The 144,179-nt window shown below is 35.4% G+C and overlaps 2 protein-coding genes across 6 annotated transcripts; one reads left to right on the top strand and one right to left on the bottom strand.

Annotated features, from left to right (window-relative positions):
* Positions 1 to 54,264: 54,264 nt before the first annotated feature.
* Positions 54,265 to 116,305, bottom strand: Kif20b (kinesin family member 20B). Of its 3 annotated transcripts, none has more exons than XM_015500110.2 (32): positions 116,169 to 116,305; positions 114,488 to 114,635; positions 111,743 to 111,829; positions 111,542 to 111,658; positions 110,618 to 110,756; positions 109,788 to 109,972; positions 106,162 to 106,198; positions 105,227 to 105,454; positions 104,081 to 104,192; positions 102,290 to 102,361; positions 102,056 to 102,202; positions 101,227 to 101,389; positions 100,401 to 100,688; positions 97,311 to 97,450; positions 95,388 to 95,526; positions 94,191 to 94,419; positions 92,989 to 93,020; positions 91,749 to 91,899; positions 86,232 to 87,465; positions 85,775 to 85,913; positions 84,744 to 84,863; positions 83,084 to 83,144; positions 75,730 to 75,855; positions 74,244 to 74,371; positions 72,806 to 72,961; positions 68,377 to 68,553; positions 66,113 to 66,223; positions 64,095 to 64,292; positions 61,924 to 62,028; positions 61,404 to 61,542; positions 55,970 to 56,112; positions 54,265 to 54,665 (listed from the first exon to the last, which is right to left on the bottom strand). In XM_015500110.2, exons 2-32 carry the CDS (start codon positions 114,632 to 114,634, stop codon positions 54,588 to 54,590), a joined length of 5,328 nt encoding a protein of 1,775 aa, XP_015355596.1. In that variant the 5' UTR covers position 114,635; positions 116,169 to 116,305; the 3' UTR covers positions 54,265 to 54,587. The 3 variants fall into 3 exon arrangements, with proteins under 3 accessions (XP_015355596.1, XP_048657684.1, XP_048657685.1); XM_048801727.1 differs by lacking the exon at positions 116,169 to 116,305 and adding an exon at positions 115,908 to 116,036; XM_048801728.1 differs by having other exon boundaries at positions 54,266 to 54,665; positions 94,191 to 94,299.
* An 81-nt stretch (positions 116,306 to 116,386) lies between these two features.
* On the top strand, positions 116,387 to 133,783 carry LOC107154401 (jerky protein-like). Of its 3 annotated transcripts, none has more exons than XM_048801731.1 (3): positions 116,387 to 116,535; positions 121,894 to 122,038; positions 129,296 to 133,783. In XM_048801731.1, exon 3 carries the CDS (start codon positions 129,514 to 129,516, stop codon positions 131,173 to 131,175), a length of 1,662 nt encoding a protein of 553 aa, XP_048657688.1. In that variant the 5' UTR covers positions 116,387 to 116,535; positions 121,894 to 122,038; positions 129,296 to 129,513; the 3' UTR covers positions 131,176 to 133,783. The 3 variants fall into 3 exon arrangements, with proteins under 3 accessions (XP_048657688.1, XP_048657687.1, XP_048657686.1); XM_048801730.1 differs by having other exon boundaries at positions 116,391 to 116,850; XM_048801729.1 differs by having other exon boundaries at positions 116,391 to 117,079.
* The last annotated feature ends 10,396 nt before the right edge of the window (positions 133,784 to 144,179 follow it).

Raw genomic sequence — 144,179 nt, 5'->3', positions numbered from 1 at the left:
TCTCGATTTTTTTAAAATTGATTTATTGATATTTGCTTTTGCTTATTTTTATTGTTGTCTAGCATTATGTTTTGACTCCATTATAAAGATCAGTTCATCAAAGAAACTTTTGTATTGATTTTCTTTTTTTTTTAAAGAGAGAGAGAGAATTTTTTAATATTTATATTTTAGTTTTTGGTGGACACAACATCTTTATTTTATTTTTATGTGGTGCTGAGGATCATGCTGCGCATGGTGCTGCGCATGCCAGGCAAGTGCGCTACTGCTTGAGCCACATCCCCAGCCCAATTTTCTTTTGAGCTGATTTGAACCAAATTCTCAATTGGACCAAATTCCTAAATTTAAGCTGACTTTGAGACATCTTGACTCCAAGCCTAGCAGTGAGTCCAACATGCGGCAGGGTCTCTCAGTGAACTCTGAGAAGAGACATATTGGCAACTAGATTCCTGTAAGACTATAGGCCATATTAACCCAGCTAAGTTAAAGTTGATTTAGCACATCTCACTGGGAAAGCAGTAGGTATGAAGTTCCTTGATGATACTCAACAGAACTCCTCCAGCCTCCATAGACCATCCATAAAGTCAATCATGAAGGCTCAGGTCTATTTGATGTAATCAAGACTTTTAAAAAAAAAATTCTTCTTTGTTATGAAGTACACTAACGGAGGAAAAGTAATGAGTACTTCATGGCAGTAGGTAAAGAAAGAAAACAGAGACTTGAAGCAAATTCACACCAATAGTGTCTGCTGCCTAAATGGTCATCAGAAATGTATTGTCCACAGAGACCCAATGGCAGAAAAACTGCTTTCTTTCTTAATAATATATTTATTTGTTTATTTATCCGCATTTTAATTGTACATTGTACTTGTACATAATGGTGGGATGTGTTGTTACCTATCTGTACATGCTCACAATATTACAATATAATTTGGCCAATATCATTCCCCAGTATTTCCCCTCCTCATTCCCCAGGTCCCTTTTTTCTAATCGACTGATCTACCTTTGATTTTCATAAGATTCACCCCTCCTTCTTTTTCTTTTTCCTCTATAGCTTCCTTCCACAAATGAGTGAAAAAAGACAACCCTAGCCCTTCTGAGTTTGGCTTATTTCACTTAACATAATATTCTCAAGTTCCTTCCATTTTCCTTCAAATGACATAATTTCATTCTTCTTTATGATTGAATAAAACTCCATTTATACACATGCATACATACCATATTTTCTCTATCCTTTTATCTGTTAATGGGCACCTAGGCTGATTCTATAGTTAGGCTATTGTGAATTGTGCTGCTATGAACATGAGGACCCATGTATCACCATAGTATGATGACTTTAATTCCTTAGGATAAATATCAAGGAGTGGTATTGTTGGGTCATATCATGGTTTTACTCCTAATCTTTTGAGAAACCTCCATACTGATTTTTATAATGACTGCATTAATTCACAATCCTAACAACAGTGTAAAAATTTTCCTTTTTTTCTACATCCTCTTCAGCATTTATTATGCTTTGTATTCTTGAAGACTGTCATTCTTACTGGTATGAGATGAAATCTTAGTGAAGTTTTGACTTGCATTTCCCTAACTGCCAATGATATTGAACTTTTTTTATGTATTTGTTGGCCAGTTGTATTTCTTCTTTTGAGAAATGTCTGTTTAATTCATTTGCCTATTTCTTAATCGTGCTTTTTAGAGGGGTGTTAAATTTTTTGAGTACTATACAAAATTTTTTGAGTTCTATGTATATTAATCCTCTGTCAGAAGAGTAGCTAGCAAAAATTTTCTCCCATTCTGTAGGTTCTCTCTTCACATTCTTAATTGCTTCTTTTGCTATTCAGAAGCTTTTTAATTTTATGTCAAACCATATATTAATTTTTTGAGTCATTTTCTAAGCTTTAGTAGTCCTATTGAGAAAATTGTTGCCTGTATCCATATGCTAGATTGTTGACCCTATTTTTTCTTCTAGGAGTTGCCTACTTTCTGGTCTAATTCCTAGGTCTTTGATTCACTTTAAGCTGCTTTTTATGCAGGATGAGAGACTAGGGTCTAGTCTCATTTTTTCTTCATATGGATAATCAGTTTTCCCAGCACCAGAAAAACTGCTTTTGGATGTTGACATGAACATCAAGATTGTAAACTCTCACTGTAAAAACAAATTCACCTTTTACAACAAGCTGGATATCTTCTGTGGCAGTGCCCTCTGCTCAGCAGATCCTTGCCTTTGATGGACATAACTTCAATGAGCTGCCAGAGGGATACTCAGCAGAATATATTCCTCCTACATGCTCATGGAAGGTAAAAATTTGCTCAAGAAATGTCTCAATCTCAATCCCAGCATGTTAGATAGAGCATATCGTGAGGGATCCAGTAATGAAGATGGATGGTGAAATGAAGAATTTAAGAACTATGTGGATTGAAAGGCCCTAAGACTAAATTCATGGTACCCATGGGTTACAGACAAGAAGAGAACCTGGACTTCTTGAAGGGCAAAAGTAAGACAAAATGGCCTTCTCTGTCTACTCATGAGTTCCAAGAGATCAGAACTGGAGGGTTACCCCATCACCTGAAGCCTTGGCCTTCAGCGGATCAGACCAACAAGCAACAAGCCTCTCCATCCCACAAGGTACAGATTAGGGTCTCTGCCAATCCCAAATGCTGGAGTTTCCCAGACCCCCAGAGGCCAATCCTCCTCTCATTGCCATTCTAAGAATACTCGGAGGTACAACAAAGATCTTAAGGACCAGGAGACAGGGCAGAGGACAAGCAGCCCAGCCCACGTGTCTCTTAGTCCCTACTAAGCCTAAAGAGAAGATCAAGGCATCCTGAACAGTAGTGAATTCCCCAGCACATATCAGAGCAGTAATTCCCCACTTTGGGAGAAGTCAGCCTTGGCCAGACCTTCATTCAGAAAAGCAAAGTTAGCTTAACATATAATAATAAGAGAGCTCATGTATAATGGCAAAAAAAAAAGTCAGCTTAACATGCCAGGATGTAGGCTATGTCCCACAAAGAGTAGCTGTGAGGTGCCACTGCGAGGCACAGCCCCCAAACCTTTCCCTATGGCCTCTCCCTCCACCCATGATGTCAATAGAAGGGATAGAGCCTCAGGGGAAAAAAAAACCTTTTTCTGTAGGGGTGTGTCCAAAGGGAAACTATCCCGAATGGGCAGCTTTAACCAATGTTAGCCCCAGATATCCTGCCCAGTGCTGTGACCCCAGCTTCTCCCTCTAAAAAATGGTCAAGGCTAGTGGACAAGCATTGAGAGCTTCTTTAGCAATTTCAGGGTCAGATATTAGGAAGAAATCTTTTGCTTCAGGTTTTCCAGAAGTAATCTGAATGAATCTAAAATCAAAGACCAAGCGGAAATGCTCAAACCTCAAGAAGTCAATTGTTCGGTACAATCTGGGTGGGAGCTGAGGATCCGGGGCTGAGCTCTAGGAGTCTACAGAGCAGGTTAGCAGATGGCTGAGTGCTGACATTAGAACTAGGAACTTAGCCCGGATGAGTCTGGCCTCAGGGCCTGGAGGAGCTCCTCAAAAGCTCCAGGTGACCTCCCCATGGGTCCCTAGAAATGCATAGGCAGCATCTCTGAGACCTTCCAGAGCATCGCTTCCAAGATGGCCGGCCAGCAGAAAGAAGGGGTCTGAGCAGGGCACTGCCCCTGCAGACCAGGGGCTCATGGGGCCTTTTCCCCTCCTCTGCAGTCCCAGCCTTCACTCTGTCTCTGTGCTATATAAAATAAAGACACATCAGAAGGGTGCAGCTGGGCTGTTAATCAGAGCTTGTTTCCTGGTGGAGCCAGCCACCAGCTCGGTGCAGAGTCCCTAAGGTGGGCAGGGGATCCGGAAAGCTCCAGCCTAAGGGAAGGCTCCAGGTGTGCCCCGAGCTCCCAGGCCACACCTCCGTCCTGTCCCGTGGGGAACAGAGACTGTACCTGTCTCCCTGCTGCCAGGGACACCAAGCATTCTCCATTCCAGGACAGCCTTTTGTCTGAAAGTTGTCACGATCTGCTTCCTCTTCTTGCTTTTTCCTTGGCCAGCACTAACCTGGGCCCACCGCTGTCTCATCTCTCAGTCCATGGGCTGGACGACTGTCTTAGTCAGCTTTTTTTCTGCTGTGACTAAAGGATCTGACCAGAACAACGGTAATGGAGGAAGAGTTTATTTTGAGGGCTCACAGTTTCAGAGGTCTTAGTCCACAGAGGCCAGCTCCATTCCTCAGGTCTGGAGGTGAGGCTGAACATCCATGGCTGAGTGTGTAGCAGAGGGAAACAGCTCACATCATGGTGATCAAGAAGTAGAGAGAGAAACTCTACTCTCCAGATACAAACATATACCCAAAGCCACACCCCCAATTCCGGCTTCCTCCAGCCACACCCTTACCATTTCAGTTAATCCCATCAGGGATTCACTCACTGATTAGGCTAAGGTCATAACCCAATCTTTCTCCTCCAAACTTTGTTGAATTATCTCACATGTGAGCTTTCGGGAGACACTTCACATCCAAACCATAACAGGGACAAGCAGGGCAAAGTAGTTCCCCATGTGTTAACCTCAAGGCCAGTGTAGAAGCAGGTGGTTCTGGGCATCATCAGATGGTAGCAGTCCCTGCACCCCTCAATGTATTTCTCCACTATTTCTGTTCTTGAGAAATTAAAACCCAGACCAAGGGCGCCCTCTATCTTCACTTTTCTTCCTACCTCTCACCACGATCTTGCCAGGAGGGGGTTTGGATTCTGAAGGGGATAGTGGCTGTGGACACCTCATTAAGGAGCCTATTCCTTCCCAGCATCCCCTTCTGCAATAGTAAAGAGATAAGTAATAAAGAGAATGTAGGGGGTGGAGGGCCTGTTAGACCTTTAAGTGTTTATAAATACTTTTAATCTAAGAGAAATTGTTAGCACAGAATGACCAATTCAGGTGCAAACTTCACGGATCAGCACAGCCTTTATTCAGAGATGAAATCATGCATCTGATGAACCCAGTTTCCTGGCAGAAAATGAGCCACTGGCGAAGAGGGGAGTCTGTGCTTATATATGCTACACTGTGAGGTGACTTAATTATTGACAGAGTATGTCCGTTTGGACACTCAGAAAACAGGTTTGTAAGAATTTGAAATTTGTTTTTACTAGGAAATATTTTTACTTGAAGAAGAATGGATGGTCTGTGATCAACCTTCAGTGCTTATCTCTTTCCCTTCGGGGTCCTATTGTACTGTCACTGGGAAAGGATTTATCTGGGGAATGATCAATGCTTTGGCTTCCTCCCAGAGACTGCCATTCTAGGCTTGATGGATATCTCCTTCTCAGGGATTATCTTGCCACTGGGCGATGTTTGCTTTCTTCCTAGGTATTAGCTTGTCATTGGGAAAGGATCAATGTTATCAATGTGTTGCCTTCTTCCTCAATTTCTCTACCCAGGCCACACTATTTTGGGGTTTGTCATTTTCCATATCTTACAGAAATAAGGAAACATTAGAGGAAGTCCATAGGAAAGTGATATAATCTAACTTAATTTTAACACTATTCTTGTGTTTGACAGTGTTTAGGAAGGAAAAGGCAGAAGTAGATAGACAGTAAGAAATGTTGCCATAACCAGGATAACTGGTGATGGCTGATCGGGCCAGAGTTGTGGGAGCAAAGGTAGGGGAGGAGCACCTCCCTGTGACTAGCAGTGTGCCTGCTGAATTGGCAACCAGAAGGCCTGGTTTCTGATGGTACCACACACATGTAATTATAATTGCCAGAGTTTGATTAAACACCCAAACTCTGGCCATATAATTATATCATGTGATACTACCTTGATCCAACTACAAACCATCAGTATTTCCAAGTATTCAAACAATTAAATTATCTGGTTTAGTTCCAGTTGTCTTGAGATAAGTTTCTGTCACTTACACCCAAGAGAGTCTGGAATAAAAATACCTACTTAAATATTGTTGGTCCTTAATATGTGCTAGTTTAGTTTGTATTTATTAAATGGAGATGTGGGAGAATTTTAAGTAATATCAGAAGTAGATGATAGCTGAAATAATTATAGGTTTATTTTTATAACTTTATAAGACCTAGAGCTATAATAAATTTTATATTTTAAATTTCCAATCATTTTTAAGATTTAGTTTTTCCTGAGGTGTGTGGGTGGGACACATGCATGTTTAACAAAAAGAAAAGCTTCCGTTATATTTTGAAAAATAATTTTTAAGTTCCAAGTGACACAGGTTCTATTCTTTCCTGGAAAGGTAATTGTTTTGCCATGGATTTAATGTCATTTTTGGGGGGGGGGGGGAGAGTAGATTTTTAAACTTAAGCAATTTATAAAATATATGGGAGAAAAGAAGAAAGATTAAGTTTGTGATTAAATAAATATAGAAACAGCATAAAATTAAGACTTGACTAATCATCTGAGTCTAGAGCTGATGCCCTTTATCCTTAATACATCAAACATCTACTGACTTTGCCCTAAGGGTTCTAGAATACTAGATTAACTTAAATTGTGTATAAAAATGTATATAAGAAATTTATGAGCTCCTTCTCACTAATTATCCAAAAAAATGAACAAAGATATTTATCTCCACTCCCTCCATAACTCCACTAAAATTATGGTAAAAAGATTCATTTTAAGGGTGAAACCACAGAAGAAATAGAAATGTCAAGGAGACACAGTGATATGATTTTGGAAGTGAGAAAGGAGATGTATGAATCTTTGCCTTTTAGCAAACACCAGAAAGCCCAAACCTCAGCCAGCAGGGACAGAAGTATGGACAGCTCATTCCTGCTGCAGATCCCTCAAAAGCTCTAAAGAGGAGGTGTCAGGTAGCCTATGGTAGAACTGGGGGTGGGGGGCGGTATGCAAACACATGGGAAGCCTGAACTCAGAATGGTTAGAAGTCCATATCCTCTCTGCCCTGGCAGAAAATGGGAGATTTGAGGTTTACTCTCTGGCAATGTTGACTCAGCAAAGCTCTGGACTTTAGGTCCCAAGTCACCCCAGCAGACAGTAAAGCCATACTGAAAACAAGGGAACAAGGGAGAGTGTCCAGAGCAGTGGGACTCCCTCTGGCCCCCTTGTCCATTAGACTCCCATGATATTGGAGCTTCATTTAGGGTGCAGCTTTCAAGCTACCTTTTTACTTTCTTCTTTCTGTTTATTTTTTTATATTCTTTACAATGAGCATGTAGTATGCACATAATTAAACAAAAATAATTCAGGAAGTGAATAATTCCCAACTTATAATTCCATATCTATCCAAATAAGTGTGAGAGACAAGAATATGCTACCCCAAAATATGAAGCATTATGAACTGCAGACAAGAAGCAAATGCAAAAAAAAAAAAAGCATTCGTTGCTCTATTTTAAACTTCTCCAACAACCTAGGAAAAAAAATGACATGACATACCAAAAGTAGGAGATTAAATATATGGGAGATTAAATATATGGGAGACAAATGGAAGTGTCAGGATGAAGGTAAAGGGAGATCTCAGGTCTAGAAAATAAGTATAGATTGGAACATGAGAAATGAGGGCTCCAGGAATGATGGATGCCTCCAGCAGGGCTTGTGTATTCATTAGCCTTAGTAGACAAAGTGCCTAAAACCCAGGACACTTCCAACACTTTCAAAAATGTTTCCATTTTAATGTTTTTTAAAATCAGTAGGAAATATCAATATAATAACAATAACTGTACAATAATAGATCTTGCCTGGATTATATTCATCTTTATATCAATACAGCTATAAAATAATTTTTGTGGTGCTAGAAAATAATTTTTATTATCTTTTATGTAGGAAGGGCACAAAGACAAAGTGAGGATAATCCACAAAACTCATAATGGGGCTTTCTTTCTGCCCTCCAGAATGAAAATGAAAGAAGCTAGATAGTTTGTTTCATTTAAGCATATCAAAGGGTGCTTTAGGTAACATTATTCTTCCCTAGTGCCCCCCTTACTGTGAATTATCATCCACATATTAGAGAAAATGGTCTGCAACATGTACACTCAGAAAAAGTGAAATTATATCCCATCTATGGTATATCAAAGTGCATAAATGCATCTTACTGTCATATATAACTAATTAAAACAAATAATTTTTTAAAAAATTCTTGTCAAAATTTAGCAGAATGCCAGGTGTGGTGGCACGTGACCATAATCCCAGCTGCTGAAGCAGGAGGATCACAAGTTCAAAGCTAGCCTCAGCAACTTAATGAGGCACTGAGCAACTCAGTAAGACCCTGTCTCTAGATAAAAAGTTTTTAAAATTATGTGAGAGCTGTGAAAGAGTGTAGGGAATGTGGCTCAGCAGTTGAGTACCCCTAAATTCAATCCACAATACCAAAAAAAAAATAGAATTTTGTAGAATGGATTAGAGACAAGTACTTAGAAAATTAACCAAAGAAATATCAAGTATCAAGGATTATACATAGTCAAAGGACTATACACAGTCAAGGGACAAAAAAAAATATATAAAAAAGATGATGTGATCTTAATACTTGATCCTGTGAATGATACTTACCTTGTCAAAATACACACTGGACCCTGATGTAATTAAAAAATGTGATATTGTGGGCTGGGGATATGACTCAGTGGTAGAGTATTTGCCTGGCATGTGCAAGACCCTGGATTCAATCCCCAGCAACACACACACACACACACACACACACACACACACAGAGATATCACTATATAAGGAAGATGAAAGAAGGGACATGTGCCTGGTTATAAGACAACTGATTCCTCATCCTCTATAATAGGAAAGCAATTCACAAAAATTAAATTGAAAAATCAAGAAATATTGAGAGGCTTGTAATAGAAATGTGAAGGTAAGTAATAGAAGAGTTAAAGGAACTGAAAGTTGTTGCCTTTGGGGAGTGATAATCAGTGGTAGAGAAGAGAGATCTTGGTGCTGATTTGCATTATTTGACATAACTCTGACTTTATAAACAAGAATATAAATGAAATTTAAATTAATTAAAGAAACTATAAGAATTGGTGAGCGTTAATGTACTTTCTTGAAAGAATTTTCTGTTTTTCTAAAGGTTTATGTGTTAAATTTTTAAAGTGTGGAAAAGACTGAATTTCCTGTTGGAAAACAACCCATGAAAGATGTACTCAAGAGACATTAAAGATATTGAGTAGTCTGTGAGTTCAGAGTGAAAAATCTGACCAAGATGAAGTGGGAAATACTTCAAAAAAGAAAAAAAAAATGACTAAACATTAGGAAAGTAAAAAATGGCAAAACCTGATTGAGCACAAGTGTCTGTAATAGTTACTATGGTACAGTCAGTATGAAATAACAGGATATAACATAGGTTATTGGTATGGTATAGACATGAGGTGTCACCCAAAAGATCATGTGTGAGACAATGCAAGAAGGTTTAGAGGTAAAATTATTGGGTTATAAGAGCCTTAACCTAATCAATTCATTAATCCCCTGACAGGGATTAACTGAGCAGTAACTACAAACAAGTAAGGTATGGCTGGAGGAGGTGGGTCCCTGAGGGTGTGCCATGAGGTATACATTTTGTTCTTGTTGAGCAGAGTGCTTGAGTTTCTCTCTCTCTCTCTCTCCCCCTCTCCTCCTTCCCTCTCTCCCTCCCTCCGTCTCTTTCCCTTTCCCCTTTCTGGGCCCATGTCTTCTACCACACTCTTCTACCATGATGTTCTGCCACTCCTCAGGCACAGCAATGGAGTTGATCATCTATGGGCTGAGATCTCTGAGACCAAAATCCCCAAACAAACTTTTCCTCCTCTAAAATTGATCTTGTCAGGTCTTTTTGTCACAGCGATGAAAAATCTGGCTAAAAGAGTTACAAATAACAGCATCAAGACAATGAGGAAAGGGTTAAACAATACAATAAAAATATAATATTGTATTAATCATTATTTTTACTTGCTAAAATGGGATATATTAAATAAGGTATATGTGCCATAAAATAGCATATATTACATTTAAAAATCTATCCCCAGAAAAAATCAGAATATATCTTTCATAACTCTTTCAATTCCTTAACAGCTGTCCAACAATAGTATGTCCACCCCACAGTGCTTCACATTAATCCATGTATGGTTGATTTTGAAAAGGGAAAAAAAAACAGAAATGATGCTGTTAGATAAAAGAAAATCATTTTCTCAGACATTCATCAAAAAGTTATATGCAAAATAATTAGCCATGTTTTAAAAGTTCATGTAACTTTACAGAAATAAGAAAAGAAAATCTTCCTAATCAAAGCATAATGAAAAAAAATAAAAATTCAAGCAAGGCAGAGAAGAATTATGATGAAGGCATCAGTTCGTGAAGCAGGAAGTACAAGTCACATTTTTCAGACCACTGAAGTGCCCCATCTACAGAATTCAGAGCAATATGAGACTTCCAGGGACTAGCATAGGTTTGGGGGTCCAGGAAACCACTCCTATGCTTCCTAAAATATATAAAAAGAATTATCCCTGATAAACCAAAAAGCCAGATGGTTAAAAACAAGTTTCACATGTATCCTCTTACTTCAACTATAACTTCATGTTCGGAAATCTAAAATAAGAGCCATAAATTATTGTGTGATTATTATAAGTTCATGTATTAGGCCCTTTAATACTTAAGCCATCAAATACTTAATGTTTTCTAGGTGCCAGGCACTGGAGCAATAGCTGTGAAGAAAACAATACCATGATGCCTACCTTCAGAGAGTTTATAGTCTAGTAATTTAAGAAGGAGACCTTATAAAATATGAGGAAATGATAAGGTCCAGGCTGAGGAGATACAGAATCAAGGAAAGCCCTAAGTGATGTGAGGGGAAAGTCAGAGGTTGCAGGGAAATCTGGGGAAATGGGCACATTCATCTGCAAGAACGGGACCACAGTCAGGAGCTGGTGAAGAAGTGCAAGGAAGGCTGTTGCCTCGGCATGGATGGAGGACATGGGGTTGCTACTGTCAGCAGGGCACAGAGATGGAAAAGAGCTAGAGGGAGTCCAGAGGCAATCAAAGACCAGCTGTGACCCACCAGCACATCTGCCTCTGTCTCTCTCTCATTGCCACTAACATGAACTGCACCTTCCACTTCCACCTCCCAAATCTTGCACAGATTTCTCTTTTGGCCAACTCTAAGACAGAGGCCAGTTGGCACAGTAGAAAACCAGCACTGTCTACCTCCTTGTCAAATTCACATCGTCCTCACCTCTTTTAGCCATATTTAACTTCCAATAACACCCTAATCTTCTTCCCCTACACACACACACACACACACACACACACACGGATAGTTCGAATTGTTAACTTTCTAGGTGGCAATTTGGTGAAGAATAAATATCCTTAAGGGCGGCAGCGGGGGCTTGGAGCTCCAGCACCAGAAGGTCCTCACACCATTCCAAAGTTTCAGTCTCAGCTGGGGACTCTGGGCAGGAAAGTTTGGCAGAGTTGGTGTTAAAATGCCAGAAGAGATTTGTGCAACAACCTACGAGTGTTATTTGGAGGACTTAATCCTGTTTAAATTACTGTGGATATATATAGCTTATATTCGTTTTAAAAAATGGAAATAACCTAAACAATAATAAGGGAGATAAGTAAATTATTTGTTGTACAAATAATATATGCAACCATTAAGAATGATTTTAAAGAAATATTGAATGGTGTAGGAAGATTTCCATTATTTAATGGGACTAAAAGTATATACCTAAATAATATGTACAGCAGGAAATCATTTCTGTAAAATTTTAGAAGAAAATAAATTTGGAAATATATATGTATATCATCATGGTAACTATATTGAACTTACATAACAAGAAGTCATGAATAATAATCAAATAAACTGAATTTACAGAAAAAAATTTTTAAGGAAACAATAAAAAGAATAAACAAAGGAAATATATGCAAACATAAAAGAAAGATAATCTCTTTAATACAAAACCAGTTCCTTCAAATCAAGAAGAAATGGATTGACAGTCCAATAACAAAAAATGAAGACATTTGAGGCTAGGGTTGTGGCTCAATGGTGGAGTGCTCGCCTGGCACATGCAAGGCCCTGGGTTCGATCCTCAGCACCACATAAAAATAAATAAATAAAGATATTGTGTCCAACTAAAAAATAAATATTTTTTTAAAAAATGAAGACGTATTAGAAAAGAAGGTGAAAGTAAGTTTTAAGCATGGAAAGTGTTCAATCTCATTCATAGCAAGAAAAAAGCAAATCAAAACCAAAATCAATTGCCTTTTGTTTTTTAACAAAACAGGTGTGGCAGAATCAGATAGTTTGATTCACTGATTTGGCAAAAGTATAGGAAAAGTAGGTACTCTGATATGTCGCCTGAGTAAAACTGCTGAAATTTCTGTAAAGGAAAATAGAAAAATCAACATTTTAAATTGGGGCCTTTGAACCCGATAACTTTACTTAAAAGAATTTATCCCACCATTGTATTAAATCACATGTGTAATGACATATGTATAAGACATTTCATGCAGAATTTTTCATAACCAGAAAGGACCAGAAACAGCATAAATCTACCCACACAGGAGACAATTAAATACAGTTTGGCAAAGCTATATGATGGATAATCTCTGATGGCTAAGAATAGTAAGGCACCTCTTCATGCACTTATATGTGCGTGAAGCTATGTTAAGTGAACTATTCGATATGTAAAGGTGTGATTTAATACTTCCATGTGTGTAAAAATAAAACAAAATATATATGTGTGTATACCCAAAGAACCTATGTACATTTGTATGTACGTGCCCACATTGGCATTGAACATCTCTGGAAGGGTACAATGCAAAAACTGAAATTGCTTCCCCTATAATTTTGAAGGCTTGGAACAACTAATTAATTCTTATTCTTCATCTCAAACCTACTTTTCTTTTTTATTTTTCCTTTTCCAAACAGACACATTGTCTCAGCCTACTGATTATGTCAGAAAAATGAGAATAGAATTCATTCCTTCTCTTGTCCTCTCCCACTCCCATTAAATTCAATCATCAAATCCTGCTAATTTTACCACCAAAACATCTTAACTTTGTCTACTTCTGCAGTAAAAGATGCTGGTTTTTAGCCATGAAACTCCTATTTTTCAGCTAGATCTACAGTCCCTAGAATAACTATTTTATTTCCCAATACTCATTGTAATCAGATGCAGCCACATGGCTAACATCTCTCCAATGAGCTTAAGTAAAAGCATAGTATGTTATTTCTAGAAATACCCTTAAAGGGTGGGGGCATACCCTTTTTCTCCCTTCCCCACTCACTTCGGTAGAACTAAAACAACATGGCTGGAATTAAAGCAGTCCTATTGAACCAAGAGGTGAATACATGGAGGTCAATACAGGAGGTGAATCACATGTTGAGAAACAAGATGGAGAAGTGTGGTCCCTGATGATCAGGAAGCCACCAATCTAGTTCTAGACTGGCTTTGTGCAAACTTCCATTATATGAAAGAGGAATAAACATCTGTCCACCCAAAGTCCCTGCAATGCAGAGTTCTCTAAGCAGCTACTCCTAATTCCAAATGAAAACATGTATCTCCATTGCAGCCATAGACCACTGAATCCAAGCCCAACCAATCTCACCTGAACCACTGCAGCAGGCTTCTCACTCACTGTTTTTGCCACATCTAATTTTTTAAAATACTTTTTAGTTGTCAATGGATCTTTTTATTTTATTTATTCATATGTGATGCTGAGGATTGAACCCAGGGCCTCACACATGCCAGGCAAGCACTCTACCACTGAGCCACAACTCCAGCCCCACCACATCCAATCTTGAGCTTTCTCTTTATTCAATTCTCCAGACTCCAACCAGAGCATTCTCATAAATGTAGAAACATGATCAAATCACTCCTTTGTTTATAATACTCTATTGAATTCCCATTAGTTTTAGAATAAGTTCAAAATTATGAAGATGACCTATCCAATCTTAAATTGGCTTCCATAAGTTCAGCTCATCCCTTGCTATTCCCCACCTCCTTCCCTGGGTTCCAATCACATTGAAGGTTCAAATATCCTACCCTCTACCATTGGATTCATCTTAAATTTCCCTCCCCTCTCTACTGCCTAACTCTACTAATCTTTCAGATCTCTGACAAAATAGCTTCCACAGGAATTCTATTAAGAGGAATTCTAGTAAGAGGCCATTAATATACATCCTCATAACATCTTGGACTATTCTTTAGAATCCTTATCTTGTTTCTACCAACATAATTATTTGTGCAGTTGCTCCTTTAATGTAGAAGTTTCAAGTAATGTATAGGATTATTGTGCCTACGGTATATGCCATGGCCTGCAACAGTATTTTTCTTTTTAATTAAACTTGAAGAACTTTAGTTGGCATATCTCATTTTGGTTTGTCAGAGGATCCACCTACTTGTGCCATTTCACATTGGAGACCTGCTACCTGTCTTCTGCCAGTCTTTGCATCTCTAGCCTGTCCACACCCCCCCCCCAAACTAACATAAAAATACAGTGTCTGTGTTGTACATCCCTGACCTCTATCTTAATGTATTTGAGATATATCAAGGTGAGTGCAATGGAAATCTCTGTCTACCAAATGAATTCAGTGAATTGACTGCCCTTGCAATTCAGATAGAGGTAGGTACATGTGGTGAAGTATCCCTTTGGTAGATATTTCATATCAAATATTGATCAAACATGATTCTGAACTTTCACCTTTTTTTACCACTGGAGTGAATAGAAGATAAAATCATATTTATGCTTTTGAAAGTTTTAAGAAGTTTGCACAAATATATCATCTGGGACATTCTAATCTGCAGGAGTTAGACACCTTGCTGACATGTCCCCAGTTCCCCAAAGATTAACTTAAAGTGCTCCAAAATGTATCTTTCAAAAAAAAATAGTCTGTCCTCACTGATGAAAACCCCCCAAAACAAGAGCATACTATCATGAAAAAAAAAAACAGGAAATTTTAATTTGTATCAATAATTTAAAATGAAGATACAAAGCAACATATTATTGTACCTTCCAGATATTTTTATGTTTCATATTCCTTTATCACTTAAAATGGCAGATGTTTGAGACTCTGTGTTTATTTTCTTACTCTTGAGGTCATGAAAATCAGAAATCTTCTGAAGTCCTTGGTCCCCCATGACTTCACATGTTGAAATTGGTCTTCAAATCAATTTTAAAAAGTGTGATAAGTAGAAGGGAGAGGAAAAAATCAGGAAAATATATAATGTTGCATCAAGCCATTTAGCTATTTGAACAAACAGAAAAAAAATAGCAGTCTGATGATACTTGGCTTTTCAGACTTGTTGAGGGCAATTTATTTCTAAAAATTAAATTCCAGGTTTATCCACCCCTACATAGCACAGCGCATTTAGATTGATGTGAAAATTTCTTATCACACCTTCAAATACATATATATTTGTTAGCTTTTCCTCACTTGGTGAAGACTGCAATCTTGCTAATCCCTCTAAGCATTTCACATTTCAGAGTTACCTAAACTCTGGATAAAAATACTATAATCCTTTTAAATTTTTTACCTGGAGATTCATAAGGGAAGGAGAGATCAGTTTAAATTTAAAATGTAATGTTAAAAATTAAAATTTGAAATGGACTACAAATAATTTCTTAAAAGAAGATCTAGATGGAAAATGCATCCTTAAGCAAAACAGTAAGATTTTTTTTTTGTTTGCTGCCATTAAACAGCAAATCCACTATGATAATGAAAATTGATCATAAATTTAACAGAAATGATGTCATTGATTGTGCTATGTATTTTCATCAGTAGATAATATCACAACAAGTCTGAAAAACCAAGCATCATCAGACTGCTATTTTTTTTCTGTTTGTTCAAATAGCTAAGTGGCTTCATGCAACATTATATATTTTCCTGGTTTTTCCCTCTCCCTTCTACTTATCACACTTTGTTAAACTGATTTGAAGACCAAAAGCAATAACCTCCTGCAAATTCAGCTCTCCTTTTTAAAATATCTCTGCTGGCCTTTCCTTCAACTCATTGGAAAGACAAATCACATAGTCTAAAAGTTATGAATTATGTCCTTCTGTGTTTGTTACTTTTTTCTGGGAGCAATCTGTCCAACAGCCCTGTGCCCTTCAAAATTGAATTTTCACAAACTCAAAATTTTCTAAATTATCCTCCCAATGATTTTCAATGATAAGTTGTTTGGTGTTTCCATTAGGTATCTCAGAAAATCCAAAACCATTTGACTCTGTCATTGATGCAACTACTGATAATAATAATAATAGTAGTAGCTATTATTTATTGAGCAGTTGCTCTCCTCCAGGTGCTGTGTTGAGCATTTTGTATGTGTAGTCTCATTTTATCTTCCTAATAACCCACCATTACTCAATAATTTTTTGGTTGCAAGCGGTAAAAATTCAGCTCAAATTTTTTCAGCAAAAGAAAATAGCCTCAAGTACTTTGAAGTCTTGATGTATAGTTGGTTGAAGACATGGCTGGACCTATAGCCTTAATAATATCATCAGGATTCTGTTTTTCTCTCTCATCTCTGTTTCCCCTAAATGCCTCAGTTCTAGGGCTATTCCTATGTTATTAGGAGATGAATGGTACTAGCTCCCTGCTTATATCCTATCAACATAACAATCTTATGTACTGAATTGTGTTCCCCCGAAATTCATATGTTAAGTCCTAACCCCACAATGTGACTCAATTTGGAAATATGGTTAAGGTAAAATAAAGTCATGAGATGCACATCCTTATAGGAAGAGAAAGAGACACGAGAGAGCCCTCCACCAGCTATCTACAATCCAGAGAGTCCTCACCAGAAACCAACCATACTGGCATCTTGATCTTGGACTTCTCAACCTCCAAGACTATGAGAAATAAATTTCTTTTGTTTAAACCACCCAGACTACAGTATTCAGTTATATAAAATACATAGCCTGAGGTGACTAATACACAACCCTAGAGGGATTTTCCCCAATGACCTCAGCAAAAATCCAGGCACTGATTCCAGTTGGCCTTGTTCAAGTCACATGCCCACCATCGAACCAGTGTCTTTAACAAAGATTAACAGGCCTGGGTCACCTGTTGACGCATTGAGCTAGAGCCAGAATGCAGCCTTATTTCATCTATTTGGACCAAAGTTAAAAAGAGATCATTCCTCAAAAGAAAATTATTTCCAAAAGAAGGAGGAAGTGATGCAAAGGAAAACAAAATAGAGTTGGATAACCTTGGAACCCTGCAGACAAGGTAACTGTTATTTCTCCCACTGATGTAAGAAGAAACTGAGGCTGAGGGATGTTAATTAACCGCTGAAAAGCTCATGGAATACCTCAGTGGGATTCAGGCTTTCAGGTCTGAATTCAGCTGCTGCACGATTCAACTTTGTGGATGAGGAAGACCTTCGGTGTGGAGTGTAGGCCTCTTCATAGTCACCCTGCCCCCCATCCCCTTCATCATAATAAATTCAGCAAAATGATAAATAAGTAATATGCTTCTTTCTCTGTAATTGTTATCAAAAATATTTAAAACAAAACCCTCCAGCCAAAACAAAAAGAAATATTAACTTTTCTAGATTGAATCAATGGTTCATTCAGCCCTAGAGCATCTTCATCAATTCATTTGGGATATGATTTGCCCCTCATTACAGTCTTAATAAACATTTCCCCATGCGTGTCAGGATCCCTTAATCATGATTCTTTTATCCATGAATATAGCAAAACATTTTTAAACTCATTCTATTTTTCTTGGCTTACTATCCACCACAGGAAGTAGTGTTTCTTCTTTTCTGTCCTAAGCATCATTAAGCTGCCAGGGAGACAGCTCTCTCTCTTGTGTTCCAGGATTTAGTAAAACATTCTCAACTGATATCCAGATGAGACTAATGATGACCTTTTAGATTATCGAGGCGTTTATCTCCCTACCTATTTCCCTTCTTTCCAGGGTAATTGTTGGACATTCAAGCATCCCTCCCATGGCACCTTTCCTGAAAAATTTAGTTTTTACAAACATTTAAGGGAAATGCTCCAAAACAAAGTTCAAGTAGTGTGGCACTGGGTTATCTCAGAAACTCCAGTCCAGATCAGTCAGGGACACAATTCACCAAGAGTTGGAAGAAATAATGGAGAAGCAGAGAGGACTTTGGGAAGCAGAAGGCAGGTAAAAGGATCCAATCTACTAGATTTATAATAAAGCTAAATTCCGCAGCAGAGATGGCAGTTAGAGTGCTCAGGAAAATATGTCAGACAATTTAGTTATGAGTACAGTCAAGGATCATTGCAATCTTGCTGCAAGGGCATAAACCCCTAGCCAGACAATCAAAAAGGCATTCTTTGTAGGAAGATTTCATGGGAAAATACAAAACAAGAAAGAACAATTGTTAAAAGTCACTAGATTGCTGAGTGTCAGTCAGCAGGGTGGATAGGTGATTGGTTTCCCAGAATAAGGCTTTGTTCCATTAATGTTTACCAGAAATGACTCAAGCATTTTATGAGGAATATTATTTCTTCACAGAAGGAGGTCTTATGTGATAACATGTAAAAAAAAAAATCCCTCTCACAATAGGTGTGGGGTGTCTTCCTTTTTATAGTCATCAATTGAAAGGTAATGGCATGGAATTTAGATGGCAATGTTAAGAACTGGAAAAGGTACAGCGGAGTGGTTCTGAGCAAGGGTTTTGCAGCCAAGGAGATCTGGGTGGTCAACTGTAGCCTTGGTTTATTCTTATGTGAAATAAGGAGAGGATATTAATAAATACTACTTCATTCTTGCTATTTTCTCTGAATTACAATTGATCATTTTTATGTTGACCACTTTTATTTTCATAAAAGATAATATGTGTTATTACACAAAAATGTGGAAGGACTTCCCAATACCCCATTGTTCTGTCAATCCACTAAACAAAATTAGACCAAAGAAAACGTTTCTAACGCTCTGTTATTCAGAGCCCTTCACTCCCCTACTTGTCTTCTGAATAGATTGTGAGCAAGTTCCTAGTGCCTTATGCTAACTATCGAAAATCCAGATCAACTCAGGTTTAAATGTCTCAAAAGAAAATATACCTTCTTCCTCTTTTCCACCTACAAATTTGTGTCTGAAGACCAGAGCAAACTGAGGCCTGGTGGCCTGCTTGTTCAACAGTGGAGTCCTCTTTAGCATGAAGGCACAAAGGGACTCCACATGGCCATTGTCCACCCATTCTGGGAGTGCTCTGAGCACACAGGACAGAAGCATTGCCAGACCTCCACACTGTATCAGGCCTCAGTATGATTAACCCTATGGCTTCTCAACAAAAAGCAAAATCCATATTTTAAAATGTAAGTTAAAGAAATGTTGAATGAAAATGTAAACATTGCATTTTTTCTATACTGGGTTAAATACTTTTGTTTCATCATCAATGATACACCTCACCTATCTCAACACTTGATCTACTTTATTGTAATTCCTTTATTTTCGTCACCTCATGTTCCTACTAGATTTGAGCTGGGGTTTCTGGAAAAGACTATGTCTACCTTGCTGCATGCTGTACATTGGGGGCCCAGCATAGCACCTGATGAGCAAAAGGAGAGTACAGAGGTGACCACATGAATATTTAACTATAATTGATTATTTGAAATTGTGAAGGACAAAATGTACCAGATAATTAAGGAGTTGTTTTTATTTAGGTTGTTGCAGTAAGAGTTCAATATTCTCAAAATAAAGTGTATAAAGCAATTAACACAGAGAATAAAAGATGGTAGGCTCCTGTTAAGGGGCAACAATTGTTTAGGATAAGGAGGAGAGAAAAAAGAACTGGTCATGGGACCTCATCACTAGGACCTTCCTATTGGGAATAGCTATTCCCACCAGTGCCTCTGGTTCTTGGCTGCTTCTCATTCCAAGGTGGCTACCAGGCTTCTAATAAATTCAAGGACAATTACTATCCTTCCTGTCACTCTCACTGCCTATTTAACATGCCATGCCCCTCAGAGTCTTATCCAGTATCTAGCACATGCCACACTGGAATGTTTATTTGGTGCACAACACATCCCACATAATAGGTGTTCCATAGACATATAAATTAAATGAATGCGTGGCCAAAAGCCTGTCCTTAAAAAAATCCTAAAGTCAGACTCATGGTAACACTGTCATTGTTTTCCCTCTTGATAATGAACATACTGTAGATCTCTATGGCTGCCGTTTGTTATTACTCCAGGTTCTTTTTCCTGGCCCGTATTTTAGAATCACCTTTTTAAAATATTTCTAATTTTTCTGCACTACATGCAATGCATGTATGCATCCATACTGAGATTCCTGTACCAACTTCCTACCCATGGGCACAGCTCCTGAATTTTCTCTGCAGTTGATACTCATCAGTTTAGCTTTCCCCAGTCCATAGTACTTTAGCTGTAGCTACAGATGTGGGAGATTTCACTGCTCAAGCCCTTCCCTGGATCATTTATACCGTTTTAAATAAGATTGACCCAAACCAATCCCTGAGGAACCCAACTGTGTTTAACCTTTTCCTTCCAAACAAATGTGCATTTCTACTCTGTTTCCTGTGTCTAAGCCAGCTCTAAATCTGTGAGAAAATACTGTTACCCATCCTATGGTGACAATAGCTCCAATTAAGCTGTGCTTTGGAGGTTTTACAATGCACAAAAATCCCACTGGAGGGACAGAGGCAATTCATAGTATGCTGATATGACACTACCATCCCTGTATTGTTTAAGAATTATTTAATCCTAGCCTGGTATGGTAGGGCACACCTGTAATCCCAGCAACTCAGGAGGTTGAGGCAGAAGGATTACAAGTTCAAAGCCAGCCTCAGAAACTTAACAAGTCCCTACAAAACTTAGTGAGATCCTGTCTCAACATAAAAGTAAAATGAACTGGTGGTGTAGCCCAGTGGTAAAGGACCCCTGGGTTCAACTCCCAGTACCAAGAAAAAAAAAAAAAACCTACTTAACCCAAAGTTTAAATACTGCACTCAGAGAATTTCAGGCACAATAGTTGGCCAGCAGATATGAGGTGCAGGGTAATATTCAAAACCCAAATTTTATCAAGAACATTTATTGTCAATGATGCCACCCTTTAATAGAAGCAGTTTTAGAACTATCAGGACTTCAGCATGAAGATGTATCCACTTAGGAGTGTTACTTCTTGTGCAGCAAGGCTTGTGCACTATTCTATAGAAACCTAGAGGATTTTAGGTGAACTTGAAACTCCACATATATATGAACCAAAATAATACTCTTTGACTCAATTTGCACCTGAGCTAAATTTAGCATTTGTTAATTCTTCACTATGCACCAGGCATATTCAAGAGCTCCCCTGGTAGAAGGCCTTCTCTGTTATCCCCCTCACTGCAAGTGAAGCACCTATCATTCTTTCATTATAATGCAATTGTATGCTAATGAATTTCTCCACTACCAGAATATAAGTTTATTTATCGTACAGAATACATTATATCCATCTCTATATCATTAGGGCTGGAGACATAGCTGATACTTAGTACCTATTTGATGAATGAATGAATGAATGAGCAAACAAACCACAGGACATTCTCCCCCTTCCCCAGAATCATCACCCCACTAGACATGGAAGCAGTTTTCCTTTTTCTGAAGGATAAGGAGGAGGAGGGATAAGAAATTCAGCTTTGGACACAGCATATCTGAGATGTCACTCTAGGTATCTGAGAGGAGATGTACACAAGGCAATTGTACATTTGGGTCAGGATTCAGGAAGGAGTTTAGGACTGGAAATGCAAATTGGCACGATTTTTTTCATACAAAGATGGCATTTAAAGGGATGAGGTGGACAAACTGAGATTCCCCAAATGAGTGAACAAGTGAGAAAAAGGACCAAGGACCAAGGATGGAGCCCAGGGCACTCCAGCAAGAGTATGAAGAGAAGAGGAGGAAAGAACAAGCCAACCAAGAAGTGACAGTGAAGGAAGTAAAAACCAGGAGAGCACAGGGTATGATAAAGGAAATATTAAGAAGAGGAAGCCATCCATTGTTTAATATGCAAATGAGCCAAATAAGATCTTTGGCAATTGGATTTAGCAACAGAGAAGTAATTCCATACTGAATGGAAACTAACAGACCTTCTGAGGCTCCCTTCTTCCTCTGGGTATTTGCACATCAATGTGGCTGAATTACTAATTAGCAACAATTTGGGTATTTGCTGAATGCCTCCTATGTGGGCCAGGTAGCATGCTAATTCTTGGGAAAGATGATGGACATGGTCTCTGACTACAGGTATTTATCCTAATGTTGACTATAAATATTTGATTACGGTGCGCAGTGATATAGAAGTCTCTGCTGATCCATTTGAAATAGCAGAAGAAAACACATTTGTGTTATCTGGAATCAGATTAGCCTGGATTTGAATTCTAGTTCCATTGCTTACTAAGGTGGCTGACCTCAGATGAACTGGCCTTCCTGAGGCTGTCTTCTCACCAGAAAAAATTACATTGTGGAGACGATTAAAAAAAGATCATGCATTTAAAGCACCCAGGAAGTGACAGACATAGATATGCTCCAAAACAATGATCAGTTCTATCATTGAGAATGAGCAATGCACTAAGAAAGGCCCAGAGGAGGAAAACCAACTTTGCTAACCTTCTAACCCTGCCTGCAGGAATGATGAGGAAATGTCAGAGGAGGTAACATCTGAATTGGGTATGAAGGATTAAGTAAGAGTTTCTCGGTGGAGAAAAACAGGATGCTCTAAGATAGATTTCTTGAGCAATAGATTTCTTTTCTTCTAATCTTGCCCAGTCTAGCCTCTGGAAGTTTTTGACAGTCCCCCTGGTGTGCAGCAAGAACATCCATTCCTACCTCAGGGATCAGAGGGCTAGACAGCACAAGCCTCCCCTCTCCACATAACTTGCAGGAAACATACTCAGTAGCCAAAGAGGAGGGAGAGGAGGAAACAACTTTTGAAAAGGGAAAGAAAGGCTGCACACTTGACCCTAAACAACTCAAGTGGTCACTGTTCCCTCTGACCTCCTTGAGAACAATAGTGGGAATGGCCCCTGGGTATGAGCAGTTCAGCTGCCCTGCCAAAGGATGAAGAAGCCACCAACTCCCAGAAAAGCCAACTCATGGGTTCCTTCTACCCAAGAAGCGGTAAGATCCCAACTCTTGAATTTGCTGAACAATAGACCCAGGGAACTTGAACAACTTTGGGATAGCCATTGATTCCACTGCTGTTTGCTGAGCATGGTGTGGCAGCCTGAGGGTACAAAGGTAAATACAAGGGAGTTGCATCTGGGAGAGGGAAGGCATATACTAGATAGGCACAGAGGTGTGCAAACATGGAATGTTCTAGATTCTCTATGTCAAAGGTAAATTTTCAGTAAGATAATACTCCAAAAGTGTTTGAAAACTCTCTTCCCTTACCCTCTTCCAATATTTCTCCTTCCAACTGCCCTGAGATAACCAGTTTTATGGGACTCTTTTTCCACCTTGCCTTCAGCTCATTCATGTCGTCATTTTAAAGATGCACTGTGCCAAGATGATACAGCTATACCAGAAGAATTAATCACCTTCAGTGGGACTTCAGGTGTTGGTGGCTTTCTGCAGTAGAAAATTCTTAAACAGGGACTTGTCCCATTATGATCTACTTTATCTTGGTTGACACACCTTCACCTATGTGCTTCCAGGTCTCAAATTCCTGACCAAGATAGCCTTAAGTTTCCCCTCAGCTTGGTGAAATTTTAGAGAGATCACTTCCTGACTATGGCCCCCAGTCTACCTTTTTGTAGAGCATTTACTTTAGAAAATTTGCTGTACATTCTTTCACTACCCCTTTGAGATATAAAGCCCATACAATTCAGGGACATTTCTCAAGGACCGGGGAGCCAGCTCTTTGGACTGTAATCATCAAGAAATATCTCCCAGACTCTGTGGAAAAGTAGAGCCCAACATAGATTAACAAACACAGAAGGTCCACATTGATCTCCCCTCTAAAGTCCTCCAAGAGTTTTCCCCTAGCTTATTCCAGAGCTGAAAACCCTCTTGCCTTTTGTTTTAAGGGACTTGAGTCCAGTCTCCCTCCTATTGAAGTATGTGGACTCCTACTGCAATAGGAGTCTTCTTTATCCAAAAAGAAGTGGGGGAGGTTAAGCAGTCAACAACAATTTCACACTTCTGAATACATGTTAAAACCTTAACTCAAATCCCACCATGATCCCTTAGGGGCCACTGAATTCTCCCAACCAATCCAGAAGCAACAATTACTTTCCCTTATGAACTATCTTATTCCGAAGCTCCCCCCACTTATGTTATCCTGCCTGACTTATCTAAAGCCAATGTAGGTTCAATGTAAATGATTATTTTCACTTTCTTCATTTTTTTAATGAAAATGTTCTTAACCAGGAATAGTAGTGCAAACCTGCAATCCTAGCCACTCAGGAGGCTGAGGCAGGAGGATGAAAAGTTTGAGGTCAGCCTCAGCAACTTAGCAGAGCCCTAAGCAACTTAGTGAGACCATGTCTCAAAATTTAAAGAAATAAAATAAAATAAAAATAAAAAGGTGTGGGGATGTAGCTCAATGGTAAAGTGCCCCTGGGTTCAATCCCCAGTACCAAAGAAAAGAAAAATATTTTTAGCCCTAGGTCCCAGATATTTTTCAACTGCTGCTTAACCTTGCTCCTGGAAGCTGCAGGTCCCTTGTCCCAGGATATGATCCTTTTTCTGGTTAGCATCTGCAGTGGCTCAATAAATCCTTTTATGTCAGAGAATTCTCAGTCTCCAGAGCTTGGGTTTGTTCCGTTTAGCTCTGTTCAGGGTAGTTTTTCCTCGCCACTCCCTTCTCTTCCCTTTAGAGTGGTTCTCCTCTTCTTGAGGCTCCAAGCAATGCCCAGCCTGCTCTCAGCAGGCCCAGGGCCGTCCCTGTCATGACAGCATTTCCCAGCTGCTACTGTGCAGCTTGACTAACAGCAACAGCCTAGGAGATGAACCAGAGTTCCCTCTTCATGAGCAGAAAAGCTGGAAAACAGATGCTACGTTGCATTATGCTACATTATGCTCTTCCTTTATTTCTTTCCATCCAAAATTAACCAGTTACTCAGAACTCAATTCTGTATATGTGTAGAGCTGTCATTCCATTCCTGGGTTCTTATACCTAATAAGGAAAAAAAAATCATTTTAGCTAGCCAAAATCTGGCAAAGAGAAGGAGTGAAAGAGAGGTTCTCCTCTGATTCTGCCACAAAGCAGCTAGTTAAATCTTAGGAAACCATCACAATTCTCTGGACATTCTATTCTTTAACAGAATAATAAAAAGCAGAGACCCTGCATCTTTTATTCTTATATTTCAGTTATTACTAGGTCAAATAACCTGACTGCCACCGTGAGATGGACCAAAGCCAACTTTCTCTGAGGAGGGTATTTACATAGTCACAGGTCCCCTGTGGCTCTATTGATCATTCTCTATGTATTTAAACACTGAAGGGGTATAATTGAGATTATATTTTATTGCAATCATTTCCAAGCACAAGGAAAAAAAATAGTAATTGCATTAGTGGTTGAAATCTGCAATAATTCCACTAGCATGTATTTTATTGCTATAGTAACTCTAAAATAAAAATATTTTTAATTGTAGAGGGATAATTGTGCATTAATGAGAAGCCCGATTAAGATAAATAAGAAATCGGAAATGAATAATCCATAGCCAGAGATCAGAAATCTGGAGTTCTACCAAGAAAAGAAAATTAGTGAATATTCATTCTGTCTTCCCCTCCTCCCGTAATTGTGGCATAGGCTCTGCATTCTTCCCTAACGCCCCACCCCCCTTCACTCTGTGCTCTAACATGCAGATGATGAAAATGATGAGAAGCCAGCAGGAAAGCCTGGGTTTCCCAAGTGAAGAGTAATTGGGAGAGAAAAGAAAATAGTGAGTATGGGTGAGAGAGACAGACAAGCAGACCAAGAAAGTAGTTTGGGTTTGGAAGAATATTTGGAGCTGGGAGTTGAGAGGAACTGAAAGCTTTGGGAAGCAGCTTCTATCCATGAGTACTATGTTGAAAGGACAAAGATTGGGACAAATATTCAAGTTCTGCTATACATTAGGAATATTCTTGCTGCCTTTGACATTTTCTCATTAGTCTATTTTCTTTTTTTACTTACTCCTATTTTGTTGGTTATGGGTCTGTGCGCTGTGCAAGAAAGAAGTACCTCAAAGCTTTTTTATATATAGTTATAAATTTATTCTTTAAAAAATTCTAACTTTCACCATTATGTGGCCTGTATGCACCCTAAGTACTTCAGCACTGACTACCATCTAGTTCTAATCTCCACTCCTGGAGGGGTCCATCAGCTTAAGAACACCACTGCACTCCTCATGCTTGCAAGATTGCAACAGAAAGCCACAGTGCTCTGGAGGTGGCTCCTACAATGCCTTACTATCTCTATCAACCCCAGAAAATGACACCAAGCCTAATGAACATCAGCAATGGTTTTTCACATTTGAGAATGTTCTTCAAGATATGTGCCCTCCTCTACCCACGGTGCCGAAGATGCCCTAACCACCTGAAACTGGTATTATGTTACCTTTTATAGCAAAGGGGGAATTGGCACTGCAGATGGAATTAAGCTCTCCAGCCAGATGACTTTAAAATAAATTATTTTGGATTCTCAAGTAGGTCCAGTGTAATAACTAGGCTCCTTAACTATGTGAGAGGTGTTAAAATAGGAGATCAGAGTCAATGAGAAAAGAACTCAATCCTCATCGCTAACTTTGAAAATGGATGAAAGGAGCCACAAGTCAAGGAATGCAGGTGGCCTCTAGAAGCTAAAATGAGCAAGAAGACAGATTCTTTCCTAGAGATACCAGACACATTGATTTGAGCCCAATAAGATCCTCTTGGATTTCTGATATCAAGAACTTCAAAATAATAAATGTATGTTCAATTTTTTTTTAAAAAAAGGATACATGCCTTGAATTAAAGTATTGTAAAGTCTCCTCCTGCTTTTGTACAAATGAGTTTTTTAAAAACCTAGCAAGAGCAGTGGTTTGTATCCTTTGGAATGTACTCCAGGCTTTGTTTCAGACAGAACAGCTACTGATTTGGGGACATTCTTGCCGTTTACATCAAACTGTAACATTACAGGGATTAGATCCACCAGAGTGCTTTAGCACTGAGCTATATCCCCAGTCTTTCCTTTCTTTTCTTTTTTCTTTTTTTTTTTTGGGGGGGCTAGGTCTCGCCACGTTGCTGAGGATGGCCTAAACTTGCAATCCTCCTGCCTCAGCCTCTGGAATCACTGGGATGTACCTGGCTCAATCAATTGATCTTTGATAAAAGTGCCAAGAACATACAATAAAGAAAGACAGTCTTTTCAAAACATGATGTTGGCCTAACTAAGTATCCACATGCTACAGAATGAAATTAGACTCTTATCTCATACCATATACTAAAAACAGCTCAAAATGGATTAAGACCTTAAACCCAGGATCTGAAATAGTAAAACTGATGGAGGAAAACCTCCATAGACTGGTCTGAGCAATGATTTGGGAGATATAACTCAAAGAGCACACACGAACAAAAATAGACCAATGGGCTTATGTCTAACTAAAATGATTCTGCACAAACAAGGAAACAACAGCATGAAGAGACAACTCAAGAATGGGAGAAAATATTTCTAAATCATGGATCTGAGAGAGTCAATATTGAAAATATATAAGGAAGTCAAACAACTCAACAGAAAGAAAATAAATAATTCAATTTTTTAAAATGGCAAAGGACCTGAAGACTTTTCTCAAAAGAAAATACACAAATGGCCAAACAGGTTTATAAAAAGATACTTCACATCACCAGCCTACCAGAGAAATCCAAATTAAAACCACAATGTGATATCACCTCAAAACTGTCAGAATGGCTATTACCAAAAAGATCAAAGACAAGTGCTGGCTAAGATGTAGAGAAGGGGAACTTTGCACACTGTTGGTAGGAATGTAAATTAGTAGAGCCACTGTGGAAAACAGTATGGAGGTTCCTTATAGAATTAAGAATGAAACTATCATATGATCCTACAATCCCACCACTGAGTACATATGTCTTAAGGAAATAAAATCAGTATGTTGAAGAGATATCTGCCCCTAATGTTTATTGCAGTATTATTCACAATAGTCCAAATATGGAACAAACTAAAGTGTCCATCAACAGATAAATCCACAAAGAAAAAGTGGTATGCATATACAGAGTACTATTCAGTCTTTAAAAAAGAAGAAAATACTGTCATTTGTGACAACATGGATGAGCCTGGAGGACCATATGCTAAATGAAATAAAGCAGGCTCAAAACGATAAATACTGTATAATCTCACTTATATGTGAAATCTTAAAAAAGAGAACTTTACAGAAACAGAGAGTAGAATGGTAGATACCAAGAGCCATAAAGGAAGGGGTTGACTAGGGAGATATTGGTCAAAGGATACAGAGTTTCAATTAGATAGGAAGAATAAGTTCCAAGAGATAGATTGGACAACATGGATTGTATTTCTGAAAATTGCTGAGAGTATATTTAAGTGTTCTCACTATAAATATGTAAAGTGTGTGGGGCCATGCACGTGTTTATTAGCTTAATTTAGCCATTTTATAATGTATACATATTTCAAAGCATCACGTTGTAAACTATAAATATATATGATTTTATTTGTCAATAAGGATAACAAAAACTATGAGAACCACAAATAAATATAAAATAAAATAAATATTTTAAAATAATGCTAGCTGAATTCAGCTTTCAGGATATTGCCACATTTTCCTCTCATGAAACTTTTATACCAAATTTGATCAGAGGACCTCAAACAGCAGAGTTGATATCAGTCTGTATGTCAGGATTCGGTAAAACCTTGCTTCCATCATAATCTAGTAGGAATTTGGGAGCAGGAAACCTATATACCTTATCAGCTTTTAATCCTAGGGGACTATTAACATTTACCCAAAGAACCTAATGCTATATAAGAGCAAATTAGTTTGGGTCCTTGTACAACACCCATCCAGTGAAGCAGATTGAGTGTCACCATCTCAAAGACCTCTCAGGCTACAACATGCCACAATTTTACAATTTAGCTAAAACATTGCCCATCATCTACCTCCCAAGCCTGGAAGCAGTTCTATAACCATGAAAAATTTTATATCTTTCAATCTTCATTTTGATGTTGGTCTTTTCCATCAACAGTAGATAAAGAAACTGACTAGGTTTTTCCAAAACCAGCATTCCCTATTTTCAAAGGTGCTATTAAGTAGTGATGGCATAATTGATGTCAGCAATCACTGGAATTCAACAAAAAGACCCCTGGGAGAAGTGAAGTGAATTTGTTCTCTTGCCTCCCCATCCAAAGAGGCTTCCCCCTGAATCATGCCTCCTGAGGAGCAGTATTATTTGATGAATGAAGCCATTCCACTCCCTTCCTCCTTACTTGTCCAGAGTAAAAGCCTCTGAGAGGTGGCTCCTGCGGCTCTTTCCACGGAAGTTTCTTTTTCTTGCAGCAGGAGTTTTGCAGCTGCGGGAGAAGGCCAGCTGGAGACCAGGAAATGGGATTTTAAACTCTTTGGGTACCTGGCACTGACAGGTAGAGGTGCCTATATGAACTGCTGGTTATGTTTCTATGGAAACACGAAGCTGTTTGGACAAGCAATTCTAGCGTTAACCAGCGTTGTTCCACGGGAGAAGCAGGCTAACTCTCCCTTTTAAGGAGGACTCTCAATTCAATTCATCTAGCATTTTATTGAGTACTTACTATGGACCAATATTGTGTTGCTGTGAGTAAAAGGGTGAAAAAAAAATAGATACAGTCCTTGCCTTCATGAAACTTCAGACTAGTAAAAGACAGTGTGTTCTGGAAAGAAAGATACAAAGCACAACCAGAACATAAAACAAACAGATTCAACTATGCCTCAGAGGTGTTAAGTGGGAAACTTAAAAGTTGAGTTGGAATAATGTATTTATATGCACACAGATAAATTTTAAGTAAATTCATAAACATATGTTAAAGATACATATTTTTAAAATTTTAAAAAAAAAAAGTAGGAGCAAGCTAAAAAAATTGCTAGGAGTGAACCATGAAAAATGTTTGAAGATCACCACCCTGGGAGTAAATGATTCCCAAACCTCATTTCACAATGGAATAGCCCAAGGTGCTTATTAAAAGGGCAGATTCCTTGTCCCTACGCTAGCAGTCATGTTTGGGAGATTGCAGTGTGTTCCAGGAAACTGTTTAATAAGCACTGCAGGTGATTCTGATGAGTTCTGCTCTGTAGCCCAGCTACTTAGTAGGCTAAATCATTGACTCTGCCACAAGTCTCAAAGGAGGTCTTTATCTGAGGCCAGTCCTCATTTGAATTTAGGGTGGGGAGTGAATTTTGTTTGATTGTTTCTGTGATTTTGTGGTATTTGAATATTTTGTTTATTGGTTATCCAAAATAGCCTAAGTGGCCCCTCCACCTTCTGGGCTTTCCAATAATTGAAGAATTCTACTTTGTGACTCTATGGCTCCACCTGTATTGTGTTAATTGCGGTGTTCATTGAAGCTGTCTCTTCCTCAACAATTTGTCTTGTCCCTTTCTAGTAGGGCAGCCAACTGTCCCAATTGGTCTGGGACAGAGAGATTTACCACAATACAGGCTTTTTAGTGCTAAATCCAGGAAAAGCCCAGGTAGGCCAGGCTGAGATTTTCATCCTAGCAAAAAGCTTAGCTTTCAACAAGCAATTGCACATTTGAAGTGCTTGAGTGGCAGAATAGGAGCCCCCCCCCCAAAAAAAAAAAATATATAGTGAATGCTTCCATAGCAGGGCTAGTTTCTGCTACCATTTCTAAGCTTTCTTTGTTTTCAATCTAGTTTCCACCCAGATCCATGGAAACAGGAACAAGAACAAGGCTATTAACTAGAATTTAAACTCTTGTCAATTCTCACTGTTGGCTACCTGCAGAGATGTGGAAAAGCCAAGCTACACATGCTGACTAGAGGGGAGAATATTTAATAGAAGTGTCCATGTTCATGAGTGCTGTCAGTCAAGCCAATTAGATCTGTCTCTCACTAGCTCCCAATGTTCAGGAGTAATGTGCCTTTAGTCCTATGGCTTGCAGGGTTGTGACTGATCCAAACAACCCTGCAAGCCATAGGACTATAGGCACATTACTCTCCTGCAGAGATCTGCTCTGTTCTTTGTGACAGCAAGAATTAGGAAGAGCTTCTTTTGTGAAATCTCTTTCTCTCCAAGTGGAGTCCAGTTCCGACAACCCCATACTTGCTTAGGAAAGTGTCACTTTCTTAGGGGAAAAGAAATGAGCCAATATTCATTGAGAATCATCTACTTTTAGGACCCATCATATCTATTTTTTAAGTCCAATCTCCCTTTGTGTTAGTCAACTCTGGGTTGCTGTGCCCAATGTGCCTGGTAAGAGCAACTTAGAGGAGGAAACGTTTATTTTGTCCCATGGTTTCAGAGGCTCCGTCCATGGTCTGCAGACCCCATTGCTCTGAACCTAAGGAGAGGCCCAACATTATGGCAGAAGGGTGTGGTGGAAGAAAGCTACTCCATTCGTGACAGCCAGGAAGCAGAAAGACTGAGTGCAAGGATAATGTAAGTCCCAAGAGCAAGCCCCCAGTGACCTACTTCCTCCAGCCAAGAGTTACTACTCATTTATCCATTCAAATTAGTAATCCATCAAACGGATTAATCCACTGATTAGGTTATAGCTCGTGTAACTTCTGAATGTTCCTACATTGTCTCATACATGAGCTTTCAGGGGACACTCCATATACAAACCATAATACCCTTCATCCTCAAACTAACCCTCAAAAGAAGATATTCGTATCTCTTTTAAATGTGAGGTATTTGAAAGCAAATTGTGACAATCTGTTGTCTCTTCTGCAGGCTTATGGCTTTATCTCAGGTCATTGTATGCCCCTCCACACTCATTGAAGTCCCCTAAAATTATTTACTATTTCCCTAAAAATTATCTACATTCTGTATTCTTCTTCTCCCCAAAGGAAAGAGGTATACAAGATTCTAAATCACACATGGCTAATTAGACTTTGTGATTGCCTTCATGCACATAATAAACTTGTGTGTCTCTTCAAAAAAAAAAAAGAGAGAGAGAGAGAGAGAGGGATTTGATATGAGGGAGATCAAAATATGCCACCTCAACTATACTTCTTTGGCATATTCCAGTTTGATTATTCAGAGGAAGTGCAGACCGCTGCTAACGCAGGAACAGCTCTAAATACTGTCCTTTTTATAAAAAGAAATTTTCATGTATCTCTGTTAGTAAATCATAAAGTAAATGCAGACAGAGGCTTTTCTATCTGATCTGTCCCTATCTGCCTAGGAAATATCTTTTCACAGGAAGAGATTTGGAGTCTGAAGCCTGACACCAGGTCCAGACAGAGATTACTGCAGCCGGCCTTCTGATGACTGTTACATGGGAGACTTTATCTGCAATAATAGAACAAATTTGTTCACATTGCTTTCCTCTCCTCAACCTGCCAGAGCTTGCTGCCACCCATCCCTCAGCAGCCTCAAATCCCTATTTCTTTGTAGAGCTCAAAATACTACTTTAGCCTCAACTATATAGCCCTTCTCATACTCTGTGTGTGTGTGGCTCCCATATTTTGATATGTAATACAATTTGTTATAGTTTCCCCCCTGCTGATATGTCTATTGTCAGTTGTTTAAACTTCAGAGGAAAAAGAGAAATTGACACTTTCCTGCAGGTGCACACGAGAATTAGGTACTGGACTTAGTCAAGGCTTCACAGCTGAAAGGTATGAAGTCAAACTAGCAGGCATGGACTGCAATCACTGGGAGCACTCTAGTACCCCCACAGGATCCCTGCTCCTTTCCTGGGTTCCTTTGAATTAACATGGAACAGGCAAAGGGGAGGCTTTTTAAAATCCTGATCTCAGCAATGGGAACTCCCAGGACCTCTTACTTCCTCTGAGGGCACCTTGGAGGTAGGAAAATTAAATGTGGATTATATCCAGAATCATAATAAAATTAAATGAATAAGCCCTTCATTATAACAGTCTCTATTCTGTCCAGGTTACATCTTGGACTTTATAATTACATAGGTAGCAGAGATGTTCAGATTCTCATATTTGTAGAGAAGAAAGGCAGAAAAATCCCTATGGACAAGATAAAAGAGAAAGGAATATTTTAAATCTCCCCGTTTGTGGACAACTTATTCTCTGGGATGACATTGTAAAGTTGGAGTCTGGAAGTCAAATCTACTCCAATTCTTAACCCTCACTGTTCAAAGTTCCAAAAAGCAACCCAGCCTCCCCTCCTCTCAAAATGAAAGAAAACAATGGTATCAAATTATCTTTTGCCTATAAATTACTGGCTGGGTTTTTTGTTTTTGTTTTTTATGCTGAGTGTATTTTTATTTAAGCTGATTGTGTTAGCAGAAGATGTCCTAAAGCTTTTTTTGCCCCACAGATTATTTCCTGAGTTACATTGCAGGCCATCTGTATCCCTACCTTCCTGAGCATGTTGCCAAATCACTACTACAAGCCTTTATCCTTTAGGTCCATGCTATTATCCCTCCTCTCTTACTCCACACTTCTCCATGGTGTTCACTCTCCCTCATTGCAAGTCTATAAACCCAATTCTGTTTGGAAACAGGTGTATTCCTTGTGCCTATCCACTGATGGCATTGACAGAGTGAATGAGTTGATGGATTCCAGAACCAACTCTACTGTTCAATAACACCATATCTTTGAATAAACCATTCTCCTTCTATGGACCTCATTTCTCACATGAAAAACAGAATTGCAGATGTGATTTAAATGGCCATAAGTAAATCTGTATGCAAGCATAGCATTCACTTTATTTTATGAATATTTCCATTTTTCTTTTACAAGTACTCATTTGTTCTCAGCAATGACAAAACTAAATATGTCGATCTGGAAAACTTGTCCCAATCTAATAATTTTCCTTTCATCATTTCCAGTTTAAAATGCCATTTTCATATGTAGCATCACCATTATTATCAGTCAGCATGCAGTCCTAAATTTTCTACCCACTCCACTGACCGCTAACAATCTGTCTATAAACTTTCAGCAATCTTTTTTTTAGTTGTTGATAGACCTTTATTTTATTTACTTATATGTGGTGCTGAGAATCAAACCTAGTGCCTCACACATGGCAGGAAAGTATGCTACCACTGAGCTATCGCCACAGCCCCCATGTTTATACTTTACTCCAGCCCCACAATTCTTGTGAAGGAAAATCCAAACATCTGGAGGTGCAGAAATAATACATATGGTATTCATCTGACTTTTTTTAATCATTCCTCTGCTAATTATCTCTCACTCAGCTAGGTATATGGAAGGTCCTCAGGTGATGGCCCTGTTTCCTCCCCCATTCATGTCTGGGAGTGGTCCCAGCTTGTTCCACTGCATAGATAGCAGTGGTAGGATGACACGGCAGCCCCTGTTTCCTACTCACTTTCCAGTTCATTCAGAGACCACAGGAAAGCCCAAGTGTTCCCACCATGGGAGGCAGTTATCCCCTTCCCTGTCTTCTTTGGTCTCCCAGCTGCCCCCTTCCATAGCCCTCCATACTCAGCACTCAAGGGATTCCAGACAAGAAACAAGAGTCAGCTCATATCTCTGTGGGGACACAAAGGTTGATACTTGTCCTTATCCATTACAAGCATCAGAGCCAATATTTTATAATAACAGAGAGGTTAACAAGAGAAAAGCACAAGAAATTTATTTAATCAGTTTCACGTGACACAGGAACCTTTTGAAATAAAAACCCCATGATTCAGGGAAAACTATTTTTATGCTTAGATTTGAAGAATAGACAATCATGTAGACATGTGATTGGACAAAAAGATAGAATCTAATGTAACAGATTAAAAGGTGGGGAAACCCAGTGATGCCTGTCCAGATTCTCTGGGGCCTCTCAGTGTAGCCTTCCTTCCCCCCAGTTGTGGACAAGATCCCTTTTGGAATGTGTGTCTTTTACCTGCTCTCCAACAAGATAGGTCAGAGAATTTCTTTATAGCTAGTTCTAGCACAGGAAGGCAAAGAAAGGCTAAAGTAATATTTCTAGTTTTTATGGCTGGCTTTGGAGGAGAGGAGTTCTAGTTTCTATGGCCTGCCTTTGGAGAGAAAGAGGCAGAAGTAAAAAAAAAATGGTTGCTAGTATTTCATTGATGCGTTTTTATATCTACATTGATCAAGCAAATTGGCCTGCAATTTTTCTTTTCCATTGTCTTTCTAATCCCATTTCATTTATTTTGTCTCTAATCTTTATTAATCTCCTTTTTCTGCTAATGTTGGGCTTCCTTTGTTCTTCTTTTCCTACTTCCTTAATTTGTAAAGTTAATTTATTTGAGGGTTTTTTTTTTTAAATATTGCTATAAACTTCCCTCTTAGAACTACTTTGGCTGCATCATATGAGTTTTGGCATGTTACATATTCTTTTTTTCCCCCCTCAGAATTTCTCCCTTATGATGTCTTCTTTGATACATGGATTGCTCAGGAGAGTGCTAGTTAATTTCCATATATTTGTAAATTCTTCCCTTTTCTTCTATTATTGAGTTCTAGTTTTCTACCTTTGTGGTTGGAAAAAAAAGACTTGTTATGATTTCAGTCTTCTTAAATTTGTTGACTTGTTTTGTAAACTAATACACGATTCTAGAGAATGTTTCCTGTGTACTTGAAAAGAACATGTATTTTGTTGCCGTTAGGTGGAACATTTTGTGTATGTCTATTAAGTCTATTTAGTCTAATGAGTGGTTCAAATCCAATGGCTCCTTATTGATTTTCTGTCCGGATAATGTGTCCACTTTTTTAAATGGGGGTATTAAAGTCCCTTGCTTTCAAAATTTCTCTTTGACTTTTCACACTGGATAAACTGTGTCTTGGTGTACATCTGTTTACATTCAATCTATTGGGATCCTTTGGACTTCAAAAATTAGGTGTTGATTTCCCTCCCCAGTTTTTAGTCATTTCTTAGAGTACAATTTCTACCCTTTCTCTCTTCTCCTTCTAGGACTCCCATAATATCCATATTGGTTTGCCTATGAACATCTATAAACTCCCTTAGGCTTTCACTGTGTGTCTGTGTGTGTGTGTGTGTACACGCGCGCTCCTCTGACTGGATGATTATTTCAGATGACCTATCTTTGATTCAATGATTCTTTCTTCTGCTTGATCAATTCTACTTGTGAACCTCTCTAGTAGATGTTTCAGCTCGGTAATTGTATTTTTCAGCTCAAGAATTTTCGTTTGGTTCTTATTTTAACCATTTTTCTTTGTTCAGCTTCTTGTTTTGTTCATGTATTATATTCCTGATTTCATTTAGCCATCTATGTTCTCTTGTAACTCACCTTGCTTACCTAGAATTAGTATTTCAAATTCTTCATCAGGTAATTCATAGATCTCCATTTCTTTGGGTTGCAAATAGATTTTCTTCCTTTAATTATTGTTTTCTTGGTATTCTTCATGTTCCTTGTAGGTTAACATTCTTGTCCTTACACTTAAAGAAACAATTATTGCTCCCAGTCTTTATACACTAGTTTTGACTGGAAGAGGGCATCACCAGTCAACAGTGAGTCTAGCTAGAGACCAACCCCTCAAGGAGTGTACTGTAAAGACTGGAGCAAGGCCTCCCTTTGCTTTCCTCCCTCACTTCTGGAGAGAAGTCCTCAATCTGTGCTTTTCCCCAACCATGCAGAGTTTTGCTAGCTATAAGTACATGATGGCCCTTTTTCTTTTTTGCTGTCCTAGGGATTGAATTCTGTTAGTTATTCAGGGCTTAGTATGAGATGAGATAGAAACCAGCTCCACAGAGCATACCCTGAGAAGCTGAGGATAAGACCCCTTACCCCTTCTTTCCCCTTTTGCATAAGAAAAATGTTGGTTCTATGGCTATTCTTGATCTAACAAGAGTAGTACTTGCTGTAAAGGGCTTACTGTCCCCTTTCCTTCATTCCTAACTATACCAGGGAACCAGCTATGCAGGTCATCCAAACAAGATAGAAACATGCCCCAGAGCATGCCCTGTAAACCCAAGATGGCAGGCAGCCAGATGTGCCCTCTACTCTCACTGACCACCCTCCCACACTGACCCACAACTACATAGGAGAAACCATAGGCTGAGGCAATCTTCTCAGTATTGGACTAAGCCATAAATGAGATTGATAAGGTGAAATTGCTCTTCTTATTCATATAAGTGCAACTCCTCTCAGTTTATGTCCTCTAGCATGCTTCTTTCTACTTGTTAACTGGATTCTGAATTTCTCTTTGATGCATTTTTGTACCAATATCATCATTCGATTGGTGCCTCTGTGGAGAAATGAGAGGCTAAGCTTCCTACTCCACCTCCTTGTTGACATCTTCACAAAAATAAAAACTTTTTAAACCAAAAGAATGAAAGTAACTGGCTTTTGAAGGATGTCAAAATGTTGACATTTGTTCAAATGTGTATCTAAGAATTGTCAGTAGCAGAAACACAAGGACAAAACACCAGGTTCAGATAGTTTTACATAAGTCTAGGATTGTCTAAAAAGAACTTTTACTAAGCCTTATAAAATAGTAAGAAAAGGGAGAAAGAGACTTGATAAAAAAAAATACATCAATGATGTATTTGTACAATGATGTAGTTGTAAAATAACCAGATCTTCAGTGAAAAGTTAGGCATGGCAGAAAAAGAAGAAAGGAAAAGGTGGAGAGATTCTGCAAAGCAAGAAAAAGGAAGATTTCGTGACAGCTTCAGCATATGAATAAGTGAAAATGAGAATGACTTCCTGTTTGACTTCAGACCTACAAATACATCATACTGTTGGAGGTTTGCTCTTAGGAATGCTTTTTTTATTTTTTGAAAAAAAAAATATTTTATGAGTTACCCATGCTAAAATTGGGCAAATCCAGGGCTTATATTAAAGAAAAATATCTTAAATCAGCTAGGCAGATCCAGAGATTAAAACAAAAAACAAGAGGTAGAAGAATGATATGCTTGTAAGTTTTAGAAGAAACTTTGAAATAAAATAAGGCTGCAATGAGAAAAGGTAGAAAGGAACAATAGTTCTATGCATATATATCTCTAATAAAACATAACTTCCCTGAAATGGAATTAATTTACTAAAAAAAAAAAAAAGAAAGGAACAAGAATTGTGAGTTAGACCAATGTTCACACTTTTTTTTAAAGTTCTAAGCAACAAAATGCCTAATGCATAGTAAATCTAAGTAAAGAGCAGACATCATTACATATACACAAAATTGAGCTCACCAACTAGATTTAGAGGTCCTAGTGCTATTTCCCTTAGTATTCCCCCTCCAAAGTACATAGTATACTGTCCTGTCCTTAATAAGTGCTCAACAAATATGTGTTAAAGAAATAAGTGAAAGTAGTTAATAATTCCATTTTATCCTTCCTAAGTACCACCTTTATTGATAATAATACTTTTCTTCCCTTACCTTTCAGCTTTTTCAACTATAAAAAGAAAAGGACAGGTGATGATTAATCACAGACTTGATGATTACTCCCTGTAAAGGGAATTCACTTGAACTCACAGACTGTTGCAGGCAGAAAAAAAATTTAGAAAACATCAAGACTAGGGGTTTTCAAATTGTGCTTCATTCTTCCACCTTGGGATAGGAAGTGACCCATACTCAGTCTCAATCAGAGTAATTCGGCTCTTATCTGTTTTGCATATTGGGTTTTCCAGTAAAATGTTATTTGCCCAAAGCTTTTGAAGCTAAGCAAAATCTGAAAACCATTGAATCTAAAGCTCTTTCATTTCACAGATGAGGAGACAGCAGCTAAGAGAGGCAGAGCTGTGGATAGAACACAGTTTCTCTGATACTTTTCCCAAAGATCTTTCTGCCACATCAATCAGCCTCTAATTCAGGCTATTTTTTTTTAATCATTTCCAAATAGATTTGCAAGATAAAATACTGGATGTCCAATTTAATTTTAATTTTATATAAATAATGATAAATATTTAATATGGGTAATGTCTCAAATACAGCTGCACCAGTCACACTGTCCAAACACGTTGGTCCATACACACTCTCTCTTAGAATCTGCTGCAGCAACTATGTTTTCACTATGTTGCTATCAAGATATCACTCCTCAGCACTCAGTTTCAACTGTAAAAACTCAGCCTGTAAATATACTCCCAAGTGTGCTATCATGGACGATACCACAGCTATCCTGACCACCCATTAGAGTAAAATGAGGGATTTCCTTTTGAATATGGCCAGTGTTTCCTTAATATAATTCCCTACACATGTTTACAATTTAGTGATTCAAGTGGATGTGCCCATTTGGAACTGATGAGAATATGTGCCTCTTTCAGTAGTAATATCTGCGCTGCTGACCTATGGGGCCAATTGGACACTCAAAGCATAACTCATCAATTGTTTCCTTGTCTTAGGTGTCAAACTACTCTTCTTTCCAGGTACTCTAGTATCTCCTCACTTCTATTTCCATTCAGTGATGAGATCCATTGCAAATTTTATTTGCCAAGTGTTTTAGTCAGCTTTTTTGCTGCTGTGACTTAAAGACCTGACCAGAACAACTGCAGAGGAGGAAAAGTTTATTTGGGGGCTCACAGTTTCAGAGGTCTCAATCCATAGACAGCTGGCTTCATTCCTCAGGGCTCAAGGTGAGGCTGAACATCAAGGCAGAAGTGTATGGCAGAGGGAAGCAGTTCACATGATGATCAGAAAGAGACTCCACTCTCCAGATACAAATATATACCCCAAAGCCACACCCTACCTGCTTTCAGTTACCATTCAGTTAATCCCATCAGGGGACTGAACTCACTGATTGGGTTAACGCTTTCATAACCCAATCACTTCTCCTCTGAACCTTCTTCCATTGTCTAACATGTGAGCTTTTAGAGGACATCGCCCATCCAAACCATAACATCAAGAATAGAGATGCATAAATTAAGGTCCTCTTCTCAAAGTGCCCACATTCAGAAAAAAGGGGTAAATGCAAAAAAAAAAAAAATGTAATGCAGTATGCTGAATTGCAGTCCTGGAGTACATAAGAGCCACTGTGAACTTAGGAGGGGCATGTGAGGCAGAAGTAACATGGGAGTTAGACAAAGAGAAAACCAAGTGGGTCTACAGAAACAAGACAGCATGACTAAAGTACTCAGAGTCATAAGCCATCATAGATCTGTGAACAGTTTGGTACCATTCTGGTTTAAAGTTCAAGAGGAAGAAGAAAATAACCATTAAGTTCAAACCCTGGTTGACTTTATAACACAAAATAGGAAACACCTCAGAAAAGCATTAGGTAGGAAAGTAAAATGATCAGTTCCAGGCTTGGGATAAAACTGTCTGGAGGCAGCATGGAAAAGGATGGCATGGAGTGGAATTTATGAAAGGAGAAAATGTAAAAAGCCTAGCATGAAGCTGGGCACAGTGGCATATACCTGTAATCCCAGCCACTCAAGAGGCTGAGGCAGGAGGATCACAAGTTCAAAGCCAGCCTCAGCAAAAGTGAGGTGCTAAGCAACTCAGTGAGACCCTGTCTCTAAATAAAATACAAAATAGGGCTAGGGATGTAGCTCAGTGGTTGAGTGCCCTTGAGTTCAATCCCCTGCCCCCCCCCAAAAAAAAGAGCCTAGCATGAAAGAGTCATGCCTGATCAACATAGAAGATGATGGTAGCCTCAACTAAGGAAGAGAAAGAAGAGATGGGAAAGATTTAGGTCAAATAGACAAGTCAAGATGGTCAGTTCTGTATGAATGACAAGAAAGAGAGAAAGGAAAGAACAATGCCCAGTGTCTAATGTGGATGATTAGGTGGGTAAAAATACTGCCAAATGAGACAGGAAGTTCTCCTGTCAGCACTCAGGTAACACCTCATGCCCATTTTTTTAACATCACAAATTTAAATACCTGAATATTTGCATACGAAGACCCTGTAGCATTCTACTCCAAACAGAAAACAGGGGTAGAACCCAGTCTGGTTTTGCTCATTCTCCTATTTCCAGCCCTAGTACAGAGAGTGGCACAGAGGAGGCATGCAATAAAGAAAGGTCCAAAAAAATTACAGAATGAGAAAGGAATATACAGGAGGAAAAGACACTTTAGTGAGCTCCTTTGGGGACATTGTGAGATGGAAATGATGGCAAAATCCAGGTGGAGATAACAAGGCAGCTGACAATGAGACTGAACTCAGGGGAGAGATTAGTTTTAGGTATAAATATCTGAAAGCTAGGCATCGTGAAATAAAAGCATGAAAATAAGAGTCAGGAGTAGAATCTAATGAAGTTCAACATTTAATGGGATTTTATTCCTCCCACCTCTTAGTCAATTGCTTTTGCCCTCTCCAAGTATAGCATCACTGTCCCACGGGCTGCTCAAAAGGTTGGCACGGCGCAACCCCAGAAAAAAACATTTCCATGTTGTGTCCCAGGGAGGGCCCACTTTTGCCTTTATGATCCTTCCAAGGTAACATCATGTGCCTATCATATCTTTTCCCATTTGCCAACTAATTCTTTCCAGTTCTTAAAATAGCTCGAAAGTTCAGTGAAGCCCTCTTCAATGAAATCCTTCTGAGATGGACCAGAGAATAGTAATTACCCTCAATATCCTGAACACTAAATAGAAAATACCATTCTGCTTAATCAAAACGAGGACATCTTACTCTTTCCCAGTTCTTTGTCTAATTAGATGTCTTTGGTCTTTGTCATCTGTCCTTAAAATAAATCAGGACTGTCTTGGGGTTGAGGATAAAGTTCAATGGTGCACATTTGCCTAATGTTTGTGAAACCCTGGGTTTGACCCCTAGCACTGCAAAATGAATGAATAACTGGGCTTGTTTTAACATAAATGCCTCATTACCTGTTGCTGTCTGGCTTATCGTTTCTATCCCATTGTCTGATTTGACCACAGCAGTAATTCTGTGTACCTTGACTTTGTGTCTACTCTGAAAAAAATCACAGGCTGTGACAGGAAAGACAATGGGACATCCTGGGTTTTTTTTTTTTTTAAAGAGAGAGAGAGAGAGAGAGAATGAGAATTTCAATATTTATTTTTCAGTTTTTGGCGGACACAACATCTTTGTTTGTATGTGGTGCTGAGGATTGAACCTGGGCAGCATGCATGCCAGGCGAGCACGCTACCACTTGAGCCACATCCCCAGCCCCATCCTGGGTTTTCTAGCATAATTCTGTCAAAAATATTCACTCTATAATCAGGTGATATGTCAAACTATGCATTTTGTCTCAGAAAATACCATTAGGGCAGGAACTCTTGGCAAATTGCCTGGTATTTATAATTAATCACTAATAAACATGCTTTTAAGGAATAACCACCACCAAAATCAAAGGAACTTGAGGGAAAAAGTAGAACATCTAAGGATGATATTATAAACATATTTATAGTTTGTTTTAGTCACAAACAGCTTTTTTTTTGCTGCTGTGACTAAAAGATCTGACCAGTACAATTATAGGAGGGGAAAAGTTTATTTGGAGGCTCACAGTTTTAGAGGTCTCAGTCCATGGACAGTAAGCTCCATTCCCAGGAGTTCAAGGGTGAACATCATGGTGGAGTGTGCAGCAGAGAGGAACAGCTCACATGATCATCAGAAGGCAGAAAGAGAGAACTCACTCTCCAGATACAAAATATATACCCCATGGCTACACCTCCAGTGAACCACTTCCTCCAGCCACACCTCACCTGCCTCCAGTTACCAGTCAGTTAATCCCATCAGGGATCAATTCACTGATTAGAGTAAGGCTATAACCCGATCATTTCTCCTCCAAAACCTCTTGCATTGTTTCACACATGAGCTTCTGGGGAAACAACATCTAAACCATAACATAGTCTATATGCCAATATAGTAACTTTTCAGTGATAGATCAGTTAGGAGTAAATTTGTATGCCAACAACAGGAAGACTGATCAACCATGGCTTTCTTGCCTCATAACATGTTTAGAGACAGTTCCTGACTCTCATAGTAGCTGTTCAGGGTGGACATCAATGGAGGACCAGGGAGAGTCCTGCCTGTCCTCTCTGCCATCCTTAGTTACACTGGCTTTTGTCCTCACGCTTACCATCATGGTGAAGGCTGCTCCACTTTCAAGTTTGGGGTCCATAGAAAGATAGAGGAGGAAGGCAAGAGGAACAGGGGACAAGGGAGATAAGAAAGTCCCTGCAGTAAGCCTTTGCCACTTTATCCAAGAAGACAAACATCCCCAGTGATTTCCATCTGCATTTCATTGGCCATCTCCACATACAAGGGGGCAGAGATGGAGTCTGCAGCTTTCACAGCTTCTATGATAGAGTTGGGAAAGAGATGGAATAAATTAAAGTGAAACTGCCAACCAAGTACTTCAGACTTAATAATACATCTAAGCTACATTATTACCTCTGCATATTTCCTATAATCCTGAAAGCAGCACTATCCTAAGGTAATTTATTTTTGCTGATGTTGATTTCCATTTGCATAATTTTTGGATTTCAAAATTGTCCACTGAATATGAACAATGTTATCCTTCACTTTTATATTATCTATTTTATCAAAATCAGCTAGGAAAAACACTGAAAATATTTCTATATACCAATTCAGGTAATTGAGTGAATAAAACATTTTAGCCACATATTGTTCTTTAAATTAGTTCCTGGAATTTTCTCCAGAGGTGATAGAAATTCCTTTAGTTGGCAAGCAACAATACCAAAGATAATTTTACCTACCTAACCAACTTTTTTGCCCTGCTTGGTATATTACATAAATTGGAGTTGGTGCAGATGTAAAGTCAGAGAATGAGGTTGATTTTGTGGAGCCCTTCTGCTAAGAAGTGCTTTGTCTCCATCTGGTGGGCGATCTCTGCAATGACAGCTGTACTGAAACCTGGCTGTACATTAAGATCACTGCAGTGCTTGTAAACAATCAAACAGCCAGGCCTCTCCCCAACCCAATGCAAATGGAAGGGCTGGGATAGAACCCAGGAATAGCATTTTTAAAGATTCATAGGCAATTTTATTGTGAAATTACTCACTCCTATAAACCAGTAAATTAGAAGAAACTCTAAACCCAGCAGGGTAGTGTATGCCTAGAATACCAGCTGCTCAGGAGGCTGAGTCAGGAGGACAGTAAGTTTGAGACCAGGAAGACTTTATCTCAAAATAAAAAAGGGCTAGCCAAGTAGGTCTGTTGTCCATCCCCGGTACTATTTAAAAAAAAAAAAGAAAGAAAAAGAAAAAGAAAACTAAACGAAATCATTCCTCCTATAAGACTGCTATAAAGTGAAAACAGGATCCACGTAGGCAAATTATATTATCTCCCAAATGCCCTTTTACCCCTTCCAAAGTGGAAATCATCAAGGAATTGCTGGCAAAATCAGAAAATCAAATCTAAATCTAAATCGTGTGTGACTCTCTCTACATGAACAAAGAGATGCAAACACACACACATACACACACACAATCAGACTTGTCCCTAGGCAAAACTGTCAAGCAGTCAAGTAGTTTCAGTATGACTTTGATACCTTATGTGTTTGCACACAACTTTGTTGCATATTTTCAGATCTAATTCTCTCAAGAACCCATTAGGGTGAAATTCCTTCCTCCCCTACCTACCATGAAGGCACAGGGCCCTGGAGAGCCCCATGTGCCCAGAGCCCCATGTGCCCACTCAGATCCTGCTTTCTCCTCTATTTTGCAGTAATGAAAGCTTACTTTCTGGGATCTGTTTCTTTCTCGGTTTTTAATTTCAACCAAATTTCAACTTAATATTCATTTGTCAAACACAGTTGATAATCTTGAAGGGGAAATGCATCCAAGGCATATAAATAATTATGAAAGTTCTTTTACATGTAGCATGAAAGATTCGTTTTCTTTTTATATATTCTGAAAGACACTCAAATGAAGATTCGAACTAGTTGCTATTGTCTTAAATTTCTCAAACCAATTTTCATTGATAATGGCTCATTCTTCATCATGGTACCTGCATTAACTAGTACAAAATTGTGTGTGTGTGTGTGTGTGTGTGTGTGTATGTGTTTTAAAAAGGAGACCAAGTTATACTTGTGGCATTATTAGACGAGATGGTTCTGAACCCTGTCACTGAAAACAACCTGAAATGTTATATAAACTATATATCATAAAACAGTGAAAGACAAATCAGCGGTAAATATTTGCAACACAAAAATGAAAAAGATCCCTTACACAGAAAATATGAAGTTCCTACCAATCCATAAGAAAAAGACTGGCAAAGGATGTCCTTTTATAGATGTTCAAATAACCAGTAAACATAAGAAAAGGTTCTTTCACTAATAATCATAGAAATGCACATTAATACCATAAATCATCCACCTAGAATTCCTTTCAGAATAGCTAACATTAAAAAAAAGAAAAAGAAAAACTAACAAAGCCAAATTAGGGTGAGCAACTGCAACTCTCATATCCTGCTGGTGACAGGGTAATTTGGTACAATCAGTTTGGAAAATTGGTGGTATTTTCTAAAGTTCAGCATCATACATATGCTATAACTTAGCAATTTCAACTCCTAGGTACACCCATAAATATGCTTAGAATGTTTATGTGGCAGCATTATTTGTAGACAGTCAAAAGCTAGAAACCTAAATCTCCATTAATAGTAGAATGGATAATGTGATATACAATAGAACACTATATAATAGTAACATTTAAAAATCATAGCTACACACACAACACAGATAAATCTCTTAAGTATACTTTTACACAAATGAAGCCAGACAATGAATGCACAGTTTTTGTATCCATGTTGTTAGAAATCAAGATAATTATTACCTTCAGGAATTAGGGAGAAGTAGCCACAAAGGGATGAATAATGACATAATTTTTGCATTGAGTTAACATTAGATGTATTCACTTGTGATAATTCATTGAGCTATATTAATTTTTCAGTTCTTAAAAAGTTAAAAAAAACACAGTATATTCAGAGATAGTAAAATTGAAATTGTCTTTGTTTTTTTCACCTTATACAGGGAAGTTTAATTGATGAGCACTAGCAGTGTACCTCAAATTTACTGTACAAATTATCACCAGAGGATCTTGTGTTAAATCACATTTTATTCAATAGTCTGACTCCACATTTCTTGAAAGATCCCAGTTGATACCAATGCTGACACTGACCAGACTTTGAGTGGCAAGATCCTAAGTAAGAGTTTTCCAACCTCTGTTTCCTAAACAATGAGATTTTACAAATTCTTCATAATGTGTGTGTGTGTGTGTGTGTGTGTGTGTGTGTGTGTGTGTGGTGTTTTACTGGGATTTAAGAAAGAGGTACTCCACCATTACAACCCCAAATCTTTTTTGCTGAGGCTGGCCTTGAACTTGCAATCCTCCTGCCTCGGCTTCCTAAATCGCTGGGATTATAGGCATGCACCACAGAATACAGCTATTAAAATTTTAATCAAAATTTACTTTTAAAAATAATACTATTAAAAAACAAACAAAAAATAATACTATTAGAACTTTCCTCATTTTGTGAAATTTGTTTTTAAAAGTAAGTCTATGATACTTATTTAAAAAAAAAAAGCAAATAATAGTAAATGCTCAATAAACATAGCTATATCCCAAGCACTGTTATTTTAATTTAGAATAGGGAGCCAGGAAGTGGCAGGAAGGACTGCATGATGATGAACACAACATGTTTAGCACTGTCCTCAGCAGCTGGTATCTCTACTGGATTGTTTATTGCAGAGGCTGGCAAATTTTCTGTGTAGGGCCAGATGGTAAATACTTTAGGTCTTGCAGACCATCGGGTTTCTATCACAACTGCTCAATGCTGCCAGTATAGTAGAGATAACATGTAAATGAATGGGCATGACTCTGGCCTAATATAGCCCCAGTCCATTGGATCATTAGTCAACAATATGTAGTTTGCTGTAAAATTTTCACATTTGACTTAAGAAAACATTCCAAATCTCTCGTCTTTTTATTAAAATTTCAAAAATGAGTTTTAACTTTGACCAATAATCCATGTATATATTATACCTCAAAAATGACTTTTTGGTGTTTTAAATGATCGCTCATGGTTATTCATTGTCAAATAATTGTTTTAAATGGTCATCTAAGGACAAGTATTCCAAAATAAACAACATATGTGATAACACAAGGAGCTTTTGTTTAGTATTTTTTTAGTTGTTGATAGACCTTTATTTTATTCATTCATTTATACGTGGTGCTGAGAATCGAACCCAGTGCCTCACACATATCAGGCAAGTGCTCTACCACTGAGCCCAATCCCAGCCCCCAGGGAGCTTTTTTAACATATAATTTTCATTTTTTGAACCACACTGCTAGGACCCCAGATTAACTGTGGTATAGTTTATAGTTTCACAGAAGTAGCAATTATCAACCTCCCCATATTGCTAAGTTAGTATGAAAACTGCACAGAAGTTATGTATCTGAATGTAGATTCCACACAGAACTGAGTCATGCTGAGTTCATAGCATAAGACCCATGGGTTATTTTACATGGATTTAAATTCTTAATACACGTGGAAGGTATGACCAAAGAAAATTTAAGATGTATTTTAAAAACAAGACACACTGATTAAACTTTTGGCTGACTACTGTCAAAACACAGTAATTTTTATTATGAATACAAATGTATTATGTATACTAAAATAAGATATGCTAGCCCAAGTCTTAAGTTCAGAAAGTCAAAATAAAAGTTCCTATTTATGAAAGCTTAGCTTACCTGGCCATCTTAATTTCCTGGATGTGTTCCATGTTTTGGGAAACTAGGGACTTCACTGAGTGTGAAACTCTGAAACAGAGTTCAGGTATTGGTTCAAAGCTGCTAGTCACCAAGGGCTTCGAAGAATCTAAATTAGCAAGTAAGAAAAATCCCAGTCTAGAGCCTAGTCTGATTTCTCTTTGAGATTTGATCAAAGCAGATGTATGGCAGTCTCTATACTTGACAAAATATGTAGAGAAGTAGGAAAGTGCCCATCCTGATTTAACTACAGCCACTGCAATTACAGTTACGGCTATTGTTGGAATAGCTAAATAGTTTCTTTCTAACTTGCTCCAAAGTAGTGATAGAAGGAAGATCAAAATTAGGGAGGCAGGCACTGGAGAGGTGAAGTGAACTTTCACATGGTAGATAAGGGTAACCATTCACTGCTTCCTCCTGGCTGAGATTAAAGGAGACTCAAGTAAGCAAGAATATTTATACTGGAATGGGACTTTATAACAACCAAATGGACCAAGTGATAAACATACTGAACTTATTTAACACTCTCACCAATTAATGTTTTTTCCTGAATTTCTTTGGAGTTATTCCCTTGAGTTTAATATTCTTAACCTCTCTTGAAAGCTAAAGACAAAATACTGAGAACTAAAAACAAATCATAAAGTATATCTTCTTTCCATTTTTAGGTAGTCAACTCTTAGTTTTCTTCTCTTGTGCTTTTAAGTACTTATCACCACTATAGTTTTTGATAAGCATTTGCTAAATGCCTTGTAATCCTATTCAGGTGTAACTTTCTGTAAGAAAAAAAAAACATTTTAAACTCATAAAACAAAGTGATTATTCTAAATATTAAAACTTATTTCCAGGGGAGGAATGGAGGAATTTTGGATAGGGCAAAGGGGAGGGAGGGGAAGGTAGGGGGCATGGGAGTAGGAAAGATGGTAGAATGAGATGGACATCATGACCCTAAGTACATGTATGAAAACAGGAATGGTGTGACTCTACTTTGTGTACAACCAGAGATATGAAAAATTGTGCTCTATGTGTGTGCTCTGAATTGAAATGCTCTGCTGTCATGTATAACAAATTAGAATAAATAAATTTTTAAAAATATAGAAAAAATATTTCCTTAACAAAAAGCATCACAATGTTCCTATGAGTAATACTCTCCCTTAGGAGAGTTCCTATGAGTAATACTCTCCCTCATCTTATAGACCATCTTGAATACCATCCATAAAATTTCATACTGTCTCCATAATCTGCTCCTATCGACCATTTCCGCAAGACAACTGGCACTTGTATCATAAAGTGACTTTGCCCAGCATGACAGCATACACCTGTAATCCCAGCAACTAAGGAGGCTGAGGCAAGAGGATCAAAAGTTAGAGGTCAGCCTCAGCAACTCATCAAGACCCTGAACAACTTTGTAAGATCCTGTCTCAAAAAATTAAAAAGAGCTGGGGATGTAGCTCAGTATCCCTGGGTTCAATTCCTAGCACCAAAAAATAAAAATAAATTGAGTTTTAACAAAGTGTGATGGCACACACATGTAGTCCCAGCCACTTTGGAGGATTCACATGAGGTCAGGAGTTTGAGACCAGTCTGGACAACATAGCAAGAATTTATCTCAAAAAAAAAAAAAAAAAAAAAAAATCATAAAGTAACCCATGTTCATCATTTAAAAATTAGTTTTAACCAAATGCCTCAATTATTAACTCTATATTCCTTTACTTACCATATGCCTTCAAATTAGATCAAAAGGTGCTTCAAAAATATATATTATTTGACTTATTTACCTTAATGTTATGCCGTATACATGCAGGATCAACCAGTGAGAAGGTAAATACCTCAATTGAAATAGAGAAAAGCTACATGGAATTGATCTCCTTCAGAAATATGATGTAGTTAAATATGGATTCTTTCCAGTGAATCAGACTCAAGATTATTATTAAAGCTGGGTGCAGTGGTGCATACCTGTAATCCCAGCAGTTCAGGAGGCTGAGGCAGGAGAATTGCAAGTTCAAAGCTAGCATCCGCAACTTAATTGAGACCCTGTCTCTAAATAAAATATCCAAAAGGGCTGATCATGTGGCTTAGTGGTTGAGCATCCCTGGGTTCAATCCTGGTTAAATTAAGACAATTTTGCATTTTACAATGTGTTTTGTTCACCTCCCTACTCCTCAGAGGCCACACATAGATGACTTGCTTCCAATGACAAAAGTACATAAAGAAAAATTAATTTAAAATGGAGAAATTCTGCACACACAACCTTAGCTAAGTGATAATGGTTAACGTTAGCAGTGACAAATTGATAACATGTACTCTTGTAGTGCTATGGAAGGGCACTTCACACCTCTTCATTCGTCATTCTTCCTAAAAACCTGAATCTCTGGCCAAACCATGAGAAAACCATTCAACAAACTCAAACTGAAGAGACTTTGCACAAAATACCGTGCTGGTACCCCCAAAACTGTCCAGGACATGAAATGCAAAGAAATCTGAGAAATTATCACAAATAGAGAAAATGAAAGAGACAGGATGACCAGTTATATAGTGGGTTATCCCAGATGGGATCCTAGAACAAAAAAGATCATCAGTGGAAAAACTAATAAAATATAAGTTAATAGTGATAGGTCAATGTTTGTTTTTTAAATATTTCAAATATATTTTGATAATGTGAAATGTTTACAAAAAAGGAAACTGGTAAGAGGTAGAGGGGAACTATTTTTCCAACTCTTCTGAAAATCTAAACCTAAAAAAAAATTTTTAAAGTTTTTTAAAAAGTTCCAACCAAAAATAAATGCCTAAAATTTTTTTCTAAAATACAATCTTGTTACAATAAAGAAAAAATGCAACTTGGCTCTATAGCAAAGAAAATGAACTTTTTTTAAAAAAAGTATGCACTAGAAGCAGTTTTCATTTGGTATTGTCAGATTTTGTAATTTTAGTCATTATAATCCATGATATATGAATGTGAGTTTTGTTGTTGTTGTTGTTATTGTTTTTTGGGCTAAGGAACTGAACAGACACTTCTCAAAAGATATACAATCAATCAACAAACATGTGAAAATATGTTCACCGTCTTTAGTAATTAGAGAAAGGCAAATCAAAACTAATCTAAGATTTCATCTCACTCCAGTCAGAATGGCAATTATCATGAATACAAGCAATAATAAGTGTTGGCGAGGATGTGGAGGAAAAGGTACACTCATACATTGCTGGTGGCACTGCAAATTGGTGGAACCAATATGGAAAGCTGTATGGAGATTCCTTAGAAAACTTAGAATGGAACCACCATTTGACTCAGCTATCCCACTCCATGGTCTATATCAAAAGACTTAAATGAGCATACTATAGTGATGCAGCCACATCAATGTTTATAGCAGCACAATTCACAATAGCTAAACTATGGAACCAACCTAGGTGCCCTTCAAGAGATGAATGGATAAAGAAACTGTGGTATATATACACAATGGAATATTATTTAGCATTAAAAGAGAATAAAATTATGGCATTTGCAAGTAAATAGATGTAGTTGGAAAATATCATGCTGATCTTGCTATTTAAATTTCATGCAGTAAAACTATTTCAAATAGACAATTTGACTTTTAATAATTGTATACAGAATATACAACAATCAAGACATAAAATATATCCATTTCTCTAATTTCTTCATCTTTTGATCTCATCTCTGAGCCCCAGCCTCTAGCCAAACCTGATCTTCCTTGTTCTACTATAGTTTTGCTTTTCTCTGATAACCAATGAATTTATCTTTTCATACTTGAATATAAGTCTTTTATCAGAATTTTATTGGGTTGTGTGGTTATTGCATTACAATTCTAACAGTGTCTTACATATTTTTATATAGTCATGAATCACATAATGTTTCAGTGACAGGCCACATATATGATGGTGGCCCTAAAAGAATATAAGAAAGCTGAAAAATGCCTATTGCCTTGTAAGATCTTAACTGTTAATGTCATAACACAATTCATTACTCGTAAGGTTTGTGATAATAAGGCTAAAGTGAACAAACCTATTATGCTGCTGCCAGTCATATAAAAGTATAGCACATAAAATTATACATAGTACTTAGTTCTTGATAGTGATGATAAACAACTATATTACTAATTTATGTACTATACTTTTTATGATTACACTTTTTTAAAAAGTTAAAAAAAAGTTTAAGACAGTGTGTTATGCCAACAGCAGCCTCATATATTTCTTGACTACACTGAGGCCATGTTAAATGACTGACCTATGCCATCTAGGTTTATATCAGTAATTTGATGTTCATACAATAACAAAATGGCCTAATGAAGCATTTCTCTGAATGGATCCACAGTTAAGCTATGTTATCTTTTGTTTATATGCAATGTGTTGATATTTTTCATGTTGCTTTCAAGATTTTCTCTTTATGGTTGATTTTCAGCAGTGTAACAATCTTTCTATGCGTAACTTTATTTGGATTTACCCCAGTTGTAATCTGCAGAGCTTCTAAGTCATTATTTCTGCATAAGAGTTGAAAACTTTGGGGCCATTTTTTTCTTCAAATGTCTTTTTTTTCCCCACTGCTCTATTTTCATGCTTTCATCCTTCTGGATCTCAAACTACCTCTGTTATTAATCCTTTGGGCACTGTTCCACAGGACACTGAGGCTCTGGTTATTGGGTCCTTCCGCCCTTCAGATTTTGTAATTTAAACTGATCTGTCTTCATGTTTACTACACTTTCTTCTGACATCTCTAATCTGTTATAAATGTATCCAGTGGATTTTCATTTCAGCTATTTGACCCTTCTGTAGGAACAATTCCATTTGTTTTTTTCTTCATATTTTCCCTTTGCTGCTGGGATTCTTTATTAAGGTGACACGTCCTTTAAATCCTCCAACATATGCATACTATCTGCTTTAACATTTTTGCAAAATTCAGTATTTAAGTCATGTAAAGTATTGTTTCCATGGGACACATTTTCCTGTTTCTTTCCATATTTAGTAATTTTTTACCACATAACATGCATAAAAGATATGTTGCAGAGATCTACACTATATTTTACAGTTGTTGTTTTGTTTAGTTTTGTTCCCAACAAGCATTTTGATTACTGGATGGTTACATTCAATTTATGCAGGCTTGGTTTTATGTTGTTAGTGTGCATCTATAGAAAGCCCAGGGTGTATCCTGAGCCCTTTTGCCAGGACTCACCCTCCAAACTCTTAACTCCCTAGATGATTGTTAAGGCTAGATTTTAATCTGTATTCTGGATATAGAATGGAAATTCATTTACAGTGTGAGGGCTGAGACAAGAAGGCAGAGTGCTGCTTTGTTCAATTTTAGTTGCAAATGTGCATGTTGGTTAACTCAAAATTTTTGCCACTCTGAAGATTTCCACAAATGACCACACGTGTGCTATGAGTACTGATTTTGAGGTTATAATTTTAGTAAGAAAACACACAAATATGAAATGAATAATGAATATTAACTATTTTTTCCATAATACACAATGAAAACATTTTGATGCCTAGAAGTATTTTTTTTAATATTTATTTATTTTTTAGTTTTAGTTGCACACATTTCTTTATTTATACATGGTGCTGAGGATCGAACCCAGGGCCTTGCACATGCCAGGCAAGCGCTCTACTACTGAGCCACAATCCCAGCCCCAAGAGTTTAAGTTTTAATATAACTATTTTGATGGAAAAATAACATGCCATATAAACAAAACACCATATAACTTTTCTTATTCAGTGTCATCTGGTAAGCAATGCTAAAATGTAATGAAACCTTTAAGAATTTAGATGAATGTATGCTTTTTGATTAAAAGCCCCAGGTGGCAAAATATCTTGAGCTTAGTTCTAGCTACTGCTTTTGTGTCCTTTTTTTTTTTTTTTTGGTATTTTTAATTATTAGTTTACTAAACCTTAGTTATATGATCTAATTAGCATCTAATTAGCATGAGTAAACTTCATGTGCCTTAGTTTTCTCATCTCTTAAACGAAGACTACTTCTAAGGTCCAGGTCTAAAATTCTTTTTATTGTCCCCCAACCATCACTATTTTGGCTCCTAGACGCTATCTTTTCTTCCTTTCTAATTTTTACTTACAATTTTCTGTGTCCTGGAAAAAAATCAGGAAGCAAACATTATTAGATTTTTTTTAATTAAAAATATTTTTTTCTAATTAAAGACTTTAGATCTTTTCTTTTGGCAAAGAAAAAACCCATATATGCTTTTCCCTAACTCCTAATTATAATCCAAACAGATATATAAAATCACCTGTACATGCCAACAAAGTAAAAACAAACTCACAAAACACTAAAAACACAAGTAAGCCCCAAACCTGACTTATATCATCACATGCAGAAAAATAAACATGAGCTGGGCGCAGTGGCACACGCCTATAATCCCAAAGGCCCAGAAGGCTGAGACAGGAGGATCATGAATTCAAAGCCAGTCTCAGCAACAGTGAGGCACTAAACAACTCAGTGAGACCCGTCTCTAAATAAAATACAAAATAGGGCTGGGATGTGGCTCAGTAGTTAAGCACCCCTGAGTTCAATCCCCAGTATTCCCCACCAAAAAAGAAAAAAAAACAACAAAACATTATTATTGCTGCAGGTATATACGTGACTGCATGACCAATGTAATTCTGCAACCTGTACATTCAGAAAAATGAGAAATTATATCCCATCTGATTCAAATGTATGATATGTCAAGATCATTGTACCATCATGTGTAATTAATTAAAACAAATAAATAATAAAAATAAAATAAGAAAAACATGAATAATAGCTGCTTTCCTAGTATCTAATGCCTGAGATAACAGGGAATATATAGATTAAAAAGAAGATTTAAGAAGTACACAGGTAAACTGATTATTTATTGAATTAAAAATCACACTATATATAAAACAAATCTCTATGCAGAGATTTAATGCATCATAATATATAAAATATTTTTAGAAAGCCAAGATGCAAATTACAATGATTATGAATATAAAATTAAAACACTCTCCAAAAGTGATTTATTTGGCTGTTCTTGTTCGAAGTCGTCGTTTGAGAATCTGGTGATCACTTTCCTTCACTTTCTGGTCCATCAAAATCTGAAATTAACAATTTGAGCTTTTCAAAACTTATAGGCAAAAATAAGAATATATGTGCTTATGTGCTTAATTATTGACATAATAACAACATGAGTCTTTTTGTCCTCTTAGACTATAGGTATTCCATCTTCTATAAAAACACATGCAGAATATTTTGTAAAAGATTCATTCAATGCTAGCTAATTCCAGGATTAAAATAACCTACAATCCTATTGAATTCAAAGATAACGTCTTACTATCTCAGTTTTATCAGTACTATAATCATGTAAACAAATGATAGAATCTAATTGAACCTTTAGAATTTTAGATAAATAAGTGTGTTTTTAGATTAAAAACTCTAGTTGGAAAAAAATTTTTTTCTACTTTGTTTTGTGCCTCTGGAAATAATTATCATATTTAGAGATAAAAGCCTCAAATCAATTTTATAAAATGACCTTTCACAGCAACATATAACTTAAAAAGTAGAAAGCACACAATACTGCAACTAAGGAAACAAATAATATTCAGCCAAGGAAGGAAATTATGTACTAATAAGACAGATGGGAAAAAGTGACTAAGAGAATAGTGCTTTGAACAGCATGTCCTAATTAACCCTAATTCTTTACCACTTGCTTTTGAGTGTCAATCTCATATCTGATAGCTACTATTGCAAAAAAAAAAAAAAAAAACAACTCTCCTAATTTTTCTTGGCCATTTCCTGTTGAAGTTTTTTCCTTTAATTATTTTTCAACCTTCACTTTCATCCACAAAGCAAATGTAAGCATGACAGAAAATTAGAACCTTCCATGTAGAGCACAGACTGTTCTGAATGAGGAGAATGAGTCACAGAGTCAGGGTGACAACTCCCATCTCTTCTTAATAAAGTCTAGAAGGCTTAAAAAAGAAGGTGGGAGGAAATGGCTAAATGTCAATTCTATATTTTTACCAAGCATACTTGGACCCAGATGTGTGCAATTCTGATGATAAACATAACAAAGAAAAACAGATGTTAAAGGCCAATAAATTACTAAATAGTGATAATTCTATTGATGAAAATATATTCCTTGGATGAGGTTTCAAATGCAAATGAATGGCACTTACATACAGTAATACAGCATTTATATTTAATTCCTATAAGGTTATAATAGGAATATCTGATCAAAAGTATATAATCTGATCAAAAGTAAAATGTTTTAAATGATCTGGGATCTAAAGGATAGAAATTCAAATCAATCAAAAATTTGAATTGTAATGAATACTTCAAAATTAAAATGACCATGAACAGTTTTAGTTTTACATTGATGAAAATTGAAATACTAGCTTACCACTTGGCCAGATATATCAATAGGAGATGAAATTTCATTTGTGTACAATTTCCGTTTGGCTTTTTTTGGTTGAGACACATTTTCTTTAATTGCTTCTACATTTGAGACCTTTGAAGAGCTCATTGTTTCAATTATCTTCTTTGCTATACAAATTAAAATGAAAACAATGCAAAATATGAATGATGAAAGGACATGAAGAGATAACTGATTAAGAAAAAAGTTAAATGCTTCAGAAACAAATAATGATCATCAGTAATGGGGGAGTGCAAATAAATAAATAAAATAATATATGAATAATGTTCAGGTGGAAAGCTCTGTAAATTATAATGTATCAATAAAACTCATTTTTTCCATCAATGATTTGGAAAAGATTTATGCCATGTTAAACTAGAAAGTAGAATCGTATGTAGCATTAAGGCCAGAAAACTTCTAGAATTCATTAATTTGGCAAAGTAGCCAGATATAAAATTAACACCCATAAATCAATTGTGTTCCTCTACGCCAGTGATGAATCAACCAAAAGAGAAATTAGGCAAAGTATCCCATTCACAATAACCTCAAAGAAAATAAAATATTTGAGAGTCAATCTAACAAAAGAGATGAAAGGTCTCTACAATGAAAACTGCAGAACATTAAAGAAAGAAATTGAAGACCTTAGAAGATGGAAAGATCTCCCATGTTCTTGGATAGGCAGAATTAACATTATCAAAATGGCCATACTATCAAAAGTGCTATGCAGATTTAATGCAATTCTTACTAAGTTTCCAATGACATACTTCATAGAAATATGAAAAGTAGTCATGAAATTCGTTTGGAAAAATCAGAGGCCCAGAATAGTCAAAGCAATCAACAGCAAGAAAAGTGAAGCAGGAAGCATCACAATACAAGACCTCAAATTTAACAACAAAGCTATAGGAATAAAAACAGTATGATATTGGCACCAAAACAGACAATGAAGACCAATGGAACAGAAGAAAAGACACAGAGACAAACCCACACAAATACAGTTATCTCATACTAGACAAAGGTGACATAAACATACATTGGAAAAAAGATAGCCTCTTCAACAAATGGTCCTAGGAAAACTGGAAATAAGTATGCAGTAATGAAATTAAACCCCTATTTCTGCACAAAACTCAACTCTAAGTTGATCAAGAACCTAGGCATTAGAATACAGACCCTGTGCCTACTAGAAGGAAATGTAGGCCCAAATCTCTACTATGTTGGCTTACGAACCAAATTCCTAAAGCACAAGCAGTAAAACCAAGAATCAACAAATGGGATGGTATCAAACTAAAAAGCTTCTCCACAGCAAAGGAAATAACCAAGAACCTAAAGAAAGACCCTACAGAATGGGAAAAAATCTTTGCCACTTGCACTTCAGATATAGCATTAATCTCCAGGATATACAAAGAACTCAAAAAACTTAACACTAATTAAACAAATAACCCATTAAATAAATGGGCAAAGAAACCAAACAGGCACTTCAAAGAAGAAATACAAATGGTCAACAAATATATGAAAAAATGTTTAACATCTCAAGCAATTACAGAAATGCAAATTAAAACTATACAGAGATTTCATCTCACTTTAGTCATAATGGCAATTATCAAGAATTCAAGTAACAATAAATGTTGGCAAGAATGTGGGAGAAAAGGTATACTTATACATTGTTGGTGGGACTGCAAATTGGTGCAACCACCCTGGAAAGCATATGGAGATTCCTCAGAAAACCTGGAATGAAACCACCATTTGACCCATCCCACTCCTTGGTATATACCCAAACCATTTAAAAATCAGTATATGATAGTGATGCAGCCACATCAGTGTTTATAGGAGCTTAATTCACAATAGCTAGGCTGTGGAACCAACCCTAGGTACCCTTCGATAAATGAATGGGTAAAGAAAATGTGGTACATATATACAGTGGAATATTATTCAGCCATAAAGAAGAATAAAATTAAGGCATTTATCAGTAAATGAATGGAAATGGAGACTATCATGCTAAGTGGACTAAGCCAGTCCCAAAAAACCAAAAGCCAATGTTCTCTCTGATATGTGGATGCTGACTCAAGATAGGCAAGATAGGAGGGAGGATAGAGGTTCACTAGATTGGACAGGGGAGAAAGGGGAGAAGAAAGGGGAAATGGAATGGGAAAGAGAATAGAATAAATCAGATATAACTTTCCTATGTTCATATATGAATACAAGAATAGTGTAACATCATGTACAACCACAAGAATGGAAAGTTATACTACATGTATGTATGTCAAAATACATTCTACTCTCATTTTTAACTAAAAAATAAATAAATAAATAAAGTGGTGGATTTAGTTCAATAGATAATGCATAAAGATGTACACAATGAACACTCAGTACAAATAATGTACAACTGTAAAACCTTAACTTAAATACACACACACACACACCACACACACACACATGGATAGAAACAAAACTGTTAATAGCTGATTTCTTCTAGGAAGTAAAAGAGGGATTTTTTTAATTTCCCACTTTGTACACTGGCTGTGTTGTTAATAGACAAATATACTGATTTCATTAGAAAACATATTTCCATGTGGGAGAATTCCCAAAAATAAAATCCTTATACATATATCAGATATATGTTTATATATATATGTATGTATATCCATATATAAATAAAATGTTTAAGAAAATACACTTAATGAAGAGTCTATTTATCAGGGGCCAAGCCTGAAAGAAATGAGTTTCAGGTATCAGAGTAGCCATTAAGAAGCTAAAATGATCCGAGCCTTTAACCAGTTGTCACAATAATATAAGCAAGAGGTTAGATCTCAGAAAACACCATCTCCTACCATCCACCAGTCAGGTCAGGTGGATCAGCACAGAAGCCAGGGTCACTGGACTGTGCAGAGAGTCCCAAACAAAAGGCGCTTGCAGTTTCATGTACCTTAGGGCTAGAAGCTTAGGGTAGGGAGATATAAGTGAAGAAGTACTGAGTCACAATGCAGAAAAGTTCTTCAAGTTGGCATCCCTTCTCCCTCCATAAGAAGTTGTTTGGCAGAGGCACCTTAAGAAGCCCCAGGGAAAAGGCTCTCTAAGGAGGCACTGAGGCTAGGAATGCAGGTGTATATAATAGCATGGCTAGCCAGGTCCTGAATCCTTGACAGTCACTCCCTTTTGAGACTATAAAGCACTGAATGTACACCAGTTCTTGAACAGGAAAGGAAGTTTTCTCTCAGGAGATCTACCAGGTCTTTGTGATTGCACCTGACTGGGCATGAAAACAAAATCACACATATGATTTTGGCCTGGAGCCAAACTCCTATTGTGTGCAAGCCACTATACCAAGTGCTGACATTATGAATTAAACATTTTGTCCTTGTGGAGCTTATACTCCACAAGGATAATAAGAAAATAAGATAATAAGGAAATAAGTGCTAAGACAGAAAAAAATAGGATTGAGTAATGAAGACTGAGTGAAGCCAGTGATGAGGAGGTTTAGTGAAAGGGATCTTCCTTCCTTCTCACAGCATCAGCTCTGAGTTAAAGGATGAGGAAGCAGTTACGGTGAGAGCAGTTATGGTGTGTGCCGGATAAAAGCAAACAAAAGAAGATGCAAAAGAATGCAATGATCACAAGGTAAGAGAAGTGGCTGGCATATTCTAGGAAGTCAGAAGTTGATATGATTGAAGCTGGCTAATCATCAACCATAGAATAACAGGAGATAAGATGGAGAGAGGGTCATAAATCAGGTCATGCAGAAGAATTGGGAAATCAAAGGAGTAACATAAAACAGAGCAATGAAAAGATCACTCTGGCTATCATGTACTGAATGGATAGAAGATGAGCTAGTCATAAAAGCTAGAAGACCAGAGATTCTGACTAATGGGTTAGTAGAGGTTATCAGAGAAGCAGGATTTTTTTTTCCTTTTTTTTCTATATTTCCAAGTGACCCACCACCACAGGTATGTATTGTAGTTACAATCCAAAATAGAAATATCTTATATTCTTAGAAATAACTTAAAAAAATTCATGCCAGCTATATTAATAAGAAAACTGTGGAAGAATCAAGTCAATCAAGTACTCTCTTGAAAACATATTCCTTTTTAACATATGATAGTCAATATAACTTAAATAAAACACAATCTTCTAATAAGAAGTCCCTCCTCTCCAAATTTAAATGTTTAACAGTTTGCTATTTATCCTTCCAGATATTTCCTATGCTCAAATTATACATTTTGAAAAAAAAAAAAAGTATTTCTTAAGAGTTTGAAAGGTCCAAAACTCTAAACTATGCACTAAAGCTATAGTAAATTTAAAAAGCACCTTAGAATATTTTCAATCTTTAAGAAAAGCAGTGATCTTCAATAGTTTAAGGTGATTTAAGGTTTCAAAATGGTATCACATTACATTTATTTTGATAATGACATATCTGTACAAACTAGATTTTCAGAAGCTGAATTTTTACTGTTTTTTTTTTGGCCTTAAATCTACTGGATGAGGCTATTAAGTTATTGGGTGTAGGAGCAAAACAAAAATACTTATTGAGACTAAGGGCACTGAACCAAGAAAATTTAGAAAACTCTAGAATAAAATTTTCAAAGTATTTTCACACAACCTATTAGACTCAACTCAATTGTCCCCCTGCCTCTGGCTCCTTTTTCTCCCCTATTCTTCATTTCTGATCTCTAATTCATCCAAGTGATCACACAAAAACCCACACCCCTACCCACCACCAATGATTCCTCCACATTCTACATGCCAGATACAGATTGCTTTCTGAAACTGCAAGAACATTCTCTATACATTTCTAGTCCTCTACCTGTGTAAAAACGGTTCTCTGTAGTTGATGTGCATATGTATATGTGTCCGTGTATGTGTGCGCAGCATATGATCTTAATATATACATAGGTATTAACATGTCCGCATTACACTATAAAGGAAAAAAGCATTATGTGTGTGATTTTTGTGAATTCAACAGATACTAAAAGAAATATTCCTGGCATATTACATTTGGACAGCAAATGCTTACACAGGTATAGGCCACACAAACACACACAAAGGATATACACAATAATACTAATAGTAATTATCTCTAAGGGGTGTTATCCTGCTAACATGTCAATACCCACTTCCTCCAAAAAAAAAAAATCTTCCCAAACCGCCTTATCAGAATAGTTTTCTCCCCTCCGATACCATCATGCCACTTTGCTTGGACCACTATTATATTAAGCAGCCTGCTCTATCTAGAACAACTAGTTAGATATAACCCTTTCTCTTCCAATACATAGTGAATATCTAGGTACATCATCTTTTATGTTTCTTCCTACAGTGTCTATCTGTTTAAAGCATAATATTCACTGAATAAAACAGGTTTTGAGTCAGTATACCAATAAGATATCAGACAGCACTGAATCTAACAGGAAGGGTCATTTAATTTTCTACAAACCTTTTGATTGAAGAATTGTTGGAGAATGTTGTAAAAAGTCTCCAAATTTCTGTAGTGTACCTTCTTTTTTCTTAGTGGCCAAGTTTAATGCATGACTCCGTAAAGAATATGTCTTTTTAGATGATGGATGTGTGGAAACCTAAATAAACAGACATTTTTTCTTATTGTAGATAAAAAATGTTATAAGGAAACAGTTATAGCCACAGTTAAATTAGAGAAGTTATGAATTCTTGGATAAGGAACTTGGGATTAAGTGCACAGAAGAAGGGTGAAAGGGCCAAAGAACAGAAAAATGAATTTGCTAGCTAGAGAGTTGAGTCAGAAGTGAGGCACTGCAGGACTACCTGCTGATGGCCAAATGCTAAAGGTCACATTCCAAGCTGAAGATAAATGAGTTACAATTGGACACACAGAATCTCTGGATAATTACTAATCAGAACTTGACTTCTTAATTTCCAGCTTCTATTTTCTAAATGCAAATGACAGAAATGGCCAATTTTATACAAATTAAAAGACAAACCTCTTGATCCTTTTTGACAGAAGAATTTCTATGCTCTGAAATAGGGAACTTATTAGAATTAGTTCTGGGTGTAGAATTCTTCTTATTCTCAGATTTCACCAAGTCCTAAAAATAATACATTTTAGCATTAGTTAATTTCTTGACAGTATATTCTTTGTCTAGCTCAAAAGAGAAAATCTATAAAATGCCATTTTATCACTTAAAACTGTGGTTCTTATCTGGGGTCAGTTTTGACCTCAGGGGACACTAGCTAAATATGAAGATAGTTTGGGTTGTCTTTGCAAGGGAGGAAGATAATGATAATGACAACTAGTGGGCAGAAGCCAAGGGCACTGCTAAACACCCCTGCAATTTGAAGGCTATCCCCACAACAAATATGTGTCTAGCCCAAAATGTCAACTGTGCTAAGGTTGACAAACTCTGACTGCAGATATGAATTTTTCATATACATCATAAATAATGAAGTTACCCAAGCTAAATGATATACCTAGAAGAGTTAACAAGTTTCATTTGAATCTCATTTTTAAAATAAAGTATAGTCAAGTTATATCTAGCTTTTCCCCATTCCCAAATCATACAAGCATCTATGTTTAAGACCTCTCACTGAAATCTGTCAACATCAAAAGCAAAACAAACTTCACACAGGTAAAATATGGAAATTGAGAATTATTAAAATTTTTCTTTCTTACTAAATAGGCATGGAATGTTACCCTTTGTTTCCCCTACACTACTTCACAAAGGACGAAATCCTTTTATAGGTATATTCACTGAATTTAACTGTTTTACATCCTAGTAATACCAAAGAAAATAAGCAGGAGGGTGGAGGGTAGAGAGAAGCAGAGGAAAAATCATGATTAAGCATAAAAATCCAAGTTACAAAGTAGGAGGCATAAGAGTCATAAGAAGCTGTCTTCATGAAAGGAGACAGACAAAAAGTAACCACAAGAAGCAAATAAACAAAGACTAAAAGGGTAGGACACTACATCCAGAGTATTCAATAAAGAGCTTTGCAGTCTTTACTGGATTAGAATACTGCTGTGTACAAATGATTTTTCACAAGAATCCATACAGTCAATTTATTACAGCAGTGAAGATATAGCATCATCAGTTAAAAAAATTAAAGTTTCTACATGATGTATCTAAAACTATCTGAAAATCTTTTCTGAAACACGTGCAAAGGATATATACCAACAATAAAGTGAACAGACTTATATATTTTATCCTTCAAATACTACACTCAATTTTTTTTTTCCCTTGGTGGGGACGGGAAATGGACCCAAGAAAAATCAATTTAACACAGATAATGATGCTACACAAACACTAAAGGTATTATATGTGTAGCAGCAAAACTACACCGAATAATATAAACTTGGCAAATTTATTACCTAATAGAGGGCCTCAATAATATGGTTAATACTATCTGCTCTTTCATCAGCTTGAAAATATACTATTCTTTAATGGAGTTAAACAAAATCAGCGAAAAGTAATGTTGCTAGAGTTTTATAATTAGTTTAAATGTAAAACAAATTACTTTAAAAGAAAATGTTTACCCTTTATTTATATCTACCAAATGCTGAGCAAAAGCTAAGCATTCTAAATTCATTAATATATTATTTCAAAAAGGAGGAAATTGAGGATGAGAAAGTTTATGTGACTCACCAGATCTACATGAATTAAGAGGTAAAAAAAAAAAAAAAAAAAAAAAGTTTGACAGCCCTACCATTCAGAAGCTGTAGTAAGAAAAAGTAAATAGTTTTAGCCTATTACTTTATTGACATCCAAATTTTAATACTAGTTGATGGGAAAAAATTTTCTCCTTCAAAACTTGCTAAGACCATGGAGACCTAACATTTTAGTTAAATGACAAAGACAAGTTGCTTCTCTAATTTCATTGTCATTCCTTTCCTCTTTCTCTGGAAGGAAAGTGATTAGTTTCAAAGAGACAAGTATATGGAAACCAGTCTCCAATAAAATCCACCATCTTGTGACCTATTACAGTTTAAATGAAAACAAGGAGGAAGTTTGTATTTTTACTCTTAAAGGGTTGAAAATATGCCTTAAAATTATGATTTGATCTCCTTACAAACAGAAAGGCAGTATAGCAGAGCTTAACTATACAAACAATAATAATAAGATTTGCTATTAAATTTACTCATCAATTAAATACTTACCTCCTCCATTTCATTACTCTTCCTTTTCCGGGCCTTAGAAATCTTAACTGTCACTGGTGTAGTACAACCAGGGTGTTTTACTGCCATTTTGTTTGGCTGTAAAGGTGTAAATTGAATCTCTAGCTCAGGTTTTGGAAATCGAGTACTCTGTTCGTTTTCTGTTGACACTTCACAAGAGTCAAGAACTACAGATCCATCCTACAATAAAATTAAAAAGGAAAAAATAATTTATTTCAGAATATGAATTTACAAGCCACAAAATTCTCTTAAATGCCTAATAAAGAAAATAAAAAGTATGCTGGGTCACAGAGAGGATAAGACTGAGTTATCATCAACACTACTAGATTTACACATGGAATGGTAAAATTGGAAGAAAGTGGAGCTGGGGGTCTAGCTCGGTAGTAGAGTGTATGCTTAGCATGCATGAGGCTCTGGGTTCAATTCCTAGAATCAATAAAAAATTGAGGGAAACTTAGAAATCAGCATTCTCCAAACTTGCATGATTATAAGAATTACCTGGAGACTTCATTTTAAAGAGTATAGGCCCTTACCACAAACCTACTTAGTCAAAAATCTCTGAGGAAAGTCCAGAATTTTTAACAAGCACCCTAATAATGGAAGACTTAAAGCTGGCTACAAATTCTTTGCTACTCTTCTCATTGAAAAAGGAAAGCTCTCATTCTCCTCTTGAATCGGTGCTGTCGTTAATGCTCTCTGTGGCAAATAAAATAGGGTAGAAATAATATACAGTTGTCTACGGTCAATGATAACAAGAATTCTAACCTCCATCCCGTCCTCTTGGATCACTAACTTCCAGGACATTTTCCCTCCTCAAAATCCAAACTAGAATATAGCCACTGTGTTGTGAAAAGCTCAGGCTATATATAGGCAGAGGTCTCATATAAGTTCAGCAGAACTCCCAAAATCAACTGCCAGCTATGCATGTTTGGGCTCTCAGCCTAAGTGAGCATGTTGATTTCATGAAGGCAAAAAAAGTACACAAAAGAACATGACAATAGGGTTCCCCAAAAATTATGAAATATACAATAACTTCTGGAATCATTAATAGGAAATTGGAACCAGGAGGTTTAGATAACACATATAAATTTATGGACAAAACAATGTTCTATTATATGTGATTGCCCATGTAATCAAGATTTCTGGATCATTTGTACAAACTTTTTGATTTGTATTAATCCCTAAGAGCAATACAAATTATTTGAAACTCTATCAAGAACTGTCAAGGAAAGAATGATTCATGCTATTTTCCTAGATTAAAATAAAATGCCTTTCTCTTCTCATTTGCTTAGTAAGCCTCTACTCACCATTAAGGTCTCTAGCCCACTTCCACAATCCACCAGGCAAATACACTGCATCTTCTGCAAAGTTACTTGCAGAGTTCACTTTCTATTACAACACTTAGCCCATTGTGTGTATAGCCTCAGTGCTTAGCAAACTTCCAAACACTGAACGCTCTGAATAAATTAGTTTAAAAATAAACTTAAAAAGCAGTTTTATCATCAAAAATGAAATGACAAAGAATTTTTATCTATTTCATATCCAATCTGAGAATCTCTATGTTATTCAGTAATTCGCTTCTAGAAGTCTCAACCCAATACACATTAAGGAAAATTAATGTGAGTATTAAAGGCTGGTAACAAAGTTATTATGTGGACACAATTCCCCAAAAACATACTATTTAATACAATGCTTACTAAAGGAACTTCTAATGAGAACAAATAATCACCCCTACTTTATCAGTTGTAGGATTTTCTATTTCTGATCATTAAGTTTGTGTGTATTAACAGATCTACTATTTTTAAGGAGATTAGCATCATCTGGGGATCTAATCTACCAAAAGATAAACCTCTAGTTTTCCTTCACACAGACCCATACACATACAGGTAATTATGAAGCAAGGTATCTGCAAGTATTGATTACATTTACTTGGAAGTGTTATAAAGTGACTAATGGTAGATAAAGAGAACAAAAAGAAAACCTTGTTACTGAATACTCACCTCTACTGCATTCCTGGAAATTTCAAAACTTGTTGACTGAGGTTCATTTTCAACTCCGTCGGTATCCACTGAAGTAATATGTCTGGGTTTGATATCTATGCTTTGTTTTTTCTAAAATAAGGAAATATTAAAGAAGTCATTATACTCTATGTACGTATAATATGTCAAAATACCTTCTACTTCATGCATAACTAACGAGAATAAAAAGTTTTTTAAAATGTCATTTTAACCTGAAAATACATAAAACAGCTCACATAAAGAATATAAAAACTGATGGACATGGTGGCACAAGCCTTTAATCCCAGCTTCTCAGAGACCGAGGCTGAAGGATCCCAAGTTCTAGGCCAGCCTGGGCAACTTAATGAAACCCTATTTCAAATACAAAAAGAAAAAAAGGCTGGGGATGTAGTTCAGTGGTAGAGCATTCATCTAGTATGTATGAGACCCTGGATTCAATTCCCAGCCAAAAAATAATAATCTCCCCCAAGAAATAAGAATATATATAAAATTAAGATTTGCATGGACCAAACAGTGAAAAAAAGTAAAGATTTCAATGACTACCTAACCTTCCTTCTACCTCTGTCACCCTCAGAGATTCAGAAAAGGCTCAGCAACTCTCTAGTCATTTCTGAGTCTAGTCTAAGGACAAATTTGTAAGATTACTTTCATCTTCCAAAATGTTTCATGTGCACTCTCTCATTTTACTTTCATGGCACCTTTCTAGTTAGGTATGGTAAGAATCATTATTCCTACTTTCCATGTGAAGAAACAAAGATCTAGACATATTAAATGACATAACCATGATCTGTACTGAATTGTAATTTAAACATCTTAATTATTTTTGATAACACAATTTTGAAAAATAGAGTCTCTTTGGGAATGTGATCACTTCAGGAGACTTTAGGAATAGAACCTATCTTATGGGAAAATTAGATAGAGAGTGTTCAACAAGAAAAGATTTACTTATTATGGCTTTCAGGCTTTAAGGCCATAGTGATAACCTAACACCATGATAATTAAGGTTTTCAGGCCATAACAATACCTAAATCTTTTCTTGGAGGACACTTCTCATCCCATTTTCCCATAAAGGAGGTTCAATTCCTAAACACTGTTTAAGTGATCTATAAAAAAATATCAGATTTTTAAACTTGGTAAGTTCCAATGTATATGTTATCATCACATCCATCAAAGCTTAAAAAAAAAAAAAAAATCAAACACATCTTTTATATCATTTATCCACTACTACCAAATAATAAAGATTCTCTTTAATTCATAATTGGGGAAAGCAACCAGCATGTATTGACTTCCACTGTAGCAAGAACTGTGATAAAATTTTATAATGCTCTCAATTAATTTAATAACTCTATTAGGGAGACATTGTTATAAACTGTTTTAGATAAGATTTAGACTGTTAAATAGTTTTCCCCAAAGGTACCAAAACAATAATAACAGTAATGATACCCAGTAGTTTTTGACTTTCAAGTCTGTGTTATTTATATAACGTGATACTACTACTTTTTAAAGGGACAGTATTTCTCTCAGAATTATTAAGACTTTTGATGTCTCTCTCTTCTCGCTCTCACATTTTTCCCTTATTGCTTAAGGATTTTGAGCAGAAGATATTTAAGTGCAGAAAGACTAACTTCAGATGAACCCTGATTCCATTTACTGGGATGTAGCACTGCAAAACAATTATCAGAGTTCTTACTACAGTGGAAGCCAGTGCATGCTAGTTGCTTTCCCCATTATGAAAGGCAATCCTCTTCATTTCAGGATTCCTACCCCCAACATATTATTACAAGTAACTGCTTGAAAAACTCATAATGTGCTACCATCATTGTGCTTACTTTCAAAATAATTTGTATCATGGATAGGCCCAAATATTCATGGTAAATCATATTTCCATATTTTAAAGATAAATTAGTGACAAAATCACAAATTGTTGATTTTCTAATTATTCTACATGGGAAATATAAACAAAACTTTAGAGAAAGTGCCACACCTCAAGCCTGGACAAATCAATCATACTGATAAACTCTGAAAACTCAAAATTCATGAGAAATATCCAGATTTTTTCAAACTCTGATTTTTCTCTGGTCTACTGTATTAATTAATTGAGGATAATCAATTATTTAAAATTTTTTTCTATGTTCAAAAAAGGCATGGAAAGAACAAGATTCTAAATCCCATCAACATGTACAACTATAGTACATCAATGAAACATGTAGAGGAAAAAAAAGAAGAAAGAACAATAATCTACTGACTATTTCAGAAACTACTGGTGTGATCTTTTTTAACTGTTCAATTTCATTATCCTTCTGTATGTTACTGGAGATCAGTGCTTTCAGCTGTATTTCTAAAGCTGCAACCAGTTGATCCCGTTCTTCTCTCCACTTTTGAAGGTCACTATTTTTCTCAGCCAGCTGTGCTGTCAGTATTTCCTAAACAATAAATAGAGAAAATATTGAACTAAACTACATAATGAATCTAAAATGACACTCTGAAAGCAACAAAATAGATAACAAAATTTGTAGTGAAGTGTAGATAAAATATTTACCTAGAAAACAAAATACATTTAATGTCCACATTATAATTATCCCTATTCCATCCTCAAAGAAATTTGTTTATTGGACATTTCTTTCAATAAACAATTGTAGATATAGCCTATAATCTGATACCAGTATTTCTACCAATATTTAGGAAAGAGAGGACAAAATTACAGTGAAACAAATGACAAATCCAATAGCAACAAACAATAAAAAATGCTTCATTTACAATGGGTTCAAAAAATCATGAAATACTAATAAATTGAGAAAATATGTACAAAACCTCAACATGAAAAACTATAAAGCACTGCTAAAACAGATCAAAGAACATCTAAATAAATGGAGAGTAAATCTATGTTTAAGGATCAAAACACTCAATGTTGTTAAGATGTCATTTCTCTCCCCAAATAAGTCCAAAGAGTCAAGGTAGTTTCAATCAAAACAAGCTGGATGCACATGTGTGCAGAAATAAAAGAGCTGATTCTAAGTTAAATGACAATACTGATATAGAACAGTCAAAATTACTTCGAAAAGGAAAAACAAAGAGGAAGCAATCAACTGTCATTTCAAGCCTACTGTAATAAAGACAGTCTGATAATGCCATAAGGATGGACAGAAAAATCAATAAAAGAGAAAAGAGGGTCCACAAACATAAGGTCAACTGACATTCTACTTAAGTGTCAAAGAAAGCAACACTGAAACAATGGTCTTTTAACAAAGGATACAGGAAGACCTGCATAATCAAATAAAATATAACCAACTCTAATCTTATATACTATATATAAAAATCAATCCTTGGACATAAGATTTATGGCAAAAATAGAAGAGCAGTGGGAAACAGTTGTTTAGTACTACCAGGTCAATTGGTAATGACTCCTATCTCACACAAAGCTTTCAAGAAATGATAAAAGTGAACATCTTCATGTCCTTGAGATTCATAAAGGAAAAAATTGGGAAAATTAACTACAATGAATTCTAGAACTTCTACTGATAAAAAACAGAGTAAGAGCATGAAAAAGCACTAAAAGAAGGCCCTTACAACACATTACCTAGATGTCTATCCAGAAAAATATAAAGAACTCCTACAAATCAACAAGAAAAAATTAGGCAATCCAACAGAAAACCAGGCAAGGGGACTTGTAAAAGCAAAGTCAATAAACAAATGAAATAATTTAAATCTTACTACTAATCAGGAAAAAAGCATATTAAAACCATTAAAAAAAGATTGACAGTATTTTGTGTTGGTGGGAACATACAGAACTGCAATACTAGTTTGGAGTACAATGGATACAATTATATTGAAAATCAGGCCAGAAATCCACTAGTTTCACATATATACATACTCTCTCATTCAGCAATTCTATTTTATATACATATGCAACAGAAGAATATGCACATGTGCACCAAGATACTCTTAATGCCAAAATCAGAAAACAATACAAATATCTTCAACATTAAAACAAATAAATGGTGGTATATTCATATACTGAAACAATCAGCAGTAAAAATGCAACATGAATGATTCACTCAAATGTCATTCCAAATGAAAAAAAAAAAAAACAAGACACAATGTATTCATATCTGACCATTTATACAAAATTCAAAATGAACAGAACTGAAATATAGCATTAAAAGACAGAATGATTATTCTCACTGACAAAGACGCAGAAGAGACAGCCTCTGAGATGCTGGAAATATTCTATTTCTTGAAATGGTATTAAATGGGTGCTGGCTTTATAATAATTCACTGAATTATATGTATGTTTTGTTTACTTTCTGTCTTATATGTTACAATCAATTTTAAAAATCAAAAATGTAATCCTTAAATGGCACATACACAACCTAAATATGGTTATAAAGAAAATGGGAGAAAGAAGCAAACAACTTTCCCTAAGACCAAAAATCCAAAGAGCTAGGCACAGTGGAAGACCTACAGTTTCCAGCTTTAGGAGACTGAAGCAGAACTGCTTGAACTCAAAAGACTGAGGCCAGCCCAGGCAACATAATGAGACCCTGTCTCAAAAAAACAAAAAAGAAAAAGAAAACTCCAAATGGGTTTTTCTATGTACATTATTTCCCAAGGTACCATTTGCTAGGAAAAATAGCCTTTGACAACTTATAGTTTTGATTTTACTTCTTGTCACTTATTAATGGTAAGTTTGACTGAGCTGTAGGACAGCAACAAAGAATCAGAAGCAACCTCTGTAGCAGCAGAATTCTGTTCAACCCAATATTTCTTTGCTAATAGTTTGGATCTAAAACTAAAGGCCCATGTGTTGAAAACTTGGTCTCCAGATTCACGCTGTTAGAAAGTGGTGGAATCTTCAAGAGGTGGAGCCTACTAGGAGATTATAGGTCATTAGGATAAACTCTTGAAGAGGATTGTGGGACCATAGTCTCTTCCTCCTTTTTTCACTTCCCCACCATTAGGGTGAAAGGTTTTCCAGTCACATGTTCCCTCCCATCATGATGTTACACCACAGACCCAAAGCAACAAGCCAACAGATCTTGGACTGAAAGCTCTCAACTAAGAGCAGAAAATAGACCTGCTATCTTTATAAGCTGATTATCTCAATATTTGTTACAGTACAGGAAGCTGCCCAACAGATTCCTAGAAATACTTCCAATCACATGGATTTAGTACATGAAATGAAACATATGACCATCTCAGAGATACAGTAATGGCAAGCATTAGTCTCAGATTTCTCATGACAAAAATAAAAATGCTGATATTCTACAGAAATATGACAATTAAATATAATGTAGTAGTCTGGATTAGATCCTGAACCCAAAATGACAGTAATTAGAAACCAGTAAATTTCAAATATGGAATATAATTTAGTTAACAGAATTATAAAGATTAATTTGTTGGTTCTGATGATTGTATTATTATGTAAGATATCAGAAATTCTTTTTAACTTTTCTGCAAATATGGATTTCAAAATAAAAATTTAATGTTAATAGGACCAAATGAAGTTTATTTTCACCAAAAAACACAAAAGAGAAAAACTCAAGAAGAGGCCCCATGCCTTCAGAAAGACAGATACTTCAAACAAGTCCTTTCTGAAAAATGGCTTCTGTTTTTTGGAGACTATATATGATACACAATTAAATGTAATCTGTCTACAAATCTACCATTGAGGGCTTGAGGGATGCTGCTGCACTTTTGCTTTGCTTTTCTACCTATGCTCTTGGGCCCAGGGACTGAGTCAGTGCAGTCAGTGCACTGCTTTGTGTTCCCTTTCCACTTCAGCCCTGGGTCAAATGAAGTCTTCTTTTCATAGAAAAGTTTAGCTTCAGTCAAGTTTTATCATAAGCAGAGAAAAGACCAACAGATAACAATATGACACTGCCAAGTTACTATTATGATTAATAAAACTACTTTTTTATTTAAATATGTTTGATGACTCTTTTTTCTGTGTGTCAAACAGTCTGACAATTAAAACAGGAAGAGTAAAAAAAGAAGAAAAAAAAAACACAAACAGGCTAAGATGGAATCACAGAGCTACAATTAGCCAATGAAAAACTAAACATCCTTTCTACCTATATTCTAGAAACTATTAACTTTTTACAAAGCCTTGCTAAAATTGACTTTTGAAGTAAAATACACTCACATTAGAATCTGCAGTTCAAAATGCTCAAAGTTTAAAATACTGTAGGGAAAACTGTAGCAGTCCAAAAGGAAGAGATTTTTAAATTCAGTATCTACATATTGAGAGACAATTTCCCAATTTGCTAAATGAACTGAGGACAGTTAGAACAAGAACGTAAGTGAAGCCAGTCATGGTGGTACAGGCCTTTGATCCCAACAACTCAGGAGGATGAGGCAGGAGAATCCTTAGTTTGAGACCAGCTTGGGAAACTTAGTGAGACACTATCAGAATAAAAAATAAAATGGGCTGGGGATGTATCTCAGTGGTAGAGCACCTCTGGGTTCAACAATTAGTACCAAAGAAGGTTTGGGAGAGGAACATAAGTTAATGTCAAGATAAACAGAAAAGTTATCTTACAAAATCAAAATTTTCCTTAATAAAAAATAAAAAAGAAGTCAACCACAGAGATTCTAGCAAAAAATCCCAGGAATAAATATAACAAACCATATAAAAGAAAGCTGACGAAATGCACCAAAAACATAATTGTTACCAACCACTTCCTTTTGTTGCTTTAAATAACGCTCCCTATCTTCAGCATATTTTTTCATGTCTTTGTTTCGTAGACTCTCAGCTTCTTTGACTTGAGTGATAAGCATCATTTTTTCTTCTAACCATTTCTTTCTATCATCTTTATATTTCTGCTCAGATTCCTGTAAATATATATAGTACCAAGTTATTATCACATGCTTGAGTTGTCAGTAATACTATCTGGTTTTATAACATTTTCATGCAACCCATCACTTTGTAACCTTTTTAAAAATTATAAAACAATTATTTTTATTTAATGACAAGATCAGAATTATTGTAGATTATAAAAAGAAATATTAGATGATGTATTTTCCTTTATAAAATTTATTTTGCTATAAACTGCACTTACAGATTTTATCAGTGAGCTTAATAAGAAATCATTTAAATTTCTGAAAGAGTTACAATTACTCAAGTCATCCTAAATTCAAGGGGGGCATTTTGTAGTGGTCACCTCTAATTGTACAGTTCTGAATATAAAATATTATTGGTATAGGAGCCAAATAAAGAATATCTTGTATAATAGGACTTTCATTAAAGGAACATGCAGAATAGCTGGACAGAGATTACAGATCAGTAATTCTCAAATTGGTTTCAACAGATCATCTAGGTTCTCAGGCATCTAATATTTTACATTCAAACTCTAAGTAAACTCCATTTGAAACAAACAAAAAAAAAAATCATCACTTTAAAAGTACCTAAAACCATAGTAGTAGACAAACTATGACAGTCCATTCCAAGATTAGAAAGTTTATAAACTAAGACATGGGCTTACATCTCAGAATTATGCAAAATACACCAATACTTTTCACTATAAATATCTTAATATGGTAGATGTAGTATTTTTCATAATAGCATATACAATTCATTAACTCCCATGGGGAAAAAAATGTTCCCTCATGTTGTTTTCTACATACAGCATGTTAAAGCTAAAAAAGAAAAACATACATAAATACTATTTAGTATATCCACTATTTAGTATGGTTTCATATGTATGCCAGTGTTCAGATACACAACTCTATTCTGGTTTAATAATTACACTTTGAAAAGATTAGTTTAGTCGTAATCAAAATAATTCTGCTGATTCTTCTCCATAGCAGTATTTTCTGCATAAGAAACTTAAGAAGTAGAAAAATAGAAACAAAAATATTAGAAACGATGACTTAAAAATTAAATGCATAAAATACAAAATTGAGGATCTAATAACTGCATTTTAATTAATGCACTTCTATCTTAAAATGTTTTCCCCCATGTTATTTTAACATGCGCTGAAAATTTTATTTACACACACACACATATTAATATTTCCCCAATATTATTTCACACATATCAGGATTAATTATAAAATATAAAACACTGAATACTTCTTATTGGAAATATTAATGAAGAGACAGATAGAAATCATACCTGTAATTCATCTTGAAGATTACTGAGCTTTTTATTAAGTATATCTGGATCATTCTCAAATTCTTTATTTGACTTTTTATTACTTTTGGTTTCCAGGTCTTTGCACTTTTCCTTCCATTTTTCCAATTCTGATTTGAAGGCACAAAATTATTTTAAAAACATAAAAAAGATATACCATGTAGAGATAATATGTGGCATGGGATATAGATAAAAAACAGCAGAGTCCAAAAATATACACCAATATGAAACTGAGACTATTTTTAATGGTTTTACTAGTACATTATATTATACATAACAGTTGGCTTCATTGTGACATTCAAACATGGACATAATATAATTTGATCAATCTCATTTGCCAGTAAAACTGACTATTTCTAACAGTTGAACTTGTTTTTAATATTTTTTTTAAGTATTTTAAAAATTTTCAATGGATCTTTATTTTATTTATTTATATGTGGTGCTGAGTATCAAACGGAGTGCCTCACACATGGTAGGCAAGCGCTCTACCACTGAGCCAACAACCTCACCCTCTCTAACAGTTGAACTTTTAAGAGTTCTTTCTGACTTCTTAGTGAAAAGAAACTACAGGGACTTCTCAGAAATTAAATGACTGATGTTCAATGTATACAGTATAAATTCACTTTACTATTAATTATGTTTTAAGTAGTTCTCAAAAAAAAAAAAAAAAGAAAGAAAGAAAAGAAAGCCAGGACTCTGAAAGTGGCTAAGAAACTATGAAGTGGAATGTAATCATCGTAATCATCATCATCATCATCACTTCATCCACAAATATATTGTTTTAGGGTTTACAAAGTGCTCTTACATTGATCATCTCCTTTAATCATAATAAGTATATATATGGTACATATGATCAGCAGCAGCATTTTACAGAGGATGACAATTAAAACAGGATAAGTATCTTGCCAAGGTCATACATAAAATGGCATAGGTTATTTCCTCATTCTAAATTTCTTGAAGACTAAGTGGAAGAACATATGTTCAGCATGCCCAAAGGCCTGGATTTGATCTCTAGCACCACAAAATACATAAAAACAAAATAAATAAATTTCTTGCCTTTTCTGCAAGAATCATACACCGTTTAATTATTAATAAGTGTTATATTTTTGTACATACTTATCTTATGTTGAAAGCAATAATACTCTTGAGTATTTATGAGATGTATAAGATAATGCTAAAAGCTTGATAAATGTGAAATTCAGTTGAAAGCCTAGTCTTATTTTTAACACATAGGGACAATGCAAGTTACTTGCAACTTAAAACTCCTAAGTTATTACAGAGTGTCATTATTCCTTCTTTACTATATACAATTTTACTTAAAGTGATTTTCATCACAGTAGAAATGACAAGCAGTAGGGCATTCAAAGAACACACCATTTCCCACTATAAATTATTATAAATTCCATATTACTTTAAAATGGGAAGAAATCTAAAAAAATTAAGAAACTCAAAGACTGTTTTGATTTACCTGTGGCCAGCCATTCAACTTCCTTTAATTTAGCTTCGAGCACTTGATCTTGTTCTACTTGAGTCTGTTCTTGTTCTTCTAGTGTCATTCTCATGTCTTTAATCATTTTCTCTTTAACATTTAAATCTACATATTTAAGAAAAATATTTTACAAATTAACATTTTCTAAAATTAAAATACTTTTATCAACTATAATAAATAAAAGTTCCATATACTCAGAAGCTTTATCTTGTTCACAGCAATATCCTCTGCCTAGAATACTAGAGGTAATACAACTGATTTACAGACCAAAATGACTGCAAAATAGATGAATGGAAAAGAAATCTTTTCAGATACAATTAGCAATTGCCAATAAAAAAAGGTTACTATTAATAAACACGAATCATAAGAATCTAGAAGAAAATTTATTTGGCAAGACACTTATTTTTAGCATTAATATTCTCAAGCCAAAACTAAAATCTTTACCTTCTAAAATTAAAAAAGACTCAATCCCAATTTGACCTTTTTTAAAAAAAATCTTATCTCAAGTAGATACTTTTTCTAGAAAACTAATCAAAATCAAATATTTATGTCTAGTATTTTTAAAACCAATTTCTCAGGAATGAAAGTGCTACTAGCCTTGCCAAAATTGTTTCTGGTCCTTGAAAAACTATTACAGTAATGACTTATAAAGAATTCTATTTTAAGTCACTGGCTCGAAGTGGTGCATGCCTGTAATCCCAGCATCTTGTGAGGCTGAGGCAAGAGGATTGCAAATTTAGAGCCAGTCTCAGCAACTTAGCAAGGCCCCACATGAAAATAAAAAGGGCGGGGGATATGGCTTAGTGGTTAAGTGCCCTGGGTTCAATCCCTGGTACTGGGGGGGGGGGGGGGTGGGGGAATTTGCTATGTTAACACTGTATGCAAGAAACAGAAAAAGAGGAAAGATCAGTTTGTTGCCTCTGATGATGGCACAGCACAGGACTCATTTCAAAGAACTAGTGCTGATGTCAGAGGTGATAAGCTAGAAATGTACAATTCAACTTGAGGCTGCTTTAAATTAGATAAACCCAAGGAACACCTCCCTCAAAGTGTACATAAAGCAAACTTAAAACAATATGAAGTATATGAAGTTGGAGCTGGGGCTCATTAGTAGAGTGCTCGCCTAGCACACGTTGAGAGGCACTGGGTTCGATCTTCAGCACCACATAAAAATAAATAAATAAATAAAATAAAGGTACTGTGTCTTAAAAAAAAAAAAAAAAAGGAATGTGGTTTAAAGAGGTGATTAAAAAAAAGAATAAAATAGATCTGTGTGTGATTATATGAATAAAGGTCCCCCCCCCCCCNTAGATCTGTGTGTGATTATATGAATAAGGGCCCCCCCCCCCCGAAAAAAAACCCTGCATTCTTGGTGTCTTTTGCTTGAGATAAAAAATTTCCAAAGGAAATATGATCTTTCATTTCCTTTCTTTCTCACAGGAATAAAGGCAAGTTGGAAAACAAAACAGGGCAAGTTGGAGAACAAAACAAATTAGTCTGGATAGAATAGAAAGATTATACAGTATTAGGCTAGAAAAAGGTATGATGGAATGTCAGGCTAGAGGGTGAAAGTTTATTGTGTGGGCAATATAAACTGAATGAAAGCATTTAATAGAAACATGACACATGAAAGAAGAATTTTAGAAAAATTTAACCTAGCTGTATGGTTATATGAGAAAGTATATTTGATATAAGACCTGCAATGGGATAGGACAAAACTGAGAAGCCACTGGGAGAAAGTAACAGAATTTAGATACTGTTATCTGAGTGTAAGGGTAAACAATAGATTATTTAAATGAATGGGCAAAACAATTTTCTGTGAAAATTCAAAGAATAACCATTTTAAAGTCTGTCCCAACTATTTACCTCTACCATATAGCATGAATATAGTCATAGCTAATATAAAGAAAAATGTGTGTTCCTATGTTCCAATAAAACTTTATGTTCAAAATTAGGTAGAAAAGATTTGATTAGAGAACTACCATATACTAATTCCCTGGTCCAAGCAATGGAAACAGAAGAGATCAGTAGTGGCAACTGATATTCAGAAGGTTAAGATACAACAAGCAGAATCCAACTTTTGGATCCTAAAACCAGACTCAGCACAAGAAAAGAAAGCTATCAGCCAAAATCCCTTATGAATACTGATGAAAAATTTTTCAACAGAATAATAGCAAACTGAATCTAGCAAGATATAAAACCATTCTATACCATAATCTCATAGGATTTATCCCAGGATTTAAGTTTAGCTCAATATATAAAACTAATCAACAAAATGCAATGTATTGGTACAGAACAAAACTACAGCAATCATCTAAACAAACATAAAAAAATCTGACAAAATCCAACAATCTTTCATGATAAAAACATTCAACAAAGTAAGAATAGAAGGGAATTCTCTCAACCTGATAAAAGAAATCTGTAAAAACTCATACCTAACATTATAAAAATAAGAATGTAAACTCTCCCCGAATATCAGGAAGAGGACAAGCATGTCTGTTCTTACCACCTCTTGTCAACAGTGTTCTACAGAGTTTAGCCAGAGAAAGCATGCAAGAAAAAGACATAAGGCAAATAGATTAGAAATTAAGAAATAAAACTATTTCTATTTGTAGAAGACATGACCTACAGATAGAAAACCCAAAGAAACACACACATACAAATAACCCGAATATACATACATTTTGTTAGCATCCACAAACCAGGTCAGCAGTCACATAATATAAGACTGATATAATTAAATACAATTTATGCACTAGCAGTGAATAATCCAAAACTGGTATTAACAATTCCATTTTTTTTAAAAAAATGAGAATGTAGGTAAAGTTTTTTTAAAAACCCATTCTCAACAGACAGATGTTCAAAATTTATATACTGAAAACTAAAGACCATCATCAAAAGAAATTATAACTTAAATGAAAAGACATCCCTTATGCATGATTAATATGGTTAAATACTAATCTCACCAATTAGATCTACAGACAGCATAATCCCCTCTAAAATTCTAAATGGCTTTTTTTGGTAAATTTACAGGCAGACCTACAATTCATGTGGAAATGCAATACACCCCAAATCAACAAAGACATCTTTAAAAGGTGGGAGAATTCAGACTTCCCAATTTCAAAATTTACTACAAAACCACTGTAACGATAAGATAAAACACAAGCATAAGGACAGACATATAGATCAATGGAATAGTAATGAAAGCCTGGAAAGTGCCAGGCACAGTGGCGCACACCTATAATCCCTGCAGCTCGGGAAGCTGAGGCAGGAGGATCGCAAGTTCAAAGCCAGCCTCAGCAAAAGCAAGGCAACAGTGAGACCCAGTCTCTAAATAAAATACAAAGTAGGGCTGGGGATGTGGCTCAGAAGGCCTGGAAATAAACATTTATAAACCACTTATTTTCCACAAAGCAGTAGAGATAATGTAACCAGGGAAATTACAGTTTTTTCAATAAATAAGGCTGGAACAACTGACTATCCATATACAAAATAATGAGGTTGGAAACCTACCTCACATAATATACAACATTATACTCAAATACATTAACTCTAAATGGGCCAAAGACTTAAATATAACAGTTAAAAGAATATTTTTCTATAAAAGTACTCTTTCTATAAAAGAGTACACAGAAGACTGGTTTCTTAGACATGACACCATTTTGACTGCACAAGTAACTAAAAGAATGTAGATAAATTGGACTTCATCAAAATTTTGGAAAATGTTTGTGCACTGAAGAACACTATCAAAAAAGGGGAGCAGGTGGAACTCAATGATAAAGCATTTGCTTAGCATTTATAAGAACCCTTTCCAACCCCAAAAGAGTCACTCCAGAACAGGAGAAACATTAGCATATCATTTATCTGATAAAGGTCTAGTATTCAAAATACACAAAGCATTCTTACAACTCCATAACAAATGCACAAATAATCAATTTTTTTGTTGTTGTTACCAGAGATAGAACTCAGGCTCTTGACCTCTGAGCCACACCCCCCACACCTATTTTGTATTTTATTTAGAGACAGGGTTTCACTGAGTTGCTTAGAGCCTTGCTTTTGTTGAGGCTGGCTTTGAACTGGCTATCCTTCTGCCTCAGCCTCCCGAGCTGATGAGATTACAGGTATGCACCACCATGCCCAGCCAAAAAACCCAATTTAAAAATGTGAATTACTCTAAAAATAAAAAAATAGTCAATATCATAGGGAAATGCAAATTAAAACCATGATATACCACTTTATACCTACTAGAACATCAGGCTAAAAAGCATCCCCAAAATTCATGTCCACAATTATGAATAGATGGATATGATTTTATTTGGAAATAGGAGTTTTGCAGATACAATCAAATAAAGAATGAGCGCATAGTAGATTTGGATGGGCCCTAAATCCAACACAAATGGTGTGCTTATAAGATAAAAATTTGGTAGAACCAATGGAGAGAAGACACAGATATACACAGAGGGAAGATACCATGAGAAGACAAGAGGCAGAGATTGGAATCATGCTGCTACAAGTCAAAGAATACCCAGAATTGCCACCATCTATCAAAAGCTAGAAAGGACAAGAAAGGAGCCCTTCCTAGACTCTTCAGACAGAACATAGTCCTATTAATACATGTACTTCTGGCCTGTTACTGAGAAAAAACAAATTTCTGTTTTAAGCCATCCAGTTTGTGGTACTTTGTTAGAGAAGCTTATGAAACTAATATAATTGGCAATAATATTTCTAAAATAAAAAAGTACTAGTGATAATAACTGGAACCCTCACCTTTTGCTGGTAGAAATGTAAAATGATGCAGCTTGTTGAAAAAAAGCAATTTGGTGGGCTGGGGTTGTAGCTCAGTGGTAGAGTACTTATCTAGCACATGTCAGGTACTGGGTTTGATCCTCAGCACCACAATAAAAATAAATAAAGTAAAGGTAATGTGTCTATCTACAACTAGGGGAAAAAAAAAAAAGCAGTTTGGCAATTCCTCAAAGTTATCACGTGACCCAGCAGTTACCCTCAGTAGGCATACAACATCCCAAAGAGAACTGAAAACATGCACATAAACTTGCACATAGTTTTACTCTAAAACTTGTACGTAGAAACAATCTAAATGTCCATGAACTGATGCATAAATAAAATGTGGCTTATCCATAAAATGAAATATTTATTCATCCATAAAAAGGGATGACACATGACATGGATGAAAATTAAAAACATTATGCTAAATTAAAGAAGTCAAACACAAAAAGATATATATTATATGAATCCCCTTAACATACAATCTCTACAATAGGCAAATCCAAAAAAAATGAAAAGTAGATTTGTAACTGACAGGGGTTGGAGGGAAGGTATCAAGGAAGAATGATTAGTGATATAGAGTTTGTGTTTGGAATAACAAAATGTTCTGGAATTAGTGGTACTAGCTGAACAACCTTGTGAATACACTATGGTCCATTAAACTTTTTAAAGGGTATATAATTTTAAAGAGTAAATTTATGACATATGTACATATTATCTTAACTTAAAAAAATAATTTAAGAAGATAGCAAAATGAAAGGCATTCAGTATTTAAATAGAAATTTAGAAGTTAGGGAAAGCCTTATGATCTAAAGATGCCATTTTTGTTTCATTCTTTGTAGGATAATGTCTCCTATATAACCAAAGTCCTAGGAGTAAATCAAGCGAGAAAATAAAGGGAAGAAAGAAGATGATATGGGCTCGGGATGCAGCTCAGTTTTAGGGCATTAGCCTAGCATATGTGATGACCTAGCTAGATGCACAGCACCCCAAAAAAAATAAAAAATAAATTTAAAAAAAGATAATGCATTTATCAGGAAAGTTGCCAGAGTAGTGTGACTCATTCTGAAAGAGAGGTAGGTATCTAGCAAAGAATAGATCACAAAAGGTAAAGCTAGAGACTTTCAAAAGAGGGGGAATTACATAGTACCTTTATATTATACTCACATACCATAAATGCTTATTAAAAGTGAAAATGAGGAAATGGAAGGTGGAAAAATAACATCAAAATAACATAAGAAGCCAAGTAGGGATTGAAAAAAGCTAACAGATTTGAAAGTATGAAGGTTATAAGTGACTTGGGAGCAAGCTACAAGAACTTGGAAAAGATGAGCAGTCATATAGTAGTCACAGTGGGCTTATGAAACATTTCTCAGTATTTGGCAGAAACGAAAAATATAAATACAATAAAAATTATAGGCACCCTGGTCCAAGGAACATTTTCAGAATAGCTAAAATCTATCCACAATTGCTAACAATGACAAGGAGCTAAAATAAAGGGGAATCCTAAAATATGGAAATATATTGCATGTGGTGGCACATGCCTACAATCTGAGCAACTTGGGAGGCTAACACAGGCCAGCCTTGGCAACTTAGCATGACTCTCAGCAACTTCAGGAAACCCTGTGTTAAAATAAAAATTGAAAGGAATGGTGATGTAGTTCAGTGGTATAGTGAGTACCCCTAGGTTCAATCCACAGTATTCCCTACCCCCCACCCACCGCGAAAAAGACAATTTTACAGAAATAGGGTATATTTAGGGACAAAGATACAGGAAAGATAAAAACAGACTGTGTGCAGAGACATATTTTCACAGCCATATTTACCACATCAATGGATATCTCATCTAAATAAATAATAATCTGGTTGTACTCCTTCTATTTTGTTGACCAAGTATAAACAGCATGGATTAATGATAAGTGTCTTGAGGCGAGTGAAGCCAATCTACCTTTAAATTTCAGTTCTATCACTCATACAACTAAAAAGTTAAGGAATGAATGATGTAGCAAAGAGGAAATCTGTGTAATTTTAATATCAGAAATGTTTATAAAATTTATAAAATTTTTATTTCAAAACAAAGCAATACAATTGAAGAAAAAAAGTATAATTCAGCAACTATGATTTGAATCTAAAATGGTATCATTTTTAAAAACTCTTTAAAATTATAAATTTTAATTTTAAAGGTTATTTTATCTGATATATATTCTCACAATTTTGTCTATAGACTATTATAATCATTGTAAACTATGTAACTTTAACTGACTTTATTTTTCACAAAACACTAGTCATTACCAAGAAACTAATGTTGCATTGACTGAATATTGCTTATTGTTTTAGTCTTCAATTCTTCTGAGAATAAACTTAATTTTTTTTTTTTTTCTGGCAATCGAAACCAGGGCCTCACATATGCTAAGCCTGGGCTCTACCCATTGAGCTACATCCTCAGTCCACTAAAAGAATAAACTTCAAAGGAAAATCTTAGTCATTGCTATTGTAACTATCTATTTTGCAGTTATTTTAGTATTGGAAATAGAAATTTATTCCTGACCTTTGCACATTCTCTCATATTGTTGTAGAGCTTCTTCCACCTTTTGATTATTTAACTGCTCCTACAAAATGAAAGAATATAAAATAAACATAACTTCAATCCTTAACAATATTTAATAGTGGATCTTAAAAACAGGGATCAAAATTAAGTCTAAAATCAGTCTCCTGTACAGTTGAATGCCAATCTCAAAAAAAAAAAAAAAAAAGTAGAGTGAAAAGGATAATTGGAAAACACACAAAAACACTATATACTTTTAATTTATGACCCAGTCAACTTGTTCAATATTCTAGGTAAATGTTTTCTCACATATTACAAAATGCAGAAATGAACAAATAGAAAGCCACTATGTACTTAATAAAAGAAGCAAGAAAACCATTATAAATAAAGTTCACCAGCAGTAAACTCAAAATGAAGGAAAGAGCCTAGGTGCAATATCTAGGTGCAAGATTTGGAAAAAGTAATAGGAGTCTTAGGAAGCAAGATTAAATTATAAAAACTGGAATCCTATAATTCTAATCTGTCAGGTAATCCAAACTTCATTCCAATCTCATCTAATTTTATCACTATCTCCTAACTTTATAAAGTCTTGGGCAGAATCATAAAATCTGCACATCTTAGCCCTATTATAAAAGAATAAACAGCTATATTAAGATTATACTAAGAATTAAAAACATGTTTATACCTGACTATTCATTAGCATGCTTCATTTAAAAGCAAAAATGAAAGGAATCAGCAAATCTTTGTTTTTTTAATTATTGCCTATCGTAATTGATACCAAGCAAAATAGAACCATTTACAATAAAGGAATTTTGCTTTTCAAGTGTCTTTTTGAAAAAATTTGTTATAATACTTCTGTTTTATTTTTAATTATTTTTAGATTTACAAAAAATTTTCAGGTAGCAGGGAAATGTGTTGTATGACCTTAACTCAGCTTCTCCCAATGTTACAACACCTGATATATTTATCAAAAATCAAGAAATTAACATTGGTATAATATTATTAATTATACTACAACCTTCACCACAATTCACCAATTTTTCACTGGTATCTTTTTTCTATTCTAGGATCCCCTCAAGATATAATACTGCATTCAGTCATCATATCTCCTTGATCTCCTTCAATCTATGATAGTTCCTCAGTCTTTCCTTTTTTTTTAATGACCTTGATACTTTATAATACGTAAGTATTATGTACGACATCCTTGACTTGGGTATATAAGATGTTTTCTCTTGAATAAATAGACAGAGGTTATCATTTTGGGGGAAGATTGCCACGGAAGGGATGTGCACTCTCATCACAGCGATATCAGGAAGTACATGCATCAATATGACTTAATACTAATGGTTGTTACACTTGAACACTTGGTTTAAGGTGGTATCTTGCTAGGTTTCTCCACTATAAAGTTGCTACTTTTTCTTTTCCATATCATATTTGTAAGAAGCAAGTCACTATTGACTTATTTAAGTAAAACAAAAAATTATTTTTTAATTTTAGAAAAGAACACTTGCCTAGCATGTGCAAAGAACTGAGTCTAATCATCAGAATAAAAAAAAAAACTCAAGACAGAATTTATTATTAAAAATGAACTTACATAGTTAATTAGACAATAAAATATACCAACAGAAAGTATTTAATTCATCATTAAAAATAAAAATGTTACCTGAAGTTGCTGAATGGTTCGCTGTTTCAGATCTATTTGCTGAGAACACTGGTTTTTCTTTTTCTCCAGTTCATTAATTTTACTCCTCAGTAATTTTTCCTCATCACGCATTATAGACACCTACAAAGTAATGTTTATAAAACATACTTAATACTTTTTCAACTGTTGCTTTTTGTTAAATTCACAGCCACTGGTTCAAAATTCATGTCCTCTAAAAATGCATTAGAAAAGTATATAGATAATAATAAAATAATGTATACTATTATTTTTTTTTAAGGTACCAAGGATTGAACTCATGGGCACTTAACCACCAAGTCACATCCTCAGCCCTTTTTGTATTTTTTTTAAAGGCAGGGTCTCACTGAGTAAGGGCCTCACCAAGTTGTTGAAGCTGGCTTAGAAATCATGATCCTCCTGCCTCAGCCTCTTGAGCCACTGGGATTACTGGCGTGTACCACCACACCCAGCAAAATAATGTATACTATTATACATAGTATAATAGGTGGAAAAAGCATCAGTATGTTTCCATTTTTTAAGGAGAAGGTAAAAATGACAGAGGGAGGAAGGGAGAAGCATAGATAAAGAGGTAATTAGCAACACTTGCAGGGAAACAAGTGCTGGGAGAAGTGGGAAAGATTTTCTTCTCACTAAATATATTTTTGTACATTTTTAATTTAGAATAATAAAATTTTAATAAAAAACTTGTTATTATAAAAGCTGCACTACATACTTTGCTAAATAATATCATCTGCAAAGAAAAGCTACTTCTTAATTTTTGGAGGAATTCAATTTTAACAGTCCTTAAAAGGAAAAAAATACTCTAATCCTACATAAGGCACATAGTTTTCTTAATTTTGGCCTTTTCTAGTTTGTTTAAATTGGTTAAATTTTCTTTTGTGAAATAACTGTTATCATTTAAAGAAAAATTAAAGTTAAAAAGTGTTCTGTTAAATCCTAAAATTAGTGTCTACACTTTCTAGGTAAGGGAAATGATCTTTATCATTAGCCACACAACTTTTCAAATAACCTACCTCTTTCTGTACTTGCTCAATCTGCTTTTTGGCATCAGTAAGTTTCTCTTTCAGCTCAGCATGATCTTCTTCCTTCCTCTGAAGATCTGCTTTGAGATTCTGGGTAAGAGCAGAGCTTGCACAGAGCTCCTCTTTCAATCTAAAAAACACAATCACTTTTCTATAGTTACACACCATTAACCACCTAGGATCATCATGTGAACTGGTAATAATATTTACAAAATTACTTATCTTCACAAATTTGGAATATACAAATTATGAATCAGAGGATTTCATTAGTATTTTTTTAAGTAGGCCAATGTTTACAGATAACTTTTGCTTCTAAAGGTTTATAGGAACAGAGTTTGAGTCCTTCATTCATCATACACACCATATTTGACTAGATGAAATTATGCCCGTTTAATAGAAAAATAAATGCTTTGCAAATTTTTCAACAGTTTAAATAAGATTTACTTACTTTTCTGCTTCTTGACTGATGGTTTCTTTTTCTTCTTCCTTTAATTGAAGTGAATGCTTCATATCTTGCAAATTACTTGTTAATTGGGTAATTTCTTCTTTCAACTTGACTTCCTTTGCACTTAAATCTTGGGTGTTTTTCATAGAATCTTGAAGATTTGCTTGAAATTCCTTTAGATTTCTTTCTAGCTTTGAGATGATAGATTCTTTTTCTAAAATGTCTTGCTGTAACTTGGCTGAATGCCTACAATCATCTTTCTGAGTCTCTACAATTGTTTCAAGTTCTTTTATTTTGGCTTCATAACAAGCAACATCTTGTGTAAGTTCTGAAAGTGCTCTCTTTCCTTCAACTACAAGCTGTACCTGAACATCAAGACTAACACTTTTTTCTTGCAGTTCTTCTTCCAGCTGCTTTATAAGATTTTCTCTTTCTTTTAGTAGATCACCTTGATTCTTCTCCTTCCTCTCTTTCATTTTCAGTTCATTGTTTTCATCCTTATAGCCTTTTATTTCTGCCTGTAATTCTTTAATTTGTTGTTCCAATTCCTGAATCTGATGGCTTTTTTTGGATGAAGCCTTCACTATCTCCTTACATTCTTCCCAAATAGCTTCAATACTGGAATGGAATGAGCTTTCCCTATTGAGTTCCTGAATAGGACATTCTTTAACCTGTTTATCTACACAAAACTCATTATCTAAAAGGTGTAACTCTGTGTTTGGTAAATTATGTTCCTGAGAACCATTTGAAAGATCCCTGAGATTGAGTAAATCTATGTTTGAGATCTGGGAAATGGAATCAAGCGAACGTAGTTTATCTATTTTTGTTTGCATTAATTTTATTTGTGAAACATTGTTTGTGATGTTCCTCGTTGCAGTTTCTATCTCCTTTGATAATTTCATGATCTTTTCCTCCAATTCTTGATTTATATCTTTCTGCATTTGTAATTCAGCAATTGCTTTTTCATAATTTGACTGAATTTGTTGAACTTCTACACTTAAACTCTTTTTTTCAGAAAAAGAAAGTTCTTGCTGCAAACTAACAATCTTTTTATTTAATTCTGCTTTTTCCTCCTTTTCATTTTTAAGTTCATTCTGAATAGTAAATAAAAGCGTTTTCAGCTCTTCATTATTTTCTTGTAACACTCTAATACCTTTTCCATCTTCTGAAATGGTCTGTTGCATTTCTTCACTTTTCTTTTGGTCTTCAGTGATAATTGAAGCAATAAGCATAGGTCCTTTAAAAATAAGAATATTATTATTAATCTTGAAAACTTTAATAAAACTAAAATATTACTATATAAGCCAATATTCGAATATGAAAGTTAACTTTTAATGAAAAACCAAAATAAGCTATTTAAAAAAAAGAAAAAAATTATTTACTACAAACCCATTTATATAAAAATTATACAAGTTAATGCAGAGTTAGCAAAAGAGGGATAGCAAACTGATGATAGCTACTTGAGTAGTATTATTAGTTTTTCAACTTACCTTGTATAAATTTCATTATTATTTAAAGTTCATACCACAAACTACGTTATCAGAGAAGAGGGGATCATAATGAGACACCCTAGGCAGACATCTTCATCCAAGAACTTTAAAGTTATAAAGTACAATCATATCATGGAATTTATAATATTAGTGATTTACAAATTAAGTACCTTTAATTTTCATAACTAAATCAATGGAGAAACAGCTGAAATTCTCAGAAGTCATTTAACATAGGCTTATCGTTCACTAGCTCATCCATAAAACGCTTAATCCTATTTCCATTTCCTCAAATATAAAATGAAAATATTATCTACCTATCCACCTATCCCAGAGTTACTATGGAGAACAAGAAAACAAATGAGATTATAACACTGTGCTTTGGATATAGTTAGCTATTAACAGAACCTGAATATCTGTACAAAAGGATTTGGCTAATTAAAAATGAGAAGTTTTTCAGGCTCATGATCCACATTTCCAGAATAAGGATATCTCTGTTTGCTCTACTTACTCTAAAAATAGTGCTAAGAGTTTTAAATGAATTAATATACAATGTATGTTAAACCTTTTTGTAAATGTTATATAAATACAACAAGTTCAAAATTTATAGTTGGCATAGTTAAACTTTTCCCATAGTAAATGAGCTACTAGCTGAAGTTTACTTCATTATACTCATTTTGACAAATAAACCTACCTCACAAAACTGCCTGATTATATTTTTTTTAATTTTTCTCATAGATTCTATGATTAAATTTTGAAAGATAATACTCAATTCTATTATATAAATTTTAGACATAAAAGTTTATATCTGTATATTTTAATGCTTCCATACTATTTCTGTTGTAATAATAAGGGTCAGATGGATGAGTGTTTCACATCCAAGGAATTTTATTTCAAAACAGACAAGAATTTAACTCTTCCTTTTTATTTTTTTTCATGCTTTCTTCCTTTTTATTTTTTTTCACTTCATGGTTTGATGTTTACATGTAAACTTTCTTTACAACATTGCTGTGTCATTCAACTTTGTATTGTACTTTTGATCTTCATTCACACCTCACTAACCATTTACCTGTGGAATTCACCTATATTTTTATATGATATCCTCACTAAGTAACTAGGAGTCAAATTCCTCATGCATAAAGTTCCCAAATATAACAGTAAGCACACGAGGTGCTTATCCATAAGGGCAAAGGCAGTTTATAAAGGAGACAGGGCTTGAAATTCTCCTTGTTAACAAACTTTTTACTTTCACTTGGTAGCTGCCCACTGAATTGAAAGAGGGTATTTTCATTATACTGAAAATATACCCATTATTCGACGCATCTCAGCTCCTTAGACTTTATTGAAACATGTTTGTCTCTCTTAGCTACTAGACTCCAAAATTCCCTGATGGCACACGATCTGTGTCTGATTTATCCTAAATAATAAATCTAAATATTTTTGAACTTTAACTACAATATGTATATTCTTTTCTATCTCTAAGACACATCACTCTGCCAAAATAATCTTTATAAATGTTTGGGTATATCCTTATAAATATGTACATATCTTTACAAACATGTTTATAAATATGTTTACAAATATATATCTTTATAATACATGTTCACAACAAGTAACCTATTCTGGTTCTAGATATACACAAAAATTCATAAATCTGACATACCCCCAGTTATATTAATTTACATTCTTGTTTTCAAATTTAGGGTCCTCAAATGCTAAATGTTTTTTCTGATATAAGGAGGCTGATTCATTGTGGGGTAGGGATGAGGAGCATAGGAGAAATAGATGAACTCTAGACAGGGCAGAGGGGTGGGAGCGGAAGTGAGAGGGCATGGGGTTAGAAATGATGGTGGAATGTGATGGGCATCATTATTTAAAGTACATGTAAGAAGACATGAATTGGTGAAAATATACTTTGTAAACAACCAGAGATAAGAAAATTGTGCTCTACATGTGTAATATGAATTGTAATGCACTCCACTGTCATATACAAATTTTAAAAATTAATAAAAAAATTAGGGTCCTCTCTTTAAACATTTATATATAATAGTGATTTTTAGTTTGAGAAGAATTACACAGGGTGCTTATTAAATGCAGATTCCTGGGACCACATCCCAAAGATAATAATTTGATAAGTCTGGGGTATCTTTTATATGCAATACTATGAGAATCAATACTCTAGGCATTATTTCTGGAAATTTCTTGAAGCTGATAATCACCAATACATCTGAGATCTAAACATCAGTTGCTTCATTACAAAGCACCTATCTGGCAGCCCTACTACATGTCATTGTCCCTTAAGAGTCAAATACAAAATGTCAGGTAGTTATGTCTTGTGCACCCTATTTGATAGATGACATCATCCCATGGATGTAAAATCTGTTCAATAGAGGCAGCAGCACTTTTGAGATCATAAAATGCTTTGTAAATTGAAATCTGCCATCCTACCTGCAAATAAGGTTCTATATTCCTATTCACTAACCACAGTTGAAGCTGTTAGCAAAATAAAGAAAACATATAACCATTTCTGAGGACTTTCAAATAATATATATAAAGTGGAAGAAAGCATCTTATGTAATTATTCTTAAGATTTTTTAATCCTATAACTCTTTTTGATAAATTAAAATTCCCTAACCCTCTAAATATACTGATTTGTAACTGGGCCCAGTGGCACACACTTGCAATCCCAGCAACATGGGAGGCTGAGGAAAGAGGGTGGAAAGTTGAAAGCCAGCTTCAGCAACTTAGCGTGACCCTAAGCAACTTAGCAAGACCCAGTCTCAAAAAATAAAAAGGGCTGATGATGTGACTCACTGGTTAAGCACCTCTGGGTTCAATTCCCAGTACCAAAAAGAAAAGGATACTATTTTGGCCCCAGTGAGAATATGCCCTCAGCTAAGAATCACTGCATAATGTAGAAATTTCACCTCCCTGTCACACCCAAGAATTTACCCAGTTTCACTTTCAGCAATGTATCCACCAAAAATAACTTTAATTTTTCATTTTTCAAATATAATTCATGTTTTTTTGTTCACCCAATTGTCTAAATGTTCTTTGGCAGCTATAATCATATAATTCCATTATGGGATTCCAAAATTCCTTTTCTTTAATATAGACTAATTTTAAAAGTTCATTGGACAAAGTTTTATTATAATTTACATTGCCTCTATAGCCTCAAAGAGGAAGGGGAAAAATATTTGCATTAGCCTCAGCTGAGATAACACAGGATAATAGAAGGGGGCTCATTACAAAGAAAACAAATGAGGGGCTAGGGCTGTAGTTCCGTGGCAGAGAGGGACTGGGTTTGATCCTCAGCACCACATATAAATAAGTAAAAAAATAAAGGTCCATTGACAACTAAAAAAAAAAGAAAGAAAAGAAATGAAAAATACACTATTTAGTTTTAACTACCAACTGCAAATCAAAGCTTTCTTAAAGAGGATGATTTCAAGTCAAACCTCCCTTATACTGTCTTTTGTCCTTATGAATAAGCACTTCATACTTACCCATAAAACAACTGAGAATTATCTTCCAAAATTCAATAACAATTATGCAGTATAGCCTCACTTTGTTAAAAACAACTGTTCACTATTTTTCATCAAACTGTCTCCTAGCACATTAGTAAAGTACATTTGTTTGGCAATGTTTAGCTCAAAGTTTTACTGTCAAGTATCATTTTCTCCAAATGAATAAAGAATGCAAAGGAAAAAAAAACAACATGAAGAGATTTGTGGAGAAATAGGTACTATCCTTATGAAAGTAATTTTTAATATTATAAAAAGAGTAGAAAAAGTAATTACAGGTATGCAAAACACAGTGATAAAAGCACAGTATCAAAAAACATTTACTTAGCTTTACATATACACCTATCCTCCAGACAGTTTAGAACATGTTAATGTAAGAATTCACAATATTTAGATTTTCTTGAAGTTTTTCTTTAGACAAGTAAATTTCCTATTTGTACCTTTTGTATTTACTGATTTACGAATTAGCTTTCATAAAAGCCTCTTGCTGACATTTAAAGTAGCAATACCTTTCTTTGCTGGTGGTTCATCTTGTTGAAGCTGATTTTCATTTAATCTTTTTCTTTGTACATAGGTTTTATCCATGCTGTCCTTAGGCATTTCAACTGCTTCATTACAAGTCGATTTACTGTTTACTAAAAAAGATGTACCAGCCTCATCCTAAAGCAAAATTAATTAAAATTATTTCACACATAGAAAGCTATAATATTAAAACTACATAATTTACCTGTCAAGAGTGTACCATAAAAATTTTATTTTCAATTTTATTGAAACACTTTTTAAATTATTTCTTGTTTCATCCTAAAATAACTAATGGCTCTGGCAATTGAGTAACATTTGGGGAAAACTGGAGAACGCTAAGAACACTCATCCCTAAAGTCACATTCAAAATGTACTGTAAAAAGAAAAATATGAAAGCACCGAAAAAGTTTGTTTCTTGTACTTTCACTCTAGAAACTCAACAATTATTTTATTTTATAACCAAAGCCTCTTAAGTATTATTATCCTAACTTGAAGAACTCACAGAAAAAATAATTTTAACTTAAGCTTTTAGCCCGTATATACTGATAAGATACAGTCTACACAGTTTTAAAACTGCACTTCTAGATCACTTATGTTTTTATGTATTTTATGCAATTTTAGGGAATATACTTCCCTAAAACGGCTGACAGAAAAAGGGTACAATATCAACTCATCCAGAAAAAGGAAGAGTATCTATAAAAGTCAAATCCACCCTAAACCACCTAGGGTGAATATGTGATCTGTAATCACTAAGGTGCAGAGGACCCTCTAGGAGTAACCCTCATTCATATTCTGTATACTGGTCAGGCTTTATCCTATATTTTGTTTAGTAATTTTACAGAAAATAAACACAATTTAAATATATCTAATCAATACCATATGCATAATGAAAGAATGATATCTGTGCAATATAGAATTATTTGAAGATTATCTTTTAAGGGAAGAAATAAAGACACAGAACTATAATCCTATTTGTGTAAATTTTTTAAAAGGGACAAATTTGTGTGAATTCTACATGTGTATAAATCTTCTAGAACATTTGAAATAACTTTGTACTGACCAACACTAAAGAGAAGCAGAAAGGTGAAGGCACCTACTTTTCATTTTTTTGTCACCTACATATACTAGTTTTTAAAAATTATTTTTAAAATAATCATACGGTGTTCTAATTCATGGTCTTTAATTTACTTTATTAACTTCTTATCAGGACAAAGATTAAAATATTACCTTATTAGACGTCTCAAGTTCTTGAACCAATTCTGAAAAAGATAAAGAATATTGAAACATCTAAGCATTAAAAAAATCTAGATTAATAAAAACAACTGTGAAACATGAGCTGTTGGTAGTGTACTATATTCAGGAAAAGATTTTTGAGAGCATTAAAAGGGAACAATATTCAACTACTAATTCAACCACAAGGGGATAATATAACAAAAAAGCAACTTTCAAAACTTTGTGTAGCCAGGTGCAGTGGTGCACACCAGTAATCCCAGCAACTTGGGACACTGAGACAAGAGGACTGAAAATTCAAGGCTAGCCTCTGCAACTTAGCAAGAACTGTGTCAAAATAAAAAAAGAACTGAGGATGTAGCTCAGTGGTAGAAAACCCCTGAGTTCAATTTCCAGTAAAACAAAAAGAAAAAAGAAAAAACCTGGGACTGTAGCTCAGCAGCAAAGCACCTGACTAGCATTTGTGAGGCACTGGGTTCCATCCTCAGCACCACATAAAAATAAATAAAGGCATTCTGTCCATCTACAACTCCAAAAAAAAAAACCACACACACAAACCTGAGTGCAAAATTGAGTAACATATGCTAAAGAGTAAAGAAATAGCAAAACATAAGAGAAAAGGAGCAAGTTTCTTTCTGGTCCATGTCAAAATGCAGATGTACCACTGATCTGCAATCTCCTATCCATCTTGTTTCACACAGAAAAAGGTGGAGTATTTGATCTCCAGTAAAATTCAGACGGCAGCATCATACATATATAGTAAATACATATAATCCTTCAAAGATGAAATAAAGCATCAATCTAACAGACTATTTTTAAACTTCTCCACAGCAGTTACTCTTTCCAAAGTGGCAAGCCCATACTAGAATCTTCTACACTACACATTTACAATTTCCTAAGGGATTTCTTAATGCATTTATAAGCTAGTACTTGGTTTTGTTTGGCAGGATTTTTGTTTGTTTTAGGCTGTTATTTTTTTTATTTATTTCGAGAAGTCTTTTCTAATAATATCAGTCTAAAAATAAATGAAGGCAAAACACATTTTAGAACAATGGCAATACAAATGATAAAAATATTAAAATATGCTACCTTCATCAAATAATTTTTTTGGTTATTATGGTAAATAAGCTGCAGAAATAGCATATTAACTAACTTACTTATTTATAATGTCTAAATAGGGGTAAAATACATCCACTTACCATTTTCTCTTTTTATTAGCTCTTCTTTGGTTTTGATTAATTCTTCCTTGGTTTCAGCTAATTCAGCGTTAACTTGATTAAACTTTAGCTGCAAACAAGCAATAGCTTCCTGGGGATCAGCAAGAGATGCAATGTATAAGTGAGCGATTTCAGCCTGTTTCTTAATATCAGAGACATCATCTCGAAGAGAATCAATAATATCTTCAAGTCCTACATAATTATGTGCTTCCTAAAAACAGCAAAAACCACATGTCTAACATTAACACTGGATTTCACCTTTACATGTGGCACTATTTGACTTAGTCTTTTTTTCTTAATTATTTTTTTATTTATATGACAGCAGAAAGCATTACAATTCTGTTTACACATATAGCGTACAATTTTTCATATCTCTGGTTGTTGACTTAGTTTTAAAAACAGCAACCAATTATGAAAACTTTGAGTTCCATAATTCATTTTTATGACACATATTTCCTCATAAAAATGTCATTAACTGCATTAACACATAAAACAATTATGATTACCTAACTCAGGTAATTTCAATTACAAAATCAGTCTTTTTCAAAATGTTGTTTTAGAATAACCCAGGAAACAAATCCTCATTTTTCACAACTCACAACCCACCCCCATTCCACCATGTCTAACATAGTGGTTTGATAATATAGTGGTTTGAAAATAAGAGTCTATAGACATCATTGTTCCAGGCCCTTGAATTAAGTGGAGGTTAGTAGGGAAATGTTTGATCAATTTCAGCTTCAGAGGAAGCAGAAGAAAAGGATAAATTTTCCTTAAAAGTAGAGAATGGTGGTTACCTAAGAAAGTCAACCTTTTTACATATATATATATATTTTTTTTTTTTTACATATATATTTTTTAATCAGAGCAATGATCCCTAGTTGCTTCTCTTACACCTTCCTGAGGAGTATTCCAAAATCAAACAAAAAACATTCTTATCTGCTGATAATCAATACAATGACTCAAGTAATAAAATGGAACATAGATTCTTCCTAGTCCAAAACCTAATATAAAGTACTGTACTTACATTCCTAATAAAACATGCCTAACTATAATAAAGCTATATTACAGCAAATACTGTTTTAATTCTAAACTATATTAACAGTTCTCATCACTGATGTGGTTTGCTAAATCTTGGCACTAAAACCTCAATAGATTTTTAAAAAACTTCAAGTAACATACTTTAGTTTCAACTTCCATAATACAAACTCCATTCGTTGGTTCATCCTGGGTATCACATTTACCAATCAAATCCTTGAAGATAGCCAAACGACATTCAGCATTTTCTTCTAATAGCTCTCTTTCTTGAAGGAGTGTTTCCCTTCATAACACAAATTAATCCCATTAAAAAACAAAAAGGCAATACTTTGTATGCTTTAAATTTCTAAGGTCAAGTATATTACACATTAAAAGCAAATTTATTTATTTTTTTTTAAGAGAGAAAGAAAGAGAGAGAGAGAGAGAGAGAGAGAGAGAGAATTTTAATATTTATTTTTAGTTTTTCGGCGGACACAACATCTTTGTATGTGGTGCCAAGGATTCGAACCCGGGCCGCACGCATGCCGGACGAGCGCATCCCCAGCCGCTAAAAAGCAAATTTAAATAATCATGTGGGAATTAGTAACACCAGTTTTGAAACTTGTGTAAAGAAAACTAAGGTATTTTTACATCTATTCCTATGAGAAAAACTGGCCTATGACTTTATGCTTTCCCATTTTTAAAAAGCAAGATTTTGTGGCTGGCCACGGTGGCACAATCCTATAATACCAGTGACTCGGGAGGCTGATGTAGGAGGATCAAAAGTTCTAGTCCAGCCTCAGCAATTTAGCAAGACCCTCAGGAACTTAGTAAGACCCTATATCTCAAAATTTAAAAAAAAAAAAAAAAGTAAAGAAAAATAGGGCTGGGGATGTAGCTTAGTGGTAACACCCCACACACACATCCTTCACCTCCTTTGGTTCAATCTCATGTACAAAAATAAAATAAAATCAATATTCTATGTTTATACAATGAATACATCTTCTATATACTGGAAAAGTTTCCATAAAAATCAGTATTCATTCTTCCTGGAACAATTAGTATATTCACTAGCAAAGCCATCTGGGTTAATAATTTCTCTGTGAGAAGGTTTGAATTTATAGGTTTATATTCTTTATAGGTCTAGAACTGTTCAGATGCTCTATTATCTTTCAATGGGTTATATTTTCTGAGGAATTTATACAGTTTGTCTAAATTTTCAAACTGACAAAGTTGTACTTATTCTCTTAATATCTATAACATCTCTAAGGATGCTTATTTTAAATTCCTCACATTGATCATTTTTACACCTTTTTTATCTCTTGATCAATCTTGCCAAGAATTACCAATTTAATTAGCCTTTTAAAATACCAACTTTTAACTTTGTAACAGAGTCTTCCTCACATTCTGGGCTTCACATGATCTTTTAATCTAACTTCCATGAGATTTATTAGTTCCTTGATTTAAGGCCTTTTCATTGTTTAATACATATGTTTAAGTTTCACAGCATAGCTAGATGAGTTTAAATATCCACTGAAAGTTCCTGTTTGCTGCTAATCTAAATCTAATCTAGTTATCTTTTCATCATGAAATCCTATCTTTAAACATTAAAAGCAAAACAAATTTCTTCATTATCTCTGTACTTTGAAGTTCACTGATACTTAGATACTTACTTAGGTGCAGATAAGAGTGTGTATTCTGCAGTGATTTGTCCTATGTTATGTATAAGTCAAATAAAGTTTACTAGCCAGGTGCAATGGCACATGCCTGTAATCCCAGCAGCAAAGCAAGCCTTAGCAACTTAGTGAGGCCCTAAGCAACTTAGTGAGAACCTACCTGTCTCAAAATAAAAAATAAAAATGGCTAGGAAATCTGGCTCAGTGGCATTGGGTTCAATCCCCAATAATAAATAAATAAATAAATAAATAAATAAATTTAAAAAATAAATAAAGTTTACTAATCATGGTGTTCAGGGGAAATAAAAAACTCAGAAAACACCCATTATAAAACAAGAAAATACATTTAAAAAAACTAAACAAGTAAATAAAATTTTCACTTTTATGCTAAGTCATAAAAAAAATAACTTACTTAAAGTCAGCTTCCCGTTGAGCCCAATATTGAGTAAACTCCTGAGTAACTTCTTCTCGAATTTTAAATTCCATTGTTAGCTTTTCTTTTTTTTCACTTATTAGTCTTTTTTTCAAGTCTTCTATTAAATCCAAAAGTTTCTAAAACATTTAAATATTAAAATTCTTAGAAAAGAATAAGCATATCAAGAGAAAAACTTTCAAAATGTTCAAAGATAAAACTATTTTTATTTAGTCAATTATAAATATACATCCTTCTAATAGTGCTAATATTCTCACTGAAAACTGTACACTTGCAGGAATTCGTTAGTCTGAAAAATCAAGTGGACATCTCTGCATTTCAGAAACAGATATATGGAAGAAAAAAAAGAAACTTATGATAACTCAAATGTCTGTGTAGCTGCACTAAAAGAAAAAGTCAAGATAAAATCTGAATATTTATTATCCTTCAGGAATTTGGAGAGTTCCATATTTGATTTCATTTAATCCATATGACCTTCTGTGAGCTTGGTAGATCATCAGCATTTCACAGGAGGGAAAGGACTAGATCTATAATAAATGTGTTTGTTACATTGTGTACACGTACAAATATGTAATAATTAATTGCACCATTACATATATTTATAATGCACCAATTAAAAATTTAAATCAAGGAAAAAGTTTTTAAATAAAAAATAAAAAGTGTTCTGTCAAAGTCTAAAGCCCAAGTGCTAGACAGAACAAAGAAATTGCTAAAAATACTCACTTTTCAAACACAAAAAATGTTACAAATAATTATCTTCCTAGGTTTTTAAACTATCCAGATGTAAGTAACAACTCTGTAGCCTTTGAAAATACATATAATCATGTAATATGGACAGTGAACAAATAAAGTAGTCAACACTTAACATAGTAAGTATGGATTAATAAAATAAGTTAGAGGGGATAGGGTTGTGGCTCAGTGGTAGAATTCTTGCCTAGCGTGCATGAGGGTTCAATCCTCAGCACCATATGAAAATAAAATTTTGTATCCACCTAAAACTAAAAAATAAATATTAAAAAAATAAAATAAGTTACAGAATTCAGAAAAACACCTGATACTCTTTTAAGGTTTATGATTAAATTTTCTCAGTAACAAATTAATCAAGTAATTCTCTTTAAGCTACAGACATACTGACTTTGAAATTCTACTCCTAATCACTTTTAATGACAAATAATCACAAATAATGATATAGCCCAGTGTTTTAGCTATGACAACACTTATCCTACTGTTGGTGTTTGCAATAATTTAATTTTGTTTAAAAAAGTGAACCCAATTCAAGAGCCAAACTTGAAGGGTTAATTCAATTATGCTACTGTCATACAGAAATACTATAAGTAGTAATAATGGCCTATATTAGTAGGTTATACTTTCCAATTTTTATTTTTGGTACTGGGGATTGAACCCACGGGTGCTTTTTTTTTTTTAATACTGAGAGATATCTCAGCTCCCTCCCCACCTTTTTTTTTGAGACAGGGTCTTGGTAAGTTGCCCACGCTGGCCACAAACTTGGGATCCTCCTGTCTCAACCTCCCGAGTTACTGGGATTACAGGTGTGACCACCACATCTAGCCACTTTTGTTTTTGAGAATTGAACTCAAAGCCTCAAGCATGTTAGATAAACACTCTAACACTGAGATATATCCCCAGCCCAGCCATAACTTTTTTTGTTTTTTTACTTGCAGATGGACACAATATCTTTATTTTATTTATTTTTATGTGGTGCTAAGGATTGAACCCAGTGCCTCACACATGCTAGGCAAGTGCTCTACCACTGACCTACAACCCCAGTCCCACTTTTTTTTTTTTTTTGGTGGTGTTGGGGATTGAACCCAGGGCCTATGCATGCAAGGCAAGCACTCTACCAACTGAGCTATATCCCCAGCCTCCCCACAACTTATTTTTAAATGAAGAAAGTCAGGTTACAAAACAGTAATGTATACCACTATTCATATGAGTAGCAGATTAGAGATCTTTATGCATAATTTTCTTTAATCACATTCTGTCATAAATGTAATACTACTTTAAAATGTTTAAATAACCACACATTGCCTCACTATTTAAAACAATAAATAACATCTCTGAAAAAAATGTTAAGAATTAGAGAAAATTACACAAATAGATATACTTACTTAGAGAAATTGTTTTAATAATTTCCAACAATTGTCAATGCTAGATTAGAAATGACTAAAGGAACGTAATACTCAAAAGTTATGTTCTAACTTAAGTTATAGATAAAAACAAAGTAGCTATAAAGGACACATTCATATCACTGGAAAAATGTCAAGATGTATGGTATGATAGATTATTTTACCACCTCAATGTTAAATTTCTTGGGTATGAAAATGGTCTTGTCATCATGAGGAAAATGTCTACATTCTCCAGAAATCCACAATGAAATGCTCAGTTGTAAGGTATCTTATGGATGTATCTTATTTTCAAACTATAAGTGAACAAAAAATGTATATCTATATACTTAAAAACAAATGGCAAATCCAGGTAAAAGGTAGTAAGTATTTATTACATCAGTGTTTCTATGGGTTTGAAGTTTTTCAAAAAGTAAACTGAGATACAAAAATTTTAGTGTATTCCTGAAAGAGAAATATTCAAGAGTGGCACAGACCTGTAAACCCAAATACATGTACGGCTGAGGCAGAAGGATCATTTGAATCCAAGAGTTCACAGCCAGCCTGGGCAACATAGAGAGACCCCATCTCAAAAAAAAAAAGCCCAGCATGGTGGCTCACACCTGTAATCCCAGCTACTGTAATCCCGGCTACTCAGGAAGCTGAGGAAGGAGCATCACAATTTCAAGGTCATGAAGCCAATTTAGGGAGACACCCAACACTCCCCTGGGCCCATCTCAAAATTAAAAATTAAAAACTGGAGTGAGGATACAGCTCAGTGGTAAAGCACTCCTGGGTTCAATACCCAGCACCAAATTAAAAAAAAAAAAAAAAAAAAAAAAAAGAACCTAAATAAATAAAGGGAAGGGAAAAAGAGACTTCAGAATTGTTAAATACTAACTTCAGAAAAACAAGCCAAGCACAGAAATGAGTTCTTAATACATACTCTTTTTTCCTCATGGCTAATGAGAGCCTTGTCTTCCTCTAATGTTTTATCTAAATCTTCATCAATAAGTTCAGTTTCAACATTTTGTTTTTCTTCAGTTTTTTCTAGATCCTCAAGTAAATCTTCATCTTCAACCAGATCTTCTAGACTATTGTCCCAGGAAATGGTGGTTCTTTTTACATTTGATATTTTATTATCTAAATTTTTATCTAATGATACATCTTGGGAAGATTTGATGGGTCCAAAAGATTTCTCTTGAGAAGAATTCAAAACATCTGGAACACAAACCTGTTAAAATATCAATGTGACTTTTAAAAAGAAAAAAAGCAAGAACTATCCACTAAAAATTAATTTTATAAATTAAGTCAAATGACAACTTAAATGTTATAGCTCTGCAAACATAAAAAGAAATCAGCATCCATAAATGACGATTCTGTTTAGAAAAATCTACTTACACATGAAAACTACAGGTAAATCTACCTTTCTAAGATCTGCGCAGTATTTCTAGCAAAAGCCTTTCTGACTATCTAGTACTAAGTGAACCAGATGAATAGCAGAATAGACAATTAACTCCAAGAATACTCATTAATTTTAACTTATGCTTATAATTAATACTTATTACTAAAGGTGATTTTAGTTCTTATAGGGACAACTTTAATAAATCTTTTCTCATGTCTTCATACTGGTTCACATATTTACATTTTTACTTTCAAGTATTTCCTAGGCTTAGAGTAATAAATGCAAAACATTTATTTCAAAGAAAATTGCTCATATTCCAATAGTAAGAGATGGCTTCATAAATTTTGCAAAATCTGAATATATTTACCTTTTGTGCAAGAGCTGAGAACTTCAATACATTGAGTGTTTCATCATAGGCAAAACAACACTGGCTGATATTGACAATCATACATATTTTCCCTTTACCATTAAAAAAACTTTGAAAATAGTGGGTCAGTTTACTTTCCCGGAATGGCACATGTTGTTGAAACCTATGGAAATTTTTTCAAAAAAATTATAAATTAAAATAAATCTCTTGAAGTCAGGTTTCTGATAAATTTTACAAAGAAATAACTAAGCTACCTACCATGGATATAAACTTTAGGTCAGTGATTAGTTCCATCAGTAATACTGTAATAGTTCTTCTGCGTTTTCTTTAAATACTATTAATAATAAGAGTACTAACAATAATCAACTAGTCCAAAAGTAAATAAAATCACATTTAACTGAGTTATGTCCTCCAATATAGTCCTGCAATGGATGTCATAAAACTCTTTTCTAGAAATGGTGAAGGTTCATTTACCATGGACTCATCTGAAAATGCTAATTAAAGCAAAAATCTATCATATCTTGTAGAACACAAACAATGCATTAGTAAGATCAAAGTGGCAAAGTGATGCCAAGCCAGCATCATGAAAAACTTACTATCTAAAAAGTATCTGCTAGTAAATATTTACTATCAAAAATACTGAGTTTACTTGATGAGTCCCTGGCATCAACTAACATTTTTTTTATTTCTATCATTTTTTAAATCCAAGATCTCTAAGTACTTTAATCATAAAGCATGAATAAGAAGCAATTTTAAAAATAGTACTTTCTTAAAACACCAAAGTTGAGTTTAAATATAATACCTAACAAACTATTTCAATACCACTTACTTGGACTTTTCACTGTTCTTCAAAACATTAATACACTTTCCCAGAGTCAATAAAGAAGTATTTATGTTCCCAGTCTCTCTTAACCTTTCACCTTCATTCTGTGTCTTTATGCTTCGTTCGGAACCAGCAAGATCACACAAAGACAATCTGAATTGATTAAAAAAAAAAAAAAGATTACTTTAAAATTCTTCAAAACAATTAAAAATAATTACAATTTAAAGAATGTCAACTTACTCACTAACTCGAATTACACGAGACATTTCAGGGTCTTCGATCTGTAATATTCTAATAGTAAATATGCTGTGACTAAAAGAAATATACAAAGATCAAATACTATTTTTCCATTTTTAATAATCAAATAATATATTTCCAATATTACCTTTCCATTTCTGCAGTCTAAATAAAAGAGATAAGAATTGCAAATGGACCTCTATTCATATTCTTGTATTAATGATAGTCCAACCAGGCATTTTCCAAATAGTTACCATTTATGTCCACCCAGTGTTCCATACTTATATATCCACTAAAATCATCTTATCTTTTGCCTAGCTTTAAATCCCTCAAATCTCTTCCTTTGACATTCCAACTTCCACTAAGGAAGTAATTTATAATACTCAATTTTCTTGTGCAAAGATCACATTAGTTCAAATATTATACATATTTTCAGCTAATATTCTTCAAACACATAGCTAAAGCCAAACATATTTGAATTTATACAGATTTATCTGAATCATATATCAAACCCCCCAGAACTGAGTATGAGACTATGGCTCTTAAGACAAAGTCTTTACCCTTAAGAGAAAAATCTGTTTTAAATAACTCACTTCTGAAACGTCTTTACTTTGTCTCCTACCCCCTATCACTTTCATCAAAAACATCTTTAACTCCTTGAAACATAGCCTAATGTAGTGTATATATAGTATTCATAGGGTAAGTGGGAAAAACAGAGAAAAGATCACCATTCTAGGCTACTCCAAAAATGAGCTAGGGTACTGACATAAAGAAAGAGTAAAAAGATTTGGGAGGCTAAGGAAAGAAATCTGCAAGTCAAGGACAGCCTCAATAAATTAGGGAGACCCTTAGCAAGACGCTGTCTCGGGAAAAATAATACAAGGGGGACAAATGAATGTCAGTAGAGGGGGCAGAGAGAGAAGAGGGGAGGGGGATAGTAGAGGATAGGAAAGGCAGCAGAAGAGACAANGAGGATAGGAAAGGCAGCAGAACACAACAGACACTAGTATGGCAATATGTAAATCAATGGATGTGTAACTGATGTGATTCTGCAATCTGTATATGGGGTAAAAATGGAAGCTCATAACCCACTTGATCAAAGTGTGAAATATGAATATAATCAAGAAACATATGATAATGTTTTGAAACAGCCAACAATTGAAAAAAAAAAGAAAGAAGAAAATAATCCTTAAAAAAAAAAAAAAAATTAAAGAGAACTGAGAATGTCATTTCAATGATAAAGAAACCCTGTGTTGGGGGGAAGGGGGAGGGGAGGCTGGGGTTTGGCTCAGCGGTAGAGCACTCGCCTAGCACATGTGAGGCCCTGGGTTTGATCCTCAGCACCACATAAAAATAATAAAATAAATGTGTTATGTCCAACTATAACTAAAAAATAAATATTAAAAAAAAGAAAGAGGGCTGGGGTTGTGGCTCAGTGGTAGAGTGCTTGCCTAGCATGTGTGAGATACTGGGTTCGATTCTCAGCACCACATAAAAAAAAATAAATAAAGTCCCAACAACAACTAATAAAATATTTAAAAAAATAAGAAACCCTGTTTGAAGTAAAAATGTTTTAGACTTCCTTCAAATTAGTGAATCTAATGTTAAGACAATATATAGTACTGATAATATTCTGTGTTTAGTGTTCTTCACTCTACTGAAGTCTTTTATGCCTATGAATTAGTTTAACATATCAGAGAACTTAATGCCCAATTTAATCTAAAATAAGCTGTATTTAAATTAGCACAGAATACTATGAGTCCTCAGGATTACTCCATAGGATTTATTCCTTACCTTCTACTGGAAGCATTGTTCAGTTTTGTGAAGGCAACACTCTGCTGCTTTATCCCCAGTTTTAAAAGTCTATATGCTTCTTTGGAATCAGACACTTGAATCCACTGAAGATCTTTAAGAAATAAAGAGGACACATAGCAATTTATGAAAACACAGGACCTGTCCTATAGTATGATCTCTTTGAAGGTATTTTTCCAGTGACATATAATGAAATCTTTCTTCTAACAATATATTCTACTTTGAGTCAACTCAGTTATTCCATATTCCTCAAGATAAATGTTTCAGAAGAGAGGATTATAATATTACATCATTTAAATTATACAAACATACAAAGTAAATGATCTTCAATAGAGTCTGCCAAAGGAAAAACTAAAAATAGGTAAATTCCTAAAATTTGACACTCAAGAGGGGGAAAAAAAAGACAAAGCAGTACAGATGAAACCTACAAATTATATAGCCATGAAATATTACAGACTGTAATTCATTAGTGAATAATACAATCAAAATTTTTTGTCATTGGGGCTGGGGTTGGGGTTGTGGCTCAGCAGTAGAGCAGTCGCCTAACATGTGCAAAGCCCTGGGTTCGATCCTTAGCACCACATAAAAATAAATAAATAAAATAAAGGTATTGTGGCAACTACAACTAAAAAATTTTTTATCATAACCAGAACTTTATAAAAATGAAACAAAACACAGAAAACATCACAGGGCATACCTGCAGTAAGATTAAGCATAATTAATGAAACTTCTGAATTCTGCATATATACACATATGGAAGTCATGGGTCATGATATTATTAATATGACTTTGTTACTGTAATGATTTTAAAAGATGTGAAAAATGTCACTATGGTATTAGTTACAAAATTTGGCCAATGTTACAAAGTAACAGAATAAGATAAAAACACACCCAGCTTTTCCCATCACTAAGAACCCAATTAATGATACTCAAGCAAACACATCTAGACCTTTTTACATTCAAGTGTATCAAACACAACAAAACATACTTCCAAAACACAAAATTCTCTTATTTTCTTAACGGTAATAATGAGAAGAAAAATTCCTAATTTTGTTTGCTTTCCTGTAGTTATCACAGAGCCTAGGAGACAACTATGGAGCAATAAAATAAAAAGACTCATTAATATACCTTTTATAAAAGAATAACCCTTTACATCTTGGGAAAGTCGTAACATCTTTCTCTTTTGGAACTTTGATGATACAGGAACAAACAAGTCATAAATACATTCGTTGTAAATTTCAAAAAAAGAAACCCACACAGAAAATTTTGTGTTATTATCCATATTCAAACTAGCTTGTTCACAATCTCTCATAGATTCTTCAAACTCTGGGACATTCAAAGAGTGTGTTAAACTTCCTACAAAATAACAGAAAAAAAAGAGGAAAAGAAAAAAAAGATAAGCACAAAATTAATCATTGACTAAAACTGAGGGGGAAAAAAAAACATATCATGACTACTGGACTTGAAAAAATAAGTATCCTTAATCTTTTGATCATCTACTTTCAATATTTTTTGGAGCAGAGTTAGGAATAAATAATATTTGGAATAACTTTGGTTTCTTATCCTTCCATTTGTTTTCGAAAATATACTAATGAAGCAAATACAAATTAAAGGCAGTCAGTATGGTAAACACAACTATAATCTGAGTGATTCAAGAAGCTGAGACAGAAGGATCTCAAGTTCAAGCCACCTCAGCAACTTGGCAAGCCCCTTAGCAACTCAAAGAGACCTCAATTCAAAATTAAAAAGCTGGAGCTAGAGAATAACTCAATGGTAAAGTACCCCTAGGTCCAAGTAACACCCTCTCCCACAAAAAAGGGAGAAATTAAATGAAAAAACAAAACCCAGAGCATCTCTTGATGTCAATATTAAAGTTATAGCCAGTGAAAGGGATATCTATGAGAATTAATCTAAATCAAACTTTATAGTACCTGATAACTCAGTTATCATTTTTCAGGTATTGCTATGTCAACAATTAAATTACTGGGAGTGATTTAAAACTTAAAATTTTGAGTATTTCATATAATCAAAAAACAAAAGGTAGGTTAGAAATAATATCTTACCATACGAAGTATCATAACTGTCATTATGCATAGCAACCTAAAAAAGAAAAATTTAAGAATTTAAAAGCAATTTTCGTTAAGGTTAAATAACCAAGATATCAATTACCTACCCAAAAAGTCACTGACCAAACCACAACCTTTCATCCACTTTGTTCAGTGACGTGTTTACTAATTTTTTCCTAGTTTAAATAATACAGTCATACAATAAATTTAAGAAACTAAATAAAAGTAATAAAAAAACATAATGTATAATCCCTGTAGACCAGAGACAATTACTACTATTAATATTTAAATGTATTCCCCCTTCTACTTTTTTCCCCATACTTAAGTTATATAGTAAACTTTTTCTCACTAAAACTAAAAATTACTTATAAACATTTGATAACTGTGTAACTAAAGATATAAAATAATTATTATTTATCATTAAACATTTTGGATTTGGATGTTTTACAAAATTTTGCAGGTAAAATACTATAATAAACATTTTTAATTATATTATAATAAACATTCTAATTATTTTCTTAGAATATACAGCTAAATGAAATTGTATAAAGTTCTGCTCTTAAACAACAAAAAGCAATTTGGCAGTGCTGAATTATCAGTTTTTTTTAGTTATATATGACAGTAGAATCCACTTTGATATAATTATACAAGCCTGGAATCCCATCATGTACATCCAAATTGCTGCTTTTTCTTTCGATACCAGGGATTAAACTTGGGGTCCTCGACCACTGAGCCACATCCCCAACCCTATGTTGTATTTTATTTAGACACAGGGTCTCACTGAATTGCTTAGTGCCTCATCATTGCTGAGGCTAGCTTTGAACTTGCAATCCTCCTGTCTAAGCCTCCTGAGTTGCTGGTATTACACATGTGCACCACAAACACCCAGTTCCAAATTGCTTTTTATAAACATTTTACAGTTAATGTATGAAAATTCATCTCATTCAACATTTTAATTATTTCATGGACAAAATAAAAATTTGCCTTAACTGGATAACTTTTTAGAGAAATATTTTTCACTATTATTGATTTAAATTTTCTTTTTAAAATTATCCATGCATTATACACCACCCTCCATAATTTATTAAAATACTATTTTACTTTCAGAGACATACTCAAGGACAATGAAAGCTGAATTCCACTGAGCAAAACATTTTTTTATTACCTTAAAATAAATCTGATTTCTAAATGTCATTTTTTTCTTATGTTGCCTTAGGTACTCTAAGCAAGCACTCTACTGCTGAGCTATATCCCCAAACCAGCTTTTTGTAATTTTATTTTTTATTTTTTTATTTAAGAGAGATTCAGGCTGGTCTCAAACTTCTGGGCTCCAGTGATGACTCTGCCTCAGCCTCCCTAGTAACTCGGACTACAGGCATGTACCATGGCCACTGTCTGACTCCTCTCAATGTTTGTTTGTATTTGCAGTGCTGAGTATTGAACCCAGGGCTTCGCACATACTAGGCAAGTGCTTTACCACTAAGCTATATCACTAGCTCTCCTCTTAATGTTTTAAAGAACAAAATTTAGCTGGGCATGGTGGCACACACCTACATCCCAGCAGCTCAAGAGGCTGAGGCAGGAGAATCTCAAATTCAAAGCCAGCCTCAGCAACCTAGTGAGGCCCCAAGCAACTTAGCAAGACCCAATGTCAAAAATAAAACATTAAGAAAAAAAGAAGGGTGGGGGTGCTGGGGATGTGAATCAGTGGTTAAGTAAAACAAAGAAGAAAATTCCATTAATATTTTGAAAATATTTTTATAAAAACTGCTAATAGTTCTTAACCATGAACAGGATAGACGTCTGAAAACATAACACAAAAACCAGAAGGTACAAGTAGAATAGACAAGTATTGTGGGAGGCTGTCTTGCTGAATGACTGGCATTTTCCTTCCCATGATCGGAGAGGCTCTGACAGTCACTTTCATAGTGACCTAATATTGCTCCATCCTCAAAGTAGCAGAATGTGTCTTCAGACATAGGTGTGCCTTCCTGCAACCCCTTGAATCGAATTACACTCACCTGTCCTTGTAACCCTGCCCCTCCTGACCTTTTTTGGGTGGAACATTCTAAGAATGAGGGTCCTCCCAATAAAATCCCACTTCTGAATGTGCTTCATGACTTTTCTCACTCTCCCATTTAGGGAACTAGAGGCCGAGAGTGGAGGAGCCATCTTGAAGCTTGATTTAAAAGTAAAGTATATGTCTATGTTTTATTTGATGTCCCAGGAAATTCACATGTGCAACCTTAAGTTCAGTTGCCTGCACTGGTCAGGGGCGGCAAAGTATAACTTTATAAAAAAAATTTTAAGTTTATATGGTACCTCCTTATATAAAATAACATCCTCTCGCGGCATATCTTATCTTTACTTTTCTATTAATTTATTGTTAATTTCTGCTATGGTCTGAAATGTTCCCACTAAAATTCTGTTGAAATTCAACCCCCATTCTGAGGTATTAAGAGATGAGGCCTTTAACAGGTAATTAGGCCATGACAATTCATATGGATTAATCCTTTCATGGATCAATAGATTAACAGATCTTCTTAAGAGTGGATCTATCATAAAAGCCAGTTTAGCTCTGCCCTGTAGATACACCCCTCTTACCATGTGATGTCTTCAATCACCTCCAGACTCTACCAAATCTCCACCAGCAAGAAGGCTCTCACCAGATACAGCCCCTTGACCTTGAATCTTCCATTCTACAAAACGTGGACTCACTAACCCTTTATTCTTTACAAATGACCCAGTATAAGGTATTTAACTATAACAACTAAAAACCATAGCCTCCATGATGGCAGTACTATTTGTCCTCAACAGTTGAGATGGGTGCAGTGGTGCACACCTGTAATCACAGCAATTTGGGAGGCTGAGGCAGGAAGATCAAAAGTTCAAAGCCAGCCTCAACAACTTAGCAAGACCCTGTCTCAAAATAATAAATTTAAAAAGAGCTGGAGATGAGGCTCAGTGATAAAGTACCCCTGGGTTCAATCCCCAGTACAAAAGAAAAAAAAAATTAAAATACTGCTGGACCAAGTAAGTGCCTTAATAAAAACTTATTAAATAAATGAATATTTAAAAAAAAAAAAAAAACACAGTGGGAATTGTGTACAATGGCACACGCCTATAATCCCAGTAACTCGGGAGGCTAAAGCAGGAGGATCTCAAGTTTGGGGCCAGCTCAGCAATTTAGCAAGATTCTATCTCAAAATAAAAAATAAATAGGGTTAGGGATGGAGTACTCCTCAGTTCAATTCCCAGTACCACAACATATAATAAGTAGAAGAGATTTCTACAAGGAATATCTAAATATTTTTCTTAAAAAAGAAAAATCTGCCAGGCGCTGTGGCACACATCTGTAATCCCAGCAGCTCATGAGGCTGAGGCAGGAGGATCATGAGTTCAAAGCCAGCCTCAGCAAAAGCAAGGTGCTAAGCAACTCAGTGAGACTCTGTCTCTAAATAAAATACAAAATAGGGCTGAGGATGTGGCTCAGTGGTTGAGTGTCCCCAAGTTCAATTCCCAGTACCCACCCTCAAAAAAAGAAAAACCCACCATGACCACAAAAAAGCTGAAAGATTTTATGTCATAATTTACATATTTTGCCTACTAAAATAATTCCATACCTCTTTAATTTGTCGAAGTAATGCACTTTTGATAGCAGCTTCTTCTTTCTCTTGGTCTGGTGACAACCGTAAGTATTCTCTGGATCTATGTGGTTTAATGTTCATCTTGGTATATAGTCTTTCCTGAAGACTATCAAATAATATATTCAAAGTTCGAGGCAAAAAGCCAACATTTTCTTCTGTGCCTGTAAAAGAATGTTTGTGTTATTTTCTCTCAAACTAGTAGGAAAGAAGAAATTTTCCTAGACTACTAAAACTCCCTTTATGCTACCAATAAGCAATTTAAACAAAAATGAGAAAAGTTGACAGACTACTCTGTTTTCTATCATTTTGTTCTTCACTGTACTAACAGCCTTTTATTGAATACTATTCTAATGCAAAATCTGAAATTTTACATTCAGACCAAGCCATAATATTAAGATTTGCCATCACTCATAAAGCATAAAAGCAAAATGAAACATTAAGCTAAATGTCTCACTGGTAATTCAGGCTTAATCATATCAATCCTTTTTTATGAATTTTTACCATTGCTTTATTCTCTATCATATAAGTAAAGCAGTTTTACAAGTGATTAAATAAATCTGAATTAAAAGCCATCAGCAATAAATGGTCAATATGTTATTACTATTAAAAATGGAGGGTTGGGGATATAGCTCAATGGTAGATTGCCTGCTTAGCAAACAAGAGGCCCTGGATTCAATCCCCAGCACTACAAATACTAAATTACGGAGCAAACATATATTAGATGTTAAAAACATTAACTACCTATAGTTATGAAAATACTGAATGTTATTACTTCCTCCTTTCTAGCCAAAATAAGCAATACTTACCTTGAAATGTATATGTTTTTCCTGAATTGGTTAGCCCATAAGTAAAAATCAGCCGACTCTGTCCTTTCAAAAGGTCTTTTGCTGGCTGCATAATACAACCCTGAAAGAATTCTTTCTGTGAAGTTTCAGGGCCAAAAACCTAAGACAGCATTTTTAAGAAAGTTCTTTTAGAAAATTCATGTTAATATTCGCAATGGGTTCCACCCTATTTCTCATGTTTAAAATTTATAAAGATTGGTTTTATAAGATTTATTCTCAAAATAAAATAGATCATTTAATTACTATCAGCAAATGGGATAAAAATCTGACCCACTCAGCCAGTCATGTTTTCACATTAGTTTTATAAAGAACTCTGCTGTAAATCAACTTAAAAAAAAAAAAAAATTTAAGCCACACAGTGATGCTTGCCTGTAATCCCATCTGCTTGAGAGGCTAAGGCAGGAGGATTACAAATTTGAGGCCAGCTTCAGCAACTTAGCAAGGCCCTAAGCAACTTGGTGAGAACCTGTGTTAAAATAAAAAGGGTTGGATATGTAGCCTAGTGGTAAATTACCTCTGGATTCAATCTCCAGTACCCATCCCCCGCAAAAAAAGTAGTTCATTAAGAATATTGGAGAATATTAGTTATTTATTCACTCCCAATTATATATTTACAGACCTAAAATTTGAGTCCTACTCTTAAGAAAAATTACTAGTACCAAAGATCTAAGTTTCATAGGCAGAAAACATATAGTTTATCATATATGTTATAGCTACTTAACCTAAGCTAAAGTTTCTCTTTAAGAAAAAAAGAGCAGGGGGTGGGAGCTGAGGATTAGCTAAGTGGTGCAGAGTATGCTTTGTATCAATAAGGCCCTGGGTTTAATGAGTTTTATGCTCTGTCCCACCCCCCAAGAAAAACCTTCATTCTCACAGGGCATTTACCTTGGAAAAACTGAATTTCTGTGCCATCTGCCCAGAGCTTTTCTCACTTAACCGGCCAAGGAAGCTTTGAGGATCTTTAAGTAGGATGGTCTGTGAATCCAGAACATGGACACAACCCTACAACACATATCCACAAGAAATAAGAGCAATGGCATTTTTCCGATTTACTGAAAGTAAAATTCAGTTAAATTCAACACAAACCTCAAACTCATGTTCTTTTTCTGACTGTGTGAATGGTCTTATTCGAAGACAAACCTGAAGATTACCGTTAGATTCCAAGCTGTTTGCCTAAAGGAAAACAAAATAATTATTTTAAACATAGGGAATATAGCTTTTCTGAGAACATCTTTTTTTTTAGCAAATTGACAGTTAAAGAATAATCTGAGATTATAGTTTCCAAGCAAATAGTCACTATATTAAATGTTTATTACATTTTATTTATAAAACACAACAAATCTTTATTTGTGTGTGTGGTGCTGGAAATCGAATTCAGGGCCTTGTGCATGTGAGGCAAGCATTCTAACCGACTGAGCTATATTCCCAGCCCTCAACAAATCTATTTTTAAGAAAACAAGATTCACTCTCTTCTACCTCCTCTATTTTTGTGTTAAATTAGCAAAAAATCTTTTCTCTATAAAACCCTAATCTTTATGTCTAATACAAAGACTCTAAGTCATTGAAAATAGAACCCTAGAATAAATCACAAGTAATCAGAATATTCTATTAACATAAATGTTGGATTCCATCATTCAGAATTTTTTTACTATGTAATATTCTCTTCTCTTTCCTTGAGGAAGAAATGAGCTTACCTCATTTTCAAAAATAATTTAAAAGAAATGTCTTTAAAAGGACATTCTTAAATGTCCTTTTTAAAAAAGAAGACAATCATTTGAAAAAAAATTACCAAAACAAATATAAAAACCAGAAAGTCAAAATAACACTAAATCTATTGAAGAAATTTCATCCATTACCAAACAAAATAATTGCACACCCCCCACTACCACACACATACACAAATCTCTAGATCCTGGTAGTTCACTAATAAATATCTAAAACATTAAGGAAATAATCATACAAATTATACATAAACTTTTTAAGAAAATACAGGAAAACACCTCAACTAATCCTGAGTTTGACATATCCCGATACCATAATCTGATAAGGATATCTTCAGAAAACATTACAGAATATACCATGTTAAGACAGATGCAGCCCAGTGCAGTGGTGCATGCCTATAATCCCAGGGACTTGGGAGGCTGAGGCAAAGGATCGTAAGTTCAAAGCCAGCCTCAGCAAATGTGAGATGCGAAGCAACTTAATGAGACCCTGACTCTAAATAAAATACAAAAAGGCCTGGGAATGTGGCTCAGGGGTCAAGTGCACCTGAGTTCAATCTCTGGTACCAAAAACAAAACAAAACAAAACAAAAAAGATAGATGCAAAATTTCCCTAACAAAATGTTACCCAGTACATAAAACATGATAATACCTTATAGCCAAGAATAGTTTATCTTAGGAATATAATGTCAGTTTAAGCATTTAAAAATCAATTAGAACAAATTACCATGTTAGAAAATGAGAAATTTTAAAGATATAAAAAGCACTTGAAAATATTCAACATCCAAACAGCATGTAAGTCTCAACAAAGCAGAATAGAAAGACACTTAGAAAAAATCTACAGCTAACATCATACTTGTAAAAGACTAAATCTGAGTAACAAAACAAAAGATTTCTACTTCATCACTCTACTTCACACTGTACTAGAATAGTTCTAGCTTGTGATATCAGTAAAAATAAATAAGAAAGAAAACACATCCAAACTGGGAGACAAGAAATAAAATTCTTTACTCATAGACAACATGAACATTGGCCTACAAAATCTGACAAATAAAAAGCTACTAGAGGGCTGGGATTGTGACTCAGCGGTAGAGCGCACGAGACCCGGGTTCGATTCTCAGCACCATATTAAAAATAAATAAATAAAGGCATTGTGTTGTGTCCATCTACAAAAAAAGATATTCTCTCTCTCTCTCTCTCTCTCTCTCTCAAAAAAAAAAAAAGCTACTAGAAAAATTAAATGAATTTAACAATGCAGCAAGACACAAATCAATATGCAAAATCAAATGTTTTTCTATCTAAACTGGGTAGTTACAAATTGATCTTAAGAAAGCAACACCATTCACAATAGTATCAAAAATTCCAAAATATTTGTGGATAAATTGGAATAAGAAATGTGAAAGACCTATACACTAAAAACTACAAAACACTGATGAGAGAAATTAAAGGAGACCAAACTAAATGGAGATACACCTCGCTCATTGTTTGGTTGAGTCAATATTGTTAAGATAGTTTCCTCCAAAACTGATTCAATGCAATCTCAATCAAGTTTTCTTTTGTTCAGCAAGCTTTTTTAAAGAAATGGACAAATTCATCATTTTAAAATACAGAAATGAAAAGTACAGAGAGCCCAACAACTCTTGATATATTAAAAATTTGGAGGGCTAACACTACCTGATTTCAAGATTTATTTCAAAACCATACGGACAGTTTCTTACAGAATTACTCGCAATATAGGAATACCTCAGAGACATTGCAGATTCAGTTGCAGACCAACACAATAAAGCAAATATCAAAATAAAGTGAGACAAATATGCCATTTGTAAGTGAAATTATCAAAAAATGAAATTTTAAAAACATTTTTCCCAATTTTTTTTTCAAATGGTAACCAGGTTAGGGCAAGAAGGGTACTTATCAGGTTGTTAAGACCTAACTTGAAAAGAAACTTTTATGTATTTCTTTTAGACTTAGGTCTCCATGAACAACTTACTAAAATACAAGGTTGCTTCAAACCTAGAAAGTCTGGCAATTTCTGTTCTACTCACATGCACTCATTTCCCCTGAATCATGATACTCAACATAATATTTTCTTATATTTACTTGTACTTACCTCAGTGTTTGAAGCAACTAAGGAAAATTCATGAGAGAGATCGAGCTTAATGCCATCAAAATTTATTACGGAAGGCCTTGCAACTGGGTCAGCACTAAAAACATAAGACCGTCTAGGTACTCCATCTTGATTCGAATTAGATTCCATTCTGCAAGAATAACAGTATCTTCTTTAGATAACTTTAGTAAGTCAGCATGCAAGCAACATAGGATTTAAAAAGTGTACAATACAACCAATTACTTCCCCACAAATAACTACATTTTACAGAGGGAAAACATTAAAGTGTTTCATTTCTAACAAGATAACCTAGGGAAAAGACAAAGGACCAAATTATATTTTCAGATTCTAAATCAAATAATATTGAACACAGCAAACACCCAGCCTATAGATAGATCCATCCAAAGAGATTTCTTGAATAATCTGTAGAAAAGAAAATCAAAGTTTAACTCTCCGCCTAAAATCCTCTCAGAAATCAAATAGCAAAGAGATTATACAGTGAATTATAATCTTTTATTATTTTAAGTTTTTTAGTGTCTTCTGTAGAATGTTACATATTTTGTTTTAGCACTTAAGAGCTAAACTCAATTAGCTGGAAAATTTATTTTCAGTCTAATTCTTAAAAGTGCGCACAAAAAGTTAAATAATGTATGCTAATGTATTTAAAACAGTACCTGGGTTGGGGTTGTGGCTCAATCATACAGTACTTGCCTGACCAGCATGTTGTTCTGGGTTCCATCCCCAGGACCCAATAAATAAATACATGCACACAAACATATCAGGCATACCACAAGTCTTAAGCTGAACATGAAATAATGCATCCTTAAAGTATTAAAATCGAATTAAACGTTAGATCACTAAACTTAAAGGTAAACATAAGGGCAACCTTAACTGCAAAAAATGTCAACATTCAAAAGTTTACTAATATATACTAGTTGCACAAGGAGAAAGTGAGGCCTCTGTTCGGTGATAAGAATATAAAACATCTACACCAGTGAATCACGAATTAGGGTTCCTGGCCGGAAAGGGTAGTAATGGGCATCCACAGCTGTTTATTTCTTCTACTTAGAACGTGGGACGCTTAGCTTTAAAGTCCAATTCAAATTTGTACTCATCCATTTACTTTAAATATAGCCCAAATAAGCATTTTTTTAGCCATGTTCAATCCAGCTGGTATGGCATTCTGAGCTAACTCCAGAGAGACCACGTCACCTGCGTAACAAATTGCTCACTTCAGGGATTCGGGAAAGTTGGTTTGTCAAGAGGCCTTTTCCTCAACAAAAAAGCAACTACACTGACAACAACAACAAAATGCTAATTGCAAAGAAGTAATATCAATTTACTATGTGCCAGTAACGTTTCTAACAACTTTACACATTATCATTTAATCTTAACAACGGCCCTAAGTAGACACTTTAATTACCTCCTCTTAGCAGATGAGGAAAGTGGCCGGAAGAGAGAAAAATAAATTGCCTTGCACCGCTCAGCTGAAACTAGGTTTAAACCCTAAACCACAAAGCATGGCTCAGCCCTCGCCGCGACCCAAAGCTCTGCAACCAGTTCCTGACTTAGGGGCGTCACGAGCCCCATCAGAAAATACTAACAATACTACAGCCGTTTCCCCGCAGCTACACTAGCAGTGGGAGACTCCTCCTCGGCTCCCCTATCAAGGTCACCTTCTCACCTACAATATCGCCCAGACGCCCGACCTGCGAGCAGCAATGCGATGTTTTGGTTTTCAAATTCAAACAATGGCGGCCAAAGCACCGCACTGAACGCTGGGAGTGGGCGGGGCTTCCGCAGCTCACTCCAGAGTGCCGCTGACAGCGCTGTGGATTCAGCGGCTCCCGGAAGAAGCTTTCAAATCTGAGGGCGGGACTTGGAGCATGAGGCGACCAATGGGCAGAGACCGGTTGGTGGGCGGCCAGGAGCCCAGGATGTGACTTCCCTCGGGGCTCCTCGTGGCCGCTATAGGTATCACTATCTGTTGGCTGGAACGCAGGTCTTGGATTCCATCCTTGAGACAAGAAAGACGTGGCGAAGGCCCGGAGGTGAGGCCTCTGCCGCCGCACTTATTCTTGCGGCTCCTCAGGGACGGGCCGAAGAACGGCGGGCTAGTCACCTCCGGGTCCTGTCCCCTCGGGGCCGGAAAAGACTCCTCTTGTCGGAACCAGGGGTCACTTCCCTAGCTGCACTAGCCTATCTGTAGACAGCGGCCCTGACGGACCAAACACATTTTATGAGCATTTTCTTTCTTTTATTTTTTCAATATTTTTTTGGCTTTTCTGAGAGTTTAAATCAGCTACCGCTGCAAGGCTTTGTGCTGTTAGTCTTATCATAGGCATGGTCTTTGCATTGCCCAAAATGTAAGTGCCAGTGCATCCTTCTCTGCTTCTGTTAAAGTGGTCCTCTTTATTTGAGTGCGGTGCTCTACTATTACATTTATTTGACAACTATTTACTACTTAGGCTGTCTCCTAACTCTACTTGATTTTAAAGAAAAATAACTGCTAACATAAATTGAACGCTTACTTGTGCCATCGTGGTGCTAAACTTATAAAATGGATTGTCTCACTGATCCTGAGAACCCTTTGAGGTAGGTACTATTATCAATCATCCCATTTTATAAATTCTGAGGAAACTTAAGTTCACAATGTTAAAGTAATGGGCTTAAAGGCAGATGGAGGGAGATTTAAATTAAGCTGAAGAATTTCAGGACACAAACACACTCTTATATATGGTCTTATTTTCAACTATTTTCCTTGCTTAAAAGCATTTTTAAACACATAATTTGATGAGCTTACCATTTTTCTTCCATTGTCATAGGTCTCCCATCACCTACCACTGTTCTATTCAGTTTTCCTTCTTTCCCCACAAAATAGTCAAATTTGAGGTAAACCAATTGAGCTTGAAGTAGAGAACAGGATGCAGAACCAGGATGAAATAAGAACAAATAAATGTAGATGTAAAATGGAAGAAAATAGGGGAGATAAAGTAGAAACTTTTTTTTTTGTCCAGGCTGGAATTTAAGTCTCTAATGGGTTCTACGTCGTATTTTCTATTGCTCTTTCAGGCAAGTCTATCCCTGAATCCCAGCTTTCTATTATATCCCACAATGCTTTTTGTTAGTTGTCACTGATTCCCAGTTCTTAAACCCTCCAGTTGCTACATTTATTATTTGGGAAATATTTGTTTAAAATCTCTATGGTAGAGGGTGGAGACAGTGGAGAAGGGAAACAGACACTAACCCTCAAGGGACCTACATTCTAATGGGAGAAACAATCAAATGTGGATACAAAAAATTGAAAAATTACAGCTGTTTTGCTTGATTAGAAGGAATATTCGTACAGCAATATGATTGTCACAGGGAAACCTGAGCAAATATTTCATCTGGATCTCCAAGGAACATTAGTAGTTAACTAAGTAAGAAAAAGAAACATTCCAGGCACAAGGGAAAGGAGGAACTGAAAATTAAGTGGATTTTCTGTCATCTTATTCCAACTCCTAGCAGTGTTCCACAGTTGAATGTTTCATCTACACAATTAAATGTTTCAGCCTTAAAACACTCTTCATTTGGTGTTGGGTTACCACTCTCTTTTTGTATTACTAACCTCACTAGCCATCTAAGTCTCCTTTTCTATCTCTCCTACCCAACCTCTAAATTACGAATCCTCAGAACCTGAGGCCCTCTTTTGCTTCTCCACAGTTTTCTTCTTGCAACCCTGTGAACCCAGGGATTTAAGTAGCATCTCTCTAGTTCTGACACCTGAATTCCTTATACTCCCTAGGCCTCTCCTCAGAGATCTAACTAGAAAGAATTATTCTAGTACTTATTTAACATCTTTAATTGAATGTGTAACATATCCCTAACTTAACATGTTCAATGTGAGATCAATTTTTCATTACCAAACCCTCTTCTCCCTAATCTCCATCTTAGTAAATGACAGCACCATGTATCTACCCAATTACACAAAAACAAAAGAATCACCTTTGAGTCCTCATGTTCATTTATCTTTCCATTGTGCAGAAGACCTCAGCTGAGGATTGAACCCAGTGCCTCACATGCCCAGTGCCTAACTCTACTTGGACTATATCACCTACTTTAGGTGCTATACCTCCCCACACTATCACAGAGCTACCAAACTAATCTCAAAATGCAAATGATGTTATCACCCCCTTGCTGAAAGTCTTTCAATGACTTTTTAGAAATAAACATTACTTATACTGATATAAGTGACAAAAAAAAAAAAACAAGTTACAAAAGAGTACAGTAGTCCCCCATTTCCAGTTTCACTTTCTAAGTTTCAGTTACCCAGGGTTAATTTCAATCAAGAGATACTCATCAGAATGTCAGTAGTAACCTAATGCAACACAAGGCCTGTCATTCACCTTACTTCATCTCTTCATATAAGCATCATATCATCTCACATCATCACAAAAAATGTGAATGTAATACAATGTATTTTGAGAGAACAAACCACATTCATATAACTTTTTTATTATAGTATATTTTTATAATTGTCCTATTATTAGTTACTGTTAAGCCCTTAGTGTACCTAATTTATAAATTAAACCTTATTACTGGTATATATGCATTATAGTATAAATGTGTATATTATGGTTTTCATCCATGGTTCCTGACTTATAACTCTCTCCCCAAGGCAAGCCATAAAACTAGAATTTCTTTTCCCCAAGATGGGTCTTAGAAACCTTAATTTTACCACACCTTTCTGTCATGGTGCTGGCCATAAAGAAATTCTCTGACCTACCCTGTCTGATGATAAGTCATAAGACCTCTATTTCAGAAGGAGGAATGCCCCAAAAGAAGGAATGTTGGTCAGAGAAGCTAAGAAGAATCAGGACAGACAAACCTTGCTGGATTTCTCCCACTCTATTAGCATTAGATCATACCCTTTTTGTATAATCACATTTCTACACTGTTGTCCATGCTTTATGCCTATGCAATGAAGGCTTCATAAACACCTACAAGGAAAGGATTCAGAGAGCTTCTAGACTGCTGAACAAATGGAAGCTTTCAGGAGGGTGCCACACCCCAATTCCATGGGGTCAGAATTTCCTGAGCTTGGGACCCTTCCAGACCTCACCCAATGTTTCTTTTCATCTGGCTGGTTATTCATATATTTTTAAATGTCCTTTATGATAAACTGGCAAATGTAAGTATAATGTTGCCCTAAATTCTGTGTATTGCTTTAGCAAAATTCATCAAATCTGACGAGGGAGTTGTGGAAACACCAATTGTAAATGGTCAGTCAGAAGTTCCAGAGACCTAGACTTATAACTGAATGAAATAAGGGAAGGTTTGTGGGACTGAGCCCTCAGCCTAAGGGATCTGATGCTACTTCCTGTTTGATCATGTCAGAAATGAATTAGAGATTGTCCAGCTAATGTACACTGCAGAGTTATTTGCTTGCTTACTGGTGATGAGAAATCCCTACACACTTTGGGATCACAGAAATGTTCAATATTTTGAGCACAAAGTAGAAGAAACAGTTTGAGTTTGGTTTTTCTACTTGGTATAAACAACAACAAATAATACATATTGGCTGAAAGGTTTTTGGGAAACAAAACATTAAGATTATTGCCAAAGAATGACCCTACAGAATATTTATTTATAATATATATATATATATATATATATATATNTTTTTTTTTTTTTTTTTTTTAATGTAGTGCTGGTGATGGAACCCAGGGCCTTGCACATGCTAGACAAGCGCTCTACCACTGAGCCACAACCCCAACCCCAGATTATTTCTTACTTATAAGTGGAAAGACAATTTTGCAATGAAGAGATTTATTAGACATAACTTAACCAAGTGAGGATATTTGTACCAGAAATGTTTGGCATGAATCTAATAAGGAAGCAATAATAAACAAACAAACAAATGTAAAACATCATACACCAGCAATTACAGGCTCTTCAAAATGTCATGACATGAAGAACAGGGTGGAAGATTGTTTTAGTTAGGAGAAAATACCTAACTCTGGATTGGTTCACATATCTTTTAAAAATAATTGCAAAATGTATTTCATGGACAATTGGGAAAATTTAAACATGGACTACATATTACATGATATTGGATCAGTTTTAAGTCATGTATTACAATGAATTTGGAATTGTGTGGAAGAATGGCTTTGCTTTTTGAATGTACAACAATCTTTTTTTGTTGATTTATTTAGCAGCAAAGTGTCACAGTATCTACAACTTGCTTTCAAAAGATCTGACAAAAGCCAGGGGGATGATGCTCATCTGTAATTTTAGTGACTCAGGAGGCTGAGGCAGGAAGATTGTAAATTCAAGGCCAGCCTTAGCAACTTGATGAAACCCTGTTTCAAAATTAAAAAATAGGGCTGGGGATGTGGCTCAAGCGGTAGCGCGCTCGCCTGGCATGCGTGCAGCCCGGGTTCGAATCCTTAGCACCACATACAAACAAAGATGTTGTGTCCGCCGAAAACTACAAAATAAATATTAAAAAATTTTTTAAAAAATTAAAAAATAAAAGCTGGTGATGTAGCTTAATTGGAAAGTGCCCCTAGGTTCAATCCCCAACACCAAAAATGAAGAAGGAAAAAATATTTGAACAACAGAACACACACACACACAAACAAACAAAATAGAAAGTAAATGTGGCAAAATATTAATTGATAAAAAATATTAATTGATGAGTCTAGGTGAAAAGTATAATGGTAAGGATTGTGTCAATCTTTCAACTTTTTAAAATAACTTTTGAAATTTTTAAATAAGAAAAGATGATAAAATTCTAACCTTTACCATGGCCTTCAAAGCCCTGCACAATCAGGCCCCAACCACCTTTACTTCCTTCTTACTTTATGTAGTAAATTGATCTTCTCTGTGTATTTCAAAGACTGTTTTTTTTCCAGCATGCAGAACTTTTGCAAGGGTTTTTTTCTGTACCTGAATTTTCTCTTCTCCCATTCATTAGATGGCTCACTTCTCTTTCTCCTTTGGATTGCATGTAAAATACTACCTTCTAAGAGAAGACTTTCCTGACTGCTTTATCTCAAGAGGGCCTTTTTTGTTATTTGCAGGTTTTTACTTATTACAACTAACAGTTACTGATTTCGTTTACAGTTACAGTTACTCTATCTCCTTTACCTAAAGTGTAAGTTATAGAAATATAAGAACTGCATTTCTCTCAGCCACTGGTGTATCCTTAGTGACTCTATAAATACATTCCAAGCAAATATTTGTTAATCAGTGAATGAAGGCTGATGTGGACACTGTGAGAAGAATGATAAGGAGTGAATTTGAAGAGATAAGCTAAGAATAGACCCACTCAGCCAACTTACTTTTTCGATTGTATAAAATGCTACCAAACTGTTTTAATGATGAGCACAGTACAATCCAGTCTGCATCTCTCTTTTGAAAAGGTTATTCTCCCAGACAAGAATAGAAGCAGCCAAGGAGGATGCTGTTGAACCAGTTAGAAGGCTTTTATCATCATCCCAGCAAGATATGATAATGTGGACTTGGGAAATGGCAGAGAAGATGCAAAACAGAGGACGGATTTCGGAGGTATTCTTTGCTGCATTTTCCATTTCAGCACCAACCACTAGGTTTTTCCCAGAGAAACAAAGTCCATGTGGCGAAAAAGTTTTATTTTTTGACAAAAATAATACACAAAAACAATCAGGAATGTTGACTCACACCTTTAATCTCAGTGACTAGGGAGACTGAGGCAGGAGAATTGCAAGTTTTGACTCCAGCCTCAGCAACTTGGTGAGACCCTATCTCAAAATAAATTTTTTTTAAAAAAGGACTGGAATGTATCTCAATAGTAGAGTACCCCTAGTTTCAATCCCCAATACTGCCTTAAAGGAGAAAGTAAAACAAATGTGGCAAAATATTAATAATTGATTAATGAATGAAATGAATAATGGTGTAAATTATGTCAATCTTTCAACTTTTTAAAATAACTTTGATATATTTTCTAAAACAAGAAGAGAAGATTCCTATTGCAGAGAATTCTTTCTTTGGCCTTGAAATAAACATTAGCATAAAAAGAAAATATTGGTAAATTACATGAAGCTGATTTTCTAGCCTGGTCATAGCTTCTACTGTTAATAAAGGCATACCTGGTGATATTGTGGGTTCAGTTCCAGATGACCACAATAAAGTGAATTTTACCATAAACCAAGTCACAGATTTTTTGGTTTCCCAATGCATATAAAAGTTGTTTAGGGGCTGGGGTTATGGCTCAGTGGTACAGCACTCACCTAGCACATGTGAGGCACTGGATTCGATCCTCAGCACCACATAAAAATAAATAAAGGTATTGTGTCTACCTAAAAAACATATAAAAAAAAGAAGTTATGTTTAGGCCAGGCACCATGGTCCACACCTATAATTCCAGTGATTAGGGAGACTGAGGCAGGAAGATTGTAAGTACAAAGCCAGTTTCAGGGCTGGGGATGTGGCTCAAGCGGTAGTCGCTTGCCTGGCATGCAGGTTCGATCCTCAGCACCACATACAAACAAAGATGTTGTGTCCGCCGATAACTAAAAAAAAATAAATATTAAAATTCTCTCTCTCTCTCTCTCTCTCTCTTTAAAAAAAAAAAAAAAAAAAAAAAGCAAAGCCAGTTTCAGCACATTAGCAAGGCCCTCAGCAATTTAGTGAGACCCTGTCTCAAAAAATAAACAGGACTGAGGATGTAGTTCAGTGGTAAAGTACCCCTGGGTTCAATCCTCAGTACAGAGAAAATAAAAAGTTGTTTATATTGTAAGTGTGCAATAGCATTTTATCTTTTTAAAAATGTACATACCTTAATTTAAATACATTATTGCTAAAAAAAAATACCAACAATCATCTGAGCATTCAACCAATTTAATCTTTTTGCTGGTGGAAGATCTCATCTCAGAGTTGATGACCGCTGATTAATCAGGGCGATGGTTGCTAAATGGAATGGTTGTGGCAATTTCTTAAAATAAGACATCAATGAATTTTGCCACATCAATTGACTCTTCCTTTCACCAAAGATTTCTCTAAAGCATGAAATGTTTAATAGCACCATAATAGAACTTCGTTTCTCAAACCCTGCCACTACTTTAAAAACTAAATTTATGTAATATTCTAATTCCTTAGTTGTCATTTCAATAATGTTCACATCTTCTGTACCAGGAGTAAATTTCATCTCAAGAGACCACTTTTTTGCTTATCCATAAGAAAAAATTTCTCCTCTTTTAAAGTTTTATTGTAGCCAGGCACAGTGGTGCACTCCTGTAATCCCAGCAATTCAGGAGGCTGAGGCAGGAGGATCACAGGTATAAGACCACCTCAGCACTGTAGCAAGTATCTGTCTCAAATTAAAAAATAAAAAGTGCTAGGAATGTAGCTCAGTGGTAAAGTGTCCCTGAATTCAATCCCCAGCACCAAAGAAAAAATTAAAGTTTTATCATAGAATTATAGTAGTTCAACCATATTTTCAGGCTCCACTTCTAATTCTATTTCTTTTGCTATTTCTACTACATCTCTAAGTCACTTCTTCCAGTGAAGTCTTGAACTCTTCAAAGTCATTTATAAAGGTTGGAGTCTACTCTTTCCAAGTTAAGGTTGATATTTGGACCTCCCAAGAATCAGGAATGTCCTTTATTTTCTTTTTCTAGCCCTGAGTTTTGGACCAGGGCTTTGCATGTGCTAACCAAGTGCTCTTCTATTGAGCTTCATCCCCAATCCTTTTTATTTTATTTTGAGTTAGGGTCTTACTAAGTTACCCAGGCTGGTCTCAAACTTGCAGTCCTCTTACCTCAGTCTCCTACTTGGGATTTTAGGCATGTGCCACCATGCCCAACGTGGATGTTCTTAATGGCAACTAGAATGATTAATCTTTTCTAGAAGGTTTTCAATTTATTTTGCCCAGATCTTCAGAGAAATCTCTATCTATGACAACCGTAGTCTTACAAAAGGCATTTCTTAAGTAGTAAGACTTAGCACATGAAATACTCTTTGATCCATGGCCTGCAGAATGAACATGAAAACAACAATAATTCTGTACATCTCCAACAGAGCTCTTGGGTGATCAGGTACTTTGGAAAGGGACTTTTAAATTTTTTTTTTAATCTCCTCCTTCCTTCCTGGAAAGATGTTTTGTTGGCTGGTTGGTTGGTTGGTTGGTTGGTTGATATTGGGAGATGGGTGTGTGTGTAAATGTATGTGGTATTGTTGTTTTTGCCATAAGTCTCAACAGTGGGCTTAAAATTTTCAGTAAACAAGGTTGTAAATGGATGCGCTATCATCTAGACTGTATCATTCTATTAATAGCAACCAGGCAGAGTAGACTTAGTCTAATTCTTAAGGTCACTAGAATTCTCAGAATGATAGTTGAGTATTGGCTGCAACTTAAATTAATCAGCTGCATTAGCCCCTAACAAGTGAGCCAGCTTGTGCTTTGAAGCCTTGAAGAAAGGCATTGACTTCTCTTTAGCTATAAAAGTCCTAAATGGCACCTTCCAAGGTAAAGGCTGTGTTGTTTACATTGAGAATCTATCATTTAATGTAATTCCCTTCAGCTATGATCTTAGCTAGATTTTCTGGATTACTTGCTGCAGCTTTAACATCAGCACTTGCTATTTTACTTTGCACTTTTACTTTGTGGATACAGCGTCTTTTCTTAAACCTCAGGAGCCAGCTTCTGCTAGATTTAAACTCCCCTGCAGCTTCCTTGCCTCCCTAATAATTCAAGGAATTGGAGAGAGGGCCTTGCTCTGGATTAGGCTTTGATTTTAAGGGAGTGTTATAGTTAGTTGATCTTCTATCCATACCATTAAACCCTTCTTCATATCTGCAATGAGGTTGTTTCATTCTCTTATCATTTGTATGTTCACTAGAGTAGCCCTAATAATTTCCTTCAAAAACTTTTCCTTTGCATTTCACAAGTTAGCTAACTGTATATCCCTAGTATACAACACAGGGTCTGGTTTCAAAATAGGAGCTAAAAATGATTATCGTTTTGATTAGGTATTCAATAAAAGTTTATTGTTTGAGTACATGGTACCTTGCTGCAGTCTGGCTGGGCACAAAATCACGAGCCACTCACACCTTGTAGATTCAAACAGCAACTCTTTATTCCCGAACTCACACCGGCACTCTACACACGTTCTGGGGGAATTCACGTTCTGGGCCCAAATCATGTTCTGGGCAAAATTCCAAATACTCTCTCTGAATCCCACGAGAACTCAACGGGAACTCAAGGAGCGGGGCGCCTGAGGCAGCAGGATACGCCCTATTCCCAGCAGGGTACACCTTAAACCTGGAACCGCCCTAAACCCGATTGTCCTAAACCGGAACGCCCTAAACCCCAATCCGCCCTAAACCCAGATCCGCCCTGGTCCTTGAGCAAGGTCACCTTACATGCAATGACACTGCAAATGACCTGGGTCATGCCATGCGTCATCCTTACTTAGCAATGGCCCTCAGCAGTACCTCATTTAGTATTTCCCCAGTATGTACACACACATGTGCATGTGTATGATACATTCATGTAACTAAGAATGGGTTTTCCACCATCCAGATCCTTCCAACTATCATAGCTGATGCTTTCATTTCTATTTAATCTTTGGCATTCTCTGGTAGTAAAGGAATCTACATTGTTTTGAAGAAAATTGTGAGTATTAATAAGGGTACAAAGAACAGTTCGGGTGTGAACTTACCAAAGTCTTAGGGCACAGGCAGACATTATTTACTGCATTAGCCAAGTGGCTACATAAAGGGGGCTACAGTCGCCTGTCAGTGATGATGTTGGCACCTGTGGCTTCTCAACCCAAAGATGGCACATTCACTCATATGGAATACTGCTAGCCAGCAACCATTTCTTCACAGGGTTCTCTGCTCTACTTTGCCCATTTTAGGAAGTCATTCAATTGAATATTAACTGTTCTTTTTTGTATATTTTAACACTCATACAACAATCTTGATTTTGTAATCCGAAGCATCTGATGACAAAGATGGGATCAAGAAAGAAAAGCATACCACTAACATTTTAATACCTTTCCTCACTGCCCATAATTTTGCAAATATGAAAAATTATATGACCCAGTGGAATATTACATTTGGAATTATCAAAATGAAACTATTTAAAATAAAAATGGCACTATTTACAGATCATGTGTTATATTGGTTTGGAAATAACACAAGGTGGTGCTAGTGGACCTCACATACATATTCTTTAGCAATCAACAAAGACCAGTTAAATCTGCTTATTCCAGAGTTTTATGTCTGATGAGCTATTTTAAGATTCTAGTTTTCTTAAAAATAAGAAGTAAGATCATGCAAACATGATCTTTTTATTTTAGATAATATTATCTTTAGTACATGCTTTTGAGATTTCAGTTACTAGGTAAAATAATGATGTCATGAATTTAATTTAATTATTTTTGGTTAAGGAAACCCATTGAATTGATGTAATTGAAAAATAATGAGACCAATTTCAGTAAATACCTCCAAAAAATATAGTCATTTCTATATGCAAACAGGGCCTTCATAATATTAAAGAAGGAAGAATAGGAGGAAGGGTAGAAGGAAAATGAGAAGAAAAGGGGAAAATGTTATTTTTAAATATTTTTTGTTTTCAGTCATTCATGGAAATATTTTATCAATCTTCTTTTTTTTAAAGAGAGAGAGAGAGAGAAATTTTTTTAATATTTATTTTTTTAGTTTTCGGCAGACACAATATCTTTGTTTGTATGTGGTGCTGAGGATCAAACCCGGGCCGCACACATGCCAGGCGAGCACGCTACTGCTTGAGCCACATCCCCAGCCCTATTTTATCAATCTTAAGTTACAGAGTTATAGACTATTAGGGATATAACGGAGACTACAAATGATCTAGGTCAGTCTTCTCATTTTATAGGGAAATAGAACTCAAGACCATGAAAAACTAATTGACATGCCAAAGTACCTATTATTAGCTAGTAACAGAACATACAACATGACCTTTTTTCTTTTTTCTATAATGGTCCTGGGGTTCAAATTCAGGGCCTCACACATGCTAGGAAAGCACTATACCACTGAAATACACCTCCATCCCTTATGAGAGAAATCTTATAAAAATTTTACGTATATTCACCAGGGCCCATTTGGTATTCTTTAAAAAGTACAGTAAAAAGGTAATCAGCATTGTTATCACTACTTTTTAGGCTATTTTGAAGTACTTTTCTTTGCAACCAATGGCAAAACTGTAGGATGAGTATTTTCAAAATAGCTAGAAAGAATTGCTTTCCTTTAAAAAGGTTTTAATTTTTTTTAACTGTTTGTGCTGTTGACATCAAAATATCTCTCTCCAAAGGATTGCATTCTTTGACATTAGTTCAAAAAAGCAAGAGTCATAGTCATTGCTTTAGACTATGACTAATTTAGAGTACCCAATCATGAGCCAGAATACCTTAGTTCTAAAGCAAAACTTTACCAACAGAAATATATAAGAAAGATAAGCATAGGGGTTTTATGTGCTTTTATTAATTATTCAAGGAAGCTCCCCCAAATCAATGATTCAAATTGTTCCTTTAATGAGCAACCAGGAGATTTTTATTCCTTGATACAGTGCACCTAAGAAGATTTCAAATAAATGAGGATATGCCTTTCTTTAATAAAGTGGGGAAAAGGACTATAATGAAGGGAGAAGTAGGAATACAGAACATTTTCTCAAGAAAAATTAAAGTATGTTGAAGTAAGAGAAAGAATAAATAAGATGTTATGGTCAGACAGGTGACTTCTAGGCTTTCACTTAGAAGTTTGTGATGCTAGACAAGGGTAGGTTGACTCTTTGAATCTGATACTTCTTAAATGCTAGCCTAGTGCCAACCTGGCAGACAGAAGGTACCAAATAAATAGTAATTATTATTATAATCCAATAGAGACCAATGTAGAAAAGTAAAATGAATGTTCTAGCCCCACGAAATATGATCTCTTCCTCTCTCAATGAATTTTATGCATTTTTTAATATTTGTTTACTGGGTTTTAAACTCTGTGTGATTTTATGGAAACTTTGCTTGACTTACATGGACTTCCCAGCCCAAAAGACTGCTCTTGCACCTAGTGGGAAAAGGGAGACTTAGGACTGAATCAATAGTCTTCAGGCTTTTGCATTACATGAGGATAATGAGAATGAGGAAGAGCAACTGGCCTTCCTATAGGAACTATTAAAGTAGTACATGAAATAAACCCAAGACACAAAAGCTAAGTCATTAAAAATATCTAATACATTCTGAGTGTTAAGTTAAAGGAAACATCTCATTAAAATGTCTGAAATGTGTTTTAAATTAATTCTGAGTCATATTCTGGGTGTACAATTTATGGAACAGTTAAAAACAAGTAAACAAAAAACTTTTTAAATGAATGGATAACTAGTGCAAATTTATGTGAGTGCTGGAGATTTAACTGAAAAGAACTTTACTTTCATTTTTCTTCATTGTAGAGCAGTAAATAACCAAACAGATAAGTACCAACCACATGAATCGGTCCAAAAACGAAAATCTGTATTCAAAGACTAAATTTAAGATCTCTAACCTCTTCTTGCCAAGACATGTCCATGTTATCCAGCGTGGGGCTCACCTAATAACTATGTCAGTCACAGAATTGCTAAAATATATCCCAACTCAAATTTTTTTGATAGACAGTATCCTCCCTCCTCCCAAAAAAAATTCTTCTTTCCAGTAAAGTGGTCAAATTTTGGGAGACTGAATATAAGCAGAACAGACAAGGAATAGCTGCATAATCTTGAAAAGGTCCTAGTTAAGCCTCAGTCTTTTCATCATTAAAATGATATTTTTAATACAGGTCCACAATCTCTACTCTGCAATCCCAAAATAAGACAAAAACAGAAAACACGCTGAAACTAAAAGTGTTTTGTGAGTTTGGCACTGGGAATCTTTGACAACAAAACAAACTGTGGATAAACATGAAGCCTCCATTTTCTCACTACTCATATCCATTCAACACACATACCTCTGTTATTTGCTGACATTTTGTGACTTGGGAATTAATAGCATTGGAAAATGTCCAAAAGAGTTAAAGATATACCAACGGATAATGGTGAGAAGAAGAAAAGGAAGCATCTGTCTTTATCAATAGCTCAGAAAGTAGAGTTATTACAGAAGCTTGATGCTGGTGTGTCTGTAAGGTGTCTTACAGAAGAATATGGTGTGGGGACCACCACCATATATGACTTAAAGAAACAGAAAGACAAATTGCTGAAATTTTACAGTGACAGTGATAACCAAGAACTAATGAAAAACAGAAAAACATTACATAGGGCCAAAAATGAAGATCTTGACCGTGTGTTAATTGAATGGATTCGACAACAAAGAAGCAAAGATATGCCCCTGACTGGTTTATTGGTCATGAAACAAGCTAGAATATACCATGAAGAACTGAACATTGAAAGCGAGTGTGAATATTCAGAAGGGTGGCTGCAAAAATTTAAGAAGCGTCATGGAATCAAATATCTTAAAATGTGCGGTGAAAAAGCTTCTGTGGATCATGAAACAGCTGAAAATTACATTGATGAATTTGCTAAGATAATATCTGATGGAAACCTTAGCCCTGAACAAATTTACAATGCTGATGAAACAGCTCTGTTTTGGTGCTATGTTCCTAGAAAAACCTTAATCATGGCCGATGAAAAGGTACCAACAGATTTCAAGGATGCCAAGCAAAGGTTAACTGTTCTTGGATGTGCTAATGCTGCAGGTACACATAAGATAAAACTGGCAGTGATTGGGAAAAGCCTACCTCCAAAATGTTTAAAAGGTACTGGCAGCTTACCTGTGCATTATTATGCAAACAAAAAAGCATCAGTAACCAGAGAAATCTTTTCTGATTGGTTCAATAAGCACTTTGTGCCAGCAGCACGAGCTCATTGCAAGCAAGCCGGACTAGAAGACAATTGCAAAATTTTACTGTTCCTAGACAGCTGTTCAGCACATCCCCCTCCAGAACTTCTTGTGAAAAGTAATGTTTTCAGCATCTTCCTTCCCCTGAATGTGACATCCGTAATACAGCCTTGTGACCAAGGAATTTTACGCTCCATGAAGAGCAAATATAAACACTTTTTCTTAAACAGCATGCTTGCTTCAGTGAACAGAGGCCTGAAAATCCAGGACTTCCTTAAACAATTTAGTCTTAAGGATGCCATCTATGCAATTGCTAATGCATGGAATGATGTTGATAAGTCAACATTAACAAATGCTTGGCACAGACTTTGGGCTACAATGATGTTTGAAAATGACCTTGCTGATGAGGATTTTGAAGGATTTAGAGATTCTAATGAGAAGATCATGATATCAAAACTTATTACTTATGCCAAAAGTTTATCAGCTGAAAGTGTAAATAAGTTAGAAGAAGCTGACATTGAAGAAATACTGAACATTGATAATGATGTACCCGTTGTGCATCCTTTGAGCGAGGGGGATTTTGCTGAAATGGGTGTAAATACAAATCAGTATGAAGATAGTAGCAGTCACGATGATGACATGAACACAGGTGAAAAAATCTCTATAGAACACCTGGTGAAAATGTGTGACCAGTTAATTGCTGGTCTTGAACAATGTGCATTCATCAGTGAGCAAGAGACCATGGCGATTTACTCAATTAAAGAGAAATTGCTTAGACAAAAACCTGTGTTAAGGAGGCAGATGACACTGGAAAAGGCCTTTTAAAAAGTTCTCTTCTATGTCACTTGAGAATCCTGTTTCTGGCTCATTATGTCTAGCTGCCTCCTGGTTTTATAGACAATGGTAATATTGGTGTAACTTTTTCTCCAAGATTCTCTAGGAACCAGAAGTGATGAACATTTATTGCATTTATATGTGTTATACATTAGTTTTCATCAGTATGAATATAATTTTTACTTAAAAATTTCCTTTGGGCTGGGGATGTGGCTCAAGCGGTAGCGCGCTCACCTGGCATGCGTGCGGCCCGGGTTTGATCCTCAGCATCACATTCAAACAAAGATGTTGTGTCCGCCAAATACTAAAAAATAAATATTAAAATTCTCTCTCTCTCTCTCTCTCACTGTCTCTTTAAAAAAAAAAATTTCCTTTAAAGTGAGAAGTTTTACCAGAACTAAAGAAATAAGAAGCTTAAAGTATATAGTCTATTCTTATTTCATTTACCAGTAAGTGTATTCACTTATTGATAAATTCACTAATTTATTTATGTAAATAAATCATATTATTATTATCTATGGTCTTTATTCCACTTAGTATAATTTTGTGTGTCTGTGAGTGGTGCTGGGTATTGAACACAGGGCCTCACACTCACTAGGCAAGCACTCCACCATTGCTGTATCCCTAACCCTTCATACATTTCTTTACAGAAATATTAATATATTTCATACCCACTTAGTATATTACAAAGTATATAGTATATATATTATATGCCAAAGAATACCAATTTTTTTATAAATTGCAAAAAAAAAAAAAATCTCACTTCCAAAACACATGTGGTCTCCAAAGTTTTGGATAAGAGATTGTGGGCCTGAAATACTTAACCTTAAGAGATTTGTTTTGCAGATCCAATGAGATTATCAATGTAAAGTGCCTAGTATAAAATAAATACTCATTAAATGATGTTGCTATTACTATTATTTTATTATCCTACCCTTAAAAGTGTGGGGAAAAAAGACCTTTCTGACAATCGTTAAATAATTTAACCTAATATAAATAATGATAAGCACTCTTCAAATTTTATCACCCTAAGAGAAGCTTTGGCAATATGCTGATAATAGGTACTTGAGTATCTCCTAATATTTATCCAGAGTTGGAAGGGTTTCCCACATCAGAAGATAAAACATGTCATGCCATGTTGAACTACATTTCATGTAAATAAAATATATCCACTTCTAGTATTCTCTTATTCATCAAAGAAATATTAATATTTCTATCTGCTAAACATTCCCTCAGCTCTCTCTGCCACAAATACCACATAAGTAAGAACTAAATCTCCCTTGTGATCAAGGGTTCTTAACCCTCCTTGTGTAACCTCAGCTATCATAAGAATTTGAACATAACAGAATAAATAAAATTTGTATTCTATAAATAAGGGTATTCTTAGCCTGATGAATGTGAATTGATTCCAGATAGCCTGGTCTTTATAGAATTTGTTCATTTAAAATATAAAATTTATTACTTTTCTTTTATTATAAAAAAATACATAAGAATTCTAGAAAATGGAAAATGTGGTTTTTAAAGAAGGAAATAAAATTATCCCCAATCTTATAACTATTGATATTCATTCTTAGTTTTTATTTACTTTCATAGCTATCTATTGTGTTAAACAGTAAGCCTTAGGCAGAAAGCAGGTCCATTCATTCCTGTTCTCTATCCTCACCTCTTCACAGTAGCAGGCATAGTAACATGTTTTAAAAATACAAACATTTACAAACTTAGAAATCAAACTGTATTCACATATTTTTTATTTTTTGTTGTTGCTGCCTCTGTGTGTGTGTGTGTGTGTGTGTGTATTTTTTCAGGATTACTTTTTGTTACTACTACATCATGAGCATCAGATGTATTTGATCTGACAAAAAACAGATTTGTACTTTCGATCCTTTTTGCTTCTGAGACTTGTTTCTCCGAATCCTCTCTGCCTTCTCTGTTTTCCCCACTATTCCCCAGTCATAATTTCCCCTCTTATTTCCTATTAGCTTGTGTACCTGCCCTCTACTAGCTACTCCCATAAGGTATAGTAAACCCTCACCATCATGAGAACTTTTAGATAACCTGACTGGCAGTTGGCTCCCATTCTCCACTTAGTTGGGGTGAGCTCAAATTGTACAGAAAGAAGCAGGAGAAGGAAGGGAAAGAGAATCCCAACAGGAAAGGTAATAGCAACAACTCCACCTTGGTAAACAGGGATGTGGCAGCTGGTCCTTGAGTCCTCGGTATGCTTTCCAATCTCATAGAATCAGTAATCAAACTGGGTCCCAACTAATGGAAATTCCTAATGTTATTGTGCTTCTCTGGCCATCTCAGGTAATGGTTAAAAAACAGACCCATTGATATTTTAGCCAAAGTAAACAAATGACCATCAAGAGATACTTAATTTCATATCATGAGCTGGACCCTAGGAATTGGTCTTATATATCAAATTTTTGGACCTCATTTACTATGTTATGTCAGGCTTTTTTCTGTTCTTTTTACAAAATTCTAATGATAGATAATATTCCTCTCCCAAATAATATGCTTTACTTGAGCTGTTCGTTTCTTTACCTAGGAATAAGTATCATCCACAATGGGAATAATAATAATAATAATTATTATTATTATTATTATTATTATTATTATTATTATTATTATTATTTGAGAGAGAGAGAGAATTTTTTAATATTTATTTTTCAGTTTTCGGTGGACACAACATCTTTATTTTTTTATTTTTATGTGGTGATGAGGGTCGAACCGAGGGCGCTCGGCGCATGTCAGGCGAGCGAGCGCATTAACGCCTGAGCCACATCCCCAGCCCTTATTTATTTCATTTTTTTTTTTTAAGAGAGAGAGAGAATCTTTTTTGTTGATGGACACAACACAATGCCTTTATTTTTTTTTAATATGGTGCTGAGAATCGAATCCGAGTCCCGACCGTGCTAGGCGAGCACTCTACCGCTGAGCCACAACCCAGCCCCCACAGTGGGAATTCTAATAGATAAATAGTGACTGCCTAAAGTACAAGATTGAGAACGGAACCATGTCCTGGCCCCCGACGGTCAGTGTGTGGTGATCCTCTGTTGAAGTCTGCCATTGGTAAAGAAAGTTGAAGGGAAAAATATGTACCAGGTACCCCTCCTGAGGATTTTATATTTTTCCCACTCACCTTTGATTTAGGACCTTCTACTTATGCTGAATTAGTTCGTAGGTGATCTCACAGTCTTGTATCCTTAACCCTTATCCTGCATTATGTTGTTCCAGACATAGACGGGATCCCTTTCCTTTACACACACACACACACACACACACACACACAGCCCCCAGCCATTTGTATTTCAATCATTATTAAAAGACTGGTCATAGAGAGGTTACTCTGATATAAACCAGAGACATTAAGACTTAATGTCTTAAAGACTTAAGACATTATAGTCTTAAAAAGTTCAGCTAAGGGGCTGGGATTGTGGCTCAGTGATGGAGTGCTTGCCTCGCACATGTGAGGCACTGGGTTCGATCCTTAGCACCACATAAAAATAAATAAATGTATTGTGTTCATCTACAACTAAAAAAATATATTTTTAAAAAAGATCAGCTAAAATGAACCCTGTGATGTTGAATCAGAATCCAGTGCATTAGTATGAACTCGTTTTTAATATGTAAACACGGTAGATGCAGAAATATAGATGTGTTAGTATACATACACATAGGTTAGTATACATGCATCTGTCTTCACCAAAAGAGCCAAAAAGTAATAATTTACCAGTAGTGAAAAGCTCACCAGGCACTAAATTTGATTTCTAAATACCATTCTCCAATAAAAGGAACCAGGGTTTCTTAGAAGGTTGATTGGTCTGGGTGCCTTGGCGCATGCCTGTAATCCTAGTGGCTCAGGAGGCTGAGACAGGAAGATCATGAGTTCAAAGGCAGCCTCAGCAAAAGCGAGGCGCTAAGCAACTGAGTAAGACCCTGCCTCTAAATAAAATGCAAAATAGGGCTGGATGTGGCTCAGTGGCCGAGTGCCCCAGAGTTCAATCCCCAGTATCCACCCCACAAAAAAGAAGGGTGATTGGTCCCAACAGAGCCAGAAAAAAAATAAAAGTCTGAAACATCTTCTGAAGGAAAAAAATTACTTTTCTTAACGTGAATCTTTTCTAAGATACACAAGAATCAACATAAAGAAGCTCTGAATGGCCAAAACTGAACAATTTTAGCAACAAAATAATGATCATATTGAATTATAATACATATGGCAAAATACATATCCCTAATATCCCTCATATAGTTTAAATAAATAACTGGCTAAATAAATAAGTGGGGTAGGGGATTCTCTTCCTTAAAGTAGAATTATAATTCTTCGCTAGATTAATAGAAATAGAAAGTCATCATTAAGCAAGTAACAGTGATAATTGCTCCAGATATGATATATTGATGGATGCAAAAATTAGTGAACGAAAATTTGAGAAGAAACATACTTTGTATGGCCTCAGATTATCTCCAACTGCCACCTTTGGAGATCAGATGTAACTATGGTTTGGGTTTAAATAATATTTGTTTTCTCTCTTACACTCCCAAGTTTGTGAAAATTCCTATAATCCTATTTCTTTGTTTTCTTTAAATGATGACTATGGGCATTAACTCTGAATCTGGACATGTCTAAAATTATCTTCATTTTATTCTTTTTCTTTGAAAATATTGTTAGAATGCCTTTTAAAACCTTCATTCCTTTGTTAATAATCTGGTTTTTGTTTTATTTTGTTTTATAAATACTAGGATTTTACCCTTCATCTTAGTTTTCTAAAATTTTACCTGCCAGTGCCTAGTTATGATCTGGGGTTTTTGAATTTGTATTTCTATTTAAATTTGTTTTTCTAGGTAGCATTCATAGGCCCTTTGGAAGTCTTTTTATTGACAAAGAGATATTTTATTCTGTTATTTGAATATTTCCTCTGGCCTACTCCCACCATTCTCTCCTTCTAGAACTCTTAGATTTTCCTAATAGTTGGTAGTTCTTGGTTGTGTCCTTAATGTTTGCATTTCCCTTACCTGCTCAGCTTCCTATTTGTTTGTGAATGCTTATCTATGTGTTTTGTTTTTCTTCCTGTGGTTACAGACAGAGTTGCTCAGTAGTACACCTGGACATGGGAACTCTTGCTTCCTTTGCAGGTACACAAATCTCTTGGGTATTTCCCTGCTTATAATATCTAGGTGTTACCATTCACTGAAATTGCTTTTGCAGTTTACTCCATAGCACAGTAGAAGAACAAAGAAAATAACTGCCTAAATATAAAAGAAAAATCACAGTGAATGTTGATTTGAGATTTCCTTCTGGTCCCCATATCCATTTTCTTCAAGCTTAGAGCAATACTGAAGCCTATCTCACAACTTATAGGTGCCCTCTTCGCAAGTTTTGGGTAGTGGTTCCTTCCTTCATTGTTTCCCCAATTCTATATTCTGTCTTTCATCAATTCCCCCAAATTTTCTGGTCCATTTAAAGCAATTCAATTTGTTAAATCAGCATGGTTATCAAGTATCTCCTTTGGGTTAGGGTTTGGATCAGGAGAAAATGGCAACTAGATAAATTTGTTTTGATCCAATAAGACACTACTTTTCAGACAAAATATTATCTAAAGGATTACTGTAGTAAACAGGTAATAAATAACAAAGCAATCTGGCTGAAGCAGAGGAGGCAGTCCTGAGCATGAATTGCTTGATCTCTTCTTTGCACTTCACTGCAGTTCCTGAGACCTTCCATGGATCCTAGAATTCTGCAGAATAGTTTAGAAAATCACTAGCAGGATTTATAGCTCAGAGCTCAGGAATATCTGTCCCTAGTAGATTCTTTTATTTTTTTTCATATATATATATATATATACTTATTTATTGGCACCATGATTGAACCCAGGGGTGCTTAATCACTAAGCCACATACCCAGCCCTTTTTATTTTTTTATTTTGAGACAGGGTCTTGCTAAGTTGCTTAGGGCTTGGCTTAAGTTACTGAAGCTAACCATGAACTTCGGTCCTCCTGACTCAGCCTCCCAAATTGCTGGGATGTATTTGTTTGTGTCTATCTCTATCTCCATCTCCTGCCCTTCCCCTCTCCCTGGCTGTAGATCAAACCTAGGGCCTCACACATGCTAGGCAAGTGCTCTATCCCTGAGGTATACCCCCCAGTCTCTAATAGGTTCTTTTTTTTTTTTTTTTTCAAGACAGAGAGAGAGAGAGAGAATTTTAATATTTTTTAGTTTTTGGTGGACACAACATCTTTGTTTGTATGTGGTGCTGAGGATCAAACCCGGGCCGCACGCATGCCAGGCGAGCGCGCTACCACTTGAGCCACATCCCCAGCCCCTCTAATAGGTTCTTAATAAATAGTAGCTATACATATATGTATGTGTGTGTATTTAAGATAGGGTCTTTCTGAGAGCCATGGCCAAGTAGGAATGACGCATGGCATTTTTGGTTGAAAGGTGATGCCAGCAAGCCATTGAGATGATAATGATTATGTTAAGATGTGCATTCAATTGGAGATTAGACGCCTGCTGTCCGCCTCAGCCTGCTACTTTGGAGCTCTCTGCTACTTTGGAGCTCTCGCAGGACTCCCGGAGAGTTCCCATTGGTTGGGGAAGTGCGGTAGGAGTGAATTCTGGAGGAGCGATTTCCTGTTGGAGTAGTGTGTCCCGGGAGAAGGCCGCATGCGTGGGATTTGTGGGAGTTTTGGAAATAAAGTTTGTTCCTGCTTGAGTGGCTCGTGATTTTGTGCCCAGCCAGACTGCGGCAGGGTCTCACTAGATTGCCTGGGCTAGCCTCAAACTTGTGATCCTTCTGTTTTAGCCTCTAGAATAACTGGCATGATAGGCACATGCCTATGTGCCTGGCTGTAGCAATCATTATTGTTACTATTAAAACATTGCCCCCTCAACCTTAGACCTGCCTAAGTCCTGAGACCAACTTCTGCTACATTCTTAAGGTCCCATATTAGAGAATTTTTTAAAAAGAAATTTAAAGAACAAATGGCAACTGAGTAACTACTAAATATACCTAAATGCTCTCTCAGACATTTAAAATATCACCTTGCTTAATCTGCACAATGACCCCATGAGACAAGCGTTTTGATCTCCAGGATGTAATAAGGAAGTAGTGGCTCAGAGAAGATAGGCAGGAATGAGCACAAATTAAAATGTGTAAGAAATGTTCTGATAGTCCATTTCCTTAAATTTAATTAAAACCAAGTGCTGGCATGATCCCATTGGAATGGAGGAAATGATGTCTCAGCTATCAGGAGCTTTCCGGGTTTGAGGGTCTTGCCCAGGATGAAAAGCTTGGAGGGGACTGTCCTGTCATCTTCCTTGCATCTGCACAGCTCTGCTAAATGCCAAAAAAAAAAAAAGTATACTCTAGATTGCACCACTCGGTGGCTTCTGTGTGACCTGTGATGCCAGGAACTTCTGAGAGGTTGGAGTCCCAATATATTTAGAACCTCAAGATACATTCCACCATACAGCCATGTTCTGTGAGGACCAGCTTCCTCCTCCAGCCACTGCACCAAGATACTCAAAACCTCATGAATTCTTTCATCCCTGGCACTCACTTTATAGTGTAAGAGACTTTTTTGTCTCTTCTTTCTTTCCCTCAATGTGTTCCCTTTCTCCTCTTTTCAGAATAGCTAGTGGAATCTAACAGAATTTTTAAGCTTTTACAAAATAATTACTGCTTCATAGCTGGGCACAGTGGCCTACGCCTGTAATCCCAGCAGCTCCGAAGCCTGAGATAGGAGGATCAAGAGTTCAAAGCCATCCTCAGCAATGGCGAGATGCTAAGCAACTCAGCGAGACCCTGTCTCTAAATAAAATACAAAATAGGGCTGGGGATGTGGCTTAGTCGTCAAGTGCCCTGTACCCCTGGTACTGCTACTAGTACTAGTACTACTACTACTACTAATAATAATAATAATAATAATAATAATAATAACTGCTTCATGGAACTTTCTCTTTTGTTTTGAGGAGAAAAAAAAAAAAACTCAGCCAGTTACAGTGGTGCATGCCTATAATCCCAGCAACTCAGGACTGAGCAAGAGGATCTCAGCAGCTTCAGCCAGCCTCAGCAATTTAGCAAGACCCTAAGCAACTTAACAAGACCCAGTCTCAAAATTTAAAAAAAAAAAAAAATTTAAAAGTTGGGGATGTCACTCAATGGTTAAGTGCCCCTGGGTTCAATCCCTGATACCCAAAAAATTTTAAATTAAAAACAAAAAAACCCTGAGACATGGGGACTGAGGGTGTGGCTTAGTAGAGCACATGTTGAGCATGTGTGAAGTTCTAGGTTTTATCCCCAGCACCACGAAAGAAAGAGAGAAAGAAAGAAAGAAAGAGAGAGAGAAAGAAAAAAGAAAAGAAAAAGAAAAACAAATCTACAGCAAGAAAATACCAAATCTAATGTTGAGAAAGGAGGTGGTGAGTACAGAATATGGATAATTATCTCAGTAAATTTTCCTGCCACAAAATTTCAGTTACTGATCCAAAGCCCTCCTAACACTAGTAAGAAACAAGAGTTAGGATTCAAAAACATTCTTCTAGCTATGCACACATTCAAAATAGAAATTCATGAAATATTCTCCAGTTGTTGCAGAACAGATGCTTCTGGGCAAGGGAGAGCAGCAGCTACAAATTCTAGGTGAGCTGCCCAATGACCACTCATTGAGATGGCAAATGGGTGAGACCCAAGGATTTGAGTCTTATCAGGGTTTGCAATCCAAACCCACAAGTGACTCACCTATAGCAACACATTTCATCATCTTACACTAGATAAATGAAGTACTTCCCAGGGACAGAATGTAAATTATTTTCGCCTCACAACTTTCCCATGATTTATGCTTATGTAAAATTGTACTTTCCAGAAATGAAATGACAGTACTATTAAAGAGCATCAAAATGGAATAAACCCAGTATGTAAGGGAGAGGTAAAATGAAGTGACTTTTCTACATGGTTATACTTTCAGAAGATTTTTAAATTATATTCTTTTCAACAATAATTTCACATTTCCAGGTAGAAGGTTTTTCTTTAAGTTTTATTTCAAGCAACTCCAATTTGTTCAAATTAATTTATCCCTTGCAATATCAATATGTACTTGATTATTCAAATTTAAGGAGTTTAGACACTGAGAAAACTAAGTTATTAAGTTACTGAGGAGTTTAGCCACTGAGAAAACTGAGTCACTTAGTTTTGGTTAAATCTTTATGTTTACCAAAGTATTTTTATATTTAACTCAACTGTAAAAAACACATTAAAATTTTTTTAAATAAATGGGGAGGTAGAATGAGCCCTGAACAACCAAAATAATGAATTTAAAAGTTCAAGTTTTCATAAGTCAGGCTTTTGAACCACATTATTTTGTTTACCCAGTGCATTTTTATCTGAATAAATACTTTAGACATATCATATAAAATGTGAAGAGAAAAATAAGAAAAATTGAACATAGAAAGAAAAATTCTTCTGAAGATCTACCACCCAAAAACTTCCACTAACATTCTTATTTTATTATATAAAATATAGACAAATTTTATATATGTGTATGTTCCAGTATTCCCACTATTGTTACTATTGCTATTTCTTTTATATAGCCATCAACAGTATTTTCATTGAATTCTCTCTTTTTAGTAATTGTAGAATAATTTCCTCCATTTTAAAAATTGACTCTTCGTAATCCTTTTTAATGACTATCTAATACACTATTGTGAAACTTCATTATTCATTTAACTAATTCCCTATCAGAAACAGAGGATTTTCTGATTTCTGTACCTTCCTCTCCATCTGGCATTGTAGTATATGATGGTGCTAAGAGTTTCTGAATACCACAGGATAAACATCTTTGAGTAATCAATTTTCAACAAAATTGAAAAAGGAGATTCGTTTTAAAATAAACCTACCTTAGACATATTATCAAATGTAATTAAAAGGCTGGGGATATAGCCCAGTAGTAGAACACTTGCCTAGCATGTACAAGGCCCTGGGTTCAATCCCTAGCATTAGAAATGATTAAGTAAAAATTTTAAAAAAGAAGTTATAGAAATATTAGGAATTTTAAAGATAAAATAGGAAAATGATTTTTTCTTTAGTTTCCCAAGGTGGGTTTTAAAACTAAATGAAATGTGATTAAAGAGAATGATTTTGTTCAGATACTTGTGAACCATAGATGCAACCTGCATTGGTAGAATTATGTAATGGTCTTTTGTGATGCTTAATTTTACATCTTCTGTACAGATACACAAGAAAGCGATGTCTGTATAAATACATAAGAAAACAAACTAATTAAACTTTCCCTTACTTTTACTGAAGAATATCTAGGAGTAAATGTATGTTTCCATGCTCTGTTTTAAGTACGTGTATCCTTTATCTATATTTTATACAATAAAATAAGAAAAACAGCCCTTTCTTGTTAAGTGTTTTGGCATTATTTTTCTAATTTTTCTTTTTGCATTATATGAAGTGAGTTTTATTTCTTTAATGTATCTTTTTTCTTTCTTATTGGAAACATTTTATGTTTAAAAATGAATTTACAAAGGAACTAGTATAACTCATTTGTTCTAAATTAAAAATATCCATTGTGATTTTAAATATAAATTTTACCCTCTAAAACATTTTTTAATGTTTAAAGTATATTCACATTGCTGTACAATACATACAGAACTTTTTTATCTTGCAAATCAGAAACACTGTACCCATTAAACCACCCTCCTTTTCTGCTTCCCCCAGTAATCATCATTCTACTTTATATTTTTATAAATTAATTGTTTCACATTCTGTAGTTTACCCTTATACACGGTTTCACTTTCTGAGGGTTTAGTTTCCTAAGGTGGGTTCAACTTTTCATTTCAAAATACTTGAGAAAAACAACTTTACAGGAGGAAAGATTTATTTTGGCCTATAATCAGTTGGCCCCATTGCTGTGAGTTTGTGGTGAGATAGAATATATGGTGGAGCAAAACTACTGACCACATCTTGGCAGAGAGAGAGAACAAGGAAGGGGCTGGGAAAAAAATATATACCTTTTCTGAGCATGTTGGCAATTTCAGCATGCCAAAGAAAAGCCAAAAAGTGCTTCCTTTCAATAAAAAGGTGAAATTTCTTGATTTAATAAGGAAAGAAAAAATACCATATGCTGAGGTTAAGATCTATGATAAGAATGAACCGTCTGTGTATGAAATTGTAAAGAAGGAAAAGGATATTCATTCTAGTTTTGCTGTCACAACTCAAATTGTAAAAGTTACAACTACAGTACTTGATAAATGCTTATTTAAAATGGAAAAGGCATTAAATTTGTGCTTATATGTATAGAATAAACAGTTTATATAGTATAGGGTTTAGTATTGTGTTAGTTGCTGTGACAAATTTCTGAGAAAATCAGCTTAAAAGGAAGAAGGATTTATTTTGACTCAATTTCAGAAATTTCTGTCCATGACCACTTGGCCCTGTCACTTTGTTCCTGTGGCAATACAGTAAATCATGACAAGAGCACATGGCCGAGGAGTGTCTGTTCACCTCATGGCAGCCAGAAAACAGAGAAAGAGAAGAAAGAATCATCAGTCCCAATATTCCCTTCAAGGGCACGACAGACCCGTAATGACCTAACTTTCTTCTAGTAGACCCTACCTCCTAACTTTCTTCTAGTAGACTCCACCCCACCTCCTAATAGCACCACAGACTGGTGCCCAAGCTGTTAGCACATTAGTCTTTGGGAGACATTTAAGATCCAAACATAATAAGTACTGTCGTTTCACCTATCCACTGGGAGTTTTCCCTCACACAAATGAGGGACTGGTGTACCTTATGTAAGTGCACCCATGCAGTATTTGTCTTCTCATAAATGGCTTATTTCACCTAGCACAATGTCTTCAAGACTTATTGTAGCATGTGAATGGACTTTCTTTTTGTTCTATTCCATTGTGTATGTATTTCACATTTTGTTTATCCATTCACCTACTGAGGGACATTTGTTGTATTTCTAAATCTTTCCTCTTGTGAATAGTGCTATGATGAACATGGATGGGCAAATATCTCTTCAAGAACCTTGTTTTTAATTCTTTTGACATATACTCAGAAGTGGAATTGCTTAATCATATGGTGGTTCTATTTTTAACTTTTTTTTCAATATTTTTTTTTTTTAGTTGTAGTTGGACACAATACAACTAAGCCTCCCAAGCTGCTAGGATTACAGGCATACGCCACTGTGCCCCGATAATGTGAATTATTTTTAAAAGCCTCTTCCAATACAGTTTATTTATTTTGTTTATTTATTTTTATGTGGTGCTAAGGATTGAACCAAGGACCTCGTACATACAAGGCAAGCGCTCTACCACTGAGCTACAACCCCAGCCCACCATTTTTAACTTTTTAAGGAATCTACATAGAACTCATTTTAAAGAGAGAACGAAAGATGATAAAGATTTCAAAAAAATAGCCTCTTATAGAAGTCATGTTGGACTAACACTCTATACTCAAGGCAGGAATTTATTTCCTCAGCTTCCATTGTTCCCATTCTTTTCCCTGAAGACACCCTATTTTTTTTAGGTGTCCACTCTTCCTTCAGAAGGCTCTTGACTCAAAGGAATTCAACCTCATACCCAGCTTTGGGAATATATCTTGCCCACTTTAAGCCATCCATGGTAATCCCACCATCCTAGCCAATGAATGGTTTGGAAACTCTGACTTTAGGCATTCAGTTCATTACCTCCCTCTGGGGAGTGTTATTGATAGAGGAGTGGCCATGTAACCTAAGTTGACCCAATCAGACTGAAGGGAAATGTTTCTATGGTATGATTGGGTAGACGTTTTCCTATAGAACATGAACAAATAAATGTATCCCTGTTTGCTGTTGAAAGCCATTTCTTAATAGTGAAAGCCTTAATCTAAAGATAAAGCTGTTATACAAAGGATAACCACACCAAGAGAATATCAAAGAAATGGGATGAAGCCCTTACAGCATTGGTCCTGGAGCCCTTCTGAGCTCCAGACAGCATGTTTATA

Source organism: Marmota marmota, unplaced genomic scaffold, assembly GCF_001458135.2.
Source record: "Marmota marmota marmota unplaced genomic scaffold, marMar, whole genome shotgun sequence".
NCBI classification, from domain to species: domain Eukaryota; kingdom Metazoa; phylum Chordata; class Mammalia; order Rodentia; family Sciuridae; genus Marmota; species Marmota marmota.
The sequence above is the reverse complement of the archived record's forward strand: the minus strand, read 5'-3'. Positions and strand labels throughout refer to the sequence as shown.

Bases quoted from the DNA above. Each gene is read 5' to 3' on its own strand.
- LOC107154401 (XM_048801731.1), top strand. From the start codon at position 129,514: ATGTCCAAAAGAGTTAAAGATATACCAACGGATAATGGTGAGAAGAAG.
- Kif20b (XM_015500110.2), bottom strand. From the start codon at position 114,634: ATGGAATCTAATTCGAATCAAGATGGAGTACCTAGACGGTCTTATGTT. The intron at 101,390-102,055 runs GTAAGTGGTATT...AAATTTCCATAG, and splicing joins AAGAACAGTGAAAAGTCCAA to GTTTCAACAACATGTGCCAT. The intron at 94,420-95,387 runs GTATGTTACTTG...TGCTGTTTTTAG, and splicing joins TTATGGAAGTTGAAACTAAA to GAAGCACATAATTATGTAGG.